We start from the raw sequence: 140,238 nt of genomic DNA, 5'->3' as shown, positions 1-140,238 counted from the left end.
TAGGACTATGATCCTGTTTTAAAAGCTGTCCTGTTTTCATATTCAGCTTATCATTTTTTTTTTTTTTTTCACATAGTGTGGCGTTTGCTTCTACATTTTTCTGGCATTAGTTGAATCAATTTTTATCCCATGCTGCTGGCTCCAAAACATGACCAACTTTCCTTGTGCTTAGCAGCTGACGCTGTGCTCTTTTCATTAAAATCTACATCCTACTCACAGCCAAAATTCAGTTTTATCTTCATCAGTTAACAGGATTTTTTCTTCTTCTTAAAATGCATAAGACTTTTTTTTAGCCTGGATAACTCCTCCATAAAGGTCTTATTGTGCAGACGTGGCTGCACAGTTGCCTTACTTGCCACCCTGATTCCTTGGTGTTCATACCTCAACATAACCTCAAAGGTTCATGCTATTTCTTGAGCTGAGGAAACATCTACCTGAAATCGTTTGTGTTTTGTGAGCATTTTGAGCGTCTAACAAACTGCTCAGGCTGCTAGGCAACATGTTGGAAGTTTATCAAGCTTTGGAAAGTGTTTGCTTTCCAAAACTTTGCTTTTCCAAGTTATGAAAATGTGCAAAGCAAAACAAAACGAGGCCTTATAATTGCCTTTTGGAGAATCCTAAATAAGGATACCCAAACTTTTGGACGGTCGATCCATCGCAGAACATATAACCCACGCAGACCGCTTGCATGTGCAAACACTGCACCCCGTCCTGAATGAAAATCGCATTTTTTATCAGCTTATCCGCAGGGGAGCGCATCGTCGCCGCGCTGAGTGGTCACCTGTGTGGCCCGGAAAGCTTGAGCGTCGGGAGGAGTGCGGGGACTGCTGCGCCTCTGTGTGCTCTGCTGTGTCTCTTTAAGTACAGCAGGCAGTGCTGTTGGTCCGCGTGGGAGTGCAGGGCACACGGTGCGGCGGCACTGCCTCTTCGCCGCGTCAAACAGCCCTCTTCTAATCGGACGGGCGACAGAAATGACAAGTCGACGCACCGCATGCGTTCGCTGTTTGACCCAAACAGATGACTGGAGCCACCGGGGCGAAGACCGGACTGTTTCAGAGGGGCTCGTCCATTGGTGAGGCCATTAACATTACTCCCTCTTTCTCCTCGGACTGAGAGCTGGAAGCGCGTAGCGGTTCATCTGCACTACAGCAGATTATTGAGCAGCACAGAGAGACTGTACGGGCTAATGGGATTGACAAACTAACATTAGCGCTACAGGGCTTTTCTGAGAGTATGGTGCTCTTCATTTTTGGCCGAGTTATCGTGGATATGAATCATGTCTGAGCCCGAGGGGTGACCATCCTGAGCTGAGTTGCGTCCTGTGAACTGCAACAACACCAAAGCTTGTGTTGAGAGCCTTATTCTGACTCATGTTCAAGGTAAGGACTACTCACACACACACACACACACACACACACACACACACACACACACACACACAGAGGACACATATATATGTTTTTTCCCCTTTTCACTGCAGCAGCTCGAAATATGTCCTGCAAAAGCAGCGCTTGCTTGCTTGCTTAGTGTTGGTGTTGCAGGAGTCCTGATGTTCTCGCAGTGCAGCTGCTCTGGAATAGTGATTCAGACCAAAAACCACAGCTCAGAAATGGTTTTTGCAGAATTTGACTGTCACTTGTTGAAAAGACTGGCCATATGTTTTGCTTATACTGAACCGCCGGTACTAAAAATATCCATTTGAACTAGATTTTCGAAGCTATTCTGCTCTTAACATAGTTGCAGACTAACCCAGTGCGGAAGTGAATGTTTTATATTTTTAATGCAACGTATTCTGCTGTCTCCTCAGAGCAGTGGTCGCTAAAAATGCGTCAGTCTAACCAGGTGCCCGTCTGGTGGCCACAGTCAGAACCCCTTCAGCATTTGTGTGAAGATCCTGGCGTTTCATTAAAGCCCACCTGCTATTTTTTTTTTTGAAGAGCTGCAAACTGAGACTCTGAAAAGAGGCCTGTATTCATAGCCTTTTTTAAATTTGGTTTGGGAAACCATTTTAGTATTTTCAAGGATGTTTGTCTCTGTACCTGAGGTTATGTGGTTCTCTTAAAGTGCTTCTCTCAAGTGTTTTGCAGTGTACTGAATATTTTTTAGGTTTACCTCGGCTTGAAAAGATTTCCACTGTCTTTTATAAAGTGTACAAGTGAGATTTTGCATCAAGAAACAATAAAATAATACAGTGTAAATGTGTAATTTATATTTAATCATTCATCCTCAGCATTACCAGAATATTATGCACATTGAGCGACCTCCAGTAACCCTTCTTGTTTCTGATGACCTTGGTGTTCACTGTATTGAGAAACTGCTCATTGTGGAGCGTGGAGGTGGGAGAAGAAGAGCGTAGTGGCTGTTAAGATGGATCACAATGCTCAAAAATCAATTGATGAATGGGACTAATTGGTCATGCTGGTGTTTCAGCACTTGTCATGGCAATAAATAAAAAGCATAGAGCCTGATAGACCGCTTGTTATGGCACTCAGTTCATAGCTCCTGAATCTAGTCCAAGCTGAATTGATCAATAGTGTGAACATCACTGTAAAATATTACCTAACCGTTTTCGATTTCACTTTATTTGAGCGGAAACCACTGGAAATCTGCGTTTCTGCTTCATTTGAATATTGTTGTGGTTTCATTTGTGCCAGGCAGGAACCTGCTGATGCTCGTTTAAAAATAAAATCGCATAGATTTTATTGTTGCTAACATTAGCTGTGCTCTCCCACAAGCTCAGTCCTCCCTCAGGCAGAAGTGAACAGACGTCAGGGAAACATGCTGATGGCTGAAATTCATATTTGTGCAGAAGTCAATAGATTCTGCTGCCGATGCAGTGAATCATCAGGGTCAAAGTCACCGCATTTTGTATCTCCAGGATCCTCTTGGTGACCATGAAGATGAAATCCTGAAAGAAAAAATGTTTTCTTTTTAACTTGATGCTGAATGTGAATGATTTTCACACACAGGATTAACTGTGAGAAACCTGAATGTGCTTACATATGAAGTCCTTTGGGTGACTGGCGGCAGAGGGAGAAGGCTTTGAATTCCTCCAGCGCTTATTCCATGGATCGCATCCAGTGGACGCAAGCTTTGAAGATCGCCAGAGGAATCACAGTTTGCGTGGTTGTGAAAGCCATTACAGTGACGTGAGGGTGGTGCAGCACCACTAGACTGGATGGTGCGCTCCTTCCTGATATATTACCGTCAAGAAAGGATGTCAAGATCCTCATTACAGCGTCTACAAAAATAGCTTAGCATTAAATACTTGGCTGGTTTTCGACTGTTTATAGTGTCTGACGTTCAAACACACAGTAGTAGTTTCACAGTGAGTGGCATGGATGTGAATACCAAACACAACTAGCGCTGTCCCTTCATGTTTGTCAGTAACTGATTTTTTTCAGTTTCCTTGAAGAAAGAGTTGATTTTAGAAAGAGGATAATCTTTAAAACTGTGTTACGGCTGCACAGGCCGAAGGAGTGGGTCACCCTCGCCGTGTGCACATTTCAGCCAGATTTTCAGCTTATACCAGGATTATTCACAACGGCAGACTTCCTCTGTGAGACGTAGCCAGATAATGACAGCCTAGACAGGTGGTGAGGAAATACTGCGAGGCAGACATCAGACAAAGCTGGGAAACCCCGAAAGACTAATCTGTAAGTCAAGTGTGGGGGATTTTGTCCAAAGATATTAAATTTGCAGATGCACTTATCAGGCTCAAATAAACTGAGGAAGAAGAAGACAAGCAACCTCGATGTTAAAAAGGAAACATCTAGACGATATAGTCTACCACCTTCAAGTCGATCTGTTTTGTCTCTGTTCTGATGATCAGGTGAAAAAACCTTTCACAGTGCTCGCAGTCAGTTTGCAGTGAGTGAATATAATGTAAAAGCCAATTATATTTTTGAACTCAGAGACCTGCTGTTCAGGCTTTTCTCTCAGACAGACACAGGCACCCTACTGAGGACATGTTTAATCCAACCGAGGCTAATATGAGGCCTCTGTTTGTATCTGTCTGAGTCACAGTGCAAGGTTATGTGCTTGCATGTCGTCGATCTCCTTACATCCTGGCAGACCGAGTGTGTTTTTAAACAGAGGCAAAGACATTCAGTAGGTAATTATTGCATACTTTTTATATCTTAATCAAGTGCACGGTGCATAATTATTCGAGCGCAGCTAAATATCAGTTGCTCTTTCAGTGTCATACAAACCTTTCTTTGGTTTCTGGAACACGAACCATATTTCATTTTTTTGCATGTTACTCTTAAGTTATTGTGGAAATTTAAAGTTCAAAGTTGAAATGCGACCGCCAACCTCTCGTGCAATCCAAAAGCAACACCTGCCGTCAAATTGCATTCACCCCGCGCTTAACCGTGCAATCAGGTCCTTTAGTTTTCTGAACACAGGGTGTATTTTCTCAGCAGATAATTGTAATTAAACAGATTTTTCTGTTGGCTACATAGATTGGTACTCACCCAATGTGGAAAACATGCTCTTCTCTTCTAAAGCTTTGTCCTTGAACTGGAACTATCAAAACATTTACTGTTGTGTCAGGGTCTCGAGCTCCTTGTTTGTTCTCTGTGCCATCAGGCTGCCTCGCAGTTCTCTGATTGCTAACGTCTAGTCAGACGGCGTGATGTTGTAGGTGTTTGAGAGGGAGGGTAAATAGAGTGTAAATTGGGTAAAATGGAAAAAGATAAGGAGCAGACGATAAGGAGAAAAAGGTGACTTTAAAAGACACATTTTCTGTGGTCTACAGCTGACCTTGAGACTCTGCCTGTCGGCGGGATTAGTACATCACTACTGTAATTGTTCACCTTGAGTAGCAGACCTCCTTGTTCTTTCTTCAACTCGATCCCTGCTTCACAAGAAGCCTTTTGTTGGTGTTAAACTGCTGGGCTCTGTGTTTTATACCTGCTGCCCCAACAGAAGTCCAATCTGGCAACAGGAGAGGCTTTAAATGGGGGAAAAAATGTAGTTTACTAACTCCGCTTTTAGGAACCGGAGACCAAGACTGTCTGACTGCATGCCTGCGTGCAAGTCTCTGGGTAATGTTCTTGACCTTAACCAAAAAGCTGCCTTTTATAGTCCTAAATGAGTTTTTCCACATAAAAGTTATTTATAGTCCGATTAAGGAAGCTGAGTAATGTGGGAGTTGCGATAACAAGACGTAATTTGTTTACAGTGTCGTTAAAGATATTGGCTACAAAGTATAATTTAATGACAGCAAAACACTGGGATTCTTTGATTAGTTTTATTAGGTCAATAAAGAAGATGTTCCTTCCATGTTCCAGCCCTGTGGTGCTCTCTCAGCATTGGGAACATAACTCCAAGCAGTGTTAGTCAGTCTGTAAAAACACATCCATCAACTTCCAGACTGCACCGTAAAGAATTAGACATGCTTTTGCTTTAAAGAGGATGTCAGAAGATTTTGATAAACCCTGTCCCAACAATACTGCAGCACAGCAGCAGGAGCCCCGGTGTGATAAAGAATCTGAAGGAGTGGAGCCCCCTCCAGGTCTGTCAACTTGTGCAGTCAGTGTCAGCGCTGGCTTCAGATCTCCTTTCAGCATGCTGCTCCCTAATTCGGCCGTCACACTTGCTAGAGAAATTTGTCAGGTTGCTGTAAAATGAACTACTTGGGCAAATCAAAATGTGCATCATTTTGTTCCTCCCCAAACCACTCATCTGCCCGTGAAATAACAGGATACTCGGGTTTTTAAATGGATAAACTACTTTCACTCATTTCCTGTTGGGAGTGTGTCATTAAAGGGTAAATACTTGCACTTTTTTTTTACCAAAGTTGTTTGCTCAGTAATTGCATTTCCTGGGATTTCATCTGAAAGATGTGCATCGGTAACCAAGCTGCGCCTATTTATACACGGCACGCCTAAAGTAGGGGCTTATTATTCTTACACTCAGCCTTACATGTTGTTCCATTAATTTCCAGCAGCAAGCAGGATAAGCGGCTAAGTCTATCCCCTTATCGGCTACTTTTCTGAATCTGGCAGTGAGCAGAGCGCGCACACATGAACTCCTCCTCTGTGCTAATGTTCTCCATCTGTCAGTAATGCTGCTCAGGTTGGATGAGATGTTGGGAGCTATCACACGCAGTGACTGCACCACGCCTGGTCAAGCACGAGCCCATCGCCACGCCATGTCAACCCTCATCACCTCCCCTCTCTCGGTGATGGTGCAGATGTTTCCCAGGTTGCTCGGGGGTGGTAGGATGACTCAGCTCGAGTTTTCACTCGGTGCCTCACCGACTCCCAGTTCAGCCCCTCTCCTCAGTCAACTGGCAACTTAAACGCGATCTGGCTGCACTCAGACTCGGCTCAAAACACATTATTTTCAGTGTCAGGCTCTCGACTCTAGTGGTTCCCGGCCTCTTGAAGAAATTACTTTATGCAGTTATTCTGTGTTATTTCGTTAAGAAAACACTTGCCCTCGTGAATCCACACAAAACATCCTGGAATTGTTCAAGAAGCTCTCCTTTCATACTGTGACACTTCAGCTATTTATCCACAACTTTCAGCTGTTTATTTAGACTTCTCTGCTTGCATGCTAAGTAGTTTGCAGCATATGGGAATTCTGTTGTGTCATCTGAACAATTACTACTTAAATATGCTACAGATCAGGCTCTAATCAGTTCCTGCAGTCTCTTGTTTATTTGTTTTTGACCTAACACAGTATGAATGCATTATCACGTCTATTCTTTTAGAGATATCATCTCCACAACATTTCCCACATGCAGAGCAGTAAATGCAGAAACCATGAGAAGTAACCCAGCCTGGAAATGACTGCTCGAATGTTCAGCACTCTCCTGGATTAACTACAGGGCCTTTTAGAGGGGCTAATCGCTCTCTGTTTATTCCAGACCTTAAATAATTCATAATCCAAAGTACTCCATGATAAATCTTCGCCTCTGTGTTTTTTGTGTTTGTTTTGTTTTTGCTGTGTTCACAGCTTAGTCCGCAGACTTCAGTGGGTTTATTTCTTCTAATGCACAGTCCCTTAGGGAGGTGGAGATAAAAACCAAAGCTCTTTGCACCACAAGAAGAAGAAGGAAGTGAGTAAATGTGTATTTGGGGCCCAGGTGAACGGAGAATTTAAATAAATGCAACTGCATGTTTGAAATGTGAGAATTTCCTTGGGAAAATTACTGAGCACCTCACTGTCGTCACGCAGTTGCTTCATAGACTTCCGTTTCTGTATCTCACATACTCAGTTGTAAACACAGGCAGCTCTCTTCTCTCTTCCTTTGCTTTAGAGATGTTGTTCCATGTTGCATCAGAGCAACAGTGAAGCACTACTCTATGTGCACATCATATTTTATTCATACAGGCTGCAGCACTGAGGCACGCTCCTTTCTGCGAGCCCAAAGCAAGCAGCTGTCAGAAATCCCCAGATACTGTAGCCATTTCTACGTCTACTGTAGCATAAGCCATTGGGAAAAACAAGAATCTCTAAGATATACTGGTCAGAGTGAAATTCATGAGACAGCGGGAGAAGATGGGTCTGACGAGCCCCTACCAACCTCATTTTAAATGAACCTGCTTCTGTTTCAACCCTCGAAGCAGAAGGGCTGTGTGCATGGGAGATACCAGCTTCTATCTTTTTTATTAGTCTCAAACAACACTTACATAACAATGCAATAGGAAACCACTGCCCTGAAATGCTCTGTCACTTTCAATAATACACAGTGCATCTTGTTATCAGAACAATACAACCCTGCACCACTGCGTCAGCATTAGGGCTGAACGATTATGGAAAATAATCTAATTGCGATTTTTTGCCCCAATATTGCGATTGCGATGCGATTATTTTTTAAGGTATTTGTCTTCTGTATTATTAAACAAAGACAAGCAATACATCATATAGTATGGCCAATACTATATTACATTAATTTTAAACTGTTCTTTCCTGGAAGACAGACCTCTGTTATGATGACATGAGGTGATGCATGAATTGATGACTGACATTTTTATTTAACCTCTTCAATCACAACAGTATATTTGAACATACACAATAGTTTATTTTTAGCTTACAAACATCTGAGCATAAAGTGCTGACAAGGAACCCTGGTGTAAACATTAAAATGAAAGTCAGTACAATGTGCAGATTGCAGAAATATACATAAACAAAATCAGTGGCTTTACCACACTCAGTTTTTCGACATCTGTGAACTACTAGACAGTCATTCAATTAAAAAATAATATTAAATAAATAAAACTAATAAATAAAAAATACACACATCTTACTGATCTCTGCAGTCAGTAACATTACACATAAAGTGCAAACATAATAGCAATTGTATAAACACACACACAAACACGCCTTTAAAATTTAAAGGCGTGAAATTGGACGGTCTAGTTCTGATTAGCGTCACCGCTGTCTCGGTGGAGTTTAATAAACTCGGCCGTCTGCTTCTTGCTATCTAAAATATAACCAGACACTGGTGTAAATTCTCGACTGTCTCATACTTCTGTTTAATAAGTTTTCTGTTTGACGTTTAGTCAGCTGTGTGAAAACCAAGGAGGAACCCACCCGGGGGATTAATAAAGTTTTATTTTATCTAATCTAATAACTTTAATCTCAGCCAAACCGATTTACTCACGAACAAACAAAACACTGAAAAAAGCCCAACAATAACATTTTTAGGTTGTCTAAGTGACTTATATATTACGTTTAACCCGAGCAGCGAAACTCCGCGGTGATCTGAAAATGATGTGCCGGGAGTTGTGCCGTTCTCGGCCGCATCAGTAACCCTCGAGCTCCCGGCTAGCTGTCGAGCTGGTGGGTAGCAGACGCCTCTGAAAACGTCGAAGCACTTTTGCAAATATGGGATATCTTGATAAACCGAGCAGATATTTGATGTTTACACAACTACTTTCTCGCCTGAAAATATGTTAAAAGTTTATTTTGTGACCCAGAAAGATTAGTATGAGTAATTTTAAAACTTAGTAGCGGCCGCCATTGCTGGAAACTGGAGTTTGGCTGGGCCGCGCTATGAATTCTGGGATATGGTAGTAATTTGGACAGCCTTCGGCGCGTCGCTGTGACGTAATCGGTCTACAAATGCGGCCTCAGGAGGATGCAGCCCATGAATTGTATAATATAATCGCAGTATAATCGCAGCCTTTGCGGTTAGAAAATTGCACCTGATCATGTCGCGATATTATCGCAAATGCGATATATCGTTCAGCCCTAGTCAGCATTTCTCAAACTTCCAAAGGTGCCATACAAGCGTCCTTTTATTTTTTCCTCTGTTTGTCCAGTATTATCATGCATAACTTGCTTACTTTGAATCTATTTATTTGAAACACATACATCTTTTATCATTATATTTTGGTTTTTTATAAACATTTTTTTCCATATTTTTGTTTGAGGGATATGTGAAGATTCATAATTACAGTATCCACAGGAAGTGGTCTTCTTTTTATTTCCCAGGCCACTCCTTTCCGGCCAAACAGTGTTTGGCATTTTGTCAGTATGCAGCAAAACCAAGATATCTGCAGATTTAAGTCAGATGGATTCTTTTTCAGCTTTACTTAGTTTGGTTTCCATTGTGTTAGTTTCTGTTTCTGTTATTTAGAAACCAGGAGACCTGATTTTGACTTGGTTTGTTTTCAATTTTGCACTTTGTACTTATTTATTTTCTTCTGGTTTTCTAAAGACAAATCCCGTTATTGCATTACATATATTCTTTGGGTTAATGCTGAAGTAAGATGTGAAAACTCAAAGTGGGACAAAGCATCAACAACGCTTTTTCTTGCCAAAAATCAGTTTTGCAAGCATGCAAAACAAATTCCTGCATAATTTATTTTTGGTTCCTTGGAGTTATTTCTCGTGGCTTATACCAGATATGCACCGTAGAAGAATCACCGTATTTTGATTATCGTGAGCAGATTATTGTGAAAGCATTGTTTTGTGACTTACATTAACATTCTTAGCTGAAGCAAAGATTTATAATTGGAAATATAAAAATATGCGTGTTGGGGAGACAGCAGACTCTTAAATCCCTGCTGCCAATTTAGCAAAACGAATAAACCTCAACTCCTGTGAACCTGACCTCAACCTAAATCTTCACATAATTACCAAGTTGTCACCTTAAAATTTAAATAATTTATGTTATGGTAATTTTGTTGCACATCACAATAGTGTGGCACAACACTGCATTACCACACACAGACACAGACATGCACACACAAAGTTTAAGCTTTCTCTTTCTCTTCCTTTTCTTCAAAGGATTTGATTTTCAAAACAAAGCAGAATTTAGAGAAGGCAGATAGTCCTTGTCCTAAATTCTGTTCGATATTCTGCCAAATTACATTAAAGAAAAAGAAACTAATGAAAAGTTCTTAAGTAAAGGAAGTGCATATCTTAACATACTCCTACACAAAACCCACTTAGTTCCCCCCAGTCTTAAAATACGTGTGAATTTGACATGCACATTATCGCTGTGGTTATTATCAGTGTTCAGTCATGGGAATATTGAACTGACGGGACCAACAGCGAGGACATCAGAACATCAGCAACTTATCAACAACACCATCATTTGAATAAAAATAGAACGTAAAAGCAGCGAGGCCTCTAACAATCTTCATATCTAATTGGAAAAGATATGTTGACAGTAGGCCTCTGGTGCTGCTCGACCTTTTGCACGGAGATTTGCGCGATGCTGATGAGGCGCGCGGTTCACTACACATTTTGCGAGGCGTGCTTACAGAGCATCCTATTATATGTACGCTCTTCATGTTCCTCCAATGAATGCATCCAGACCACTGCCCTGCGTAATTGTTCACACCGAACAGCTCATCAAAAACTGCTAAACAGCTTGTGTACAACAGCGCTCCACGACAGATGAGCAGACTGTTGTCATGCTATCCTTTCATTATCTTTTTTGTAAAGTAAAATAAAGTCAGTCGGTACGAGGCTGCTGTTATGTTCAGTGCAGATAAGTTGCTGTTTTGACACTCCACCAGTATGGGTGTCAGTTACTTGAGATTCTGCTGTGGGTTGTTTGTGTAGGTGGTAAATGCAATATAGACTTCTGCAATACTAGCGGCAGGAGAACATTTCTCCAGTGAAGTGAGAAAATAATTTTCAGTCATGATTCAAAACATATGCTTTGGCTGCATAAGCTTCTGCTCTGCTGGGGCGGCGGTCTGTGCAAACACTGTAAATTGAAAACATTGATGTTTTTTTCGTGGTTTATTTCAACATATATAACTACTCAACTGTCACTGCAATCTCATAAGGAACTTAGCTCAAGATGTTTGCTGTTTAACTTTTTAGAATTGCAAAACGGATCATTTCATCTGCTTTCTGGGAAAACGTATGCTTTTATGTAGTGGACTCCAGCTGAGTGCTTACAAAAGATTTTGAGGTACGTTTTGCATTTATTTGCTTCTCCTCCGCCATATATTTCCCAGAAAATGTCACACTTTTTACTTTACTAACTGGCACCTATTTAGGTTCAGATTTCATAGATAAAGTATATTATTAACAAATGCAATATAATGTATTTCTGCAGACACTGCAGATTAGCTTCTACATTAATCAGATGGAAGGGTGAAATGTAGCAAATAACAATGCAATAATATCACATTCATCATATATAATTTGTGTAATGATACTTGGAGAAATAGGAATGAGGGATGTTTTACATGCATTGAAATGTTAGGCAACAGACATGCTGGTGTAGTTTTTGCTCGCGCCGAAGAGAATGAGAATTTTCTTTAAATCTAAAAAGCACATAAAGTGACAGAATGAAGTGGAAAAATACCACATACCCGAGTCTTTTACAGAATCCTGTTGTTTGTTGAGCTTCATGCTGAGACAGCAGCTTGTAGTTTCAAGATTTTATATCTGCTGAAGTCATCCCAGCATGTGGTGCCATGGACAGGATCACCTTTTATAGTCCACACAGCTTGCTGAGTAACCTCTTTAATCATGTTGGGAGTGTTCCAGACATATGTAGTACTCAAACGTCAAAGTCTTAATTTATTTAAAAAAAAAAATCTAATCAATAAATTTGAAATGATTTCTTTAGGTGACAACAGTTTCAGCTGCGTAGGGTTTAGACCACTGTGATTCCTCACAGGAACCAGAAAAGACTTCAGAATACAGGAAGTGAGATTTTGTTAATACCTATGGCGTAAAAACAAAAGTGTCTTCAGAGCGTTTGAAACCCACGTTAATGATTGTTTCGTTTAACGAGTATTTCCTGTCTGCTCTATTGTTCATTGTATTTGCGTAACAATAACAACAGTGTTCCTTTCATTTTCCCCTTGCTGTGGGAGGTGAGAGTGAAGAGCTGCAGAACAACAGTGCTGGAGGATCCAGCTCTTTGCTTAAAGACACTTCAGCAGAGTGGCTGCTCGTTGACATGGGAGCTTGAATGCGTGTCATACAGTGGAGGGTCTGTCTCCCCTCCTGCTGCACCACCAAGCACTCGACTGTTTTTCTGTTCTTACTCTGCCTAGCGGTCCAGAAGGAGCTGTGTGATACACAAGGACAGTTGTGTCAACATCTTCCTCAGGGAATAAGTTAAGCCGTACTCCATGAGTACGAGAGGATGCAGTTCGGATCATTACAAACGAAAGATGCTTCCTTTTGGTGTTTTTAGCACGAAAAGCGGTCAAACCTCTGATCTGCAGTAGTGATTCTGCTAAAAAAAAAAATAGAATTATGCATATTTGCACTTGTAAAGGGATAATTCAGCTTTTTTTCCTCATCTGTCAAATCTCTTTCATTTTTTTGTGGTCACTCGTGGGCAATAACATGTAAAAACATCTCCTGGCCAACCCAAGCCGGCACGGAAAACACGATGGCGAGCATATGCTTAGATGCACACGAGCTTAGATAACCACAAGCTTGCGTTGGCAGTTGTTTTATTCTGTCCGCTTGGTGAATGCAAATCCAATAGTCACTGTTCTTCCAGCTCTGTTTTTGGTAGTCCATTTATATGCTATAACTAATTGCTGCCAAAAACATGTGGGACTGAGGATCCAGAGCTCTCATCTCTTCTGAAACCCCGCATTTTATACACCCTCCACTCTTTCTGACCTCCTCCCAATGACTTATGTAGAGGTCTTTTTTTGCGAGATACAACTAAACTGCTAAGCCGATTCTAAGTAAGTCCCCTTTGTTGTTTCTACATTAAGTGGTCTTTAAATCAGAGATGAGCTCTAGCACTGCCGTTTCACTCAGCAAGAGGGAATAGCAGAAAACCGAATTGTGTTTGATCAACTGTCTTGGCAAAGACGGTGGATTATGTGCATCATGGACGAGTGCAGTGCTAACACTAACACAACATTTTATTTTGATAAATAAGTAACGAAGGCCTCTAAACCTTTTATGTTAGAACTCAGTGGACCACATAAACCCCACTTTGACCTTAAGTGGGCCGAACCAGTAAAACCCACATTTCTGTCAGTGTGTCACATGTTTAATTACATATTTAATCCCATTTAATATAAGACAAAGAAGAATAAAAAATAAAATAAAAAATGGTTATGTAGTAAATGCAGCACAAATAAATAAATTTGTAAAATTACAGAAAAAGTTCTGGCAGCTCATTGCCCAGAAAATCTCCTTTTTTCCCCTTTGTGGGCCCACTTTATTTCTATAATTTCTATGGTAGATAGTGAAAATAACAGGAACTTTCATGCTTTTTAATTGTAATTGTTTAGCAGGAAATGATGCCCTTCATCACATTTTCCAAAGGTTACCAGTGGGCCGGATTGGGTCTTTGCCAGGCTTATTCTGGTCCCCTGGCCTTGTTTTTCCACACTCCTGAGTGATGCTAGTGTTGTTGTCTGGCACTAAGCAGAGAATACAATTTAGCAGATTATTTATGCTCATTTCCCCTCAAAGTATAATTTTCCCAAACAAAAAAGAATTAAAGCTTTGAGCAGAGATGACGTGGTCCTCACTCTTTTATCCATATCGATGGCGCATTTCATGCTTTCAAGTGGAAGTCGGAATCTTGATTAAGGACATCAACAGTATAGCCATGTGTCCTGGAATCTAACTGGCTGTTGCGTAAACTTGTTACTTATCACTTCCTGTGCCCACTAGGCGGCATTACTGAGCATTCAGTAGTTACACTGTATGTCTTGCTGTATGTCATGTGTTGATCCCACAGTGGAAATCTAATGTGCAACAAATTTCATTCATGTAGGCCAGAGTATGTGCCGAGGGTGCTGAGATCCTTAAAATATTGAATCCTTATTTGTGATGCGCGTGCAAAACCCGTGAGTTTTCAAACATGTTTAGGCCCTCAAAAAAGTGATTTATTGTCATAAATAATAACAATAAATGGAGCAGATCCAATAAGTGGAGCAGAGCTTCAGCCATGCTAATATGTTTCCCACAAACAATGATGGTAACAGTGGGCACTAAATGAAGAGTACTCAAAAATCCAGCTCACAAATAGTAAACAGCTTCCCATAAATATTAATATGTTTGATAATGAGTGATACCAAATACAGATCAGGCAAATGCACGTTCATGAGTGCTGCAGCACTGCACTTTTCTAAAGTCTAAGCTCTTGCCTTGTTCTCTCTTAATAAATGACTACATTTTCTCTAGTGAATGAGTCTTGTGCTTTTAGATTAATTGTTGACTGTTGAAACTTTCCATTTTTCCACACGACTTTTCCCCTCCTTACCTCCAACACTCCTCCTCCTCCTCCTCTTCTTCCTCCTCACCAACTAAACATTTACTGAAAACCCTCCGCAATCCCCTCCTTAAGCGTATTGAAGCAGAGAGCGCTGAGATTCACAGCAGAGCTGAGCTTTGAGAATTCACTTTTAATTAAAGCAGAGATCCTGTGTGCTTAGAGAAGGTGCGAGAAGAGAAGTGGGGCAAAAAAAACAAAAAACCAAGCTCTTTTCCTTTTTTGAGAAAAAGCTGCAGATACCCTGTAAGGTCCTGAATGAGGAGCTTTGTTAAGGTTGGATAGTGGAAGACATCATTTGATCTCCCATTGACAGCGCCTTCCCGCTGCAGAATAATTACTTCTTTTATGAAGCCATTAAAGAGAACCAATTCAAGTGATTGTTTCTCAAATGCCCGTCTATGTGGCCAACTGGGATCTGGGTGCTGCAGCTAGCGAGGGTGAGTCAGAAAGTCACACAGCAGGCATCTGGGATGTTTATCTCTGTTAGGAGCTTGCTGACACATTAATACCAGAACTGTCATTCGGTTGGCATCAAAAACATTTCCAGCTGTTCTCTCCCGAAATAGAGTCAAACAACTTACTTTTTCTTATTTCATTATTTTCTCCATTCTTTTAAATATACAGAAAATTTTGTGCTAATCCGGATTTTGGCTTTTTGCTCGTTCCTAATTGAACTCTGCTGCTTCGTGTCCGCAGTCACAATAGAGCTATTATTCTATCACTTCCACTTTGCTTTCACTGTATAAGTTGCTTATCACTCTGCTCTGGTGGAAATGTTCATGATCATCAGTGACTCTATTAAAGCTCTGCAGCTTAATGCTACTGTGGGCTAGTCAAAGGAGAGGATTACATTATTTTTAGACCCTTTAATTTACCTCTTCTTTTTCTGAGTAAAAGTCACCACTGAGCTTAATGGACCTGGAGTTTTATCAGGATTACAATGATGCCTTTTCCCTGCCATCCTGGGCTTAATTTTTAAGCTTTTGGGGGGATTGTTCTTAAAATGTTTTCCTCTCATTGGTGCATTCAGCTCTCTCCAATAACAAATGTAATGCTGTTCATAATTACCACTGGCTTTTGGGGGAGGTTAACTAACCGGGCCAGGTAACAACACGAAGGAATACAGCGACTGCTTGTTTCAACATTGGCAAAGAAAAAGAAATGTCACGTACATGTTGAAATATCAAGCAGACGCTCTTTTCCTGAATTGAATAATTAACTTCTCAGTGTTGTTTTGGGGAAGATGAATGATTGTTGTCGTAGTGTCTCTCCGTAAACTTATGCTGATAAACTAATAATTAAGCAGTTAGATGATTCATAGTGATGCAGTGGTCGGGACTGAGTTTTCTCCAGGGCAGGATGTGATTTGACAAAGGTCGTATTTTACAATTATTATCTCTGATGAGAAAAAAAAGATGTGAGTGTGTGTGTGTCGTGTTTGTTAGCAGGCTTACCGTTTCCTTTCTTTTCTTCAGTGCTAAGATTAGTGCCCCAAATGTTTACGTGCTTGCAGTTGTGGGTTTAAGATGTAGTGATATATATTCTGTACATTCAGGTGGCTAACTCTGATCCAAATCCACAATTTGGTTGGATTATGAATGGAAAAATGGTCAGGAGTTTCACTTTAAAAACTGCTGAAAATGGCACATTTTCACCAATTCTTTTAATACTAGTTAATACTAATGCATCGATTTTTTGCTGGGAATGTGCAGGACAATGTGCAGAAAATGCCTTCATACTTTTATATGTGTCAGAACACCAACAATACCTGTTGAATCAATAAAATTAATTTCACTATAGGACGTAAGCTTTAATGTTTCAGCGTTAGAATAAATATATTAACTCAAAATAAACTTATTTTACGCTTTCTGCAGCATTCCTGTCCTGCCTTCCTTCAACATGGTTGCTGTTATATTTTTTGTAGTCTTCGTAGATTCTTTTTACCATTTAGTAGGCGGCACTCATTTTGTGTGGAAGATGAGTCATATGAGGTGTGAAATACCCCTTTTTAAGCGAGCACACAGAAACAGTTGATAACCACAGATGTGACACTGGTTATTGCCAACTGGATTTTTTTTTTAAGCCAGCTAACCCTGAGAAAGCATGGCAGTGTTGAACTTCCGTCGTAATGTACCTCTCTGAATAAACAACATGCAGAAGCACAAGAGAAAGCACAAACCTCCCCCAAGGCAGCTCTCTGTCTGGGCAATATTTACATTTAAAGGACTTGCATTGTATTTTACATGTGTTCATTTTTTTATTTGTTCTCATTGAACTTACTTTAAGAGGTTTGTGGTGCAGTAAAAACAAGTGCACAGTGCAGGATTTTGTTAATTTGTCCTGTTCAAACCCATTTTCATGTACTTGAGATACTGAGTATAATTATTTTTTGTTTATGTGGCTATAGATATACATGTGTAGCCTTCATGTTTGGTAAAGGTTTTGGTCACGTTTATCTTGTTTTCCAAAGATATTATACTTATTCAGGAACTTTGTACATGTATTCATATATATTATAACAAAATCACAAGAAAGTAACATGATATTTAACATCCTCATGTATGATTCCCTACATGCCTGTGTATTGTCAATACAAACAGTGGCAGTAAGAAACAAAGGCTATCTAAAAAGCTCTGCAGAGCATTATCATCAGTTTGATGTTTTAAATCCATCCATCCATCCTCTTCCGCTTTATCCGGGGCCGAGTCGTGGGCCCTGAAGTTGGAACACACCCTCCGGTCCCCCTTCTTAAAAATGGGGACCACCACCCTGGTCTGCCAGTCCACGTGTACTGCTCCTGATCTCCACGCAACATTGTAGAGGCGTGTCAGCCAGGACAGCCCTACAACGTCCAGAGCCTTCAGGAACTTGGGGCGGACCTCATCCACACCAGGGGCTCCCCGGTGCCTCTGTTTAACTGCCTCAGTGACCTCGCCCCCGGAAATTTGCTGGTCATCCCTCTCATTCCCAGCCTCTGCTTCCTCCTCGGAAGACGTGTCAGTGGGATTAAGGAAGTCCTCGAAGTATTCCTTCCACTGCTCGACAGTTTTCTCAGTCGAAGTGAGCAGCGCTCCGCCAGCACTATACACAGTGCAGGTAGAGCACCGCTTTCCTCTCCTGAGACGCCTGACGGTTTGCCAGAATCTCTTCGAGGCAGTCCAAAAGTCTTTTTCCATGGCCTCTCCGAACTCCTACCACACCCGAGTTTTTGCTTCTGCCCGAGCCGCATTCCACTTGGCCTGTCAGTACCTGTCAGCTCTTTCCGAAGTCCCACAGGCTAACCAAGCCCGATAAGCCCCCCTCACCTCTGGTGTCCACCATTTGGTTCGGGGTTACCACCACAACAGGCACCAACCATCTTGCAGCCGCAGCTCAATACAGCAGCGTCACACACCATTACTACGCGTTTAGGTGCACCGGGTCTGTCCAGCATCCTCCCCCGCCACCTGATCCAACTCACAACCAGGTGGTGATCAGTTGACAGCTCAGCCCCTCTCTTTACCCGAGTGTCCAGAACATATGGTCGCACGTCTGGTGATATGATTACAAAATCGATCATCGACCTGCGGCCTAGAGCGTCCTGGTGCCACGTGCACTTATGGACACTCTTATGTTCGAACAAGGTGTTTGTTATGGCCAAACTGTGATTTGCACAGAAGTCCAATAACAAAACACCGCTCAGGTTCAGATCAGGGAGGCCGTTCCTCCTAATTATGCCCCTCCAGGTCTTGCTGTCGTTACCCACGTGAGCATTGAAGTCTCCCAGCAGGACAACAGAGTCTCCAGGTGGAGCACCTTCCAGCACCCCACCCAGGGACTCTAAGAAGGCTGGGTACTCTGAACCAGCACTCGGCGCATAAGCGCAGGTGACAGTCAGGACCCGTTCCCCGAACCTAAGGCCCAGGGAACAAACCCTCTTGTCCACCGGGAAGAACCCCAACGTACAGGCAGCAAGCCGAGGGGATATTAGAATACCCACCCCAGCCCGCCGCCTCTCACCAGGGGCAACTCCTGACTGAGACAGAGTCCAGCCCCTCTCCAGGAGACTGGTTCCAGAGCCCAAGCCATGCGTAGAGGTGAGCCCGACTATATCTAGCCGGTACCTCTCAACGTCACGCACTAACTCAGGCTCCTTCCCCACCAGAGAGGTGACATTCCATGTCACAATTGCCAGTCTTGGTAGCCGGGAATCAGTCCGCCAGGGCCTCCACTCCTGGCCGCCGCCCGGCACACAATGCACCCGAACCCCTACGGCACCTCCTGCGGGTGGTGGGCCTGCGGGAGGATGGGCCCATGTCCCCTTTTCTGGCTGTGCCCGGCCGGGCCCCATGGACCAAGGCCCAAGACGCTCGCCCTCGGGCCTTGGGCCCAAGACGCTCGCCCTCGGGCCTTGGGCCCAAGACGCTCGCCCTCGGGCCTTGGGCCTGGCTCCAGGGCGGGGCATAAGGGTCTTCTGAATCACTGTTTGTCTGGTCCCTCACCCAGGACCTATTTGCCATGGGAGACCCTACCAAGGGGCAAAAGCCCCCAGACAACATAGCCCCTGGGATCCCTGGGAAACACAAACCCCTCCACCACGATAAGGTAGCGCTTCACGGAGTTTTAAATCCTATATGGTGCTATTCCATATGTTGACAATATTTGTAAATATTTGACAAATAAATCATTGAGTTGACCTTGAACTTTGGTGGATGAAAGCCAAATATTTGTGGATTATTAATCTGCTATCATCATTTATTTACACACATGCTGATTATGTCAGCCTGAAATATGCTCTCAATAATAAAAATGGTAGTGCTGGTCCTCTTGTAAACTTTGTATCCTCTTAAAACTTGGCTAACATATGCGTCGTGTCATCATTATTTCTGTCACGTAAACCTCTGCTGAACCTTACGGTCTGTGTTTACATTCATACACTGATCGGCTGCACATCATGGAACTTCTATAACTCAGAGCTTCAGAGCTTTTATCACAATGTTTAAGTTACATGTTACAGCGTGTCCGAAGGTTTGTTGCTCAAACCTAAAATGAAGTTAAACAGATAATTCTGAAAAAGTCTAAACACACGAAATCTAACAGCTTACATTATTCGCTTTTAAGCACGCCATCATCCCAAGTCAGTTTTAACACACTTTTAATCACACGTACTCAAATTCTGTCATACTTTTATCAGATAGTTCACATTTTTAAAAATATCCAGACATACAGAGGTTCTAGACAGACGAGCCAATAATAAACAGCATGCATTACAAGGCAGCGCTGATAGTGGAGCATTATATTTAGAAACTTTATCACAGGATATGTTAAGTGATACTTTGAGGTGTCAGGAGCCTGCTGGATGTGATGGTTCCTAGTTATGTTGTTGGATTTGGGAGAAAGTTTAAAATTGAACCATTCGTAATAAAATGTTTGTGAGCAGAGTGCTTTACTTCATGGGATTTGTCGCCGTGCGGTGATTCTTGCATCTTTGCTGATGAGTTTCCTTGTGAGTGGCCACCACTAATGAAGTGTATTGGGCATTAAGCCAATCACTAATGTGAACACACAGTGAGATAAACACAGTTTTAATTAAAATGGCTTACAACAAGATGGGAAGCCAAAACTGTAGCACATACCACAGCAGCTTTTGCCAAACGCTAAAGGAAGAAAACTGCTTTGGCAGTATAATCCTGTTGTTACTCGACACAGTCATGTTCACACTCCAGTTTTCAGGGGTCATGCGCTCCTAAGAGTTGCCATCTGTGCTGAGCGAGCCACTTGAATCTCTTCTGCAGATCAGCAAAACTTTGGCAGTGGTTTATTTGAGCTTTCTCAGTTTTTACATGAGATGGATCTTTTTCTAGACTGCAGATGTCTTCCATAAAGTTTTCATTGAAAAACACCTAAAACCAATGTTGAAATAAACACATTTACACACTTTATGCTAAAGAGGAGCTCTCAATAACTCCTCTGCTTTGACATTTCATTCAGACCTGCAATAAGGCAACTTTGCAGCCGGATGAATGAGGAATCTGCGTGTAAAAACAAACATGCTTAGTAATGTCACCGGGGGAGGAATGCGATCTTTAGTTTGATGTGATTTGACAGTCATAGCTAATGTGCACTGGCAGGCCAAACACACCAGGAGAGCGGAAGGACGGGCCCCAGGGTGAGGGGAGGGTCAGGGCTGCTGCCGCTATCATTGTTAACCCCCTCTGCTGCTAAAGGAAAGAAGACGTCCCACAGAACGGCTCTTTTACAGGATGGGACTCGAAGTTGTACAAACAGGGACAAAGAGGGCATTAGAAGAAACCTCAAATGATTTCCCCTCCCAGTAATGCTGGCACCAGAGTCCTGATAACCTTTTCTTCCTGCCACTGTTGATATTGCTAGTTTCCATCACAGCAGTGTGTGTTTCCCTCGTGTGCAAACGCATTGTTAATGACTGTCCTTGCTTTTTATTTCCCCCCACTGCGGACTAAACACAACCTCGCTTTACCAAACACTTGTTTTCCGGTATTTTTCCCATTTAAAAACTGTGGGAGGATATCATAGCTGATTCCGTACAGCTGATTTGCACTTCACGAACTGGTGAAAAGAACGAAAGCAAAGAAAATTGGCGACCTGGAAAGGATCTGCAGAGTCATGTAACATAACTGGATGTTTTTTCTGCCTCTGTCATGACTAAATATAACACGTCTAAAAACCAAATCTACTAAAGATCACATCTTGTTGGGTGTGAAATAACTTTTCTCTTCCTGTCCTGAATCAGAACCGTTATGCAAAATCAAGTATTGCATAACCACTCTAATAGAGCCTTTTTCCTGCTGGTGTCATCTCTGTCGCAGCATGGTTGTTTTTACGAGTCTTTAACTGCATAAAGTATTCTAACAATGTGGAGAGGCGGTTGCTCAGCTTATGGTCAGTTTAGCATGTGGGCGGTGTTTTGTTTATAGCTGTGAATGTGCATTTATTCAGTACATTTTACAGCAATAAAGTGTTTATGGACAATATTTGAATCTTTCATTGGGAACATGAAAATTGATGCTGAGCTGAGAGGATGAAAAGACTCTCAAACCCGATCTGTGCACTTCAGGTGATCAGCATCAACATTTAACAACCTGCAAACAAAGGCAGAGTAGAGCACAGATATTTTATTGCTGATTTCTTCCCATCGCTCCTTGTTTGAAGCCACCACTTGTCCGTGCTAGTTGACAGTTGTCTGTTTCTTGACTGTAGAGGTGAAACACTCATTCCTCTCCTTGCCCAACGAGTCCCATAGGAAGAATATTTATGGATTGACTTGTGGCGGCGTTTGCCTGCACCAAAAGCAAAGCTGGCCGTCCGCCTGCTTGCCAAAGATTAACTTTGACGTTTCCGTCCTGAAATCCTCTCTGATTAAATATTTGCTGGCTCATTTAATATGAATGTGAATTAATGGTCAGTCAGTGAGTTTGTGCCCACTCCACTGGAGTAATATCGGTGATCTGGCAAAAAAAAAAGACCTCCACAGCTCCTCCTGTCTCTTTTCTGTCTGCATTTCCTTTTTCTTCGTGTGTCTGTTTTATTCAATTCTGTTCTCCTATTTTCTCCCAGAAGAAAGGATGCGATTAACCAGAGGTGTGGACTCGAGTCACATGACTTGGACTCGAGTCAGACTCGAGTCATTAATTTTATGACTTTAGACTTGACTTGAAAAAATGTTCTAAGACTTGTGACTTGACTTGGACTTTTACACCAATGACTTGGGACTTGAATTGGACTTGAACCGGTTTACTTGAAAAGACTTGATATTTTACCCCAAATATAAAATTTAGCATGCATATTATATAGAGATTGAAAATGTGACGTCATTCAGAACCGCAAAGGATTCTGGGAACTCGTGGCAAGCGGTACTAGCGCACGCAGGCTTTCAATTAAAATCAGTTATACAGCGATAAAAAGAAACACAAAAATGTCAAGAAGCTGTTGTATTATTAACTGCAATAGCCGGTCGCATGACAGCCACGGGAAGCCGACGGGTAAAGAGATCGGTTGTTATCGGATTACGTCGTTGAAGAGAAATTGTTCATGTTTCCGAAGTAACAAAGACGCGACGGATGGCCTGGATTGCAGCCATTCAAAGATCAAATATAACGTCCCAGAACACTCCAGCTCACATGTTAGTCTGCTCCAAGCATTTACACGAAGGTCAGTGTTTTGTAGTAGTTAATACGTCATTTTCATAACATAATTGGTGATATAGGTTACAAGCAAGTCTGGCGCTGAACAGAAATTGTCGCACTATGCTCCTTTATTTATTGTGCATAAATAGTGAATTGTCCTGACACAATATTGCGTTTCGCTTCTGTTATTATGGTACATTGACAAAAACATATACTTTTATTCACAGGATAAAACAGGTTTTTTGTATCACTAATTGCCCAGTACGATTACAGCATACAGTATTATTGTCACTGCTACATTTCTGTGATGGGTACCAGAAATTATTTCCACTACTAATTAATTACCGTTGAGCTCAAAGGTCCTATTAATAAACGGTTAAGGAATGTGTATTTATGACGACGATTTGTGAGACTGGTAAACTTATGATACGTACGATGGTCTTTCGTTCTACACGGTGCATTTCAAGGTCCTGTACCCATCCGTCGGTAAACTGTACCTGGGCTTGTTGCAGTGACCTGAAGTTACTAAACTTCATGAGTGTATGCACTCACTCCAAGAACCGTATGATTATAAATATGCATATAAATATGCTACGATGAGATAGCTGACTTCATCTAACTAGCAAATGTTGTCCAGGCTACGTTGGTGATACAGTTTTTTTTAATGTGTATGATATTTTTGTCATGCGATTTTAAAGCTGGTCCTACAACCACATCCAAGAATAACATGCAGCTTATCTCAGAACTGTCGGTGAAAATTATTCTTGGAGCTAAGTTTAATTGAGCTGCATTTTAAAGAGGTGCAATTTCACAATTTGTGTATATTTTCTAAGTTCACTATTTTGTCATGTGTTGAGAAAAACACAGATTTAAAAATTACATGGTCTAATATTTACATTTAGCATAACTGCAACATTATTTTTTCGTTTGTTTTTTTTAAAGACTCGAAAGGACTTGAAATTCAAAGTTTCAGACTTGTGACTTGACTCGGACTTTTACACCAGTGACTTGAGACTCGACTCTGACTTGCCTGACATTACTTGAGACTTGACTTGAGACTTGAGGATAAAGACTTGAGACTTACTTGAGACTTGCAAAACAATGACTTGGTCCCACCTCTGCGATTAACTAAGCTGCAAAGTACGGTGGGATCATACTTGGGGTCAGGGAGGTTAGCCAGTGTTATTTGGTCAGTCAGACCTTCACTTTTGTCTGAAATATCTCAGCAAATATTTATAATCTGACTCATTTTGTAAAGATTTTGCATCTAAATAGTGATCCTCTGACTTTTCCTGTGAAAAATTGAATATTTTACCATAAAAAAATCCACACAGACATATATTATATTAACATTAACTTGTGCTGGAACTGGCAGAGTTAGAGGCACAGTAAAGTGTGTACTTGCCTGTTTTTTAAACATGGGACTCATGTACCTGCAGCATGCATCCACACTTTTGTTACTGCAAATTAACCACAAGTAGAGCTCAGTTTCACTTTGGTAACTGGGGAGGGGGGACCATGAATTATTAACAGCAGTAATTATCCTTTGTGTGTGGTCCTGTCGTGTTCATGAGAGGGAGAGTGATTAGATGTCACACGTGTCCGTTTGATCTCATAAATCCATTTATTATACGATTCAGTAGAGAACGCTGATTTTAAGCTGTGGCAAACGTAACAGCCCCACTCAAAACCCCCGTGGCCTTCAAGCAGCCTGATCTCAGGAAGGACCGGTGCAAATTATTAGACTTGTGTTTTTGTCTTCGGTGAGGTAGGGGTCGTAAGCATGATGTAATACGCAGTTTGATTTTCAACCGCATAACCCTGGCTTCGACATGATTCAGCGTCTCCTGGGCAAACAGTTTTCGGTTTGAAACAAACACCAGCTTGTTTAGCAGTCGCCGAGTCGTCCAGGAATATCTTTTCTCCATCGACCGGGAGCGAAACACTGACGCAGGAATGATAAATTATTGTGGCTACAATGTGGAGTTGGAGTGCAGGAGTCACTTTTCAACAGTCTTTATACAGCTGTTGAGGAATTATCTTACTGTGTAACTGCGTTATTGTGGAAAAGAGGTTGTTTCATGGGAATGAAAGGATGACATTTCAGGCACGTTTAAAGGAAGAGTTTATTATCGTACTTGTTTTCTTAGGGGATGGAAAAATTAACAGGCAGAAGCAGGCGTTTTTGTTTGTGTACAGATCAAACAATAAAGATGTTAATTAGGTTACAGACAAAGGAAATTAATGCATTTCCCCCAAATGTCAAACAGTTACTTAAATCTCTTGTGAATTTGTTTGTTCATACTCAGCGACTTGGCGCCATCAGAGATTTACTTCTAAGATGTTATTTTTCGGACATTTTTTGAAGCTCCATTGTTTGTTTTTGTGTCCTCGTAAAGCTGACGTGAACATGGCTGCAACATCTCAGAACGTCTCGTGTTTTTATCTGTGGAAGAGAGATCTGATCCTAAAAATGAACAAAATACACAATAATCAAGATGCGGAGAGACATCGGTAATGGAAGCCATCCTTACATCCAGGCAAAGTTTTGAGAGACGTCAAACAGGATGAGGGCCGTCTTTGTGTCAGGCTGAAGCACATGAATGTAATCTTTTTCTCCTTGAGGGTCCCAGAGTCTTCATAGACTACCGAGGGGAAAAGAAGAAGGGGAAGTGGGGGGGACTGCGGTGCCATTTAGGTTTCAGGTGACAAGTCTTCTGCAGATTTGTCCTGAGGCAGACAGACAGAAAAGTCACATGGGTGAGTGTCCCCTCAAATGTTCTGGAAAATTCCCTGACCTTGAGGAGTGTTGCGTTACACCATCCGACTGTAGCCTCTGGGGCTCGTCCCAGAACAGAGACTCCTTTGAGAGAAGCTGCAGAGAGTTTGGAAAGTCGGGATACAGCCATCCCGAAACACACACAACCAAAATGGAGCAATCAGTAAATCTTGAACAGAATCATGAAAGCATGTGTTTTATGGATGACCACCCTTAATCTTCCAGATTTTTAACCTCTGCATTCTTTAAAAGATGCTTTTTGCTCTTTTTCTGTCATCTACACAAATGTCTTTAATTCCCACAAACTCCCACAGACAATAGATCTTAAAGAAAATGCTGCGGGGTAGAGCTTTGTTTTATTTTTTCCTGTCCTTTCTGCTTAGCTTAATTTATTAAAGATAATAAAGCACTCTGAGGCTTGTAGAGTTAATTTTTTATGACTGTTTGGCGCAACGGTTAAAAACAGAGTCGTTTCCAAGATACGTAATTGCTTTGAATCCTGTTATTTAATTTTCTGTGCTTGTCTTTGTTCCATCTGGTATTTCTGTTTGCTGTGAGTTTGACAGAAGAATGAAGATCGCTTGCATTGCATAACAAAGTTGAACTGCATGGACCAACAGTATTGTAAAGGAAATGCTTTAGTGTTCGGCTTCTGTGTCTTTTCTCGGATTGATTTGTAGCTTTCCAAGACGTTTTAGATCTGCCTTCTTTATCCTTTTGTAACCTGCACATGTTTTTTCTTCCACTCCACATGTGATGAAACTGACTCAGGTGTATGTTTATTCTCCCTGTGTGTGTGTGTGTGTGTGTGTGTGTGTGTGTGTGTGTGTGTGTGTGTGTGTGTGTGTCTTCACTGCAGATGGTGAGGCACGCCCTTTCTCTCCCGGATCATCTCAGTGAATAGCCGGCCGCACAGAGCTGAAAGGATCTCAGCTCAGCTGATAAATAAAACCCTCTTCCCTCCGCACAGTGTGGGAGAAAGTGCCACTGCGGTGCTGGTGTGGCATCTTTGTAGGCTGATAACTGAAGTGAAAGCAGCGTTTGAGCGATCATCTTTCACCTGGACCCACTCACCTTTCAGGACGTGGCCCCAGAGCCGGCTGTCAGGGCAGGTCTGTCAGTGGGAGCAGAAAGAGATTCTCACAACCGGCAGAGCAGCACAGATGCAAGCAGCCTTCCTTACGAGACTGGAGATTTATCCACAAGGGAAAAGACATGTTATTTTTTGGGTGACCTTCATGCAGGTCTAAGACTTTTTCATTGACTTTTATCTTTGCTTTAGCTGGTGCCCAGTGGGGCTGTGTGTGGTGTTGACTCTTCATCTTTATGATTTTTCATCACTGGGCGAGTGTGTCTGAGTGGCTGGGAGAGCCAGCATGGCCAAGCCTCTGCTGAAGATACAGCGCTACTTCCGCAGGAAACCTGTGCGATTCTTCTCCCTCATCCTCCTCTACCTGACCGCCGGGAGCCTCGTTTTTTTGCACGCTGGCTTCGTCGGGGACAACGGTCCCGGAGCCCGAGGAGGCCGAGACTCTCTTATAGCTTCGGAGATGGGCAGCTGGGCTTCATCGGACACTCGGGGACTTGGCCTCATGAGTAGGGTGTTTAAGGAAAAACGGAGAAGTGGACGGAGGTTCGGTCCCCCTTGGATGAAGAAAACTAGACAGGAGGGCCTTGGGATGGTGGGCAGGGGGCGAGACTACACCAGCAACTGGAACCGCGCGCTGAAAGGACGCAATGCCAAAGACCTGGATGATGGAAGAGGTGGGTGAAAACCGCTGTTGCAGTTGTGCACTTTTTTTTAGCTGGGGAGTTTTCCAAATAAACCATCTGAGCCACAACCTTTAGTTTCTTTTACATCTCAAAGCAAGTTAGCAAATGTCTCTTTTAAGCAGTTTTAAACAATATGGTTCAGTGGTTAGTCCTGTCCAGGGTGAACGCCGAGTCATGCATTATGTCAGCTGGGAGAGGCTCCATTTGTCATATATGGTACGCTGTTATCGCACTTTTCATTTAACTGCTTCATTTTTAACTCTTTTCAATATGTTGCATGAGAAAAATGCTAAATTGGCAACATAGCAGCAGCAGTGGTGCAAATGCTGAACTTTTTATTGCAGGCCCATTCATAATGGAAGCTCACTGGCATACTCACAAGCTGCTTTTGTCCCACTTTGTGCTAAAATGAAAGAGATCCCAAAAATTACAAACTGCTGCATCTTAATGACTCGACGCTACTAGCTGTAATTGGTCATGTGGGAAATCTCCTCAGAGTGGAGTGAGATGATAATTATAATTATGTCTTTTCTCCGGAATAAATCCTTTAAGGATCTCCCCGTCTCTGTGCTTCAGCTGTAGCTCCTTCACATGTTCTGCACATGCTCACATTTTGACTGATATGACAACAACCAGACGATTAGACGATTGTGGGATTAACCCCTTTATCTGGCTCATGTGCACAATCCCGTCTTAAAAGGTTTACATGTAAACTCAGTGCCAGCTTATTAAATCATAATGTGTTATGGAAACACTGGTGTAAGGCTGGGATGTGTCTACCTGCAGCTGACATCTCTGAGCTTGAACAGGACAAAGATCTTTTAAAATGAAACATGGACAAATTTGCTCCTGGCTCTGTTCTCTCTTCCTCCTCTCTGATTTTCGTATCGTGTCTATCACTTTCTTTGCTCTTGGATGAAGCACAAACATTTGAAAACGAAGTCAACAGTTCACATTTCTGCCATATGCATTTATTAAGTAAAAAACGACCCTTGTGTTGCTCCTATCTTCATGGCGAAACACAAGAGAAAACTATAAACTAGTTAAGTCCTTAAGAAAAAAGTAGTAACACCATTTTTTCCCCTCTTATGTTAACATGTAACATTTTACCCACAGTCGTTAGATAAGTGCAAGAAACTCAAAGAGCAACAGCGCCACGGAGGAAGAATACAAAACAGCATGAGTTCGAAACACTCGGGTGCCACTACTGAAAGCTAGAAACATTTTGCTCATCAATGGGAGTCCAGACACAGAAATATCACAATTTCACTGGTGAAATGTGAAGAGGCTTTACTCTCTCTGTGGCATGTTTTCAGCATCCGTGCCTCAATTACACTTCACAGCTCATCTCGTGTTACTACACTTTTGAACTCTTATTTAAATAAAAGGAATCTATATGGCAGTGAGAAGGTTTGTTAATGGGGAAAAAAGCACCTTTATGATGGAAATGCACGGTAGACTTGGAAATTAGAAGGTTAAGTCTCCTCAGAGTCGAGTGGAATTAAAGTTCAACTACCTGCTGTACAGGTGGGAACTTTTTTTACCTTTTATTTTGTATTTCAAAATATTATTCCGTTCGTGTTAAACCTGTAAAGCAGATTAATTGTCAGGTGACTTTTTGAGTGGTGCTTAAAAAAGAAATAATATTCCCGTATCGTTCAGCCAGCGAGAAATCCTCAGTCCAGCTGTGATAATCATCTGCTTCACGCACTGGCAGGGAGATAACTTCACTGGGAATGAGCACATGCTATCTGGCTGTTTCTATTTAATCATCTATAAAATCCTAAAATAGACATTTGAAAAAAAGCGTAAATAAACAGACAGATTTTGTTTAAACTACCTTTTAGTGATGTTGGTTCCTGTTTTTTTTTTTCTCCAGAGAAGCTGTACAGCCAGGTGGGAGAGCTAAACTGCCATAAAGATGAAACATAAGTGTGAGGGACTGCTGCTCCATCTGTGCTATGTGTGCTATGACAACAGCAGAGTTCCCTCCTGATTTTTAACTCTGAGAAAGACTCCCAACATCTGTAAGCGTGAAGCGGGTCATAATCCCTGAGTCACAGCACAGTAACCTGCTGTGAATTCAAATTTAGACTATAAAACAATGCACAAGCGGTAATAACCTTTTTTTTTTAGCTCCCTCTGCATTCAGAGGGAGCAAAGCAAACATGTTTACAATGTACACTCAGCCACCCCACGCCTCCACCCCCACGCCGCCCTTTTCTGAAACTCTAACCTCACGGGATTGCAGCCGAACGTGATGATAGAGTAATTAATAACCTCAAAGCTATCTTTTGCGCTCGTGCATCCAGCGCCACTCATTAATATGTAGTGTTTAAGAGCCTTTTGTCTTCCAAAGGTGGCTGTGTTTGGGTTAAGAGTTTTTCTCCCCTTCTCTTTTTACTCCAAATGTACTAATTCACCTTGGCTCTAAATTTAATTTGAAGGGAATATTGCGATAAGATGCAGACCACGGCGCATAAGCACATTTTTGCTGTGTGGGCCAATTGCACAGATGTATGCTGCACAAATAGACAACAGGAGTAGGCTGGAGAAAGGATATACTCGGAGCACTATGGAAAATGTGATTCACCAGCTGCAATGAGGTCATTTCGGAAGATGCTAAAATGATTGAAAACAATAATTGTATCAGTTGCATCTGCCATTTCATCCTTTACCTTCGTGTAATGCGAAGCAGAAGTGTGCTATTCAAAACAAGAGATGCTGTTTCATCAAATCTGCATTTGCCTCCATCAAAAAGCAGATTATTTTCCAGCTCAACAATAGGTAGATTACCATCCGCTGCAGTGCACAACATGCTGCTCAAATGCAGGCCTGTAGACCAGCACAATTAAGATAATGCAGGGGACTCTATGCTTTTCCCCCATTTAGTTATTAACAGAGGTTTAAAGGGGTGATAGCAGAGCACAGATGGTGAGAGGTTTGCTGGTAGGGTCTGTGTAGCCCGGTTAAACACGAGAACGTTGTTCTAATGAGAGGCAAGAAGCTGTTAGAGGGTCATTGTATGCCTCTGCAGAGGTTCACTAGAGCCCAGCCCCCACACACTTCTGAAAAATGCAGAGAGATGACTGCCACTACAGTTACAGGCCACTAGAAGGGGATATCTGTCTTTATAAATAAATAAAGCTTCTGCCCCAGTTTGGACTCCCATGTGCGATGTCACCACAGCGTGACGCTGTGTGTGAGGACTCTAATGTGGATAAAATTCACCTCTGACACTTCTGACAAAGGGTTTTGATTGCTCTGTATGAGCTGTTACGTTAGAAATGTAATCTTATGTACATATAAGTTATGTTTTCTCTGCACACACGACCAACTGTGTTTTCTTTCCTTTTTCAGCAAAGTACATCGGCTGCTACATTGATGACACTCAGAAAAGAGCTCTGAGAGGAGTTTCCTTTTTTGACTACAAAAAAATGACTGTATTTCGTTGCCAGGACAACTGTGCAGAAAGGTATGACAGTAGCAAACAACAAAAAAACTCATCCATTAGGCAAGTTAACCTTCTTTTTTTTGCTGTCTTTTGATTCCTACTGAGAAATTTTAAAAAAAACCCTCCACTACAAAAGAGCTGAAGGGGAGATAAAAAAAACCTGCAGGAGATCAAAAGGTACTTTCCCATCGTAACTGAGCTAAAAAAGCAAAAAATAAATAAATGAAAGAGAGAGAAAAGCTCACGAGGAAAGATGCACAGCAGACCAAGCAAAATGACCTCCAGGCCCATTTGTGGCTGCACACAGGCTCCCAATCGTATCACATTTTTATATCACATATAACAAATCCTTCACAGTTTTTGAGTTCCAGAGTTCATTCTTGACTCAACGTGACAGAATACATTTGTTTATGGTGTGAAAATGTTTGAAAATGCTCTTGGAATAGGCTAAAGTATGAGCCAGTGCTCCACCACAGACCACATGATATTTTAGGCATCCAAGTCCTCCCAACTTTGGATCTGCAGTTTCAAAAATACCCTTTTTCTATTTAATTGTGGTCATGCCACACAAACAACTTGCTGGAAGAACTTAACTGGGCTGCCCCTTCCTCGGCCTCCGTTCAGCTATGGCCACATTAATCTGTTACTGCGGCCCAGGGCAAAATGAGCTAACCGGACCATTAACCTCCCTGTTTGTGTACGTGAATAGTTTTCCTGTGCTTGAGTAGAACATTGAACACAACGTACAAAACGAAATGACACAAGCGACGTGATAAAGACTTTAAAACTAGATTTTGACCCGGCCTCTTCAGGCCTCTAAGATTATGCAGTGCTCAGCTTTTACTGTGTTTTAGTTCTGCATATTATAAAGAAATGTGATTGTTTTGTTGAAACACTGAACTGCGGTTTTGAGTCATGCTGGCGTTGGTTTATAATTAAAGCCCATTCATTAAAAAACAAACAAAACAAAAAGCCTCAGGCCGTTTATTAAATTACATTTGCATTTATATCATGTTTTATAAGGTAAAAAAACATCAGTCGGTTTGTTATAATGCAAGTATTCTTTCACTGATTGCCAAAAAAATTCTGTTTTGTTTTAGGGTTTTTTTGCACTGCCACAGTTTTCATGTAGTAAAAATACGCGCTCCAGTTTTCAAGCCATTCATCTCCCCCACTTCTCCTCCATTTGTTTCCCATTATCCTCTCATCCCGTCTCACTCTCCGCGATACCTCACCATCCTTCTCTCACCTCTTTTTTTTCCCTCCTCCCTCCCTGTGGAGTACCAGGGACGGCTCTATCGAATGCACTGAATTACACCCATGACTGATTCACAGAGCAGAGAATAGGAGCAGAGAGAGATGCCTGTTTTCAGCTCCTTCTCCTATTAGTTCTTGCCTCTTGCAGCCACGTTTGCTAGAGTAGCGGGTTAATAAAAGCAGACAAACAAATGTGGGGCAACACATCGTAGGGGGGGAAAGGGGTTTGGGTTTGATTGACAGCCTGAGGATTTCTCCTGTGTGAGGTATGCATATTCGATGTCTAATTGCACCTGAAAAGCCTTCTGGGAGTCAGATCCTTCATCAGGCAACAGTACGGAGAGGAGAAGCCCTGTGTGATAAATTCTAGTATACTGCACACATTTATAATTGGCTTTGCTTAAGACGCCTGCAAAGCACATAAGTTTTCTCGTTTTCACAGCGATGCATTATTCTTGAATAATATTTTCATGCACAAACCACATCAGTGGTTTGTTTCCATTGATTACAGCTCTCCCAGCTGCTCCAGAGGATGAACTGTTTTTGCCTGTGGAGGATTAAGGAACATAATGAAGGCTCAAAACGATCACTTAAACCCCTCTGTCTCCCTACGCTAACAATGCTAATCCTTTTTTTCCTCTTCCCTCCAGGGGATATATGTTTGCAGGCCTGGAGTTTGGCGCAGAGTGCTATTGTGGTCATAAGATCCAGGCGCCCAATGCTTCAGACAGCGAATGCAACATGGAGTGCAAAGGAGAGAAGAGCAACGTGTGCGGAGGGCCCAACAGACTGTCCATCTATAGGCTGGAGCTGAGTCAGGAGTCTGCGCGCCGCTGTAAGTCTGGCATCAGCATATCCAATAACACAACACGTCAAGTGTTTACTACTGCTGATATAAATACTCTATATCAACACTGACAGGTTCACAGTCTAAAATAAATGTGAAATGAATCCTTTAAATGGAACCTTCAAAAAGTTTAATTTCATTATAGATTTGCCATAAAAATTGAATTTGATATTTGAAAATAAAATATTAAACTTGGGTCCCTTTTCTAAGATGGATCTGATTAGATATGAGTGTCCTGAGAGTCTGTACTTAGGCACAAAGATGTAATTTTGATTCAGGAGTGTAACACCCGCGGCTACTTTGAGGGAAAAGATTTGTTTTATTGCCACAGTCGGGAGCAGGCTGCTCTGTTGTGTTTACCTCTTTCCCCGGGGAGCTGCTCTACCTACACAGCCCAGCCGCCTGTGGTCTTCATCCTAAACACCGACTGCCTGCCAGTGGAAAACTTCAGTCTTGGGAGAAAGAGCTGATTATCAGGAGTTGTAATGATCTTATAGTACAGAATATGCTTAATTTTTTTGATTCCCTGCTGGATCACTTACAAACTAATGAACAGTCTTTATTTCGTATGCTAGCTGAATTTTAATTGAGAGAGACAGAATATGAACCAAACATCCAGAAAATCTTTCCTTTGTAACAAATTCAGCAGGGTGTCTAAAAATTATTTCTCCTGCTATACCTGTTATAAAACTGTGGCTTGCTTTGTTGCTTTGTTGTGGGAACTTTTTTCTTTATAATCTAAAAAAGTCCCGAACACATGGTGGGGTGACTCTACCCACCCTTTCCTTTTTGCATTCACTCTTCCTTTTTCTCTTTCTTGGCTCCTGCTTCTTGGAAATACTGTGAGATCAGAGAGAGTTACCATGCAGATATGTGGTGAATATTTTCATAGCTCAACTGCTCTCTCCAGAGGTGTGCACTACAAAGCAAGATTATTGGGTTAGGGTGGTATTTCAAGCTTAAAGTCAAGGTTCTCATTGTGACGAAGGTGGCTGTACCTTGGTACATTCAGCTTTATGCTGAACAGATAACCTGGTGCACAGCAGGTTATAATCACAACATGCTCCAAGTCCTGAAGGAAAACATTTTATAGATGCAACCTAATAAAAATGTTGGCACAGCTGAAGGAACCTGCTAAAAGACTGCAGTACAAAAATCACCATATATGGTCACAGTTCAGTAGATCATGCATAAAATGAATACTTTTATACTCGATCCTAGACCTGATTTTACTCTGCTGAAACCATGGCTGCTAAACAAAGATTAGGACTTTGACCAGTCTGTGATAAATCAGTTGAAATAATTGGACACACTCTAATGTAATTTCCACATTCCTGTTTTGGGGTATGGGCCACTGTAAAACCTGAATGCCCCCAGGCCTTCCTTTTGCTGTTTCATTGTTACAGCCCGTTCTTTTTCAATCTCTATCACCTGCTCTCCTCATAATGTCTCTGACTGAAGCAGGCGGCACTCAAATGATCAATTCTGAGCGGACGAAAAGTCTAATAATGCGTCCGAATCCTTCTTTTATGTGAGAAGCGGGAAGCCTGGATTAACAGAGACTGTTGATAGCAACCGTAGCGATATCCGTTATCTCTGACTGGGGGTTTGAGAAATTGTTGAGCCAGCTGACACAAAGAAAGTTTGGCTATGCTGAACCTGCTTCACAGTGCACCCCTCTGTTCCTCTGCTGTTTGTTTGTTATTATTCTCATTTCTGCTTTTAATCCTTCTATCTAACTGCTGCGCAAGCATTTCAGGTCGGCATTTTCACCTCTAACCCCGATCTCATGTCATGTGAGGGCTGCTCAGAACATCAAAGAGGAAATGGAGGAAATGTGATGTGTTAGCTGTTTTGCAAGCTTTGCCGAGTAAATCCCAGCTCTTAAAAGCTATAATAACTGAGCACAGATGCATCGTTGATGCACTCTTTGTTATTGAGACCTCATTTTCTGTGATAGCTGGATGGATTTATAGCTGCAGCATGTTAAAACACAGAAAGGTAACACAAACAGGATCCGTGAAGAGAACGTGGCATTAAAAATGCAACTTTAAGTCAGAGAACAAGGTCGAAAATAAATAAAACATTTAACACACACACACACACACAGCACTAGAACTAATTTATAAAGGGGATATTCTCTTTTTTTTTTAAAGTCTGACACCACTGATCACTAATACTTCCTGTAAAGGAAAGGAGAGAGTGCTCAATAGTCTTGTTTACTGGTAGTGACACTATAAACTTTGAGAGGAAGGAATACCAAAGAGACGAAGCTCCATTTGCATATTTTACTTGGCTATGTCTGAGCAAGCAAGGTGTCTTCATCACACTGTCTGTCACAGTGAAAAGCAGCGCTTGTTTGGTTTCTCTCCTCTGTCATTAATTCTTAACAGTTTGTTGACAACAGAGACATTTTCGTAAGTACTCTATACTGGCGCTGCTGACAGGTTGACAGCCTGCAATAAATGTGAAATGGATGTTTAGATTTCCTTTAGCAGTGACTTAAATCTGGGTGTCACCCTTTAAAGTTGTGGTGCAGTGCGAGAAACATTTCCATCGTGAATAAAAACTAATTTATCTTTTCAGTTAGGTTCAGCAGGCTGGCAAAAAAAGGTCAATAACAAATTAAAATAAGGTTAAAAAAAAGACCTGCACATGAAGGAGAAGAGCAGCTTTTGTGATGTGTTGTCTTCACCAACATCAGACCACAGAGAGGATTGGAGGTTGCAAGTCATCCCAGGGACACGAGTGCTGCTGTTAGTTTAGGGTCTCTGTGTTCTTTCGTGTTGGTAAGTGACAGTCTGGCTTGTTTTGTCTGTTTCAGATGGCAGTGCCATTTTCAAAGGGTGTTTCCACCGGCCAGACAATGTCACACTGGCTCTCCCCTTCAGCGCGGTCATCCAGAACATGTCTGTGGATAAGTGCGTGGACATGTGCACAGAGAGGGTGAGTGGATGTTGGGGATTTGTACGCTGCACGAGTGTGTCTTCAGTGTATAATGGCTGTTGTGTTCCAGGAGAAATCGCTGGCTGTGCTCGCTGGAGATCGATGCTACTGCGGATTCCCAACGCCCCTCTTCTCCCTGCATGAGCTGGAGGACGAGGGCATGTGTCTCAATCGGTGCCAAGGGGAAGAGTTTGAAAGCTGTGGAAACGACAAGTACTTTGTCGTCTACCAGACACAGGTTCAAGGTAAATTTAAGTGTTTCCTGGCAGCGGCTGAAAAGCCACACATGTGTTGAAGTTGGTCACATTCTGTTGGTGGGAAGTCCAAGTCAGACTGAGGTTTAGCACATTCAATTTAAAGTATGATAACACATGTGGTATTCAAGTGCAAAGTGTCAGCATGAGCCGGAACTTTGTCTAACTTACATGTCGTGCAAAGTTTGCAAAATGATTTTGGCACTGACTGTTCAACCCTGAGCTGTAGATGATTCCACGTATGAGATGCATGAATCTGTGGTGGATTAAAGATGTGATCATGCAGTGAAGAAGATCATTTCAAAAATCACAGAATTTAAAAATCAACAGTTCTTCTCCTGCAGCTTTGCCACATCTGTTCTTAGCCCCTTCAACCAGACATGCATCTTACACTCTAATATTAAGTTAGTGCTGTTTTGGGCCTAGCATGGAATTCAACTCAACTCATATTTATGTATTTACTGGCTCCACAGTTGCTTACTTTCTATGTTGACTGCATTGCTGATTATAGCAGTCTGTGATGTGAAATAAAAAAAAGTTGTGGTTGTCTTCCTTATTAACTCACACATCTGGACTACTCACTGGCCTTCTAGCTTCTACTACTTGCATGTGCCTCTCATTTAGATAAGATGCCAACTTCTGTGTTGAGCTGCCCAGAATTCACAATGGTGATCATCACTTGTGATGAGAATGGGATCTATAGATCAGATCCAGATCTGTCAATTGGACGCAGCAGAATCCCAGCAGTGATAGGGATTAGGGAAAAACCCCTCGGAATCTAGATGCTGGTGATGGAGATGAAGATGGAGGCTTGGATGGAGCCTGACATGGGAGAGGGAAGGAAGCTGGTTGCATGAAGGCATCTGGAAAGGAAAATGAAAAATCCGCAGTGATATTTAAAGTACATGGAGTAGCGGCTGATTGACCTGAAGAAGGCAGGCAGAAGGACAATTGGACTTGTGATCTTGCAATGAGCTTGACAGTGTGGGAAAGGGGAACTGATGCAAAGCTTAGATAAGTTACCAAACATCCGAGAAGCAGACAGATGTTTGAATACAGATCTTTCTTATTAAACGTGTGTGTAAGCTTCATTTAGACAAGTTCATGTTTTTAAATTTTGTAGGCAAAGTCCTGAAACTTCACTCTTGAAGCTGCTACTCGTCTAAAACGACGTCTGATTGGTCGAAGTGCATCTTGAAAACAGAGCCCAGAGGAGGTGCAGGAGTGTAGTTCCCTCTTAGACCACTTGAATTACAACGTGCCAAAAGGTTATCGTGGATTTTTGTCAACTGACATGAAAAATATATCACCTGCGCTAGTATCAATTATTTAATTCCTCTGCTAAGCTAATTCTGGGCTGCAGGTACATTTTGAGTACCTCCACACTATCCAAAAGCTATCAGCCCGGTTTTTAGGAAACTTCATGGAGTAGTTGGGCTAAAGGAAGAGATAATTGACTTCAGAACCACATAAAGAGAAATGGGTAAAGAGGTGGGATTCATTTGTATAGATGTCAGCTTTGCACTCTCACATTCAGGTACAGACGAGACCACCAAGACTAATTTGGAGGAGGTGGCTTTAGTTGTACTTCCAAAGGAACTCCATAGTGGTTTGTTTATGGTGGGAGCATGATCCATCTCAGAGGCTAAGAGTTGTGTGCTGACAATAAACACGCCCATTGCCAAGCACACTTTGCATTCAGGGAGAATGCAGTGTGCACAGTTTTTAGCAAACTGAAGTGAGGGAAACAGATATATAAATACAAATGTTAGGAGTAAATGTGTTGTCTGTGCTTCTTCTCCAGACACATGTGCTCAGTAAGCAGACTGATTGTTCTGGTGTGGTTTGCAGTGACGCACTTTGGTCCGCTTGGAGAGTTCCCTGTTTGACCAGAAACCAAAAATTGGGGAAAAGCTGCAATTTATGCAAACTCATTGACTAAAGAGCAGTGAACTAATGTTACGAGTCCTAGGACTAGTTGTACCAAAGTAACAAGTGGTTGGTTGGTTATAAACATGACTTATAAACCCTGTTATAAATTTCCACATGTTCCTTTGTTCTAGTGTCCAGCGTTGGCTATACTTACTTTATGTCAACAACAGACGTAACTCGTGCTCAGTTTCAAACTGTATAAACCAAATCAACACTGAGATTCATTCAGGAGGCTTCACTTTCAACCAGTTAATATTTCAGGTATCTCACAGCATAAATCACAGCCTCAGAGTTACTTTTAAATAACTATGATTGTTCTCATTTGAGCTCACAACATCAAATGAATTACAAACTAAAAAAACCTCCAGCGTCACACTTTAAACCTTAACCCAGTCACAGCGTTAACACTATCGGCACTGTGCCATATGCCAAGGGTTCAGCGCCGCAGTATTGAAAATAAATACACGCAATCACACACACAGATTATCGGTACATTATGAAGCTTAAAAAAGCGTTGTTTGTAACATAGCTCCTGCCTTTTTTTTTCTTAAGATGCCATGGCAACAGACTAAACTAAGATAAACAGCCGTGTCCCTAAAAAGACTCATTACACTAGTGCTTAAAGGTTGTGTGTGTGTGTGTGTGTGTGTGTGTGTGTGTGTGTGTGTGTGTGTGTGTGTGTGTGTGTGTGTGTGTGTGTGTGTGGGGTTTCCTGGTATACCAACCTGGAAAACACACAGGACTGAAGACATGAACCACTTATTCATATGGAGTGGGCAGGGTCCCTACCTTAGGAAACCCAGATGCAATACACCAAAGCACTTTGGCTCCAATTTAATTAGTTTCTTTCTGAATTTCTGTCATGAAGGAAAAATAATAGCCTTCTGTTTGCACAACAGGTATAATTATCCCACTGTGGCTCCTTTTTTCCTAATACTGAGATATTTTGCTTGTTATGAGCTGGAAAAACTAAAAATAAATACAAAGCTTAAAACCACAACATGTGAACAATTTCGGGAATAAACAGAAATAAAAACAAGTCTCAGCATTTTGTGTGCGCACAAACAGGATGCAAGTGTGAAAACACCCGAGTGTGTCCACGCAGTTTAAGCAGGAGCAGAGGGCACTAAGAAAAAAAATGGCTGTGATATTATTGTCTGGAGTTTGCAGACATGCACACGAACAGCAAAGGGATGGGTCACATATGAGGAAGTCACACTTCTGAGTGCTTCTGCCTGACACCCCCCCCCCCCCCACACACACACACACACACATGCACTAAATTCTTATTTTCGTGCCATTATGCACACTCGATGTTGCAAATCATCCGAACACTATTTATTCATTTTTATTTGTTTTTTTCCTTTTTTGTAAATTTGCAAATTTTTAAATAGTATATGCTCTAAAACGTTTACTTAAAACAATATCATCATGAATGTTCTTGGATTTGACTGTAAAATCTTGGGTTCCAGACACATGCATGCTTATCGCTGTATTTCTTGTTATTCCAAATATTGTTATGAAACTCAAAAATCCAGAATAGGTCTGTCTTCAGTCCAGGCGTTGTTGTGGGCTGTGTTTCCTTAACGCAGTGGACAGATGTGGCTTGGATCAGCAGAGTCACATTGCAGTAAACAGAAATGGAGGTTGCTGTGAACAAACAAAACAAAAATCAGCTGCTGTGGGAAATGAACTTCATGTGATCATTCTTGGCAAGCTGAACCCAGAAAAGGGAACCTGTCAGAGGTCTGAATGTGTTAGCTTTAAATCTGGTTTCAGTTGGAAAAAACGATTGTTTACCACACCACATGGTTTTGGCCCAATGCTACACCCTACTAGGGAAGACAGTAGTGCTGTGAAGCTGAGATGTTGTTGTCTGGTTTGTGACCCCTTGCAGTCAGTTGCTTTGTTCACAGAGTGTCTGAGAGAGATTGCAGTTGGTCTGGATCATGAATATTTGGAGACAGGTTGCATCCTGTTGCAAGTTTTAAGGAGATTGTTTTTACACTTGCATGACTGAGACATAACTCAATAATTCAAACCCTAATTATTACAAATTGAACACAAATGTTGTATATCTAAAAGGTGTAATAGTTTGGATGGAAACAGACAGGTCAACTTGAGTTGTTGGGAGACTGTTTGAAGTTATTAGGTGATATTTTGTGGAGAAAAATATAATAAAACAAGCCCGCCTTGACATTTCTTCTTTCTATAATAATCATCCAAAGTTGAAACGTAATAATTCTGTGTCTGTTATTACAAAACTGTGTAAATACGCAGGAAGTGACTGATTTTCAGTATTAATTTTAAACTTTGAGGTTCATTTAATCGGCTGATCTTTGTCCACTGTCAGATAATCGGTGCATGGACCGGCACTTCCTTCCCACTCGTGCTAAGCAGCTGGTGGCCCTCGCCAGTTTCCCTGGAGCTGGTAACACCTGGGCTCGCCACCTTATAGAGCTCGCCACTGGCTTCTACACCGGCAGCTATTACTTTGATGGCTCCCTGTACAATAAAGGTATGCCTCGGCATGTTTTTGACACGATTCACAGGCGCTCAGCCATGAATGCACCACCGTGGATGCTATAAAGTCACTCTGGGCTGTTTCACAGGATTTAAAGGGGAGCGCGACCACTGGCGGAGTGGGAGGACAATGTGCATTAAGACACATGAGAGCGGCAGGAAAGAAATCGAAGCCTTCGACTCCAGCATCCTCATGATACGAAACCCCTACAAAGCCTTGATGGCAGAATTTAACCGGAAATATGGTGGACATATTGGATTTGCTTCCCAGGCCCACTGGAGAGGGAAAGGTAAGCTGCTGAAATCTCTGGATCAGTGAATATTATGTTGCACGGAAGTCTCTCCGTCATCGTACTATGAAGAAAATGAAAATAAAAGACTTCATTAAACTGAGGCACTGAGGGCATATTTCATTTTTTGTGCTGATAACATTGTGGTGAACAAAGTTTGAGTAAAGCTTCACAATAAGTAGAAACTGAAACACTGCAAAATGAGAGAAAAACAAAAGAACTGAGAAACTGTGATATAGAAGGGCAAAGGATTGAGGAAATGCAATCAAACTCTGGCCTTTTTTAGCAGTTTGACCTGCACCAGTGTGGCTGAGCGCAACATTTTGTCTTTTGAAAATCATTTACACCATATAGCCACAGCATCAGCAGTCAGATAAATTAGAAGTGTTTAGGACAAGTCTGATTCAGATCTTCATTCTAGGTTTAAAGTGGGAAATATATGTACCGGTATACATGATCTGAACACTTAGCAGCTTACTTTGTTTCCTTCTTTATGCTGTTAGCTGCAGATGTTATCAGTCAGAAAACGAATGCACAGTTTAAAAAGCTGGTGAAATGTCTTCCATCCAGGAAGTCACAGTTTAGTCATGTTTAATTCCTCTTTTGTCCACTTGATGCTTAAAATTATGGATTAAGTTCATTTTTCATTAATAACTATGTGTAAAATATAGAGATGTCTTTATATTTCAGGCAAATTTTGCTCTTCCTATTGCATTCTTCATGTCTTAGTAACCGTGGCAACCGCTTTTGTCTCGTCCCCGTATCGTCTGTCTGACTTTATGCGAGGTTTCATCGATTTTTTTCCCCAGAGGCTGGAGAGTTGCCGACCCAGCAGTTGTCTCTCTTTGTGGAAACTTCAGCACATTTGGCCTGCCATTTCCAATGAGTGTTTATTCCCTCTGTTGTTTGGAAAATGATGCGGTGACATCACTAAAGAGAAAGGCTTTCTGACAGCTGCCACTTCGAATAGACGGAGAGCGGGTCAGCGTGACATTGTGCGCAGGGCCCCACATGTACGATTTGATGCATTCACCTCCACAGAGGGAGACTGTGGGGCACAGATGATGTCACAGACACTGATGCCTTCCAGCGTGGCCCCATAATGTCAGCTCAGGGGCAAGTGCAACTTATTTTGGAGGTCATGCCATTTTAGAAAGCACAGTGAGTTATTTTCCACTGTTATCTCATAGATTTAGAAGCTATACAGATGCCTTTTTTGGGGTAATCTGTCAAAAAGATACTGTCTGTGTCTTCACTCTGAAATGAGCAGAACAGGATTTTGGAGAAAAAGTTAAAATACTTTGATGTTTTTTATTGTAACTTCTGTATTTGCAGCTTCTTGGCATTTCTGCACTGCTGGTTGTGTTTTTGGGGGAAATTTCTGATATTCTGTCCACTCTGGCACTAAAGTTGCCCCTATGATTGGTTTCTGAGACATTGCAAACTCAGCAGACTTTAAACTTTATCGATACCCTCTCCCAGCAGTAAAGATTTGTCCTTATGCAGCACAGCTCCTGCCAGCTCCCACTTTTTATGGGCCACTAGATGAAGCTGAAAGAAAAGGTTTTCTCACAGCAGCTCTGCAGTTTGAATGACAACCAAAAATGTCCGGACATTTCAGAAATTACTTAATGTGTCCTCCCTGCCTCTGTAGTTGAATGACATCAGTGCTAACACAGCTAACACAGCTCTCACTTCCTCTTAACTCTATGCCCACGCTGACACTTTGACTTTTTTGTACCGAAGTTCATTTTACCGAGAACTTAAATTTTATTCGAACAGACAAAACGTACATGCACTTAGCAATATGAGCTCTTTGACAATTATGACTTAATAACCTTTGGTAACCGCTTCTTCGTCTAAGCTGAAATCTCAAAGTGCAAATTTTCTGGTGTTAATGGAGACGGCTCAGTTCTGTTATTTCTTTTTTATTATCTTTCTTTCACTTACACTTTTGGTTTACAGTTGTTTCATCATTGTCAAGCAAAAGTCTTGAGCCACCCTTTCTGGTGTTTTTTGAAGTGCTCTTGAGCACTTTGAAGTGGCTTTCTGAAGGTCTTTCAAGGTTTTGCTTTGGAAATCGGCTGCCCCGTCACTTCTTTTTAATTGCAGTCTGCTATAGCAGTGCTTTTTTGTAAGTTGACCTATGAGTCATTCAAGCATAAAGGCAACAACTCAAAGGATGAACCAGTGTGTGTCAACACATAACAGACAAACTTAGCAAAGAACCAATTTTAAATTGTATCTTTAGGCACTTTGTACTAGCATGCTGACACAAAAATTCATACGTTATTCCCATTTCTTTATTTGAATCTATGAAAAATGCCAAACATAACACAGTTAATTAGGATAAAATAGTATTTTTGCAAGAGCAAAGAGCTATTAGCCAAAACTGGGCATATCGCAGCATGGTGTGCCGTGTGTCTTTTAAAAACAGAAAAATTAGGAAATTGAAGAAGTGGAGGTCAAAAGAAGAAGTGTCAGGCCTGAAAAAACTACAGCAGATAAACAATATCTAAAAGTCATTTTCTTAAAATACAGGAAAAAATCCAACAAAGACCTGACACAAGACGCCAGAGGTGATCCATCTGCTGTTCACAGGGTGGCTGTAGATGTTCTTCCTGCTATATTTCAGTCTGTACTGTAGAATGCCCTTTAACTTGTGCATTGGTACCCAAAACCCTCATTTATTTATGTTCTGTGGCCTCTTTGTCCTGCAGAGTGGCCCGAGTTTGTCAAGAACTATGCCCCTTGGTGGGCGTCCCACACGCTGGACTGGCTGCATTATGGGAGGAACGTCCACGTGGTCCACTTTGAGGATCTGAAGAGGGACCTGTTCACCAAGCTCAAAGGAATGGTCGAGTTTCTGGGTTTGAAGGTTTCTGAGGATCGCCTGCTCTGCGTCGAGGGCCAGAAGGACGGGAACTTCAAGCGGTCGGGGCTACGTAAGCTCGAGTACGACCCGTATACTCCTGAAATGCGTTCAAACATCAATGAACTGATCAGAACAGTAGATGCTGCTTTGAAGAAAAGAAACATGTCTGGGGTTCCAGAGGAATACATGCCAAGATGATAAATGTGAAGACCTCTGTTTTCCTTTTTATTTTGTTAGTTTTCCTTTTTATTCCTGCACATCTTGTAGAATTTCATGAGATAAATAGATTTTTTATCGTGTTAGATGTCTGTTAAGTCATGTAGATGGACACCTATTTCATTTTTTCAGTCATCTGTTTCTTTTTTAAACGAAACTAAATCAGCTTCATGCATTCATGGAGTAGACGGGACAGTTTTAGCAGGCAAGGTTTGTGTTTCTCTCATTTGCTGAATGAAAAGCACTCCTTATCCTGCTCTATGCACATGTGCTGTGTAGGCATGTGCACATGCCTTAACACAAAGAAGCTACAGTAGCTGTGACTACAGAGGGGCTCATCTGACTGTGCTGACAAAAGATACGATACAACACTGCAAAGTGTGTTCAGTGAGCTTATTTTGTGCAAAAGAAAAGTCAAAACATTAATTTTCCTGCTGCTATTACAGTTACAGAACTATTTTATATAAGAAGCTCACTGAAAGCTGTATCTCTTTGTTAGGGGGGAAAATGCAATATGCAGGGTATAACTACCTGATGGTGATGATACTGTGTGTTTCCAAGATTTTGTAAGGTGTTTAATTCACTGTATGTACGAGAAATCAGAAGGTTATTCAAGAAGCTGAGTTATCCCTTTCGAAGAGACTGACTCGAGGAGAGAAGAGGATTAATGTCTGCGGCATTTATTTATCTCCCGTGAGCAGCGCACACGTTGATTCATTTGGCTGTGAATATGTTTTCTTAACACTGGACTCGATGCAGAAATCCAAAAAGCACTTCGGTGTGCAACACCTTCCCCAAAGATCACTGCGGAATTAGGCATTACACTCATGTAATAGACTGGAGTTTACCTTATAAGTAGCGACTGTTGTAGAGGTTTATTTATGAGAGCTAATCATACTGAATGTGAAAACTGTCTTTTTTCTTTTTTTTCACTGCTTTGTTGTAAGAAAAGCTTTGAAACCGTTAAAGCTCGTAATCATTTTCCTATTCCTTGTTGAAAAAACAAAAAAACTCCAGCAAACTTTTGTGCAGCACGTCTTAAAACGGCGCTCGATCTCCTCTGCCGCTTAAACACAAACAAATACACAGATTGATAAATCACCAGTGATTGAGAGCCAGACAGCATTAACTGACTTCCATTTTCAGTATAATAAAACTATATTTTTATAGTGTATGCTGACACGTTCAAAATATTTGTATTGCAACAGGCAAACGGGAGAGGTTGTTTCTATTTTTAACACATGCTTTAAACTTTATTGGCTCTTTGCATTTATTGACAAGCCGGCACTTATTGAACAGGTGTCACATTTGAATGTATTTTCTATGGAATGAATGTAATGTAATATGGCCCAATAAATGAGTGAATCCAAGGAGTGACTCATGTCTGAATTTTTAGAAATCTGCTACGATCTGCAGTAGTCTTAAACATTTTTATTAATATATCGCATACCATATCACAATAGCGATCTGCCTGTGACTACAGGTAAGAGAAAAAGTGTTTTCCTGCTGTGACCCTTAGGCGCTCTGTCGTTTTATGGTTCAGTGTGCACAACAAGGCTTTCCTGTAAACCTCTGAGAGCGCAGCCAAGAGAAAAACAAGACTAAGCACTGACAAGCGTTCTGCTTCGTTACCTAAAGCTATAAATACTAATGTCGTGTGCTGCTAACATGCACGTGCTAATTTCTTTTAGCAGGTTAAATATCAAAACAGGTATATGAAAGACAAACACTGGAGACAGATTTGCCTTCAGAAGAGCTCAACAAGGGGCTGGAAACATTCTTTAAAGATTTCGGTCCATATTAGCATCACACTGCACATCCATGATGTGAATCTCCGGCTCCACCTTATCTCTATTGGTTTGAGAGCTGGTGACTGTGGAGGCCAGCACAGTAAACTCACTGTGATGCTAAAGAAACCTGTTCGAGATGGCTTGGGTTTTGCGGTGTGGTGTGTTATCCTGCTGGAAGTAGGATAGAAGATAAGTACACTGTGGTCATAAAGGGGACATGCTCAGTGACAACATTCAGGAAGGCTGTGGTGATCAAACAATGCTCAGTTCGTCCAAAGTGTGCCAGGAAAGTATCCCCCACACCATTACACCACCAGCAGCCTCAACTATTGATAAAGGATGGGATGCCAGTTTCTAAGGAAGAGCAGCTGGTTTGCACAATGTCGACATGCATAAATGCGCATTAATGAGCAGTTGAACAGACCTACCTAATGATGTGGCCAGTGAGGACGCAATAACATTCAAACTGTTTATAAATTAAAATAGTACAAAATGAATATAAAACAAGTGAAAACTCATTTAGCCCATTTAGAATGTGAAACCAGAAACACAGCTGAAGAAAGTTTGAACAGAGACATCTTTTTCTCTCTTTTTAGCAACACGCTGTACATGTTAGAGAACTGAGAAAACAACCTGCTGCAACATAGAAAGCAAACAGTTTCCCAATTCTTGCTTGATCCAGGAATGCACCTTACAAACCAACCTTCTCTCTTTCTTTTTTTCTAGCAGGAAAGAGGGTTATGTAAAAATGTAGGTTATTCTTAGGAGGCTAAACACTGTCTTATTTTAAACTTTGCTGTAGTAAAAGTGTGTTGTTATGTATGTTTCTCCTGCAGAGTTGTGTCTTTTCACTCTGTGAGGATTCATTCTCCACCATGAATGTAGTTTGTAGCACTTCCAGGGCTTCATTTTTCATCCCTTTAGAGGTTGCCGTCTGTGTTTACCGTGTTCACCACCTTATAATAACATGACAGCACGTCTATTTCGGCCTCCTGTGATTCTGACCCTGTAATTTGGTGATTTAGTCCTTCTTCTGTTTAATGATCAGCTCCTGGGTCTTGTTGTGTTTCCTTTCTTTTAAAGATGATAGCAACCTAACCATCTCTTTCAGTTTAATTAGTAATAAAAACCTTTGATTTAACTATTTTTCATTTCTTTTTTTTCTCGAATGCTTTTTGTTACTTTTCCAGATCCCTTGGACCTTTTAGTGAAACTTAATTAGCAGTAATTATTGAGTCTGACTAGCAAAGTTTTGGACAAAATAAAAATCAAATAAAATGAAGAGTTTGAGTATTTTTAATTGAGTTTGAGAACTAACTCAATTATCTTTAAATATTTGTACAAAAAAAAATTAATGGCAGCTTCTAGAGGTCCAAGATGAAAATTCTTTATCTTTTGGCTGTGCCCTTTCTCCATCTCATCCAATCCCTACACTGCTCTACACCACTACATCCATGAATTTTCTCCATGGTCTTGCCCTTTTACTCCGGCCTCACAGCTCCATATTCAACATCCTTTGTCCTACGTATATATCCACTATCCCCCCTCATTTACCCAGGCTTGGGACCAGCACTAGGAGTACCCTGGCCTGTTGCCCTCGGTGGTTGGGTTGTCCAAGAGGAAAAGTGAGCGTAATGAAAAAGTCATGAGAATTTACCTGAGGCTTGTGGATATCTGTGCTGAAATTATTGGCAGTTTATTAGAAAAAGCCAAAATGTTGACCTCCTACTGGCTGGAGGAAAATTGAAGGGATTACCAAAGATATCAGGATTCATCCTCTGTGACCTCTGCCAGACGGATGTAAGCGAGATATTTCTTGTCTTGTCTTTCTCTTCCCAACCAAAAACCAAACAGCATTTATACTACAGCTGTCTAGTTTTGGGTGAAAGGCATCACGAAACGCATTATATATTTCTGAAATGCTGTAATATAATAGATTACTGTACAGTTACAACTATCAGATAGTCAACTACAGCTAGTTATCTGGATGATCTGTGATTAGAGAGAAAGAAAATCATCCATTGTGCCTTTTTCCTGCAAGCAAGTTCCAATGAGCTAATGTCAGTTGTGCTGGGAAGAAATAGACCACTCTGCATCTTTCCATGAGTGGAGATGTGAACTATACTTTTATTTGTACTGCACCAAAGAGAAATAACATGATGGTAAAGATCAAACCGTATCCAGGACAGAAACATCTATCCAGTGCTGCTGAAATGACCCTTTGAAGCATCTGCACAGACAGCATGCTAACACAAAGCTCGAAGGCAAGAACCCAGAGTGATGTTAAAGCTGAGTGTAAGCCAACCGCAGCCCGGCAGCTTGAGCCTGATCTTCATCATGTAACCAAAGCAGGGATTGTGATGTTGTAGCCTCTGTTGCTATTCTTGCATGTTTCACTGTGTGTTTTAGGTAGTGGCTGCTGTGGGAACTGGTGCAGTGAAGCTGCGTCCTCAGCACTGAAGCTAAATAAGAGCTGTATAAAGTGTACATTGGTTGTCCCAGGGAGATAGCTGAGGTTCCTGGACATTACTGTAGCCACCACACTCAGACCAGACACTGTCCAGTTATCCAGAAAGTTGAAAGAAGTTAGTGTGTTATGCTGGAGCTGACAGTCCCGTGGGAAGACCAGTTAGAGTACAGTAAGCTCAGGAAAGAAAGACGTGGACCTAGTTGCCAGCTGTCAGAGGCAGAGGTGGAAGGTGTGAGGTGAGAGGGGTGAAAGTCTTTGCAGGCCAGTCTCTACACTGAGTCATACTGCTGTTGGGGATATGGAGACTCCAAATGAGTAAAACTGTCAAATAATCTTGGAAGCAGCATAGAAGCTGGCTTTGGCTGAAGAAGGGTGATACATATCAGAGGATCCCTGGATACAAGCCGGGGCCTGGCATACCCCGGCTGGGTCATCTGGGAAAGGCTGTCTGTAACAGCCGATAGGCCAGGGTAGATCACTGAAGATATGTCTAGCATGCAGCAAAAAGTGTATGCTTGAACAACAAAAATCAAATAAATAAATAAATGATGCAGAACTCCAAAAGCATAATCATAATCAAAAAAGCGTACAAGCTAGACGCCAGAGAAGAAAGACGCATTAAACATCAATGATAAAACTGTATAGTGGCATATATTTTCTGTAAAAGTTGACACTAAAGACAACACTGCATCTGTGCCTCATTTTTTTTTCACATCACCCACAAACATTTCCTGGAGAAACCAATGATGTTCCTACACCAAGCCACAGCTGGGTGTCAAGGTACATTTACACATACACTGTCTGACAGCACCTTAGTCACTTTTATGAAAACCACATTTGCAAAATATCTTGATGATCAAAGCTTCATGAGATTTACAGGCAAGGCAAAGGCATCATAAAGTCATTTAATAGTTAATAACAGGTTAATGACAGGCTGAGTGTGTGGTGGCTATCAATGATATACCGGTATCAAAAAAGTGTGTCCCTATTATGATTGGTTTGTAGCCTGAGGTTTGTATTAACTTGTAAATATGTTACCATGCATTTCAGGCCACAGTGTAACCAAAAAGTCACGTAATCAGCAGTAATTGCACATGACAAATTGCTTAGTTTTTGAGTAATGACCCTAATACTTATGGTTTTTGTCAGGTTTGCCAGCATTTCCTCCAGCATGATCTAGATCACATTTAAAGTCATAGTAGAATACTTACCAGTAACTATGTGTGTTGGTTTTAAAACAGGACTGATTGTGGTGACTGTAAACAGAAACCATCCAGTGGCTTCTGACACAGTTTGTAGAACTCCTGACTTTAAGCAAACTCTTTCACATTTATACGTGGGCAGGTTACAAACACAGTTCAGCTTTAAAGGTTAAATCTCTGACCAACATTTCATTGTTACTCATTGACAGGGTTTCAGGTAATCTGTGCTTTAAGGGTTTCCCCACAGCCCTACACTGTTTCAACATTTTAAAAAATTACTAAAACTCAATTCCTCTCATGCTTCCTGTTAAGTTGTGAATCTTCTTGCAGCGTGGGAAATAATTATTTGATCCCCTTCTGAATCTTCAGTCTCAGATATTTCATCTGAAGTAGTTTCATTTTTGCAGTGAGTCATACATAAAAGTCATAAACTGATTTGTGTGTCACTGAGTGAATGATGTATTTGGACCCCACACTGACTCATTACTTGGTGGAGAAACCCTTGTCAACAACCACAGCAGTAAAACGCTTCTTGTAGTTGTTCACTAGATTCTCACACACTCGAAGCTTCAGCTCCCACCACAGATTTTCAAAAACATTAAGGTCTGAAGACTGGCTAGACCACTCCATCACCTTAATGTGCTTCTTCTTTAGCCATTCCTTTGTGGACTTGTTGGTATGCTTTGGGTTATTGTCCTGCTGAAGGACCCATCCATGACCCCTCTTCAGTGTGTCCTGTAGCTTGACTGTGGGAACATGCCTACAGGGGGATTGCGGATGCTGGAAGATTGGGGTGTAGTGTGTTACCAAAAGTGTTCTTGGTGACTGTGGTCCCAGCTGCTTTCAGGTCATTTTAAGCTCCTCCTGTGTAGTTTTGGGCTCCATCCTGAGGGTCACTGATTGTCATTTTATGTTTCTTCCATTTCAGAATAATGGTAACTTCTTGCCGAGCTTCTTCCTGGTGGTCTCGTAGAGCATTCCAGTCTGTGTGCAGGTCAACAATCTGGTCCCCGATCTGCTTTGACAGCTCTTTGGTCTTGTCCACGGTGGTGGACAGATTCGAAAGAAAGACTGAATCTGTATACAGGTGTGCTTTACACACATAACAAGTTGAGTCAGGAGTATCTGAAATTGATCGACTGTAATGTGGCACACAGCCCATCTATAGGAGCCAGAATTCTGATTGTATTGTAGGGGATAAAATACCGATTTCACTCAGTGACATGCAAATCAGTTTATAACTTCATGTTTCGTATTGTGTTGAAATTCTGTCTCTCTTGATTAAAATACAACTACCATAGAAATTAGAGACTGTTCCTTTCTGTTAAAGTGTGTATGCAAGTGTTTTGAGCGTATATCTTTTTAAGCATAACTTTCACCCCACCGTACTCAAACATAGCCTCAAACATGCTGTGAAAAAGAGGCTTCTCTGTTCTTGTGCAGTGACCGGTATGATACCATTGCACCATATACAATATATGCAAGTAAAATATTGATGAAATAACTGGCATTTCACAGTAAACCACATATATTTCACATTTAACTCACAGTATAAAAGTTTTCCTGAAGCCTCAGTGGGCAGAACTCCAGAAAAACAATTGAATTTCAGATCAGAAATAGTTGAGAGTCTCTAACTCTCTAACCAACATTTCATTGTGACTCAATGCCAGTGTTTTGAGAAATCTACTTGTGTCTTGTCACAGCCCTACACTGCTTCAGCAGAATGTCACTGAGGTATAGGAACTCATCCGGCCCACGATTTACCAAAAATTCACTGGTTATTGTAATGTGTGAAGTACAAAAGGAAGGTGATAAGGTTTTCTCACTGCTTGGCTGTACAAACTAAGACAATTAAACTCCACTGAGAAGTCAGTGAGACTCACAAACAGCCATATCAAGGACGATTTAATCTACTTCACCACCAAATAAAAATGTTTTAGTTCCAGAGTATTTTTATTATTATTAATATTGTTTCATGGCCAATAATAATTAAGGTATACAAAAGTGCACAGACATTTATCGGAGAAGCCTATGATAATCTGACACGACAAAAGTCACCTTGACCTTCAGCCCAGTTTGGGTGAGACCTGTTAGGTGATCATTGTATGAGTTTGACTAAATTCTCGCTAATGGTGTAGGAGGAGTGATTCTTGTGAAGTTTGAACAAGTGGACGATGGATTCCTTGGCATGCATGAGCTCATCGGTCCTTCAGCCAGATGGTGAATAAAAATCCCCAGACTCTTAAATTCCTGTTGTGATATCTCTTAGGTTAAAAATGTTAAGAGTGTTTAGACTCAAAATTAGGCTCAAACACAGTGTGCAAATATGTCATGTGGTTCTACTGGTGTGCAGAGGCGGAGGTGATACCGTTGGATCAGATACAGGTGCAAATAAAATGTTAGTGACATAACTGGAATTGTCAGTGAAATGCGGATGCACAACAGACATTAAGATTCTTTTAGTTTATTAAAGCTGTGAAAAGAAAGGATTTTGGCCTCACATGTTACTCAAACCTCGCTCCCCCACGACAACATTTTCTGACAAAATTAACACATTTTACTAACGATGGCTTCGTTCCTTTCTTGCCCTTTTTTTATTCTTGATATTTCTTGCTTCACATTTTCCCAAAAAATGAAAACTGGCCTTGAGAGAGAAGTCTATCTTTTCCTTGGCAAACAGCTTGATGTACAATAAACTGGAAGGCTGCTACAGATTTTTCATCACCAGAAACGCATTGCTTAGCACAGTTTTAACTGATGTTAGTGTTGTCTGTGCATTTTTTTTTTACAGTTTCCCAAATGCATATCTCATTGCAGATAAGAAATGAGCACATTTTCAGTAAGTGATTGTTTGTTTGAAAAGCACAGCCTCCAAATACAAATTAAGCCTCAACTTTTGAGAAATTTGAGATTGAATCAGAGAACTAACTTTAATGGATCTTGTTTAATCTCAGAAACAAAGAAAAGCAGCAACAAAAGTCAAACTTTTACAACTACAACTACATTCATAGCACTCATACATGACATAACATAAATTGTTGCACAGTATCTGTGAATACAGAGTGTGTGATTGGCTGAGCTTCACCCTGTCTTACTCTGTATTGTGGTCAGTTACACTTATTGAAGTGTTGCAGCATGAAACTATAATGCGTTGTTATATTATAATTAGAGTGAGTGCTCTTGACCATCCTTTATTTAACTTTTAATTAAGATATCAAGAAAGCAAGTCAAAACTTGTGTCTGTTCCAACAACAGACACAAGTTGTTTCCTTCTTGTTTTAGTGTTTTACCAGTCAAATCAGGCTTTCTATAACCATCCAACCATGCAGGAGTGCCGCAAGAATCAGAAAGTGATCTGCAAATGCATGCACCACTTTGTGTTCCTTGATGCATGAAAGTATATCATACGATTGTTTTTAATTTATTTTATTTTAGTAAACACTTAATATACAGGTAATGCTTTGAGTCTAATGTATAATACATGGTCATTTTTACAGCTGGAATATACATATTTCATTCACAGTAAAGACATATTTTACATTGATTGCACATTTTTAAACATTATTTTTGTTGTCCAGTGAACCAACTGACTGAAACAGTTTGGGGTGATTTTTGCACATCTAGATGTGTGTAGAGGCTCGTCCATCCATGGAGCTGGACCTGGACAGGTAACGGCTGGTGGTACGACCTTCATCTCCCATTGCATTCTCCATCTTTGAAAGCAGAGAGCTCTTAAACTTACGCCTGAAGTCGTTGCCCATGAAAACGTACAACACAGGATTGAGGAAGCTGTTTGCTGCTGCCAAAGCAGTGCCTGCTTTGAGTCCGATCTTCAAAATGGTGAGGTTGTGGTGGTGGGGGTTCAGCTCAAGCAGGATGAACACGTGGTACGGAAGCCAGCAGATGAAGAACCCAACAATCAGAGCAGTCATCACCTTGAATGGTTTGGTGTTTTTGGCCATCCTGTTGGTTCGAAGCTTGAGGATGATGATAGAGTAGCAGATGGTAATGATGATGAAAGGGATAACAAAGCCAGCGATGAAACGGCTCACTGCGACAAACTTGTGACCGTGTTGGTGTGTGTAACTGTTCAAGCAAATCATCCGACCTAGGTGTTCCTTAACATCCCGAAAAATCATAGAGGGAATGCTAACTGCGATGGCGAGCAACCACGCCATGACAACAGCAACTAATGCCTTTCTAACAGTGCGCTGGTTCTGAGCCCAAACTGGAAACATGACTGAAACACAGCGGTCGACACTGATGAGGACAAGGACGAAGATGCTGCTGAACATGTTGAGGAACATAACTGACGGGATAAACTTGCACAAAAAACTGCCAAAAATCCAATCCTCAGTCACCATGTAGGCAATGGTGAATGGGATGAGGGAGCAGAACATAAAGTCAGAGAACGCAAGGCTCAGGTACCATATGGTGTTGACTGTTTTCTTCATCTTGAAGCCAGAAATCCAGATGACCAAAACATTCCCACAGGTGCCCAGCAGGAAAATGATCACATTAATTATGACTAAAGTCACACAGGAGCCTTCACATTTTGGCTTGTGCTGAAAAACTGGCTCTTCATGTGTAGTGATATTGGAGGAATCATTATAAGTGTAGGACGTATTTTCAGAATAGTCATAGTCCCAATTTTCTATATAATCCATTTCTTCTAAGGGTGAAAATATGTTTGGAATTTCTGTGAAAACAAACAAACAAACATTTAATTTAAACAAATGTTTCCCATTTTAATTTTAATCTGAATAAACATCTTTGTGTATAACTGCATATAATTAAACAACAACAACAACATACCTGCAGCAACAACTGTTCTCTGCTGGTGATGATCGTGTCCAGTGCACAGTACCAACTGAGCTGAGATAATGCTTGCAGAGGTATAAGAAACACCATGCAACCAAAGTCAGCTGACAGGGTGGTTTCTTAACACTTCCATCTCCTAATTTCACTACTGCATTTTGTGGTCTTGCACTTTAATAGCTCTGAGTCATTTGATTGTTTTTTGTGGATGTTTTTCTTCTTCTTTCCTTTTCTTTTCTTTTCTTTTCTTTTTTCAACCTAAACAATTTTTTACTTTTTTATATATCAAATTACTGATGACTGATCGTAGTCCTAGAAACCGCAGCATTAGGCTGTTATTAGCTATTACTTATTATTATTACCCATATGATCAGTGGGCAAGGTTAAATATTAATATCCTACTTCAGTAAAGGTTATTATTCTCTTCTTCTGGCACGTAAATAACAAAAGTATTGAATTTGCCACACATGTGCTGCCCAGTGTGAGTTTTGTGACTTGGCTTTGATGGTTCTGTCTCTGACAGCTGCACGCTTTTGGCCAGATGTGGAAGGGAAGCAAGCCAGAGCACATTGTTTATTTAAGCTTTGGTCACCATGATTTTAATTTGATATTGCAACGCCAACCTCTGATGCAGATGATTCAACTAATGCGCACAAAGTGCAGCAGCTGTTGTAAACACACGTCTGTTATCATTTTAATGACTGAATTAGCTCTCAATGGTTGTCCTGCTGCATGGAGCCATAATCACGGAGGCAGACGCAGCCGTTCCTTAACGTTCTGGGTTTCTCCTGACCGCGAGGAAACAGCTGCAAGAAGAAGAAACACAGATGGCAAAGTTGCTCAGTGTAGAAATGCTGTGATGAGTGAGGAGGACGGCAGTGCGCTCAGGCGTGACTCCTTTTTGCATCTCAAACTTCCACTTTTCTACAAGATAATTCACTGATTGGGTCCATCAGGCAGAGAGGTGATCCAACGAGAAATGTGAAGGTGTTTTAAACTTTCTAACAAATTGAGGAAACCAATTTGTTTGTAGCTCACATTTTTTTTAACATGAGTTCTTATTTTGCATGACCAAAGCCAGACACTGAAACAAGCTTTTAGAGGTTACATATTTGGCTCATAGTGTTATGTAAGCTGTTATATTTATTGATTACTTGTTGTGAATTTAGCACTCACATTATGAAACACACTCATGGTTTATTTACAGTACTTTTATCTAAAAACAACACACAAACACAGGCCGCCCCTCTTACTTTGCCGTCATGAGATAATATGGTAGATAGCAACAAGTAACAAACTTAGTTTCGGAAATATTATGTGCGGATTGCTTAGCTGACCTCATGATGCATTTCAGCAAAACTACTTTAACTCAGAACGACTCTGCTGGATGGATGTGTTAGTGAAGGTAAGGTTAAAAATAACCACGCACGTATAAACAGTAAAACACACAGTAACCACATTTTTCTTTGCTGCACCGTGCATGTGAGAAAACACAACTTCCTGCCTCATGAAGAAGATGTGTTACGCTTTCATAAAGGACAGGAGATCATTGTTCATACTTTCACTAAGCATGCAGATATTTAACTGTTTGGATTTTAAAGGGTCACTTTGATAAGGGTGATAGCACTTAAAGCATTAAAGGAATATCATAAAAACATATGTTAAAAATTGTCAATAAAGATAATACTGCAGGTTCTGTAGAGTTTGGTACCATTAGTTCTGCTTTACACAGAAAGGGGAGAGAGAGAGGTTGTTGTTGTTTTTCTCGAGGGTGTCAAAGCTAAAAATGATGCAGTGCACTGGGTTCAGAACTATGGCACAGTAAAAATGAGGAGGTTGTCCTTCACCAACCTATGCTCATAAAGCATCCTTAGCTGTAGCAAGGCACTGCGATATACATGGCCTTGGTTTGCAAGGTCTCCAGTGGAAGAGTTCACAGATTAGAAATAAGCCATACACAGCAATAATCTACAAACCGGATTCCAAAAAAGTTGGGACACCAAACAAATTGTGAATAAAAACTGAATGCAATGATGTGGAGATGCCAAATGTCAATATTTTATTCAGAATAGACCATAGATGACAGATCAAAAGTTCAATCTGAGAAAATGTATCATTTGAAAGGAAAAATATCTTGATTCAAAATTTCAGTGTCAACAAATTTGAGTAAAAACTAAATTTGAGCATAACGAAGAGCTGGAAGACCAATTAACACTAATTAGGTTAATTGGCAACATGATTGGGAATAAAAAGAGCTTCTCAGAGTGGCAGTGTCTCTCAGAAGCCAAGATGGGTAGAGGATCACCAATTCCCACAATGTTGCTCAGAAAGATAGTGGAGCAATATCAGAAAGGTGTTACCCAGCGAAAAATTGCAAAGACTTCGCAGTTATCATCATCAACTGCATAACATCATCCGAAGATTCGGGAGAATGGAAGACTGTTCTGTGGTCAGACGAGTCATGATTCGAAGTTCTTGTGTGGGACGCCATGTCATCTGGACCAAAGAGGACAAGGACAACCCAAGTTGTTATCAACGCTCAGTTCAGAAGCCTGCATCTCTGATGGTATGGGGTTGCATGAGTGCGTGTGGCATGGGCAGCTTGCATGTCTGGAAAGGCACCATCAATGCAGAAAAATATATTCAGGTTCTAGAACAACATATGCTCCCATCCAGACGTCATCTCTTCCAGGGAAGACCCTGCATTTTTCAACAAGATTATGCCAGACCACATTCTGCATCAATCACAACATCATGGCTGCGTAGGAGAAGGATCCGGGTACTGAAATGGCCAGTCTGCAGTCCAGATCTTTCACCTATAGAGAACATTTGGCGCATCATAAAGAGGAAGGTGTGACAAAGAAGGCCCAAGACGATTGAACAGTTAGAGGCCTGTATTAGACAAGAATGGGAGAGCATTCCTATTTCTAAACTTGAGAAACTGGTCTCCTCGGTCCCCAGACGTCTGTTGAGTGTTGTAAGAAGAAGGGGGGATGCCACACAGTGGTGAAAATGGCCTTGTCCCAACTTTTTGGGGATTTGTTGACACCATGACATTTTGAATCCCCATATTTTTCCCTTAAAATGATAACTTTTCTCAGTTTAAACTTTTGTTCTGTGATTTATGTTCTATTCTGAATAAAATATTGACATTTGCCATCTCCACATCATTGCATTTAGTTTTTATTCACAATTTGTTTAGTGTCCCAACTTTTTTGGAATGCGGTTTGTATATTACTTTCATTATTAACGTCTCAGCTGCCTAAACGTAGTCTGGTGCAGGTTATGCCTTGGTATTTGGAATCAATTTTACAGCTGTAAAACTATAAAATATGGATTTTTTTGTTCAATTTCAGTGTTTTTAATTTTTTTTTTTTAATATTAAATATTACTGAACTGTGTTTTAACACTGTTTCTCTCTTGTTTTTACTTTTCGAGCATTCTTTGTGAATCAAATATTCTAAAAAACATCTACAAAATAACATCTTTAATATTAATTCATATACTGTACAACATAACATTTTACTATCTCCCCACTGAGATGCTGTTGTTTTAAACTGATGAGTTAAAATGGTAAAAAAAAAAGTGCCCTCATGCAATCATACATGTGTTGTTTTTTTTGTTACATTTTCTGCGAAAGGCACAGAGATTGTACCTTAGAGCTGATATTTTAAGAATAGGTTTCTATTGAGCAATCGTTGAGTTAACCCTGTGTCATTCTGAGAGGAAATGTACATGAGCAAACTGGTCATGTTTAACTCTGGCATTGAGCCACAAGTGGAATTTTTTATCCACAAAATGCGACTACAGCAGCACCGAAAATGGAGCAGCTCTTTGCCCAGACTTCTTTTGTGTTTGGCAGACTCCCTCGTTTTGTTGTGCAGCCTGATCGTTCTACTTCAGCTCCCCCTGAAAGCTTGCTGGAGAGTTAATTCAACAATAAAATGAGAACCAGCGAGGTTCAACATGTGGGTATGTGCTCCTCTAAAAATAAAAATAAATAACATCACTGCAATTTCCTAATTCGAGTGAGTCAAGTGATGAACTTGATCACAAATTTGAGGAAATGAAAGTTACTATTTCATATCTTCTGACATCAATACTTAAAAAAACTTCCTTCCTTATATCCTGATTGCCATGGTAATACTGATACCAATGAAAATGATTAACTGTGTAGATTTCCACAGTGTGTACTCGGGCTGATTTTAAGCTTCAAACACACTTTTTCTTCTTCCAAGCCCTTCTCCCCTCATAGCCGGAGGGTCCTCTGCTGTACAGTGTCAGCTTTCACTCGTGCTTGTGGGCCATCTGAATTGTATTTTGAAGTAACTTGAGTGTTATTACTGCTTTCCTCTCTACTGCTTGAAATCCATTTTACACATTAGAGTCTAGCAGAGATTCACCCGTCACTGGCATAAATCTGCTTACCTTAGATTAAAGTGGGATGCATTGTTGAGTCACAGTACTGCAAATAGATGCTGTGGTAAACTGATCTGTAGAACAAAGCGTGCCATTAACCTCAGGATGTGATTTTATCAGTTTATCACACAGCACATCCTCAGATACCTGTTAAGTCTTTTATTAGAACAGTCTATCAGGCAGGAACTCACCATCATAATGGACACATTTAGAGACTCAGCTTCGCCAAATAGTATAGCTGCTGAGAACAGCAAGGCACTGATACAACCTACAACCTGTATGCTGAATAAACATGCGATTGGACTTAGACGGGCCATTTCGTTCATGCAAACCGCCGATTTGTGTTCAGGTTTACTGAGGTTATTTGTCCTTGTTTATCTCAGATAGACTCAGACAATTGCCTCTCAAAGTGAAAAAAGGTATCTTGATATCACTGTGACAGAGACTTGGAAAAAGACACTTGGTTGTTTTGGAGTCCTTAAACATGCCAAATGAGTCAACAGAGATAATCAGAATCACAGGAAGCTTTCTGACATGATAAACCCCTTACCCACATTCCCGGTACACCGAGCAGAGATGAGCATATGTCAAAGATTTATTTGCATACGTATGTTGGCGCTCTCAGGTCTGACTGGCTGCCCCTGTGGCTCATTAGAGGCCATCATCAACGCAGCTGCAAGTTAAGTAGTCCAGTCAATCACCTGATTAGAGCTCACTCCTGACTGCAGAAGCACTGATTGACTCTTCCTGTAAAGAGGGAGCTTTTGTCTTCCCACTGTTGGGTTTTGGTCTGCGATATTGCACAGCATCTTTTCTTTCAGTGTAAACTACCACAAGTTTCAGTTGTTGGGAAATGGAACTATATAAACAAAAGCAACCAGAATCTATATCCAGTTACAATGCACTGACTGGGGTTTTTTTGCTTTTTGTTTTATAGGAGCTCAGCGGACAAACCCGTCTGTGGTTATCATTAAAATATCTGCCTGGACTGTTGTGAAATTCAGGTTGCTAAGGTCCCAGTAGGCCTCATGTGTTTTGTTATGTGGGCGTGCGATATTGCTCTCGCCCTCTGACTCTGTGGCCTGCATGAGTCTTGTCTTCACTAACTATTGTATCCCTCCCTCCAACACTCCATGTTAAATTGCACTCTGTTACATTAAAACAGTGCAGAAATATGCAGGGCTCGCTCTAAATGTTTTAGGCTAAGATATCAGTCATGACTTCGGGACAGAGCCAAAGCTTTGGCAGCTACTCGGAACAACAATGTGTTGCTTATGCCAACTTCACCCGCTGCACTGCAATTCAAATGAATTATGCTCCTGGCAGCAACTTTTCTCAACTTATCAAAATAAGACACGCTTTTTTCGGTTTGAAATAATGATGCAATTTGCAGTAAAATGCCTGCTGGAAACTTTAGTAAATCACAGCTGTATGAGTCATTTAAATAATTTGTGCTCTGAAAAGGAATCTTTGACAAATATACATCCAAAAAGGAAATTCCAAAAATACAGTCTTCAACCACCTCATGTATTTCTTTTTTATTTTATATATTTTACTCAGAATACAGGAAATAGGTACAGCAATGTATTAATACTCATGCAAACATAAATGGAAATACAGCATATAAGGAAAAAAAGAGTATTTGGTGTGAAATGTATTCTTTTTTTTAATTCTTTAAGTAGTTACTTCTTCAGGCCTCTTGAAGGACATTTCAATGAAGATAAACATCTTCATACATGGAGATCGCCCTCAGGAGGATTACAGCTGGCAGCTTACCAACTGTAGTGTGCACAGACAGACCAACAAGACCCAGAGGTAAATCTTTCCATTAAAAGCCTCTTGTTCATTCAGACCAAAAGAAGAACTCACACAGCTGTCTGTCCTTAAGACAAGCGACCATAGAACCTTCAGCACAAACAGAGAAAAAAGCTCAAAATGCATGAAAAGAAAAGCCTGCTTCCACTTTACTGACCTGTTGCTTTGACCTCTTTGTTTTAAGAGAAAAATACACCTTTCAAGCCAAGCTGATGCCACTTGGCAGGTCAGTCTCTGTGTGACCAGAAGTGGACCATCAGACCCATAAACAGCTTCAGGAAAGTGTCATTTTGTATTTCATCCCCATATATTCGGTGACAACAGAACATGCTTATGGCGATATAGATGCTGTTTTTTGTTTGTTTTAATCTCTAAATAAAGGACTTTGGGTTATTTTCACTATGGGTCACACTGGAAAACGATCATAACATCAGTATACAGTTTACTTACATCCATAATTATGTCTAATGCACAATTTAGTCCAAAAAAAATCCTCAACACTGCACTGCTGGGTGCCAGTTTAGTTCAGTGGAAGAGCAGGTGGCTATATGACGTACGGCCCGAGTTTAAGTCTGATCCGTGGCCCTGTCATGCATGTCTTCCCTTCTCTCTCCCCACTTTGCTGTCCAGCTACACTGTCTCTATCCAAAAACAAGGCTAAAAGCCTCCCTTCACACAAAAAAGTGGTGCCTCCTTCATCAACTTTCCTGTTATTTTGGGGGGATTTTTGTCACCAGTTGGCATTGGTCTGATAACCTCTGGTCTGAACAAATGCATATTTGCTGGGTGTCTGCTGGCAGTCAAATTAATCACAAACAGGTAAAATAGTAGCAGGTAACTGTGGTCACCAGTAAGTTCTAGGTCTATGTGACTGAAGCCTTAACCAGCTTGTTAGCTTACAGGGGCAAAGGTGCATCTTTTTGGGCATCACAGCTACAACTAAATTAACCAAAACTGATACGCGGAACAAACTAAAATTACTAGATTTGCCCCTCACCACCCCACTCTGTCAGAAATCTTTTGTTTAGCAGATTACAAAGAAATCTGTATGCTGCTCAGTTAGAAACTGTTTTCTTCCCAGTAATGATGTTTGTAATCTCTGTGTCACAACATTGTTCTACTCAAATTGCAAGAGTATATAAGTCACACTATTCTAATCGATATGTGACACAATATAAATTGTTTTCACTAAAGGTCGGCTAAGTAATCACTTGCAAGTTCTAATGCTAAACTTTCTTCAGTTTGCAGCTGGGTTCAAGTCTGTTTGTGCTACGAAGTGTGCAGAAAATGAAGCTCTGGCGCTCTGATTCCAAACTGCAGGACTTTAAAATGCGAAGCTGGCGGGAAATGGATGGAAAGGAAGATGCCGCTGGCTGTTTGTTTTTGTTTAATATGATGAAATCAGCCTCCAGATGGGATCCTAGAATGATTACCATATGGGCCCACAGTGATTTATGAGACTCGTTGGCGCTGAATGCCTCGGTTGCTCAGATTCCACCTGCCGTCAACACAGACTGATCACTCTGTCATATGAAGGAGGCAGTGATGTGTACATTTCTTTGAAATGTCAAAGAGTGTGTTAAAGTGAAATAAACCTATTTTATCTACATGGCAAATGACACATTTTCACAGATTCTGATGAGTCTAATAACCATGCAAGCAGACACAAGTTAAAGAATTTTTGACAAAAGAAACGATGGATAAACTTAATAACGCTTAACAATAAAAGTCATCTGGTTTTATTTTCTGGGGTTCAGAAAAGAAAACAAATTACAGCCTTCTCTGCAGTGAGCCAACTATCCATATGTTGATTTATTTACTTTATTTCGTTTTCTGCAGAGCAAACAATACACAGACAAAATATTGGGCCGCACCTCTTAACCTTTGTGGTGCAGCCAGTCATACGGTTTGCTTTTACCAACATTTATGAAAGAATGGGTGATTTTAAAGAACTTACTAAACTTGAGAGAGATGCTGTAATAGGATGCTGCTGATGCAACAGGTCAGTTTGCGAAACGTCTTGCCTTCTAGATGTTCCACAATCATCTGTAACTGGTATTAATGCAACGTGGAAGTATTTTGAAACCAGAAATAAGTGTCAGAGTGGGAGTCAAGGACTGCTGAGGTGCATAGTGTGTAAAAGTTTGTTTGCTGGTTCTGTATAACTGTATACTGGGAGCTTCATGGGATAGTTTTCTATGGCTGAGCAGCTCCTCTTTTCTCCCTACACTGTATATTACACAAATCACCTCAGGGCATTATTTACAGTTGGATCAAACTCTGACTATACATGAAACACGGTGACAGATCTGATTACTGACTTGTTGGTGATACCAGGGGGCTTTCCTTGGGTGTTACTATTAATGGATTTCAAATGATACACCCACCCTTAAAAACAAAGCCATCCCTACTTGAGCTGTGTAAAGACCTCCACCAAGTGTGTGATTTAGTTTCCCTTGTCACAAAATCATCACCCTGCATTGGAAAATCCTTATAATATCTAGAAAAGCAGCTAAAGGCAGGCGCCTTCAGGCGAGCGCACAAAATCAAAGGTTGTCATCCAGTAGGATTGTCTTATATTTAATCAGGTTATAAGGTGCTCTAATTTTATTTTGTACCCATCTGTGTATTACCAAAGTAACCAAAACAAGTCACCTGCCAGTCATTTCTTGGTGGGTGAAGGAAATAATGAGCAGCTCACGGTTCCTGAGTCATCACTGTGTGCATTTGACAGAACTAGTGGCTCGCTCACCCACGCCTCTGAACAACACGGGCCAATGTGGAAGTGCAATAATAAGTGAAATAGCAAGAACTGCCTCAGGGAGGGCCATCGTAATAGCTGTCCCTCAACGGAGACCCAATTATTTTGGTCCCCTGTCTTTCTCGCCAGATCATTCACTCACCTATTGACTCTGCTCATTTCTTCAAGCTGGTGCAGGACCTGACATGCTGGTACATGAAGCTGGTACATAATGCATGACTGTTATCCAAGGGGATATGTTACTGACGAGCAAACAAATATGACAGTGTTTAACACAATCAAAGATACCAGCAAGACCATCAGTCAGATGCAAAGACAGAAGACAAATGGTACAGCATTTACACGGCAACATAGCACATTATCTATTTTGTCCAGACATTCATGGAGGGAGCATCTTTTTGAAATTCTTTGTGATTGGAAGAAACAGGACAGGCAGACGAGAATGCAAACTGAATAAATCATGAGCGCCGCTTTAGGCAAAATGTCACGAGGAAGATGCACACACACTCTTATATACCAATATTGTATTTACACCTCAGTTATAAAATTAATCATCTACAATTCCCTGTACGGGTACCATGCAAGTTCACTCAGTTAACTCACAGTTTGTGGGGCAGCTTATTCAGAAAGATCATATCAGCAGCAGTATGATAGCAGGAAGTGTTTATAGTATTTGCAGCACAGTCAACAACCACACAGAAGAAAAGGGCTGGGTGGAGCAATAACACCTTAAAGAGGCAACCTTACTGTAAATTGTGCAAAATGGTTTTAATGCATGGGTATTGTCATGTATGAGTGTGGCTGAACTACGAAACCCGCTTCGCTGTATTAAGAAAAAAGCATCAGGGACAGAAAAAGAAATGCAAAGCCAGAAAACACTACCAATGCATGTAAAATTTTCTCATATATTGTATTTGGAATTGTTGAACGCTGAATATAATGATGACAGTGCAGCTGATTTCTGTACATTATGCAGTTTGCATGTAAATAAGTGAACAATATAAACAGGGAGTCGTTGTTGTTATAGTTTTAAAACTGTCATTATTTGTTTCTTGTCTCCTGTGTGAAACCTCTCCACTAAAACCTCAACAGAGACAAAGGCAAAATATTCGTATGAAGTCGAGGGGTCTGTAAAGCTCATTTTCTGCATATGTTTTAGTCTGATTTTCTTCATTTCGTGGAGGTGTTCGTGGACATGTTAAGGGCAGCCAAACACAGCTCTCTGTCCTCTATCTTGTCACCTGAGGGGAAAAACACACATCCTGACCTCCCAAATCGTCTTGCAGAAGCACTTGTCATTCTGCCACCGAGAGTCGATCCTGCAGTGACATGGGTATTTCGGATGCTGACATCTAAGGGCAGTTGTTGCTCTCAGTGTGGCTCTCCTGCACACTCTCATACATATTGAGACCCCCTCATCCCTGCCTGCTGAACCATCCCTACTCCAGAGATTGCAAAGAGTGCCACCATCGCTCTCCCCCTCTGACTCCCTAACGAGATCCTCTATCTCTGACACCCAGCTCTGTCACCCAGAACAAAGCCTCGCCTCAGACAGAAAAGCAAGCAGACTGACTGCTCCACAGAGGCTGGATGGAGAAGAGCGAACCGTTAGGGGAAGAGGCACAATGCTTGTGCCAGAGGGATTTATTTCCTGCCCTGACAGGTTGCTTTTTTTCCAGGTGGGCAGATGGATTTTCTACCTCTAGAAGCACAGTTCTAGCCAGCAGCAGAAAGACACCGTGTTATTTTAATAGTGTATGACAGGTCATCTCTGGAGTGTACTTTAAGTTAACATGTCAGCTGGTGTGAAGATCATGATAACGCACGTAGCAACCTGTGAATAAACAACATTTGTTTTATTCTGCACAGAGAATAATATGAAAGCTTGTAAAAAAAAAAAATGCCGCATAGACATTAAACATTAATTAAAACATTGCTATAAGAGATAAAAGCATATGACAGGAATGCATTAAAGATTAGAGATGCCTAACTAATCCCAAAGTAGCACAAGGCTTTTAAGGCAGTTAATAACAGAATTAGCACTCATCAATGATTTTAACTGCAGACTCGTGTGGTTTTTATCTGCTCTCACAGCTGAGAGGGTTAGCTCATGTCAGCATGTGCCAGATGGGCATAAAGCAAGTCCACAATATGACCTGGAGTGCATTCATCTCATGCCATCATTTATCCTTCATCAGTTACTCATTCTGCCATATTTGGCCTGACTTTTGAGCTAAAGGGGAGTCAAGAAAACCATTTTTGTGAACATTTCAGATGGAGAAAGGGCCAATATGTCCCCATTTTGATGCCTGTCTGTGTTGTCGCCAGCTGAACTGAATTCAAGAATGGAGGGAGGTACGCTGAAGTCGCTTTAGCCTCTACACATTCTCTTAAGTCTTGATTTGAGAAAAAAAAAGATATAGTTGATTCTACTAGTTGCCCCAGCTTTGTGGGGGATCTTTGACTTTGAAGACTGTAAATAGCATCTTACATACTTCGATTTCCAGGAAGCATCAGCATTTCCTATCACTTAAAGTGTAAAAATAATGAGTGCTACACTCCTTTAATGCAACAGCGAGCACCTTTTCGTGATCATCCTGACTGCTCATGTCTGTCAAATGCTGTCAGTTTCTAACTGAGATTTTATGTTATTCATTTTTGGTCTCCATGACAAAGTTATTGATGACATCAGCTTTGCATCACTACAGATGTTTAGTTATCATCCAGAGTCAAAGATTACACATTGTTTTCTGAGCTTTTGCAGGAATCTGTGTATAGGTAAACTGTAACAAGTTAAATCGCTGGCCTGCTTCATGTTAACTTTGATTATTCGAGCCAATTTTGTACATCAGTGTACTGTCACACGAGGTGACAATTTATTGTCACACCTTGTGTCTTACTTGTGCTGCTGTCATACCAGAGATTCACTTCCACTGGTTGAGTCAATAACTGAAGGGAACTCAGAGAAGATTAGTCGCTGCATTCATCAGTAAGGTAAAGAAGTCAATCACCCATGCACTAAAACTGAAATAAATAAATATGGTAAATGGCCTGTATTTGTATAGCGCTTTATTAGTCCCTAAGGACCCCAAAGCGCTTTACACATCCAGTCACCCACCCATTCACACACACATTCACACACACATTCACACACTGGTGATGGCAAGCTATTGTAGCCACAGCCACCCTAATAATTGAGGATCTCTGAATAACAACAAAAGGCAGACACAGACAGACCAACTTGTAGATGTGACAGTAAAGCAAGTGCCAAGAGTGGCTCCAGAGATAAATGAGAACAACCAGATACAGCTCATTTCACAAACCATTCGGAAACGAAGTGTGTTATCCAGTGGAATTATTCCAGAGCTAATGTCTTATTAATTTTAATCCACCGAGAGAAGCAGAGCTCTACTGTCATCACAGAATATATATATATATGAAAGCTGCAGGAAGTCTTCAGGTCTGGAAAGGGAAGGTAATTTCTTTGAATGGCCAATAGGAGGCGACTTATTTGATAATAGAAGAAATCTCTGGGAAAATGACCCATTTGTTTTTATTTATATCCTAAATGAATGCATTAGTTATGATCTTGTGACCTCACATGCTCGTTTATTGGTTTATTTAATAAACCAGTAATTTGTTCAATTTGTAAATTATTGTCAGATTTAGAATGATAACTGAAGACAAAGCAAGGCCAGATAAGGACGTAGCTACGATGACAGTGACAAGCTGCTATTACGATGTTTACATACGCCCGTCGTGGGCATGAATGTCATGATCATTTTGGAACTGTGTTTTTTCCTGTTTATATAAGACTGTACAGCAGACATCTTTAATAAGAACTGGGAGAACAAGTTTGAATTTATTTTGGACTTTTTCTAAAGCACACAGGGTCAAAACAGAAAGGCTCAAATATATGCAAACAGTCACTCATCTTAATAAGTGGTGCTGAAGGTTTGACAATATATCTTACTCTTTAGTGATTGTGATTGACTGAAATTCGTAGTTTCTGTTTGCATAAAAAGGATTTGCTTGACAGTGCTCGTTGGATTAACCAATATACAGTGGCTTGCAAAAGTATTCGGCCCCCTTGAACTTTCCCACATTTTGTCACATTACAGCCACAAACATGAAAAAGTCCTGTTGTGCTCTCAAGAGGACATCTTGTGCCTTCTTTTTCTATTGCTGCCACATTTATGTGAGTTGGGCTAACAGAGCACAGGGACTTTCTTTTCGAAATGATGAGGATTATTTTTTGCAGATATTATGGTTCTGTAGCTAAACAAAACTTTTATTCGGTTTCCTTTGTAGTGGACAGCAGGATTTACTACCTTACAGTTTCAATCCGTGTACATACTTGAGCAAGCACAGGGCACAATGAGATAGCAGGGATTTTACTCAAAATTGTGGAAGGAGGGTCAGTGGCTGTCAGATGTGGTGGAGGAAGAACAGACATTAGAGCAGGAAGATGAAAGCACAAAGGAGGATATACCAGCTTTTTAGGTGGCATGTTATAAGATTTTTCTTTTTTTAATGCAGGGCTCTGAAGATTTTAGGCAATACAATTTCTAGAAAGGGAAGAAGGAGCCTTTTCACTTGAATTCACACACACACACACACACAAAAACACACTTCTTTAAAATGTAATTTCTTCTTTTATTCTGTTGATTTCTATAATTAATAATGTTAAAAGTGCATTATCTGCTGTCTTTATCAATTACATTTAAATGAGGTTGGGGTTTTCTTTTTTGCATGAAACATGGCAACAAACCACAGAGACAGCTGCTCCTCTGATTACATCAAACAGGAAATAAGCAACCAGGTTTAAGAAAACATCCTTGAGCACATCAGTGTTCGCGGCATGACTCAGATAACCTATGATCCAAATTTAGTAGTTCCAGGTTATAAGTCAGGACAGATTCTTTAAGATTAGGCAGTCCATCAAAGTAACAAATGCACTTGATGTCTTTGATAAGGTTGGAACAAGCCCTTCCGGATGGTGAGTCCTCTCATAAGCACAGTGCAACATGCCACATCATTCTGCTGACACCATGGACGGATGATTTCCTTCACAGGCTGCTGAGTAATCAAAATCCCAACACTTCATTACCCTGGTTTACACTATGCTGCTTACCCATAATGTACTTAGGTGACATCATTTTCTCCCAGCTTAGGCTTCTTAAAAGCTGGAAATGTCCTCCTCCAAGCTTTCACCTTCCTGCTCCACTGTCTGGCCCTCTAAGTATTACTCCACTTGCACCGTGCTGAGAAAAATCCTGTCTTCCACCCTCTGTCATACATCCATTACCTAGCAACCCAGGTTTAGTTGAGTGTTAGATGTGGAGAATGGAGAGTGTTCTCTTCATCTAAATGTTTTAATGTTCATAAAAATAAAATTAAAAAATGTCCAGAAATTCACAGAAAAAAGAAAAATATCCATAACATCACTTTATTCTGTAATAAAACAGGACCTGATGTCCATTACCAGGGACAGAAGATAAAAAAATAGATAACTATTCTATTTGTTTTTCAATTGACGCTGTAGCATGTTTCTTTAAAAGGCAATATTTAAATAATCTAACAATGAAATATAAAAACATTTTTTTCTTCTGTGTTTCAGGAAGATATGAGGGTGCGGTGCCTTTTTCTCAGTGAGGCCCGCCCTTCGCTTGTAAGGTCTCATTCTTCAAAACCAAAAAGGCGATGGCCAAAACACCATCTGGGTCTCAAAAAAGGGAGTTGACAAACCACAAGGTGTCACCAGTTACGTCGCTGTGCCGATGTCTGTTAAACCAATATGCAGTTCTGAAGTAAGTGAATAGGAAATAAGCAGCTGGTAACTGCAGCCACAGACAAAGTAGCTGAGCCCTCAGCAGCGTGGTGCTTCTGAGAAGCTCACTTTGAAGTCAGATAACTACAGAAGCTGCTTCACTTAACCCTCGCTGATTGCTGCCAAGGCTGATTGAGGCAGGCTGTGATTTTGGCTCTGGTGATGATTGTGCTTTAGTACCTTAGATTTTGGCCATGATGCACTATTTGACCATGAGTGAAAAGTGTTCGGAGGGACCTTGTGTGCTTCTCCACAGCCATACTTCACATATTATCGATGGCAGGTTCTTTTGAGCCAAATACCAAAAATACATTTGGTGCAATTAAAGTTAAGTTTAAAAACAAAAAGGTGCCCCAGCAGGTGTATTTGCACCAATCACAGCTCATCACTGGGAGAATACTGATTAAATATTTTCCCAAGTTTTCTATCTTCCTTCCTCTCTTTTCTCCAGTCAGACTCTCAGAGAAGACATGGCGACATAAATACACCCTTTACCACTATACCCTCCTATTTGCATTGAGAAGTCTGCATGAATAACACAGGTAAAGAAATAATGCAAGTCAAGCAAGCGCCATTATCCTCCAAGGCGAAATTGCTGTGGGTCAGAACAACAAAGGCTCTGTGGTGGGAAATGATGTTAGTGTGCAGCTGCAGAAAAGGGTGCAGTGAATTCAAAACCTCAGATTTCAGACGGACCTTAGAATGGCTGCTAATTCATAACCTCCCCTGAGATACCTGTGGTGAGAGTGTGTTGCTGCAGAGTTACAGGCTGTGCGTGAATACCAGCTATTTAGAGCTGATAGCCCGCCATGGCCATCTGCTGAAGATATGCCTAATAGTGTTGGCGTTGGCGCGCAGCCAGAAATATATCCTCAGCACCTCAAGCTGTCTACAGCAGGTGGTAATCTCTATAAAAGCCATTTTACTATAAACAGAGGATGCACATTAAGCTTTAAAAGACATATATAAAGCCTAATAGAATGGCAGTGATGTGAAGGACAAAGAGATAAACAGATGAGAAGGATTACTAAAATGTCACTAGAGAAAGAAGCTGAGGATGAGGATGTTACTCTTGGTTTATACGAGCATGGGTTCCTTTTTTGTTATATTCAAAGACTTGATAGCAATGGCTTTGAATCCTGATCATAGTGATTTTGAGGCCAAGAGCGCTGCTGCAGTCTTTAGAGGATATGCTGGACAGAGACCGAGTTGTTTGCGTAAAAAGCAATGCTGCCCTCATCTGTTTGTTAGGGAGTTTACATTCTGCTGGCAGAAGAAGGGCAAATGGAGGTGAAGTGTGTCTTTTAAATATTGGTCTATTTATTTCCTAGAACCAGTTACTCCCAGTTTATGGTCACAGGTGGAGGAATTGAAAGTAGCTTCCTGTTATGACCAGAAGCAGTGCAAGAGCTGGCAGTCGGGTTTGGGATTGAAACGGGCAAATCCAGGTGCTAGACTAAAAAGAAACAGTGTAATTACCAGAGAACACTAGATTTACATCTCCTCATGGTGATTGCATTTTGCTTGATATGCCTGCTTATTACCTTAAGACCTGATGAAGTGGGTGCATTACAAATTTGGAGAGGAGAATTGTTTTATTTTGGGTTTAGAAGAGCTGCAGCTGTACAAACAGCTGTATCTAAGACGACTACTGCTGTGGGGACAAGTACACCCTTACTGGTTCCAAAGCAAAAGGGATAGGTAACAACCAGGTTCTGCTCATCAAATGCATTTGATTCATTTATCTTCAGCGAGTGTAAGCATAAATGCAGAATTTCTGGCAGTTTTATTGCTCTGGAGCATTTAGATGTGTGTTAACATGATGCTACGATCTTCCCAGGAACATCCAAGCAAATTCATCCCAAATGTCCTTTAGACAGACGAGACCAAAGAGGAGATGTTTCGCTATGTAGAGAGGTGATGATTTGGGTTTGTTTTGCAGCCACAGCACCTGGATACCTTGAAGCCAAAGTAAAATGTGAGGCCATCAGTCAAACAGCTAAAGCTTGGCTGATACTAAATCACGCAACAGGACAATGATCCCAGGCACAGCAGCAAATATACAAGAGAATGGCTGAAAAAAATAATAATCAAGATGTTGCAATGGCCCAGACTAGGTGGTTAAGAGAGCTGTGTATAAACGAATACCACAAACCTCAATGAACTGAAGCAGCACTGTGGAGAAGAATGAGACAAATTTCACCCACAACAAAGTGAGAGACTGATGAAGTCATACAGAAAGTGATTACATTGGTTGTTGCTGCTAACAGTGGTTCTACAACCCCATAGGGAGTATTTAGTGTTTCACAGGAATGCACCACGATGATGATGATGATGATGATGGTTACAGAGTGCTTTGACAACTTCCTTTTTCACAGGACTGTATGTTGTTTACCCTGACTTGTCAAATCAAAATGATCTTTTGTTGTGTTTATGTCTCAAACACTGCAAAATTGCATGAATGAATATAACCTGAAATTAAAAAAAGGTTTCATATTTGAACAGAATGAGCTATATTCAGAGTTTGACAGTGAAATACTTAAACTTACTTACTTTAAAAAAAAAATTTATTTTTCTAAATGTGGAAAAATGCTGTGCCCGCCCAGATCCTGCAAACATGATCTGTGAAATTACTCTGTTCGCACCTGTAGGTAGATTTGGTCTGCATTAGGTGAGTCTTTCACTCTCATTGGCTTTTAAAATGTAAAAAATATTTACATATTAATAGATTCTGGATCTCCTGAAGAGAGGACGAGGCACCGATAAGGATGGAAGTGAGTTGTTGCTTTTTCTTTCTTCGATAACAGGTCAAAGCAAAGGAGATTGTATAAGATGAGCAAGAGGGCACTAAAATATTAAGGGAGAGATCCACAATGATGGTCGAAGTATATACCGCAGGGGGGCGTTTTAAACCCCTATTTTGCAGCAAATAAATAAACTTTTGTGAATTTTTAAAAATCTAATTTGTGTGGAGATTCTAAGCATGTAGCTTGAGATCTCACTGAACACAGAAATGAAAGCTAATTTATATAATGCTTTCAAATAACTACAAAATAAGTACCCAGTTGTGTTTCAAGATTTCTCTACAGCCTTGATCTTTGGCAATAGAGGGGCTTTAAATAGGATTTGTTTCTTCTTTTACATGTTTAAAATACCCCATAACTAAAAAATAAATTAGATTACATTAGATACCTACTGATTACATAATGTCGCTCTTGTCCCTGAAAGGTAAAACTCGGGGAAAAGGTTTACATGACTCAGCCAATCAGGGACGGCTACGAAACGAGAGTTGTATTGCTGTATTTTCACCCAATCGGCTCTGCCCTTCAATACACTTCGGACCAATGATATTCGAGGATGTTCAAACGTTGAGCCTAAGGAAGTTGGAGATGTGTGTATTATGTGTACAGCTGTTCCGACTCTGACAAAAAGCCAGCCGCCGTTTGGTCGTTAAGTTAGCTTAAGGTTTAGAGCCTCCGTTTGTAGCTAAAGGTAGCTTGCTTCCTAACTTACGGGCGTTAAAAGTTGTCTCGTTTAGTTGATCTCTCGCGGCAGCTGCCATGCTGCTCGTTTTCCTCCTGTTCGCCACCTTTCGGGTCTCCATGCTGGAGTGAAATTAGATGGGGGGCATTACACCAGAAGATGGAGGATTTAACCAGGGGTCCTCATGGCTGCTGTGAAGGTGTGGAGTTACTACAGCGCCCGTGTCCTAGGAGGATGGGGCCCGCTGCTTTGCATCGCCCTCGGCTCACTCGTGGCGCTCCTGATGCCCATGGTTGGGGTGGAGGATCAGTGCTGTGCCTCCCTGAGAGGCATCGCTCTGCTCCGCTGCCAGCTGTGGGGAAGTCCACAGCAGCGTCCAGCTGTGCAGTCCACCAGCCTCACCGTCCCCTTCACTGCTCTTGATCTGCTGCCTCAGAGGCCCAAGCCGACCAAAGGTACACTCACGTTATTTACTGTGGAGGTCAGCTTAGTGCCATATGCAGAACAATATTAACCATATGTCGAGAAAGAAGGCCGGTGTGAACTCATGTAGGGCTTAATTTAACAAATTTATAGAGAAAACTGCGTTCCCTTTATCGCTTTCAAGCTCTGATCGTATTGGTTTTTCCTGTATGTTGGGATTTCTGAATGATGACATTGTGAAGACGTCAGCTTGTAATTCTCCAAATCCTCTGCAAATTGTAGGTATTTTCACACTGTTTTCTAACTGTGAAGACCAGCGAACTGTTAAGGAAAAAGAGGAAGCACAACAACTAAATGTAAAAATAACAAATTTGCGGCTTCAGTGTTTTAAATTGAATATTAGTTCCCTGAATGATTTCTGAAGTTGTTGAAAATTCTAGTTCATCCAAGTGTAATAACGTTTTTTTTTAATTAATTAATGAATTTATTCATATTTTGTCATGACATGACCTGCTGTTTTACTGCATCTTCACTGCTCACCCTGTCAATCATGTCGTGATTGCAGAGATGGAGCTGGAGGCCAAAGCTGCACTGCAGTTGGCTCAGGAGATGAAGAAACTTGGGAAGAGGGAGAAGGCTCACAAGCTGCTGGTGCATGCACTTAGCATGAACCCAGACTTCGTGGATGCCCTGACGGAGCTGGGGACCATTTTAGAGGAGGAGAAGGATGTCGTCCAGGCAGATCACCTGTACACCAAGGCCCTGGCCATCTCACCGTGCAACGAGAGAGCTCTGGTTAGCCGAGACCGGACCCTTCCCCTGGTGGAAGAGATCGATCAGCGTTACTTCAGCATCATCGACAGTAAAGTGCGCCAGCTTATGTCCATTCCTAAAGGGAACTCTGCATTCCGCCGAGTGATGGAGGAGACCTACTACCACCACATCTACCACACCGTGGCCATCGAAGGCAGCACGCTCACGCTGTCAGAGATCCGTCATATCATTGAGACGCGTTACGCCGTCCCCGGAAAGAGCCTGCAGGAGCAGAACGAGGCGATCGGGGTGGATGCGGCCATGAAGTACATCAACACGACGCTGTTGTCCAGATCAGGAGCCATCACCGTCAACGACATCCTGGAGATCCACCGGCGGGTGCTCGGCTACGTAGACCCCGTGGAAGGAGGGAGGCTGCGCACCAATCAGGTGTTTGTGGGCCACCACATCCCTCCTCACCCTCGGGACCTGCAGAGACACATGCAGGAGCTCGTTCAGTGGCTCAACTCCGACGAGGCGCTGCAGCTTCACCCCGTGGAATATGCTGCACTCGCCCACTATAAACTGGTGTACATACACCCATTTGTTGACGGCAACGGACGTACGTCGCGGCTGCTCATGAACCTCGTGCTCATGCAAGCGAGATACCCACCAATTACTATCCGCAAGGAACAACGGGCTGAATACTACGCCGCTCTGGACACAGCCAACGAGGGTGATGTGCGGCCCTTCATCCGCTTCATAGCCAAATGTACAGAAATAACTTTGGACACGTTGTTGATTTCTACTACGGAGCACGCCGTGGGGCTGCCGGGAGCAGGCCAGGACCAGACCTGTTTCGACTGCAAGCAGACCATCCCATTCCACAACTGACCATAGGGTAGGGATACAGGAGCATGGCAACACTGGCATGCAAACATAGATGTCATTTCATTTTAGAGCTCATCATAAAATGCGAATTCCTTTGTCCACATCATACCCATCATTCCCTCGTCACAGTTTGGATTCTGTGCCTGCTGAATTCATCAGCCTGCTTCAGGAAGGTGAACTGAAATTTGCTTTTTGTCGTGTCAGGTTTGCTTTACCACGCCCTAATTTTCCCACGCAAGGAAAAGTTGTGTTGTGGGAGAGTTTAGGCGTTTTAATTCTCTATCATAGGAAACAGGAAACAAAACAAGATTTCTGTCGGACTTGAATCTTCCGTTTCAACTGCGGATGTGCACGGTGAACATTTAGTTCTTTGACGTAAAGATGATGTCTCCAGACACTGTAATGCACTTTCCTGTATTTTCTTATTTATTTTAAAATAAAAGTGGTCTACAATGAGCAAAGTAGGGCATCATTTGTATGACTTTATTAAAACAAGTTTCAGACCAGAAAAGAAGGGAGGGAAAAGAAACATGACATGATTTCAAAGAATGAAAGTGAAAAAGCACAAAAATAAATACTGAGATTAAACGAACAAAAAATAGCCTTTTATTATTTACCTCTACTCCAAATGTAAAACACTGACTATAGAAATTATACAAACGGCAATGCACATAATACAACCTTTTTAGTATAGACAAAACAGAAGGTGACTTCTACAACTTCAACTTTTTTTTCTCCTTTTTTTAAATTAGGCCACTGCGGTGAGAGCAATACATACAGCTTGTATTACATGTTTTGAAAACTTAAGATTCATCACAAACTATGCTGACCTTTTTTTTTTTTTTTTTTTAAACGTGTTTACCGAGTATCATGTACACAAACAGAATTTTATTAATGTGTAAAACAAGACAAGTGGACAGCTGATCGACCCCCTGAAACATGGGATTACTGAAATGGGAACTGCATAGATTCTGACCATTCTCTTGTTTTTCCAGAGAGTGCCGTCGACTAAAGAAAACCAAACCGCACTTATAAAAACAGCTTGAGTTTATATTCACTTTTTTTTTTTTTTTTTTACTTCTTTCAATATTAAATGTTAGAGTGCTGCAAGTGACTCTTTTTTTACTAAATAATCTGCTGTGGTAATTTTCGCTAAGAGTTAAGATCAAATAATCTGAAAGCCAATTAAAAATTTGCCAATGTAGACAAAACTAATGACTGAAAACTGCCTTGAAGGACAAAGCCTTTCTTCTTTCTGAGTGACTACAGGCTCACGAAGCCCACGTGAAGCCAGGTGTTTCCTGCCATCAAAGCACTTCAGAATCACCAGCTTCCTGCTTATGTGCACCCTCTTAAATTTCAGGCAGGTACCCTTCGTTCCTCTTTAAAGGTGACTGACGTTCTCCACCTGAACAGACGGGCCACGCATGGAAACATAAAAAATATAAGCAGGGTTACTTAAAACAGATTTGTGAACACTAACTCAAGCATCAGCTGTGTGCTGCAGGACAGCAGCTTTCACACCGTCTTAAAAGGTCTTGTTTTTTTGTTGACGGTAGCTTTAGAGGTCTCTATAGCATAATAATACTGGACATTAGTACGGTAGTTGACGGAGACTCAGTGATGATGTTACATAAAAAATAATGAATCAGCTGTACTAGAAGGTCAGGAAATAAAACTATTTCGGCTCCTTAAAAACATCTGGAGAGTGTCTTTTCACCACTAGCACATCCAACATTATGTACACACACCGACTATATTACACCACGTCCAAACTTTTGCATATACCTATTTAAAACAACATTCACAAGTTTGGCTGTTTTGAATATTTAAAAAAATACTCTCCCATATGCTTCTGTTAAAATCCCTTACAGAGTGCACAACAACAACAACAACAAAAGAGAAAAACAAAAAAAGGAAACCTTGCAACAATTTTAGATACAGTATATTTACACACAAATATGATACACTTTTAATAAAACATCCTGGCTGCCATCTTCAAAACACACCCATCAAAAACAATCCGAAACGCTCTTTGAAAAGGGCTCGTGATGGGGATTTAAGGCAACCTCGCAGAACGGATGGTGAGAGCATGACCGGGATTAAAGGGACATCAGGTAACCGGTTACGAAAAAGAAAAAAAAATTAATCAAGGACATCCATTTGTAAGGACACAAGATGGCTTTCAGTGTGAAGGCGGTCGTCACGCTCTTGCCTGTCTTCTCACATGTTGAGGAGCATCTTGGCAAAGTCTGAATTTGACAACTGCTTCGGCTCTCCGGCTGCATTTCCTGCTGCGCTGGCTGGCTCTCCATCCGCAGCGCTCCCGTTCTCCACTTTCCCGGCGGGCACGGATTGTCGGTGGAGGGAACGAGGGAGCATGGAGAGCTGGGTGCGTCCTTTCCCTCTCCTGGGAAAAAAAGGAAAACAGTCAAATTTGTTTCCTGTCTTTATTACCAATATAGATCTGGGAATCAGGGAAGAGCAATTGCAAACATTTTGTGGGAGAAACATTTTGGGAAACTTACGCTCCGTACACCTGGCGAGGCATGGCGTCTCCCGTGGGCCTGCTCGACCCAGGCTTATCTATCGTGTTTCTGCGAGGAGGGTTGCTTATAGCAACAGAGATTTTGTTGCCCTCCACTTCTATGCCGTCCATTTTCAGCACTGCCTGAGAGGCCTGGGTTTCATCTGCGAACTCAACATATGCCAGACCCTGCAGAGCCACACAGCATAAGAGGGTTAACACACCAACAACTTCGCCCTGCGTGTGGGTCGAAGGCAGCGATCACTAGCTCCATCATCTCACCGCTGTGCTCTTTATTCCTCACCTTGGGTTTTCCTGAGCGATACGTGACCAAACGAACTTCTTTGACGGTGCCGTGATTTTTGCTGATTTCCGCCAGCTGCTCCTTAGTGCACGAGAACGGCAGTCCAGAGATGAAAATTTTGTGTTTCTCCATCATCGTGTTGTATTTAAACACCTACAAGGACATAAGCGTGAAGATATCACTTTGCACTGCATGCTCCAATCATGTTAGCCAAGCTGGATGAAAAACTAATTGAATTATGTGCTTCACAATATTTTAGCCCCTACAATAATAATCTTGGACTGGGTGAAGTGGCATTGATAGCTGTATTAAATGAATAAAAATGATGAGGCGTCTAAGTTCAACACAAATGCAGGAACTGAGCCACGCTTACCTTAAAGTCAGGATTTTTGTTTTTGTCGACACAGGGTGACACAAACACAGGCCTGCCCTCCACGTCCCGTCGGTCCAGCTTCAGGGCTTCAGGGACTGACACTGGGGATTCAAACTGTATATAACCGTAGCCTCTGAAGCTTCCTTTACCAGTAAAGATGGGGCGAATCTGCTTGATTGGACCACAGGTCTCAAACAGCGTCCTGAGTTTCGCCTCTGGCTCCTCCAGGGTGTACGCCAGATTGCTGACGAACACGCTGCTGTTGTCATTTCGAAGCTCCGGGTTGTCTTCGTTCTGCCTGTGGGCAGACGGAGCTGCTGCTGCTGCTCCTTGTGGGGCTTTTTTAGTAGCAGGCGGAGCAGGCTTATATCCAGGGGGCGTGGCCTTTCCAAAGAGTCCAGTCTCTGTCTCCATGTACTCATCTGTGGGTTGGTCAGCGTTTCCTCGGTGCCTTTTAGGACCTTGTTATGTCACAGAGAAACAAAAAGTTAGAATCACACTTAGTTTTGGTTAAAAAAAAAGAATTAGTCCATCAGCTAAGGAGTCTATTTCACCTGCGTCCTCATTCCATTCATCTTGATAATCGTCCTGTTCTGCTTTCCTCTTCTCCCCAGCTCGCGTTCCCTTCTGGACCTTCTTCTGAGCCTTCTTTTCTACCTTGGCTTTCCGCCGCTGCTCAGCTCTCTCGTCCTCTTGCCGAGCCAGGTTGGCTTCTTTCTCAGCTGCCTAACAGATGGTCAGAACATGGTAACATTAGCCAAAGGCAGCCAAACGATACACCTGGCCGGTGCAGTACTGCTCCTACCTTCGCTCGCTGTTCATTAATCCTGTTCAGCCGGGTCTCTGTCTTCTGCACGGCGAAGTCCCAGTCCTCCAGAGAACCTGTAGGTGGGAACGTGTAGTATAAAGCCATACTGTGTCAAATTCTCCCTTTTCTTAAAAATAATGATTTATAATGAATTTATAATCATTTTTAGTTTGAGGCTCACCTTCCACTCTCTCAAAGCTGAGCAGGACTTCACATACATGCTCCGGGTAGTCTGAGGTGCACTGAACTGCTCTGTGGAGAGCTTTTCGACAGTGAATCGAGTCCCCGTATGACCTGAAGATTAAAAAAAAAAAGCAAAAACCATCAAGCACACCCATTTTTTTAGTTAGAAAGTTTTTCCCAGTCAGGCATGTCCCGTCTAACTCGCACACTGAAAATTCCAATTACACTGACATGTACTGCATGTGTGTACTGTGAGTGTGCAGTCAACATGTTGACTGTGAAACGATGTGCAGTCAAATACATTTGGACAAACTGCCGGTAAATAACAGATACTGTTCATCTGCTCTGCATAGTTTTTTTAAGCCCGACACTTTTTCTGTTGTCATCCACTTGACAAGTTTCATTGTTTTTTTAAGGGCACACATGTTGAGATATGCCAAGTTCTAGCTGGTTGGAAATCACCTTGTTTGTCTGTGCAAAATTCTTACCTTGTAACTTTCTAATTGTGTTATATTTGGTTCTTTTCATAGATTGAAATAACGCCTCAACAACAAAAAGACATTCTTCTGAATGTGGTCAGCTAAATAGTCTGGACTGAAAATGAGCGAGAAAGCAGCCAATGTCCAACAGTGATGGGATTTCTGGCTCTTTTTAGAGAACCGGCTCTTTCAGCTCCCAACCGGCTCTTCAGGTCGTTTTGTTGCTTTAATTAATTTATTATTAACAACAATATAAAATTACGCACAAAAGGAATTACTAGTGTAAAAAAAAACCTGTGGTTTTATTTAGATATATTTATATATAATTATATACGGTGGCCCCTAGAGACAAAGCACGTCCAAGCTCCAAAGCACATTTCTAGCATTACCTGAACTTCCAAAACAGAGCTACTAGATCACTTAAATTACACAATTGAAAGCATGTGTGTATTGTTTGTGTATTTATACACAGGCACTCATATATATTCAAATAATTAAAAAAATGTTCATTTACCTGTTACTACCACACACCAAATACGGTCGTTGGTACTTGCTGGCTTGTGTAGCCACAAGATAACAAAAGCTCAACACTGCGCCTAGCATCCTGGAGCACTTCTGTTGTGTTTTGTACGTGTTTTGGAGTTTGTACGTGCTTTGTCTCTAGGGGCCACCGTAAATATACTTTTATTTATTCACTCCACATAAAATGTAATAAAGTGAGATAAGGAAAAAAACCCACGACTCCCAATAACGGCTTGCGTCGTTCACTTCAAAGACTCGGCTCTAAGAGCCGTTTCGTTCGCGACCGACACATCACTAATGTCCAAAGAGAGTCTTTGAAAGACCTTCAGGAACCCGGAGACTGCTTTACAAATGACTACAAGAAAGTCTGTCTCCTTGGTAGCAATATATAAAGAAATGAGTGGTGGGCTTGAGACCTTTGCACAACAATGTAGGGTGTATATATTGTATAATGCACTACTTAGAAGTAAATGAAGAAGAGACAAAGACAAAGTCACAGACCTTTCCAGGTTGTAGTACTCGAGCCACATGTTGGCATACTTGGCGTTTCCTTTTGTCATGATGCTGTCCCACAGTTCTCTGGCCTTCTGCATGTTCTTGCAGTGAAGTGCCTGACAAGGAAAAGGAAACATCTATATGACAAACACAATAACTCCTGTATCCAAGTTGTCAGTGAGAACGCCTTTACCCTCCATCTCATTACAAAGAGGCTAAAGGTGATTTTTACAAGTGATTCTACTGTGACTCAAACATGTCTGTAGGAAGCTGTGGAGCTATATTAACTCTTTATTTAAGGCCTCATTTAAATAAAGAAGCTTACTTCTTTTGTTACGTGATTTGACCTGGCTCATTCTACTGTGCTAACTGATTTACTCGCCACAATCCAACAACACTACTACACACTGCATGCTCCTGAAAACGGTTGTCATAGTAACACCGCTTACCTCTATCCGTGCCCAGATCTGCATGATGATACAAGAAGGATCGCCACTTTCACCAAACCCTATAGTGACAAAGGAAGGTGAATAATGTGAAAACTAAACCAGGACAAGAAGACAGCAAAAATAGATGTCGGTGCCGTCTGCTTACGCTCTTCGACATCGTGTTTCATGTAGTCCAGAGATCGAGAGAAGGCTGCTCGTAACTCCTCTAACTCTTTGCTGGACTCTGCAAAAAAAAAAAAAAAACACAAGGTAACACATCATCAAATAAATTATTTGAGTTGTGTTTTGGGTTTTTTTTGACATACAAAATGTTCATGACACGAAACCGCTCTCACCTTTACTGAAATCCACGCGTCTCCTCAAGTAGTCGAGGTACGCCTGCCAAATTTCCACGTAATCGGTAGCCTGAATGAAGCCTGCATTTAGTGCCTTCTCAAAGACGTCTGCGTGGAAGACAAAAGAGAATAATACACATCAGACGACAACATTTCTCCATAAGGTCGTTAGTATTTTCAATAAATTCAAGGTGGTTTTAAAATGAATGAAAGACAAGCACACGTCTTTCATTATCCTTTATAATGCTAATGATTTAATATCAAGGTAAAATTCGGGTTGTGTTTGGTTTCATCTATTGCCTGTTTTATGACTCTTTATGGGCTACAGCGGTAGACATTAACCATAAAAGTCATAATAAACCAGATTAGGATAGTCAGGTTTTTTTTCAGAAAACAAAGAAATAACTATACTGCAAGTTAAAATAAAATATTTCCACATCTCACATCGTAAATATGCTGTATTTTTCAGGGAGCAGGCCATATTATGGACTAATTTTGCCTTTTTGTCATCACATTTAATATAAATGTGATAAGGACTGGTCTCCCTTAGCAACTTCCAAGAAAAAATAAACACAAAAATGTGCAGGCCTACGTGATCTTATAATGATGGAGCCAAGTCCATCCAATCATTTTTTTTAAACTCTTACATACTTGGAAGTCAGGCAAGGTTAAGAAAGGTTACATTTTTCCACATTTCATTAGTCACACAGCTCAATCTTTTTAAACTCAAACATAGTTTGTTTATTCTGCTTTGTGGTTTCATTATTACTAAGTTAATATTCATCCTGTGTTAGTAATTGCTTCCACAAATACTTGTAAATTCTGTTTATAATAAATGAAATAAACAAAATCATCACTTATAATGAGAACAATTATCAGTTTGTCTCTAAAACCAATGCACATCCATTCAGAATGAACGCAAATTAAATTCCACTGAAAAATCATATCAATCTTTTTCAGTCGTATTTGTTATGAAGGAAAAAAAAAAAAAGGAGTTCAAATAGTTTCAATATTGAAAGCAGCGGGCGCTCTTGTGTGAACAGCTTCGAGCTGTGCTCGTGTTCTTACCTGACACGGTCTGATGGTCGGCTCCGTGCCTCTCCAGAGCAAGCAGGTAGCTCTTCCACAGTCCCATGGTCCAGGGGCAGTTCCTGACTGCACGTTCATGAGTGGAGAGAACCAAGTCTTTGAACTTCAGCTGACGATCCTGACGATCACAGAAAGAAAAATAGTTAAAAATGGTTAAAACAGTCTGAAAAAAGAACGAGATGAACAGCAAGGTTTTATACATTAGACGGGGTGTGTGTGTGTGTGTGTGTGACCAACAACTCACGAGGTATGTGGTGTATTTGGCCCACATGTCTGGCACCAGGCAGTTCTCTGACAGAGCACGCTCAAAGGTTATCTGGATCCGTGCTGGGTCGCCCTCCTTTAGTTCAAAGTCGATGTAGGCCTGATATTCTGCTAACTTGGGAGTTTCTGCTACCATCTGCAGCAAAACAACAGCAGCGTTCACAAAAACAATCAACATCATTTAAAAACATTACAGAGAACGAATGGACATCATATTTAGCAAAGTGCATTACCAGTGCCTCCTCAAACGGTTTGCACTTCTCCATCTGCTGCACAGCTTTCTTGTACTGATGCACAACCGTCTCAGGGACGCCATGTTCGGACCACTCCTCATATTCTGCGTAGGTGCCTTCCATGTCTACAAAGCAGCAGAGCACAGTTATCACAGATTTTACATTTACATCACACCGTCGATAGTCATTTTTCAGTTTATGTTCTACTTTATCTGTTGCTTCATTTAAATTTAGAGATTCAAATGTTTCAGAAACGGCACGGCTCTCCACTCAGAGAAAAACAACACGATACCAAAACAACCGGTTACCTCTCCAGTAAACTAATGAGGAGTGCACTCGTCACTCTGACACGTTAATTTTATCCTAAAAGCCAGCGTCATCATTTTCTTTAAACTGGGTAATTTCTGACATATGGCTCTCGCAACAGGAATCTGTCTCATTTTACAGCAACCAGTCTGGCCAGAAGACACGTCATGCTTACCCATTAAGGGGATGGCCAACTGTCGGCGAAACAGTGTATGGATTCGCTCGAGCTGGGTCTTCAGCATCTCTTGTTCCTCACGGCTGGGAATCCTGCCAGGGGGAGGCTGAGAGGAAAGCCAGCAGAGAACATGGGTGTTAAAGCACAAGCCATTCGGTTAAACATGGAAAGAATTCAAGTCAGCAATCTGAACTGAAGAAGTGTTATATTTGACATCATTAACATGGAAACAAAATTATTTCCACTAGCTTTTAATTTCTAAGACAATGGTTGAAACAATATGGCATATGTACACAATCAATACAAAAACACAAATATAGCTTATGTGTGAATGATGAACTCTGTCCTAGTGACGGGCGCACAAACCTGTACTGTGGACAGGATGGCGTTCTCAAACTCTCTGTACGCCTCCCACACCATCTGTCCCTTGGTCATGTGAAGCCCCACTGCTGTCACCGCCCTCTCAAAGATGGATCTCACCCTGTCGATTCCGCCTGGTGAGCCCATACCGCCGATCGAGTACTGTGCGTATTCAAGCCAGATATCGGGGCCTGTGTGTGTAAAGTTAAATGTTAGGATCGTGTAATTACTAATCATCAGGCCGGAAGGTGGTGGCGATGGTGTTGCGCACTCACAGATATAGTCTTTAACAGCTCTCTCAAACAGCTCATATACTTTCTCTCGGTTTGGCTCCTCCTCAGTCAGACGGATTTCATCCTTGAGCCAATCCAGCCAGATCTCTGGGGGATTAAAAAAAACAAGGTTTCAGTTGTAAATAATGCAGAGCCGCTTATTCCTCCAACCCCAGAAGCATGTTAGCCGTGCACCGACCTTCAGTGAGAGGGAAAAGCTCACTCATCTTCTGCCTCGCCTTTCGCAGGCGGAAAAGTTCCCCTTCTTGCTTTAGCAGCTTGATAAGATCCACATGGCAGTTGTAGTCGAAAGCGTTGATGGACAGCTGAGGAGTTACACAAAGATGAAGAAGAAATGAGATACGTGACAATGCACTTCAGGGGTTTTGTAGGCACAAAATCATAATCGGTTGGCATGTAAAATCTACTTTAAGCTGTTCTTGCATTCACAAGAGGTCGCCACAGCAGGTAGCTCCGCATATTTGATTTGGCCGAATTTTTACCCTTCATGACGCAACCTCTCCCAGGATCGCACCAGGGATCTTTTGATTCTTAGGTGAACACATAAAACAGCTACAATTGGTTTGCATGTAGGAAAAGTGTGTTACCTTATTTAATCTCTCTCTATGAATGTAAAAATATTTTATGAAGCTTTTTGGCAGGCCAAGATCTCTTTGGTGAAAATACAAATCTGTTATATGCAAAAAAATCCCTGCACCCTGCACACAGTGTATCCTAAATAAACTAAACCCAATCCTTCATGAGAGCAAATGTTTATATTTTGTTGAGTTGTTGGTTGAAAATTCAGGTAGTTTCGTGGGTTGTAGTTTGATCTGTTAGACTTTTGGGCTACAGCAGTGAGACTGAATATTTAAAAATATCTCTGTATATAGCACACTACAGTCAGCAGTACCACACACTGATGCTCGCAGAGGGACTCGTGTACAGTCATGCAGTTGGATCTATATTTGAGTGTATTTGTAGGTTGCAGGAGAGCTACACCTACCACACAGTCAACTCAGCGCAACACCAGCGACGCTGCAGAAGCACTCTCCGTACTTAAGACTACAGCAGATTCAATGCTATGTGAAGGGGTCACTGATCACGTGACGCCCATTAAAGTTAGCACAGCGTGTACTGTTTTTGTTTGTACTGTACTTTCTTTCTAACCCACACTAAACGCTGGGATCCCGCCGTAGACTGAGACTGCAACAAAAAAGGCGCGTGTGAATACGAGGCACGCGAACTATTAGCCTCGCACATTAGCAAGGCAGCTAATCACGACAGCTATATAAATGACGTGGTTGTATATTTAGATGTTTTGGTTAACGAGAGCTACCAACGCCACGTATATTTTCTGCCTTTACTCTACCATGTCATGACGGAGGAGTTCACAGCTTTAATGCTGCCAACCCGATTGTGGCTGTCCGTGTTTACCACCCATTCATTCTCATTAGCCCCTCGGCTAACGCTGGCTAATTACCTGCTCCTCAAGTCGCTGGATCTCGGCTTCATTTTCTTTCTCGTCCTCCGACGAATCGTCCTCCTCGTCTTCGTCTGAATTTTCCACTCCCATGCCTTCCTCCTCTTCTTCGTCCGATTCCATCTCCCTCTCCTCCATCCCTGCATCTTCCTCCTCCATATCTTGCAACTGCGTTTGCTCTGCGTTGCTTGACGCTGCCATGTTGGAAAGCCTATCTGCCTGGTAACAGCCTGCTAGCAGCCAGCGGGACGACGAGAGGCGGAGCCCGTCAACACGGGTCACCGTCTAACCCCGCCCGTGGCCGCTAGTGGGCGCTCTCTGGTTGTGTAAAACCTTCTTCTCTCATTTGTTTGTCAACACAAGCCGTTCGTGCTTCCTCGTGTTCACTCGTTGATTTCCGTTCGCAGTTGGTGCTGGAAACATGGCGAACGTCTGCCTACGAAGCTCCTCGTCCTTGCTGCTGTTTTTCAGCAGGAGGATTTTCAAACCGGAGCTGAGCGCTGTCTGCTTGTACCACAAAAAGGTAAACGAGTGAAAATGCGTCACCTTACTTAGAGTTAGCTGACATTTTTTGTTGTTGTCACTGGTAACACTGCCCTGTCTGTCAGCTGCCCCACCAACAGATCAGAGATATATATATTTTCTGATAAGTGTGACCTCTCCCTAAGGTTGTGGACCACTATGAAAACCCGAGAAACGTGGGCTCCCTGGACAAAAACTCCAAAAATGTGGGGACTGGATTGGTGGGTGCACCGGCATGCGGTGATGTTATGAAACTTCAGGTAAGCTGGAAGCCAGCAGCAGAAACCAATGTATTGTCATGTCTTTGAAATTCCGATGTTTGACTCTGTGCTGTTTGCAGATCCAAGTGGATGAAAATGGAAAGATCGTCGATGCAAAGTTCAAAACATTTGGCTGCGGATCGGCCATTGCTTCCAGTTCTCTAGCAACAGAGTGGGTGAAGGGGAAGTCGGTATGTTAAATTACCAAAGTACAGGCAACCAACAAATGGACCCTAAAAGTGCTGTTTTCTCCGCTTTATTGTAAAGGATCTCATGAATCTGCTTTTACCCTGCAGGTTGACGATGCTCTGAAGATCAAGAACACAGACATTGCCAAAGAACTCTGCCTTCCTCCAGTCAAGCTTCACTGCTCAAGTAAGTTCACAGTCGTTATTAACACCTCTTAAGACATGGGTGTCAGAATATATATCATATATCAAATATAAAGTCTGGGGGGCAGAATCGACCCAGCAAAAACTTCAGTCCGGCCCACTGGAAGACTTTGGAAAATGTGAATTGTATTTTCATTTCAAGTTTTGTAGCTTTTCCTAATAGAAGGATCTCCACTGTGGCCATTCATACTAAACCAAAGTATTTTAGGTCAGTTAATAAAAAAAGACAGTAATTTCTTACCATTTAAGCATAAAGGGTCATGCTGACTGATTTCTTTAATTCAGTATGGCAGCATTTCCTAATTGTGTAGAAAACCTGAGAAATATGATTCAAACTGTTTTGGTTTTTTTTTCTTACATTAAGCTATCTCAGGGATTAAATATGTAGTTAAACAGCTTTACAACAACAAAGGGGAGTTTCCCTGGTCCAGCCCACTTAAGATCAAAATGTGCTGTTAAGTTTCCAAAATAGCTTCAGGACCATGCACACCATTTTCCCCCCCGAAACAAATTCTTTCTCTTGCTCTGTTTGAAAGCACATACATTTATGCTTTCAGATCAGGTGTTTCCTGTGCAATAAATATATCTCTCAACAGTGTGGGCTCTCTCTGGGTACTCTGGTTTCCTTCCACAGTCCAAACACACGTTACAGTTGTGGTCAGATGTTTACATTCACTCATCATTGGCATGAATCTCATGGTAATTTGGGTCTTTTAATGGTTTCTTTGAACTGTTGTATTTCCATCTTTACATACATCTTTAATGGCTTGATGAGTTCATAGCAGGCTTGAGCCTCAGCAGTTCCTGAGTTGTTTCTGAACATCTAAACCAATTTACTCTCATCTAACGGTGACAGTTTGGGTCTTCTTCCAGACTTTGACAAAAACACAGTTACCAGACCCCGTGTGTATACTTTTAACCCTGTGTGAGAATCAGAGAAAGTCCATAATAAATTCAGAAGAACAGTTCAAAGAAATCATTAAAAGTCCCCTAATACTATGTCAGTCCTCCCCACGATAAGTGTAAACTTCTGACCACATCTATAGGTTAACTGATGATGGTGTGAATAGCTCTGTTTCTATGTCTTAGCCATGCAACAGATTGGCGAGCTCTTCATGGTGTAACCCGTCTCTATGGAAGAATGAATGACTGTATTAATCACACCTACATAATGATGATATGAAATCAAATCACCCAGTTATCATGAACTGAATGCTTTTTGTTTTCCAAATTATGCTCATAGTGGCTCTAAAATCTGCTTTTTTTGTCAGTGCTTGCAGAAGATGCCATAAAAGCAGCACTGTCAGACTACCGGCTAAAGCAACAGGACAAGGAGGAACATGTTAAAGCCAGCAATTAATGTTTTTATTCACTGACTATAATAATAGATGTATCCTATTGTTGGATATTGTGCCTCTCCTAGTGCCAGAGCAGTGCAGACGGGTCGCTGTAATCACATCGCATCAGATCTTGCATCCATTGGGGAATTCTCCACAGGTGTGGGTCCCATATTGTTCAAGTGTTAATAGCGTTTATGGATTCTTTGCTTTTATCACACAATCAGAATTGTTTAATTAACAATGGGTTCATGGTGAAGCTTAACACTTTAATACACATAGCATTAAAGACATCTTTAATGAAGCAGGGATGTGGGTTTGTAGTTTTATTTTTTTGGCTTTGAGGCTCTTTCTGGCTCACTTGTGAGACAATGTAGGTCCCAGATGAAAGACTTGGTATGAGAATGTCAACAGTTAAAGTTTACATACAAAAAAAAGTTCAGAAAATTTGTATGAGGTGCTTTGCTTACTGTGAATAAACAGATTAAAAGACTTCAGTGTCTGTGTGTGTGTAAATGTCATCCTGCTGATCCTGAATCAGCAGGAGCCACCCTCTGCTGACGCACAAGCACCTTTTTCAGCACGAGCAGCACTGCCAGCATTACGAGAGCCACTAACACACACAGCACAACGAGCAGAGAGACTATCGCTGCAGAGGCCTGCTGAGTGAACAGCTGTGGGACGAGAGTGGGCACGAGTGCATCTCTATGTGTGGAAAGCAAGAACTGTGTCCCCTCAGCAAGGGTTACGTTACTCTGAGGGTATCGAGCTGTAATGTTGTCTCTGCACCTCTGTTCCTCCTCAGGGAGAGAAGTAGTAGTCTTTAAATGGAAGGGGCTGACTGACTGACTGTTATTTAGGGATAAACACTCCTCATAGGTAAGAGTCTCTAAAGAGTAGTGCAAGACACGCGTCTTGGAAGAGTCTTGATTACTGTTTAGAGCTTCAGAAAGCAGTCCATTAGTGGTTAGTTTTGATATTTTCTCTGCTGGCTGCGCTGTTAGCATCCTCGCCTGTGCAGAGCTGAGGTCACGTTCGTGTGTCCTGTCATTTGGCTTCAGGACACGAGGACAGATGGCCACGACAGAGAGATTCAGAAGCAGACGGTGGGCGAGATGATCAGGCTCTGTGCACACAATGTCTGTGGCCATCTTAAGCCTACCGCTCAGCAGCCAGCGGTACAGATACAGAATGTCACACTCGCACACCCACAGGTTGTTGGTGAGGTCCACAGATCTGAGACGTGGCAGGCTGTCAAAGGCGCTCTCTGGGACTGACCGCAGGCAGTTGCTGTTGATCTTCAGGACCTGCAGGTTGACCAGGGCAGACAGTGAGGGCAGGTCCAAGGCAGAGATGCAGTTTTCTGAAAGATCTAAGTGGGTCAGTGATGGTGGAAGACTCATGGGGAGACTGGTAAGCCTGTTCCCCTTCAGCATCAGGACCTGCAGCTTATGGAGACCCTGAAGTGCCCCGGGCTGGATGGCACGAATACGGTTGTCCTCTAAGTCCAGGTGAGTGAGGTTTCCCAGCTGCCTCAGGACACCTGAGGTGATGTAAGTAATGCGGTTTTCTTGCAGCTGCAGGGACTCCAGGCTGGGAGGCAGGCCACGAGGGAAGCGGGCTAGCAGATTGTGACTGAGGCTGAGCTCCTGGAGGCCAGAGAAGGGCCAGAGCTGGTGGTCCACATTACAGAGCTGGTTTCTGGCCACAGATAGAGCCGAGGTACTGAGAGGAACCAAGCGAGGGAGTGACCTCAGGCCTAGTGACTCACACAGAACCAGAAATCCTGGACAGCAGCACCCAGTAGGACAGGGAGACACTGCAAGGCAGGCTAGAGGACAGATGCAGAGAGCCAGCAGGACACCACATCTGCACCAAAGCATGACTCACTGCAAGAATAATGCAGGAAAGATGAGAAGTTAGATGAATTTAGAGGATATGGTTCTTCTAAAAGTTCTATAAAGGAAGGGGTATAATGTTATAATATGGCTTAATTAACGGTTAATAAGCAGCTGAAAGATCCCTGGTTTGATCCAGGAAGGACAGACAAATTCCACTGGGGCTGCATCAGGAAGTGCATCTGACATAGAAACTCTGCCAAAACAAACACGTGGAGCCACCTGCTGTGGTAATCCCGTGTGGATAAGGAAACAGCCAAAAGCAGCTTTATTAAAGGTTAATGAACCATTTATTAATACCAGTACTCCACCAGCACACTCTGGTACATATAATGACCTTATGGAAAAGAGCTGCAGAGTGTAAAACCCATTCATGGAATTGCCAAAACTATTTATAAAGCCACTTCTTACGTCTTAAAACCCCATGATAAGGTGTGACTTGTTATAAAGTGATGCCAAAGAGTGAAAGCTGCCTCACTTACCATTCTTCTTTCTGTGTATTATCTGCTCCTCCAAAGAGACAGGCAGGGGTGCTTTCCCATGCTCCCTACGTGATCGACTGTCCCTCTAAAGATAACCGACGTTGCTGATAATTCCAGGCAGATGCTCATCAAAGTTTAATGACAGCCTTAAGGAGCTCTATTACCTGTTCTTGATCATCTTCTCCATCCGAACTGACCAAGAAGTCCTTTTGTTTGTCAGCTGTTTTATGATGAACAAGCTGAAAATACAAAAGACATTCAGAAAAAAAAATGGTATGAAAAAAAGGATGTCCTAAATATTCTCCTGTTGGAGCCCAGCTAAGGTGGAGGTTATTAGTGACTTTAGTGAAGATGTGCTACAAGGTTTGCATCTTTCTGGAAGGAAGAGTGAAAGTAAGGGGCTAGCATTTTCTCGAATTATTTAGCACCTCATTGATAAAAGAGCAGGGAATCTGAGCCCGGTGTAAGGCTCTGTCTGGGCTCACGTTTCAGCCACCACATGGTTACACTTGCTTTTCAGCTGGTGCGCTATCATGTCCTGTTTGATCTTTGGCAGTTTGACCTACTTAAGACCTGAAAGAAGTTTTATGTTTGAGGATTAAAAAAACATTCTTATGAATTTTCTACATTTTTAAAACAGATTTCAGATGGCATCATGATTTATCCATGTCACACTGGAAATAAGATATATTAAAATACACAACTGAAAGAGTTGCACTGTTCATACAGCATCAATATTTCATTACTTGCTCAAAATATGGAACAAAAGGGATTCGACTTTTTATCATAATTCTAATGGGAACAAATCAGGGTCCCCAGGATTTGTATAAACAATACATGAGCTCCTGTTTTGTGCCAAAGGGTCCGTATGTATCTGGATTACTGCTATTGAAATATTAAACAATTCTGTACAGTTGCCAGCAAAGGACAAAGGGGGCTCTCGTCATCTCCAGGCTCGAGTACCTTCTTCTGCAGTCCCGCGAGGTGATGGTGCCAGCGGCTTCATCCCGGCCAATCAGAAAGCTCTGGCAGTGTTTTTTTTTTCTTTTGCAGATCAGGGGTTTGAACTGTTAAAAGAGAAGACAGCCTATATCATCACAGAGCAGATATCACAGATCTGGCATTTCGGTAATTACCTTAAAATAGTTACCAGTGATTTCTGTGTGGACGCAGGTCAAAATTACAGATTCCCAAGTGGAACATAATGTGCACGTTGAGATTGTCCTCTTGTTTTTCCGAGACCTTCCTCGCCTTTTCTAATTGTAGGTTTCCACAGGGTTGTATCTGTGCTTCATTTGGCGTAGCTTCAGCCATGTACGCTGCTACATTTACGGCACTCAGAGACATCTTTTTTGATAGCTTTATTAAATATAAGCAAAACAAAACGGTCTTTTTGTAAACAATTCAAGTGTCAAAAAAGAAAGCAACTGTGGCTGAGGTTAGGCGGAAAACAGTATGTCAGCATGACAAAAGCATCGGCACATAATTCAGGCTTAGATTAGATGCTCAAGGTCATTAACTTAACAACAGAACAGAGTAATTTAATCAAAGAAAATCAGATAAGAGAGACAAATATGCATCTGTCAAGCCTATACACGTAAGCTAAACATGCCAACTGTCTGTCCTTCTACTCACATTTCAAACGTTTACACTTAAAATAAAAAAGCATAATTTATCGTATACATAAATGCACTAACTATTTAAAAGGAAAACTTAAACATTTGTTTTCTACTGCCTACTTTTTTATACATTTGCCCATTGAGAGCAGGTCAAAGGTATTAGCCGAATAAATATGTACAGTCATCGTACAAAGAAAGTGACCCTCTTTCAGTTCAAGACAGTTCAGAACAGCATCCTGTGACATATTACAACATGTCACTGATTTAACAAAGACTAAGCTGAAACGCAGAAGCAGTGTGTGGAAACTAAGTCCACCCTTCCATTATGAAGTAAGGGGGTAACTAACAGCCAGGTACTGCTGATCAAATGCATTTGATTAACTAATCATTTGATTAACTAATCATTGATTAACTAATCATTGGCAGGTGTGAGCACCTTTATAAAATCAGAGGTTTGTAGGTCTGTGGTATTCAGGTGTGTTGACACAATGCTGAGGATGAAAGACATCAGCAACAGTCATCAGTGTGGGAAAGGTCATAAGGTCATTTCCAAACAAACTGAACTCCATCACTCTACAGTGAGAAATATAATTCACAAGTGGAAAATGTCCCAGCAAATTCACCACAAGGTCCACGCCCCTAAGATCTACAGCTCAGACTGTGCAGGCCTCAGTTAGCATGTTAAATGTTAAAGTTCATGACAAAACAATTATCAAAGAAAAGACTTAACAAATGTGGCTTATTTGGAAGGGTTGCCAGTAGAGATGCTTAGGTTTAAGTTACATCTGATTAAACCACAAGACCAAAGCAGACATGTGTGGTCACTGTGCGCGGCGCCATGTTTAGGGAAAACTGAACACAGCATATCAGCACAAACACTTCATAACAGCTGTCAAGCACGTTGGTTGCAGCCACTGTGTCCACCATGAACTCCTCTGCATACCAAAGTATTGTTGAGTCTAATGTGAGACCATCTGTCTGACAGCTTACGCTTGGCCTAAATTTGGTTATACATCAGGACAATGATCCCAAACACAACATCGAATCTACAACAGAATGATTGTTGCAATGGTTCAGCCAAATTTCAGATCTCAGCTCGATTGTAATGCTGCAGGCCAAATACCCGCAAACCTCAATGAACTGAACCACTGCAGCAAAGAAGAATGGACCAAACTTCCTCCACAACGACGCGTGAGACTCGTAAAGTCATTCAGAAAACAATTTCTTCAGATTATCGCCGCAAAAGGAGCGTACTTAATGTTTCACACTCTGCTTCTGCATTTTGGTCTGCAGTTTTTCAATTTAAGACCTGATCATTCTTTAATATGTCCTGATACGTGAAACCTTAGAACTGAAACACACTGTGATCTCTTTTTACCATGACATGCAGTACACATAGTAGATTTGTGGTAATTTATACAGCCTTTGTTCAGATACCTAAAAATAACACAGTTAAAAGGTTTTTAAAATAAAATATGATATCATGTGAAACTTAACAACCCGATGCAAACAAAATGAAGTAAATATAACTGTAAATATAAAGAGAAAGTTTTGCTACTTATCACGTCAAGTTTACTGACATTTCACTTTGACTTATTTACAGCACGAACGTGTTGCTCTAAATGACAGATCCAGATGTTTTCACTCCAGCAGGACATAATGAGGAGATTCCTTTGGACAGGTATGTGGAATAATACTTTATTTTAGTTCCCTTTGAAAGTGTTATTCACAGGAAAATAATACTTATTATATAAAGTTTTACTGCCTCAGTAGCACAGTGGTGTTATGTTTTTTTCAGTAATTACAGGAAAAAGAAAAATCCTGTGCTTGCCGTGCCAAGTTAAAGTTGTTTTCGGCACATGAAAACAAAGTGGCCGTTAAAAGGGTCTCGGTATGCTGCTATCTTTCCTCGTGCCTGCTTATCAATCAAACAATTTGAGCTGTACCATTTGTAATCTTTTCAGTAACCAGTGATTTGGGTAATAATCCTCTTCACTGTATATTTAAATCTAGATCTTAGACTTTAATGATGGGTAATTTTTCTTCATGAGGCATGACTTCACTTAAATATAGACCTATTTCCCTCTGTAAGGCTATTCTAATGAAAACACATTTTGAGGACCCATTTTGCCTTTGCCCGTTTCTGATCTTGTTTAAAAAGCGAGAAAAAGCCCACCACTGTGACCTAGTGGTGGCCTTTTTTCAGATGGCAGGTGCAGACTGGCTGACTGGAGCTAGAGCTGGAGCTGGTGCTGGGACTGGAGCTCTGCTGAACCTCCTCCCTGTGCTTCACCTTCTCTTTGTGTTTTGGTTCCTCTCTCCGCTTTTCCACTGCCTCTGTATCTCTGACCTTTCTGACCTCCTGTCGAGGTGATGACCGGACGTCTCTCCCTCTCTCTCCCACCAGCGCCTTGGAGGGCATCCGCAGGTTCTTCGGGGAGGACATGCTCTGAGTCTGGACCCTCTTGACGTGATCGACGGCGTACGGTTTCTCCTGCAGGTCACTTGAATCCTTGCGTCCTCCGGCTTTATCGGCCGTATACTTCCTGGGTGGATGAGGTAGGGGCTTATATGCCTCCAGCTTGCGCTTGTGACTCATTGCAGAGGCACAGCAGATGATGAAGACCATGACGATGAGAAGAGAGGTCACCACGATGATGATGAGCATGTTCTCCTGCAGGAAGTCCACTACTCGGGTCAGGACGTAGTCCTTCAGACGGATCATGGTGGTGGTTATGGTGTTGGTGAGAGTGGGACCCCCGGTAGCGGCGGTAACGTGAACAGGCGCGCGGGTGGAGAAAGACACCGGGAAAAGGAGCTCCAGCTCGGCTTCATCTCCGCTGCCGTCCATGGATATGTTGTAGAACAGAGGTGTGGCGTGACACACAGAGCAGCACAGCGAGAGCAGGGTCACACAGGAGACCTGAAACACCAAGTGAGACTTCATCTTCTCTTTGAGTCCTGCAGAAACAACAAGAGGATGCTTTTAATTTCAGGCAGCACATAGACTCGAAGTCACTGAAAGAATAACGTTGATTGTTAGGTGAAAAGATTTGGGACTGCCTTTCTCAACTTTAATATCTGATCAGAAGGCATGTGGTCCTGTCTTGGGTAAGATTTATGACGTGCACGTTTCTGGTTGTACTGTCTCTGTTGGCAAGTGTTGTGCACACGTGTAGTGCTCTGTTGGCTATTTTATTTTTAAAGCTTGGCTTCATTCTGATGGATGACAATGTGCCCAACAGCTCCTCTAAAACAGCTCTAAATCTTGTTGGTTTCATCCTCACACATTAGGAAGACATAAAATGTAATAGCTTTAGTTTTAATGTGGTCTGACTGTTTCCCTTAAGACCAGCAGCCTGTTGCAGTGACTCCTGGTTTTCAGGTGCTGGTAGGACAAAAGCCTCACTAACTGTTGCTACTCTTTATCTTAAGCTCCTCACTCACCCTAAATATTTACCGTATCACATCTCAAGTGTGACTGGTATCCATCTTGACCCGGGTTTTTCATTTGCTGCCTCTCTCTCTCCTGCACCAGATCTATTTTAGCAGACAGCAGAGTAGCCATTACTTACTCGGGGTGGAGACAGTGAGTTTGGAGCTGGAGGCCTTATAATTTGTAAAGCAGAGGGAGGCCACCCATCCACCACACCAAAGCCAGGAGGAAACTGTATTCTAAAGCGAGCACAGAGGCGTGGGAGACCTGCGGCTCTCGCCTCTATATTTACGCTGGGCAGCAGCTGCTGTTCACCAGCCCACAGCAGCACAGTCTCACTGAGGATATTTCTGCTTCCAGGAAAAGCTGCATTTACACCACGACTGAGTGAAACCTCCTAGCTTGCTCAGTGTTACATTTCTCCATCCTTTTCTTTTTGGCTTCCTCTCACTGAGAAGATTTAACCGAAACCAGTGAGTCTGTTAGCTCTGCAAACCTGTTTAACTCTTTAACCCAGTCTGTAATTACACAGTGCTAAGCTGTAAAGACAAGCTCCCCTTCCCAGTGTGGTCAAACATACAGCATGTACTGTGCTGCACCAGATGGCGGGCTGGGTCTCCATCCTTGAATGTACAGCTCTAGGATGGCCCTGCCCCTTAAGTCCCCATAATTACAGCTAAAATTACATTTCCTGTATTTCACTAGAGGGTCGCCCTTATCTTCAGCTCAAAGCCTTCTAATTTGTGACACTTTAAAGCTTTTATAAACTTAATTACATGAAAAACTTTGAACGTGCAGAGCCATATTTTACACATTCAGCCTGATGACCCAGTGTGCAGCAACTTACTAAACAAATGTTAGACCATCTCAAATATTTCTTGACATACAATTGTGGCTACCTGGTACACGGTGCAGATTCAAGGTTGGACATTTAGATCTTTTTTTAAGGAAGTATTCAGAAGAAAATAATCCATAAATAAGTCGTGCATTCAAAACTACAGAAGTATTTAAGAACTGTACCAACGATCCCTTTAACTTTTGCTGCAATATTACGACTATTACAGTTGCATGTTGAGCGGTTTTCCCTTGCAGTGAGTAAATTATAGCACAAGATTATCAGCATAGTTGAATCTGTAGTGATGCATCACATGATTTACAGTTGGATTATGGGAAAAGTTTGCAACATTTGAATCTCTGACATAAAATAGTTGAACCGAATGTACTTTTGCACAAACATTCAGACTTCATTTATTTCTTCATCACTATTTGCCACTCGTGAAACGAATGTATAAAAGTACAACGTATGAAAGGTCAAACATCCTGAAAATATTTGGCTTCTCTTTAACCTTGAACTTAATTTCACTACAAATGTAAAATGTATACTTACAGGATGTGCTAGCCTCGGCTTCTCTTCTGTGCAGCACAAAGCAGTGAGTAAGACTGCAGAAAGAGGGAGGAAAAGGGGGAGACAAGACAAGACGGACAGACGAGAAAGTAAGAGTGGAAGACCGTTTCCGAGGATTCGCCCTCCCTGCTGACTTGTGCCGACTTGTTGTTTTACTGAGCTCTTAAAAGTATCCTCACCTCAAACTCATGTCCAGCCCTCCATCTTCAGGTTCTCCTCCCTCTTTTTCTTTCTGAACTTTCTATCCTCCAACAGCCTAACTCTTGGTAAGTTCATGTAGCCGGCCATGTGGGACCAGATTTTTTTATCATACATATGTTTTTTTGAGAAACATTTGATCTGAGCATGGTGATACTTCACACTAACAGGACAAAAGATACGCGGGATGCTCTACAAATAGAAACAGTCTTTATTTGCAACGAAAGGCTAATTTGCCACAGTATGTGCTCGTCCATTCACAGTCTGACTGACAGATACAACCTTAGCCTCAGTGTTTATCTTTAAAACAAATATGTTGCAGTTGGTGCATGTTAGTCCCAAGTTCTTCGGAAAAGGGTTTTCTATTCTTGGTGGGGCGAGTTCCACAACTTTTTTTTGGCCTGCACTGAATACTCTCTAATTACGTTCCTGCTGATTACAGCCTGTCTCTGCAGGGCATACAAGACCAGTACAGGGAGAAAGCACTCTTTTCATCCTGAAACACATGTACAGAGCAAATATATGAACTAAATGGACTTTTAGGAGCACTGGATAACTGTTTAACTTGCAGGGCATTTATTTAAGGGTGCTCGTGTTTCTCGTCTTGTTACACAGTACTGCGTAAAAGTGTCAATTATAGGTTTTTTTTTCTTTCCAGGGAGCCAAACCTTTCTTATAGTGGTCTGAAAAAATACTTTCTGAAGGCCATTTTCTGGAAATCTTTCAGTTTTCTTTGGACATTGGCTGCTTTTTCATTCATTTTCAGTCCAGTTCTTGTACCCGTCCATTTTCACAGGAATGTTTTTCTTTTTTTAAGCCACTTAACCCTGACCCATGAATCATCCATGCATTAAAAAAAGGCACCAGTGTTGTGTCTGCACATAACAAACAAAGAACCAAGTTCTATATTTAGCCACTTTGGAATAAAGTAGGTGTTATAAGAGGCTGGTAGTAACTATTTGTTAAGTTGAATCTGTAGAAAATGGTAAAGATTAAAGTGTGACAGGCACAAACTAGCATGTTTGCACCAACAAGGGGATTCCCAGAGAACTGTTGGCCAAAACCTGCACACATCTATGTGATTAAGAAACAGAAGAAAAAAAAAAAATCTAGCAAAGACCTGACAAGACGTGAGAGAAGATTTTTCCCTTCAGTTGGTCCATCTTAAGGATGGCTCATACCAAGTATTGAGTTTCAAGCTTGTTAGAACTGTATGAACTCAGAATTGACTTTTACTTTATTCAAATGATAAAAAAAAAAACCCAAAAAAACCCCCACTGCTACTATTTTCAAGCCACACAAAGAAATGAGAAATAACTCAAGACTTTTGGGAATGCATGTTGACTCTGTGTGTGTGTCATACAGTAGTACCTAATAAAGTGTCCAGTGAGTGTCATATTGATCATTAATTGGTGTATTTGTTAATTAACAACTGAACAGTGAACTCATTTTAAAAATTCTTTATTAATTTTTCTTATAATCAATGGTTTGATATTTGAAGCAAGAATAATGAACAAAAATGCTGAGCAGACCTCCACACGAGGCTTTCATCCTGGTTCATTTTTCATCAGATTTTCTTTCTTGATAACCTCCGACGTAACGGAGGTTCTGCTTTTCTCATGATGGCAAGGTGCAAGGAACAAACAGGGGGAATGTTTAAAAATCCACCTCCCACACAAATACCCTCTTCAGCACATCCACAAAACAAAAGAAATGGGGAGGAAAAAAATAGATATGGTCACGTTATTTACACAGTTCTCACTCATTTTCTAGACCTCAATTACAAACATACATCTATCTTTCAACACATTTTTTATTTTTCCACCTACAGTGTCCCTTTGGATCTCTATAAGCTACTACTCCTCAAAACTCCGCTCTTGTGCCAACAGTGCTAACCCAGAGAGTGGCAGTCTCATATAAAAGATATGGCAGTATGACCAGTGTCAGCCAAACATGCATCACACTCTACATTTCCTGTCACTAATATTCTCAGATTATTGACGACTCAGCTAACAGATTCCTGGTTTTACATCATTTTACATTTTAAGCTTGTACCCCAGAGGAAAGTGTCACAGCGTCAGGGGCACAATGTGTTTGACAAACCCTGACAAAGTAATGCTGCCTGGTGAACTTTATTATGGACTGGCAGGACTTCATGATGTCACACAATACGTAAGAAACTGAGTCCTTTGAATTTTGTACTGAGTATAGCACCTCAAAGTGGGTTTAAACTCCAGGCACCTCGCCTCCATTTATTCCACAAAACTACTCACAGAACAGTCGACCTACAAAGAAACCAAAAATAATAAAACACTTCCAGGGTCACCTCTATGGCACTTTCAGGTCTTTACAGTGGTAACATTTATTAAAGGCAAACAACAGATTGAACCATTACCCGTCTCAGCTTCCCACAGGGAAACAATCTTTAAAAAAAACAACAACAAAAAAAACAACAACAACTCAGGTTGAAAAATATGATCCATTTTCAAATTTGACTGCACTAAATTGGAGCATCTGAGAAATAGCCAAGATGTGGAAGTGCTAAGAGGGATGTAGAAACAGCTGGAACAAGAAACAGGATTTAATTGAACATTGAAGCAATAACCCAACTACTTACTTCTTCTAAATTAAAAGGAAAACTCTGTAGTGGAAAGTCTACAGTGGCTGGTACCTAAAAGGCCAGAGACATGAGGACCCAGATTAGGCCTTTGAGGTCTAGCCAGCTTTAACATCACATGTTTAAAAGCAGTCAAGTAGCTGCGGGATTATTTGATGTCATTTTAGAAAACTTTCTTTTGTGCTTGTACAGAAAACGCAGACATCAGATGGCAAAGCAAACAAAAGAGCAGTGACAAAAAAAATGAGCCCACTGCACTTGACTACAGTGATGTGCTGAGCAAGCACATGGATAACCAAACAATCGGGTTGGAGTTTTTCCTCGCAGAAAGAATGAAAATGCAAAAGCTCGTCTTTCCATGAGCACCACATAAAGAATCCCAACAACTAAGCAGTGCGACCGAGTCACCGCAGTGAGTGTGTTTCCCCCCCCCTCATACCAAGAACAGCCAATAGGAATTGTGGAATGTGTCACTTTCTTGAATAAGTGCAGAGTGCATGTTGGTAAAGCAAGGTAGAAAGGAATGCATGTTTACTTGGACTATTACGTCCACAGTCGGAATGATGGAAAAGCGACAGGAATGAAAGGAAACAGCAGAGGCGAAGTGTGGATTTCTGCAGCTTCAACAGAGACAGCAAGAATTAGTCACTTAAGGTTGTGTCTGAGTGTTTGGTGTCCGCTGTGGCAACCTGCAATTTATTTTAACTACAAATTTAATCTGTCAGTCTCTCTTTCAGAACCATCCAATTAAATTATTTTAATTTCATAGTGCATCACTGATTTTGTTTCTGTACTTTAAAAAAATACTGCTAAGGAAGTGTAAACAAAAGTCCAGATTTGGCAATGTCTTAATTTTGGAGAAGGGCAAACACCAAACACTGAGGCCTACTTATAAAACATGATGCTATACAATGATAAATTGGGGGTGGGGGGCTGTTGACATGGTTTTCTTGATCATTATTCTAAAATGCAAAGAATTATGTAAGATCTTTTTATACAAGTAGACACAATTTAAAAAAAAAAAAAAAAAAGACTGCCACAGAATAAAAGGAAAAGTCCTTTGCCACCAAAAAGAAAGTATTTTCTACTAAATCTGCCACATGTTCTTCTTATTCCACCTGTTTTAAACTGAGGGTTGGGAGCTGGCTAAGAAAAAGTTCATCTGGAATGTTGCTAGGGATCTTTGCTAGGCAGACGAAACACTGTCATTGAGATAGGCAGTGAGTGTTCCCGCCCACCCCCACCCCCAGCCAGTGGAGCGTCCTGAATTGTAGCGGGTTGGGCAAAAGGGTCCTTAAATGGCAAGTTTGGACATCTGCTCTTCAAGTTGGACGAGTCGCTTTTCTTGACTGCTGATCATGTCCTTGAGGGACTTGATTTCTTTCAAGATCTCCTCCAGCTTGGCTTCAGATTTCTGTGAGAGATACGAGAAACAAAAGTGAGACTTAATGGGCTTTTAACCATCTTTATGAAAATACAGCTACAGTCACTTTTAAAATGAGGTAAACCTAAGGTGGGTCCCTTAGTAGTACGCCTTGAAATCCGTGGGTCAAAGAAACTTCTAGGAATTTTAAGCTGGTTTTGCACACACTGAACTTAATGACTGCACCGATGAATAGGGCAGATCATAGAAAGATGGATTCACAAGGAGTGAGAGTCTAGTTAAATCCACTCCCTAACAGATTGTGGCAGGTTTAGTTTATTTAAATTCAACTTTTACCTTAAGATCAATCAATTTACTTAAAGAGACAAGTTTCTTCATTATTAAAGTTTGATGAATCCATTATTTACTGCTCAAGTTAAAATGTTCATCTTGATCTACACTGACCAAAATTGCTGGTTATTAATTTTCTTTCTCTTTTTTTTGTCATAATCTGACAGCTTTAAGTCAAGTGTCCTTAAGACAAAAGCTTCATTTCCCCTAGCAAGAATGACCTTAAAGCAGACTACTCTCTAATCTGTGCTACATGTAAGGCCCTTTGGGACAACATCCCAAGTTTTGTTTTAAATCAAGTGTGGTAGGATCTGGCAGTCTGAGGGTTAACATCTTTCAACACCACTGGAGCCCAGTGGGCTATGATTACAGAGCAGACCTTCACAGAGACACATGGGCTGGGACCAAGGCTGTGTTGTGGGTGAGGTGCTGCTGGACGCCCAGGAGCAGGGGCCCAGAGCAGCAGAAGACCTCTCCCTCTATGCGCCAGAGTGGGACGAGTAACATTTACAAACCACCTCATCTAAGTTTGGCAGCAATCTGCCATGACTAATAAAAAAAAAAAAAAAATGTAACGCTAGGAGCCCCAGACAGCCACCTGCAAGGAGATGAGACAGTGGCATAGCATGACCTACATGCAGGGACCTCAACATATACAGTGTAAGACTGTGAAATAAGGCATCTCAATCTACTGTTTAATCTAATCATGCAAAATAAATAACTGTTAAAAAAAACGACCTTACTCCTCAACACTACACGTCTGAGACTGAGTGACAACGTACTGTTAAACCGGTTTTAACTGGACACACTGATGAAAGCAAACACTCACAATTGATGGAGCTGGGTGGGAGGACTTGTTGGAAGAGCTCGACTTCTCTGAGTTCTTGGTGACCTTGTTGTCCAACATGTTCTTTTTGACCACTTTGAATTCACGGTTCTTGCCCGGGACGTAGCCATTCTTCAGAGAGATGAGAATGGGGTCTCCATTCTTACCATCAAACCACTCCTCAGCCTCCAAAGCAGGATCTGGACCAGCTGTGTCTGGGTACAAGTCGTCCTGGAACAGGTCCGACTGACGGGAGAGAATAGAGCAATAAGTTGTGAGGAAAAGAGAACTTGTGAATGTGGTGCTTGTGATTTAAAGAGTAGATTAGAGGTCTAAAAGCTGCTGCAAAGTAGCATGTTAGGGCGAGTACTCACCTTTCTAGGCACAGTCATCACAATAGGCTCACACTTTCTTTCATGCAGTTTATAGAACCTGCAACATAAAAAGCCTGGTGTTACTCACAGTTCAATACATCATTACACAATAAAAACAGCAGTTTCCTGTGGATTGTTGCATAACGGTTACAGTTTGCCTCCTAGTGGTCAATCAATGAACTCCACATTAGAGATGATGGAATAAAATCAAAACGATTTCTGGTTTCAGAGATGATGATTTAGGACCAGTCTTGGGTTACCTTGCAATTTCACACTTATTGACATCGAGGCCCCTCTTTGGCATGTAGCCCATACCCCTCTGGGGCTCCTTGCTGGCAAAGGTGTTCAGAAAGTGAACATAGGGAGCCTCGTCTGTGATTTCAAAGTAACGGATGCTGCTGTCTCCCTATCAGGATATAAACAAGTGTTTTATTTCTAATGTGTGCACATTTAAATTGAGACATTAAGCTTTGTGTTAGAACAATGCTTGATTTGATTATTGGGTGCTTAGAAGGAAACGCACCTTTCCACAGAGGTAAACGACATTGGTGTCTGGGTCATAGAAGGGCAGAAGCACTCCATTACTGGTGTCCATCTCATTGACAGTCATTGGCTCCTCCAAGTTTTGCTTAAAACAAAAACAGAAGAAAGATTAATTTGAGGCAATACTGTTCAAAAACGTTAAAACACAGCTTTACATACCAAGTCCATAATGAGGCAAACTGAAGTGCTACAGGTGTGGAAATAGATCTTTAATCAACTCTGAAGCCCTTATAACTCACACAAGTTTATCATTACAACAGCAATGATCAGTAACAAACCTTATAGCGATCCGGCGACCCTGAACCCTCCTTTAATCACGCGAATGGGGGATTCCCATGATGCACTGAGCATTTCTTCTTCACCCACTCACATTGTGTTCATACACCACTCTGCATTTCATCATTAGTTATTGTGAAGCAGCTTACCGTATTCCAGAGAGCCAGCTGCCTCTCACTCATGCGACTGAAGCCAGTAGTGAGGATGTTTCCATCACTAAGGAAAATGGCCCTCATGGGGCGAGCGCCCTCGTGGGCTTTCTCTTTCTCCTGTGAAATAGAGGTTAATGGTTAGCCCTGCGAGTCCGTGTTACTGCCTTATCTGCAGTTCATCATGTTTGTTTCTGCTGAGGTCAGAGGTAGGAACACTCATAAACCTGCTTACTGGTGTGATCATTTAATCAGACAACCATCAGGCAGAAGTGAAATAATACGCAGAACACAAGTCTGAATGAAGATTTTTGATGTTTTATGAAAGGAAAATTCTGGTATGGGTGATTTTAAATGTGGCATGAATGCATCAGAAATATTCAGCATTTCTGATACTGATGGGATTTTCACCACAACAGCCTCCAAAGTTTCATCAGAACAGCTTAAACAAAACTCCACTAAGCACAGTTCTGCACTGATTCGATGTGAGCAGCTGAAGATTGGGAAAAACATGGTTTGGTGTGATGTTTCTCAGCTTTAGTTCTGCCAAGGAAGGCTCAGGCTTTGGTTATAAACTCCATGAATCTACAAATCCCAGGATGAATCCTTGGCATTTAGGGACAAGGAAAGATTTCGTATGATTCCAACAGAGCATGTTTGGAATGTACGGAACAGAAGAATCAAAGCATTAAATCAGAAGCTGTCAGAATAACGTAATGCAATCATGTCAACACTGGAGCACAATCTCAAAGGGAGGATTTCAGCATCTTGCCCAATCCACACCACAAAGAACTGAAACTGCTGTGAGATCAAAGGGAAGCCTGACCCAGCATCAACAGGGATGTCACAATACCAGAAATCTAAGAGGCTGACGATGATACAAGCAAATACCACTTCAATTCTACAACACTATCAATCAAGTTAACGCATTTAAACATAACCTCTTATTTAACAAAAACAAACCAAAACAAAAAACAAACCACTTTCCGACACTTCTTGCATTCTGGTTTTTGGAGGTCTATGTTATATCATTAACCTGATAAACTAACTCAAATGCAATTCTGGCTGCACTCTGTCTTTTTTCCGCTCCGACATTCACAGCAAAATTTGAATGCATCTGTACTTGTTATTAAACTTTAGGTGCTGTTACTGCCCTATTTTCTCAGGTGCTTACAGCAGCCAAGGCACATTGTGTAAATTTTTACAACACCTTGGTAGCAAATTACTGTTTCCCATGACAGTCCTTGGTCTGAATCCAAACTAAAACTGGTAATTCATAATTCAGACTCACAGCTAACAACAATTTTAAGGGAACAATGTTACCATACCGGGGCTTACTAGTCTCTCTACTTCCAAATCAAAAATCCCTGCACCTGAATTCATATTTACCTTTTAAATACTTCAGATACAGTTCAATATAAAAACAGAAAATATGACAATTTATTTGCAAACTACTTACTCCAACAATCTCCTGCTTGCGGGGGTCAATAACCCGGATGGACTTGTCCTTGCAGGAAGTGCAGATAAGGCTTCCATTGCGGTTCCAGCACACATTGTAAATGACATCAGGATGCATGTCCTCCAGGTTGATCATGGCCTCGCCGGTGCCCACATTCCAGATGATTATCTGGTTATCACAACCTGGTGACAGATAAAGGTAATGGTGAGGTTTGTGTTCAATCTGATCATCAAGTTTTGAAGGCAGCATTGTTTTATAGATTTGGAAACACTGCCAGAGCTCATACCTGCACTAAGGAGGATGTTTCGTGCTGTTGGATGCCATGTGATGATGCCCACACGCTTGGAGTGGCCCTCCAATATCACCACTGGCTCAGACATGGAAGTGACTAGGCCATTCTCCGGAATCTGCCACACCTGTAAAGAGACCAGGAAGTCAGAAACTGAGAGCAGACAGTAAAAATTCTCTGAAGTATGAAAAAAATATATATATTCTAAAGGATTTCATGATGATTATGCTGAACACAGTCTAGCAATTAAAATGATTACTGGATCTAAACTGTAATTACAAAAAGGAACCAGAGGGGGGCAGCAATCACTAAGAATTCACAGCATGTTCCTTACTGACTGATACACACAGTTAGACTTAGCAAAATATACTTTTCTTCAGTATCAAGTAATCCAACTAATTACTATTTCTATTGTTACAACGCCGTTACCGTTACTAACAAGAAAATGCGGTGCAGTCGCATTACTATTGTTCAACAAACAGACGGTTGAAGCTGTCTTCAGCTTACCGCACCTTATATCAGTTGCATGGAAGTAGCTGTCTATGTAAGTAATCTGGGCGCTACAGCTTTAAGTAGCTGCGCACACTCCTGCAGGTGGCAATCACTTTCTGGCAGACGATCACTTTTTGGCACAACACCTGGAGTTATCAGGAGCAGTGGCTAGCCACTGTAGAGCATAGGGAACTAACTCCAGATGTAACCCATTGCCATGGTTTAGGGAACAATGACGAGAGAATTAAGCCAACATGTTTTTGGTGTCAGGAGAAATAACACCGACCAAAGGAAACCCACACAAACCCAGGAAGAACATGGAAACTTCACATGTTCAAAACCAGATGGGTTGAAAGCCGGGACCTTCAGCAGTGCCAAACCCAACTCAAATTTTAAGAGATGTGCAGAAAAATGCAACATTACTACCCCACCTCAAAACCAGCTATTTAAGACTTCAGGATGTCAAGTACTGATTGGTTACTATTCACTAACACTATTTATAACATGATTACGTTGATTCATCTGATCTACTTTGTCATAACACTGCTGCATGAAAAGAATTTGAGGTTAAATTTTTTCCTTACATTCTTTAGTGCTCGGTGCCTGGCACAGGCATCCTGTAAAGGTTGTCCTTTCAGAGGAATAGAATGGGTACGCCTAATGCAGCATTTTAAAAAGAAAATAAAGGCCACTCCAGCACATTTTAACATTAAATTAGCTTCGTTGATGTCCAGTGTGTACTCTGTGATAACAAAATCTATTCCTTAATCTACAATAAACGTTTTATGCCCTGCCTACGTTATAGTCCTACTTTACAGGCCTGCTGTGTACACCAGCCAACCCACTCTTACCAAATCTAAACTAAACATCACTGAGAGTCTATTTAGGTTGTGAAATTTACCGTCACATGTTCTATGATATGAAGAGAGGAACCAGCAATAGTTCCTCTCTTCATGGCTCACACTTCTGCAAAACAAACCAAATAAATACTGCCTTGATTTAGCATGGGATTAACAGGAAGTCAGGCCTTTCAGGTGAGGAAGTGGCTGCCATCTAAACAGGCTGAAAGCCTATCCCAGCCTATTATATACCAAATAAGGACATATGGAGAAAAGTAAAACAGCAGCCTGAAAAAAGTCAGTGACCTCAGCTCAATAAATAGCTAAATCATTCCCCAGCTCTGATTCCTACAACACATATTTGAGCTTAATCTAATCCAGAGGGTGAGGCCTGCAACCATTCATGAGTAACCGCAGCCTTGCCTTTCGCAATAAGAGCATGTAGACTCTTGCCTCTTATGATCTAAAGAATGTATGCTCCTGTTGACCCGAGGAGGTTTGAGTTTGGGTGTGATGGGTGAGGCGAGCCTTACCATCACGGTGCAGTCCTCTGAGCCGCTGGCAATGACCTGGTCATTGTGGGGGCACCAGTCAATGTCCAACACAGGGCCTGTGTGACCACACACTGTGGGGTAGGATTTATCAATGCGGCCCGTCTGTAAAAACACAGATAAACAACAGAGTAATAAGATTAGTCTCAGTCTAGAGAACATTATCCATGCTGGAGGAGCGAGTGTGTTTTGAAACAGGACAATTACAGGATGATCCTAAATCCTACCTGCAAAAAGCAGCTTATAGATCTAAAAAGTACTTTGGATTTATCTTGTGCGTGCGTGCGTGCGTGCGTGCGTGCGTGCGTATGTATGTATGTATTAGGGGTGCAACGATATTCGTATCGATATTGAACCGTTCGATACAGTGCTTTCGGTTCGGTACGCATATGTATCGAACAATACAACATTTGTAATTTATTTTATCAACTTTCCTTCTGACGATGCTGTCTGTGTGGAGCGCTCAGTGAATCTGCGTTCGACTACTCCGCCTAGGGTCGACAGTGCAGCCTAGGCGGAGTAGTCGAACGCAGATTCACTGAGCGCTCAACACAGACAGCATAGTCAGAAGGAAGAGCGCAGGGCACCTCCCCCACTCTCATTCAGATCTGGCGTTTGGAATTATTTTGGTTTTCATGTGACGTATGACCCTGAAGGTAAGAGAGTCATGGACTAAAGTAAAACAGTATGTTGGATGTGCCATGCAATGCTCAATTACATGGGTGGGAACTAGTGTGTTAGCGCAGTTAGCTCGTTAACGTGTTGGCCGTCTAGCCCCATGCACGGGGCGATCGGCGGTAGCTCGTTAACGGAGATTTGCCGTGTTGTGGCGTTAAGGTCATTTCAACGAGATTAACCTGAAAGCACTAGTGGGAACACAACGAATATGACTGCACATTTACGCCGACATCATCCTAGTGCAAAGACAAAAACAACAAGCATGCTACTAACTTTAGCCGAGTCATTTAGACAGCTGTTAGCACATGATTCTCCTTATGCTGCTGAGAATATAGCCCAGAAGAAGCGGATAGTATAGCTTTTATTTTGGAAAGAGACATTTCTCTGTAATAAACTCTCTTTTCCAAAGATGAGTGATTCCTCAATCAGATACAGGGCTCGCAAAATCGGGCTAGCGATTTTTTTCAGACGGGCTACCCTGCCCGTCGGGCTATTGTAGGAAGGAAAAATATATGTCAATGCTTTTGCATTCTTTCAGAAATGTAGCTGGGTAATTATGTCATTGGCATCGGTGAGCCACTGTCAATATGTGACATATTGAAATTGCGTTTGAATTTGCGCTTGTTTTTTTGCTTTCACTTTGCAATCATGCGAACTGTGTATAGAGAGCGACAGCACTGATCTGTGAGTGATGAGGGGTCTCATTTGTCATAACTTCTCCGTTTTGTGGTAAGCTTTTCTTTGGCTGTCACTTCTTCACCCTGACCTGTCTTATTTGGCTCAGCAGAACTAAAATATATATCCTGCTACTTTTACACACGGACTCACATAAGCTCAGCGATTCTCTGCGCGATCAACCTCTCACATGTTTAAGCTGCGGGAGATTTCACTTGTCATGTTTGCATAGTAAGCTAACGATTAATAAGAGATGTCAGAGGAATTGGTGCACAAATTATCATCGTCAGAAGGAAAGTTGATAAAATAAAATAAATTACAAATGTTGTATTGTTCGATACATATGCGTACCGAACCGAAAGCACTGTATCGAACGGATCAATATCGATACGAATATCGTTGCACCCCTAGTATGTATGTATGTATGTATGTATATAAATTAATTAGTTAATGACTAATGCTGGCTGAAATGAGTTATATGTACATTTGCAGTGAAGGCAGCCTACCAGAGCAATTATGAATTTAAACAAACAAACAAAAACTTCAGACCCAATAAAACAATTTCAATTTTTTAAATTTGCAGAGTGGGGAAACCCCCCAAAACAAATGCATTTAAAGGTAACACTTAACCATCCTTGTGTACGGTTAATTACAGTTTGGTGAGAAAATACAAAGAACAAGATTAACTGTGCGGAGTCAGAGATTTCTTTTAATGGAAGAATCAAAAAACAAACTAGTTCAGCATCACTGAAATCAAATTTAAGATATCAAGTCACATTACATGGCTCAATAAAACAATTTAAGCATGAAAAATAAAATTAAACTGCTTAAAGCCAGCCTTGATTTATAACATCTCCATAGCCAAAAAAACAAAACAAAACAAAAACAAAAACACTTGGGTTTTACCGCAATCTGAGTTTGTGTCTAAAACAAACTGATTAGATTTAGCTCCTGCTGGACCACCCATAGTAATTAAGGAAAGTTTCTAGTAGTGACGTCAGTAGACAGTAGAAACATGCCAGAGATTCAGTGCAGCGATTTACTTTTAAATAGTAGCCCCAGATCAAACATTACTAAGCTCTTTATATAATCTGCTCACGCAATTCTGACTATAAGGTTACAAATGAATTTCTAATGTATGCACTTGCACATCCTTAAAGTCATACTGCAGATGGATTTCACCTCTAAACCCTATGAGTCCAGAGAGCCAGGTGATCTCTCTGCATGGTGAGGTGACCTATGCTCTAAAGCTTGGGTGACACACCCTAGTCTGTGCTGACTCCCTTGTGCCACTGCAGAGCCATAGAAATGATGTCACCCACTGTGGAAATAGTCCCTCTGCTGCAGGCCTATTTAAAGCATCATGGCTCGTATAATACAAGGAGTCCCTCACTGCCCACAGCTATTCTGAATGGCTTGACACGAGCTACTAAATCCAAGAACCGTATATTCTGTAATGAGTCAGTGAGTGCTGGCTGCAAGAGTCAGGACCACTGACGCATTAAAGTAGACTGCAAATTGTACATGACAGACTTTATAGCCAAACAATTAATGTATTTAAAGCTTTTAAATATAAACATTTTACTTCTGATTCATAGCAAACAGATTGTTTTTATAAACTAATTATAACCACTATGGACCCTTAAACTCACACAGGCAATGAGATGGCACTTCAACCTTGCTGTTATTGCATACTTTTAATAACATGACTCATTTAAGAGGTCCACATTGATGCAAGTGTCTTCTGGGCCAGTCCAGACCTGCAGTGTCCCTGTGCTACGTGAAATATACCACGCTTGTACCAATGCTGTCACCTGACACAAAGCTGGGCTGTGACACACACTCCAAGTTTAGTGATCAAAGTCTGGTTTATGTGACAATGATCTCTGTGTGTGTGTACATGTAATAAGAAAAAAAATCACAAGATCGTGCCAGAACCTTGCCCTACTGAACACACCCTCAAATCCACCCTGAAGCCTAGTGTACAATAAGCTGACTTTGACACTACTGTCAATAGGTTTCTGTGAGCTACCAGCTTATATCACGTAACACTACCATTACATTATGAAAATATACACCTTTCTTTGTTTAGTAACTTACATTCAATTGAGCCAGGATGTTTCTGGGCACATAATTTCATCACATGCGAATGTATATTAGCTCGCAGTTAAATGTATTCATGGACAAGACTTCCCAAAGGCAATAGGAACAGGATGTAAAGCAGGAAGGACATGGACTGATGACCAGGTGTTTCAACAGAAACTGCATAAACAAGTTTGGAAAAGAACAAACCGATCACACAGATAAGATAACCCAACAGTTCAGAGCCATTTGCATTTCCACTTATTCTAGTACTATAGCATTCCAAAGAGGGCATGAAGACATTGTCCATATGTCTGTAGTGTCAAGTTGGAAAACAATACACAGTAAATTAGTAATTGTAGCACACATTTCCCATCATGCTTCTCTTTAAAATGGTAATCTCATATTAAACATAGCCAAAATTAAACAACAGGATACTTGCAAGTAATCCCTGTGAGCCAACTCTAGAGCCAACGCTCTAAACTCTTTTTTAGCATAGCTCTGGTAGCAGTTTGAACAGCAACATCAAGCTACTTTATGTTCTGTTAGTGAGGGGTAGACAATGGGAAGAAAGCAGACTTAAAGGCAGGTGGCCTTACAGGAAGAACAGCCATAAGGGCTTGTTTCAGTGAAAGAATGAGCTGAGCGGCTGCATCAAGGCCCAATAAGAGATAAACAAAGATTATCTGCACAGGGAATCATGCAAGGCTACTAGAGTAGAGTCCAAAAACAAATATGTAGAGCTAAAAAATTAACAAACTGTGTCAGACCTTCTGGTTTCCTTGTCCTACGCTTCTGAAGTTAATAATAAATGTTGGTCTGATTATTCAAGACCTTGTATGTGATGAGAACGATTTTAAATTTCATTCTGGATTTAACAGGAAGCCAATGAAGAGAAGCCAGTATAGGAGACCTATGTTCTCTCCTTCTAGTCCCTGTCAGTATTCTTGCTGCAGCATTTTGAATCAATTGAGCAATTTTAAAGGATTTTTCTTACAACATCCTGATAATAACTTTACTACAATGTTCGTTGCATATTATGACTCCTGTGTTCTGCTAAGCAAAAAGGATCAATCCATAAACATGTCAGCCCCTTTAGTCTCCGTTGCCCTTTCGCCTCCCGCCTGTGCTAACCGTTTTACAGCCTACGAGTCTCGTCTGATCCTCGTCTTAGTGTGTTTTATGAAGAAACAGATACACACAGACCGAGCACCCCTCTGTGTTTGGGCCATACTGATTTGTTAAGTAGGGCTTAATTTGTACAACACACACTTGAGCATAATATGACCCCCTATGCTCTATGAGAGAATTTTGCCTATTTTTATTTATTTATTTTAATAAATAGCACCTACTCTGCTCAACTCCACCCTACTCAGTTTTTAGTGTTTTCCATTATATGGTAGTACCTGGTAACAGGTGCGTGTTAGTATCTACAGAACTGGGCTTTCAAGCAAGCTGAGTCGAGCTGAAAATATAATGTCAGACTGCAGGCCACTGATTGGCCAAGGAGTGATGTCACTGGATGAATCACGAGAGCGACTCCTTCACAAGAATCAAACATAAACACAAAAAGCCATAGGTGCAGATACACATCGCGTCAATGTCATCCATTGTTGTGGTGTGGAGGTTTTAACTACAGATGACATGTTACAGTAAGAAATAGTTCTCAGATGGAACCAGAAGCACGAATACCAAACTCCAAAAGAGAAACTGATGTTTATATCTCATCATTTTTCTACTAACAGGATAAGTTAAATCCATACTTTATGCTCAAATCTACTGTGATATTTGTAGTCCCAATAACACTTCAACTAAACTCCCGAAAACCCAGGCATGGCAGAAGAGGCCGACAGTTCGACCAGAGAGCCAGGCGTTCTTCACATTCCACACCTCAGCCTCAAGCAGCTCTGTTATGAGTACGACTAATGAGAGCAAGTGGGCTGCTAGGGTGTCAAATGTAACACCCTTTGAGGTGTTAATTGTGTTAGTGTCTGATATACACAATTAGGAATTTCAGGGTCTGCAGAGCGAGCACAAGCGGCTTGCCTCAAGTCTGCAGAAAGTTATGATGACATGATACACAAGTTCAGGAACGCAGCTGGCATGAAGCAGGGCATCAGTAATTGTGAGCATGGGAAATTAACAAGCACCAGTGGGATTGCCTGTGTATAGCAGTACACCTATTGTGTGCATCTTAAAAGTCTCATATTGTGAAAATGTATTGTTTTGTGGTTTTTCCCCCACCTGGAGGCATAAAACAAAAGCTGTGAACATTTTTAATACGTTACTACTTTCATTCCTCCACTACATCTATCTACATACATCCACCTTTAAAAGCCATTTTCAACTTTCCACATTAAACTGCAGCTACTTGCAAATCTTCTGTTATTGGTTGCAAGAGTGAATAGAGATTCCTTAAGACTCAATACAACTATCCATCCACCAATCCTTTCTACTGTGTATACAATTCAGAGTCAGAATACTCTGGGGGTCACTTTGCAAGAGGCAAGGCACACTGTGGACAGGACACCAGTCTAATCACAGGGCTAACACACATTCATGCTCACATTAACACCTACAGCCAACATAGAATCAAAAACATACTATTCAACTCTTTGGATGGTGGGAGGAAGCAGAAGTAACCTCAGTCACACGGAGAACATACCGACTCAACAAAGAAACCCCCCAGATGGTCAGCAGGTTTTTACCGGGAGCACTTCTGCCATGAAGCAAGAGCATTAACCACTTTATCATCCCATGGCCTGCTTATTGGTTATTGCAACTGATTCAAATGCTAAATCAAGTGTGAACTTTGAAAGCTTGAAGAAGAAGAAAGGAAAAAAAAAAATCAATAGACTGGACATTTTCTCCACCTACACCCTCTACTTCTAAAAATTATTTTTTACAGCCGATTTCCTCATTCCACTCTGCTTAGAGTCCCTGAAACTGCCTGCTTTCTATAGTTTGTGGCTAGCCTTCTGGCTCAGTACTGCATATATGAATGACAACTTTTATACTGGTTAAGCAGATCATTTATTTTACACCATTTGCCTCATGAGAGACAGCAGTGAATTAGAAATTGTGCATTTGAGGTGTTAGAGAACTCTGCACTTTATTGCCGTTTTTACAGTAGACAAGGCATGCTTTAAAAAAAATAAAAATAAAAAATTATATCTGCTAACTAGCAGTGCTCTGGCCCTTTCCTGCTGTCATACTGCAGGAACCCAACTCATTTCACGTGGCAGTTTTAAATACTACCCAATACCATATCTCAGCAACAACATAAAGCCTCTGGTTCAGTTTGGGTTTGGGTGTAGGTCAACAGATTATTCAAATTGTACATTGCCAGTAAACCCCAGCACCTTTGATCAGTAAATAACCCAACCTTTAGGCCCTGTGTATTCAGGCAGGTATAAGACCTTAACACCTCAGCAGAGGAGTGTACAGTGATAAGGCAACTTGTCCACACCTCAGCAAAAAAAAAAAAAAAAAAAAAAAAAGTCAGCATTTGAGGAACAAGAAACTGCACCAGTATAAACCACGCCTACACGAGCAGCAAGCGACTGTGCTCACTGCTGAATACCTAACATGTCCATAACTACACTACAGACATTTGAATCCTTTGAGAGGAATGTCTGAGGCCTAGAAAACAACTGGTTGCATAGCAACAAGTAAGGCTGCAGAAAATAAGGGTGAATCACACCCGATGGATACAAAGCACAACACTGAAACATACACAAAAAAAAAAAAGAAGAAAAATGCATGAACGAGATTCCCTGAAGGCAAAAGAGGACATTCTTCTCATTCACACAAGGCCTGCACACCACACTTCCTCTCCTTGCAACTCAACATGTGATTCACACATGCACACCACTAACAGGGTCTTGCATGCATGCCGTCCAGTGCTAAGAGCTTCATGGAAATTTCCACTTTTGCAAGTCTCAGCCTATAAAGCTGAGGCGAGGAGCTATGGTAGAGATAAACAGCTGAGGAGTAAGTAGCAACGGCGGCTACATTATCCCAAGATTTACAACCTCCGAATGATAGGCCAGGAACAATGCAAAGCTGGCTGTAAACCAGAGCCGTATTTCACTGAACAGATTAAGCAAGCATACCTGTAGATAGTGTAGAGTTTATTATTAGATATTTTGCAGCCAACATCTTTGCAGCATCTTTGGTGACAGAGATTACTCAAATGAAAAATCAAAGCTTCCATTATCTTCTAGTACGTCTAAACAGATATTTTACACCCCCTGAGGGATGGACTCTCCTCACGTCTATTATGAGCAGAGGACATGCTGTGACAGAGTTCTGCACTTTTGGCTGAAAGCTGCTAAAACATACTTGGAACATATATATGTTAAGTTGGTAATGCATTCAGATGTAGATAGATGAGAAATGGCTGCAAACTAAATAAATAGCTAAAAAAAGATTTATTTCTAAAAATTTTCTTTAAAGATTTGCTACTTCAAGAAAAAAGCCAGGAGTAATACTGATTATCACATTAAAATATTTAAATACGGCACTTGGATACAGTGAGTGACTCATTGACAGAAACAACATCTGACTCCAACCCAATTCTCTCATCTTGGCCGCTTTTCATATTTCGGCCTATCCCAGAATTCACATGTGTACTTACACTGCACGAAGCAGCCAATGGCAGGGCAGGGAGGAAATGGTCTTGGAAGCCTGTCAGGCAGGGAGCAGTGAATGACCATATATGGTAAAATCTGCAGTCAGCAGGACTGAGAGGCAGAAGCGGCAAAGGCAGAAGCAAAATGACCAAAGTGTGGGGAAAGACCCTGGATATCATGCACACCCAGTGCATTTTTGCATAAAGACACAGGAAGCAGCTACAAAGGCAGTAAAACCTAGTGAATATTAGACAGAGGAGAAATAACGTGTCACTGTAGAAATGCCCAAGGATTACTAACAGGCACAGGCTCAGCAGAGTGAATGAATGGTACCATTGATTTAAAACCCACACTCCAAATTTGATTTCTGTAAAGTGCTTAGAACATAAAGGTGTTGCTGGGTAAAAGTGTTTATTGAGCAGGATTTTTTTTAATAACACTCCCATCATAGGATGAACAAATCAGATTTCGATTTAAAGGACTATAAATTAAAATCCACAGTAACAATTCACTCATCCTTCGCTCTTCGTTCGTGTTGACCAGAGAGGAGCCACCAGGATTTTTTCTCCCAATTACGAGCTAGCTGCTGTATTCACTTCTACAACTTCCTTCATATGGAAATCAGGGAATAAATTAGCAGGCATCCAGCTAAGAATGAGAAAGGGACAGATTGAAAGCATGAGGGAAGGGAATGACATGTGCAAAGCTAGACATCTGATCCCCTCTCTATAAATCTCATTTTTCTCTCAGGAAGAGGCAACAATACTCGTGGCTGTGCTGAGTCAGGGCGGCCTGCCGCACTAACCCACAACCTAGTGAGTCACAAAAAAGAGCCACCCCCACGAGGTCAGGTCACAGATCTGAATTTTAGGTGATGCTTTTTATTTACCCAAAAAAGCAATTTGAGGACAAAAGAAATATTGCTCCCCCCGTCTGGGCTTGCATGACAGTAACAAAGACAGTGCATAGTTACTTATAGCTTAATTACCGGGGGGGGGGGGGGGGGGGGGGGATTGCATCATCACACTTCTGCTGCACCCCCCCGATGCACCCCTGCTGCGGAACCCCCCCCCCCCATAAGTGGAGTAATGACAAAGGGCTGTACTGGGAGTAAGCATTGGGACAAAGGCCCAGAGCAGCTGGCTTCCCGTAGAGACTAGGAGCCACACAGCACAGGCAGATGGGTTGGCCGCACAGATGCACCCTCAAATTAGAAATCCAAAGGGGAGGGAGGTTGAAGACACTGAGGGGATGTGCACCCTTGCAAAAAAGTGGAATGAGACCCAAAAAACTGTAACTCAAGAGTTTTATCCACAAAGCAGAGCTGCATAAATGAGAACACAGAAAAACAGGCTCATTTACACAAAACTTAAACTTGTAATCCATTCATAACTGAGAAATAGCTTTTCCCATGTAGTCTTTTAGCAATGGCGTTAAGTGCAGAGATCAAATCTTTAATACCAATCCACTGCTCTGCAGTCTAGTCATACAATTTGCAAGAACAGACTTGTCCCACTTTTGAGACCTGCATTGCCAGCTGAGGCTATACTGAGATTTCCAGATGGACCTGCTTTGTCAGAAAAAAAAAATCATTTGAGAATAGTAAGGTCATAAAGACTTGAAATAGAAGTTAAAAGGAAAAAAAATTAAATAATTGAAGCTTAAATCTTTATGTTAGTTGTAGGTTCTAATAACTGTCTTTTCCCATTATGGTTATCTGTAAAACAGGTTTGGTGGCACAAATACATGTCAAAGTATCTTTAACATGCATACACACAAATCTTAACTAACAGAATTCCCCTTTCAGCGCCAGGCCCTCAAAGCATGGGCTGCTCTATGAAGAAAAGACTCACATTTGAAGGACTAGTTTGTCAGGGTTACAAGAAAATACGTGGGAAGATCTGAAAGTCTCAATTGAGGAAACTGCCTAGAGGTTTTCGCTGTACAGAAAGACCTCACTGAAAACTTTTTTTTTAATTCAGCAGTGAAAGTAGACTTTGTTCAGGAGACACACCATTACTGTACTGCAGCATGGCATGCAAAGGGAAGCTCAGTAGTACACAGACACAGAAAGAGGAGGACCCAGGAGGAGTGTGAACCGGTTCGAGCTCGCAGCCCACCTCCAGTACAAGCTTTGTATTGAATGAGGTGCTGAGAGGTGTTAAGCTGTGTGATGACAGGCCTAAGGATCCAGTCTCCAGTGCCAGGGCTAGCTCATATGACATGGCAGTGTAGTGGTGTACACTAATTACAGGTCCAGGGTAGATCTGTCAACAGCATTGCAGTGCTTATGTCACTCTATGTCAGGGCCTGCTACTTGGCCACTGCCTGACGCTGACAAACAAACACAAGCAAGCAGCAATTCACCACTATCAAACATAACAGCAGCCAAGAGGTTTGTGGGACATGCCAGGACATTGGACCTCTATTGCGCCTTAACTGACCTAATTATGACACAAGGTAAAAACAAACGGGAGGCATGTACCCTGCTAATTTGTTTACATCCAAAAACTCATCAACATGGAGGCAAGGATCAGGAGACCGTGTAGCTTGCATTGTGCTTGCGTGGCTTGTGTGAAACAACCCACTGTTAAACATTAATCCAAAGGTTTATAGTTCAACTTTATATTCATATTACTCAAAATATAATCAGGGAGCACTGAAATCATGTAGTATGATAAAGAATACGATTTTTTAAAAGTGGATGCAACCATGCTTACACATTCAGTTCACTCCATTTGCACACCTCAGCCCAGTCCAAAGGGCGCACAACACATAATAAACTCACCTTGTGCAGAGGGAGGACGAGGAATGCTCCGCCACCGCTGGCCTCAATAATTAGGGCGACAAACTTGGGGTTCACTGCACAAAAGGCGCTGTCCCACGTGACCCTCGAGACCCGGATATCATCGTAGCACTGGTCATTCTTCACCGCCTGGCCGAAGACGTGACGGAATTTGCTCTGCCGTACAACTCGTCTCATATCTGCAGAAAACAAAAAAAAAAAAGGCAGAGAGCACATTTATTTAAAGACACACTGTTGCCGTTGTGATGTTGAACCTATTCATTTCAGCAGAAGTTTGCACAAGCCGCAACTGCAATATGCACCAACACAAATGTAGAGTATGTGAACTAGTGAAAGCCTCGAGAGGGTGAGACACCCAACGAAAACGTTCAGCACATTTGTGATTACAGACTGAGAACATTAGAGATTTGATAAAAGTCTGAAGTTGTCGCTATGCACAGTCTCCTTGTATCTATTTGGTCCTCAGAAAGAGGAGTTTGTCACATGCATGTTTCAGATTGACAGATTTATCACCTTTTTTTAAATAATGTGAGGACGCTACAGTGAAATACAATGGTGTGATTTCATGGTTTCGCTAATGTCAGGTAAGCACTTCCAAAAAGGTACTGTGAAACAGAATGTGTTTCATGAGATTTTAAAGACTTCAAACTATTTCCAGTGGGTAGCTGTAACCCCTGTCGCGCCTCCTAAATCTTCCATTGTGCCAAACATTAAACATCTGACATACTAACAGCATGTATCTGTGGCACACTTTTAGAAAGAGCCACTTCTAAGAGGGAAAAATAGGACATACCCAATCCAAACAAAAACAGACTCTGTGGCTGGTTCAGCTAAAATCTTTACCAAGACAACAATCTGTTGGCAGACAAAGGCACTCTGGAAAACATGCTCATTCAAAAGCTTCAAGTTCCACAGCTCTGCCTACAATAACAAACCACTTCCAAAGATAATGGAAAGCCATCCAACTTCAGACAAACAACTGAATGAGGTCCAATCTTACCAAAACCTATAGATAGGCAAACACTCTTGGGTGGGTTTCGGACTCCTTTATTCTATTTTTTTAATATTCGACATGGGAACAGTTTCAAAGCCTGAATCACCACGACTAAAGCATGGCACAGGATGTGAGACATGTTTTGAAGGAGGTTTTCCACTGTGTGCAGAGAGAGAAAGAGAGACGGGGAGAGAGCAGGAGAGTGAACGAGCAAGGAGGAAAGAGTGACTATGAGCGAGAAACACTTGTGTGGCATGTTTCCGACAGGACAAGGATCACAACACAAGCAGGAAGTTCGTCCTGTTGAGCAGTGGGAGTGTCCGAACAGCCCTTATCTATTGTAAAACAAGTATAGAATGTCATTAACTAGTAGAATGAATAAGTTATTATAAACCTAAAGAGGCTAATTTGTTCAAAAATGGAATTACATTTTTAATCTCAAATTGTAATCTTGCTCAAAACAGGGAGGAGTCCTCCCTACATTTATCTGGTTCAGGAGTGCATTGGTGTAGGAAACTCAAACTTGATTAGTTCTGGAAAGAGCTGATCAACTACATTGAAGTCCTTCAAAGATAACCAAAGGTAATTATTCTGCAACTTCACAAAACCTTATATAATGAGCTATAATTACTTTTCATGTGTGTCAAAAATGGAGAAGGAAAAAATAAAAATAAAAAAATGGGGTGGGGTGGGGGGGTGTTTTTCCAGGAAGGCGATCGCAATCTGGGTCAACACTTTACAGGAAAAACTTGTGATAGGCAAGCCTTGTTTGCATACCTGTACAGCTTTGTTTGTCACATAGCTGCATGTCAGTAGAAACTGAAATCAGATGCCTCCCTGGAGGAAAATGTGCTGACGACACCAAAATATGAGGCAGATTTGCACGCTTTTATTTGCCCGTAGCTCTTTTAATTACAGGTGAATAATTTGATTATTATTTTAACGTTGTCCTTTTTTATGCATCTCTTCTAACAAATACAAGGAAACCCTTGACACATGAAAACACATATCACATGAAAGCCTACATGTGCCCTTGAACTCTCAACCAAGCGGTTTCTGTCATATTTCAGCCTGCTTAAAGATCAAAATGACTGGGTGTTCATCAGAAGTTAGTGAGGGTGGTTTGTGCCTATCCGACTACCCTGGAAAAACCCGGAAATCATTCATATGGTCGTCAAACCCCATCTGTATTGATATATACTGAGATGTCAAAACTTATCGTCAAGGGTACAGGGGAGGTCATCAAATGTTCTCTTTGTGGAGTTAAAGGAAATATTCTAAAGTCAAACTGACTGTACTTTATTCTGTGCAGAGAGATCAAAAACACATGAGTGGAAATAAACTGTGTGCACCATATGAATTAGACAAATCAGACGTGATGGCGTGACTGCTTGAGGTCAGGATATGGTATGAATATTGGAATGAACAAAGAGTGCACAGCAGGTGTTTAGAGAGGGCTTAAACTCACTTTTTTTTTTTTGCTTTTTTGTGGTGGCGGTGATGATTGAGCATGTACATGATCACAAAAATGAATTCATACTTGGGTTCCCTGCATAGAGGTTTTTTTTTTTTTTTGGGGGGGGGGGGGGGGGGTGTCAAAAGCATCGTTTTGGTGTGGTGAGTGACATGTTGCTTGTACTGTACAATTATGCTTACATGCATAACAAAAACTTAATATCCACTGTGAGCCTGAAAAAAAAAATCTTGTAATGTCATTTCATTTTAAATAAATTGCCCTCCATACAACATACTGGTGGGCAGCCTGCTTCTGCACAAATCAACGCAACGAAGAAAACCTCCACTGATGGGTACACAGCATGACTGAGCTCCATTTAGTGACACAGCCAAAACTAAAGCCTCATCCACATAAACAGCAATTTATCCATCAAATCTGCTTTATTTGCACCACCTCAGATGTGAGATTAGTTTCACTTGCTATTTGGCCAACAGTTATTTCCCTGTGATCACTACAGAATTACACATGCCATGGCCCGTGTTACACTGCAGCTAGTCTGTTCTTGTAAGTACAATCCTCACGACACACGCCAACAGTCCCTGCAATGTAGTCTAAAGGCCATTTTGGTATTCGCAGCTGTCAAGACGTGCAAGATTGTGATGGTTTTAACAGCCATTTCAATGACAGATCAGTACAGGGGCCCAAAGAGTCCCAGACTGTGCAGAGGGAGATGTTGCAACACAACCACACCAATCGGAAACTCCAAAACATGAGATGCAGCGGTGTCTTTGGAGTTTTACCTATGCTAACACTGTCAAGGTAAACCACTAAAGTTCAGGAATTACTTAAGCATTGCTGATACAAAGTGAAGCATTAGCTTAGGGCTGATTCTTCACCTTAAATGTAAACTGGTGGACGATTTAAGTGGAGTTTCTTTTGTTTGAAAACGCAAGCCTACCAATCAGGATAATCAGGTGCAGCTAAGTTTTGAAATACCAGAAGCCAGAGTCCTTGCCACACTGTCATCAGCAAATCAAGCAGCAGAAAAGCCCAGTATTACATTACTGATGTAATGCCCAGCTACTCAAAAGTGATGTAACTATTTTGAGAAAGAAGTGTTTACACTACAAATGCTTAATGAAACCAGACTGATCCACTGTTTTCTAGATTGGATATGCAACCTTAATCACGAGGGATGGACAGTGTACACGCTGCAGGTCCGAGCAGACTGGGTGGGGTGGCAGTTGATAATACAACACTGGGTCATGGTGAATAGGCCACGTTGTGTGGTAGTGACGTGTCCCAACAACATTTAATCAGGAAGACGGCACAGTTTCGAAAGAACTTTGAGCCTCCTATACTCACTGCAGACTAGAATTACATTTATTCCAGAAGTATTGCACTTGTATATAAAAAGCAAGACTCTCAGTAGTTTTTTACTACATTCTGACTCAAATTGAAATGCTCCAAACTCCAGACTTTCTCTAGTGATCAATTAATTAACAGTCAGTGGAAACAACTCTTCAGCTGGGAGCCATTAAACAACAGGAAAATAGGAGCAAAAGTGTAAGTCCATAATTAGAAGTGTGGCAGCCATTTGTGCTAGTTTGTTACAAGACAATGTGTGTGACAAATAAGTCGCATACTTCATGTACACGATTTATACATCAAGTCTGTTAATCACCAGTTATTTGTTATGTTTTCACTGCTATTATTCCTCTTCAGTTGTTTTTTTTTTGGGGGGGGGGGTTGGCATTTCTACTCAGTTGTTTTGTGTAATGTGTAAAGAGGTACGTATTCCAGTGTCTCGGATCTCACTGAAGGGAAATGTCACCAGGGCCAAGCTCAAGAGGAAGGACAGAAAAGCAGCAGTAGTGTCACAGCTGAACTGAAAAGAAAAAGTTATCCAGCCATGCCATTTATTAAAGCAGAAAATCTGTTATGTCAGGTCCGTTTAGAACGCCGTCATCTGCTTGGTTCTAAATACACATATAAAGCAACCATGACCACACCAGTTTTCCTCATTTGGTAGCGCACATGGTGCTGAATGTGTTCAAACTCAAAGATTGATCATCTTATTTGCTCAAACTGCAAAAGTTAACACAAAAACAGAGAAGAACTCTCAAATAACAGCTTCTAAATAGTTAAATTGATTACAGCTTCAAACTGCAGATATTTAGTGTTAAGTGGCTCTGGCATGTAAAATCAGCGGGGCCTGTGTGTTCAGGCAGTAAAGGCTTGGCACTGGACTGACAGCTTCAGTCATACGTTAGTGATACGGAGACACTCCCAGGAGAAATGCTGTGTGTATTCAATGATAGCCTCCTGAGAGTTACAGTTCACTGATTCAGCCCCAAGTCAAGAAAAAATAAATAAATAAAAATATTTTGGGCAAATAAGATGAAAGCAGACCCATGTACCTTATTGCCTCCTGAGCCAGCAGCACTGAGCCTGATGTGCAGAGACAGGAGGAGGGCCCACACCCCGAGGAAATTACCAACAGGAGTAGCACCAGTGTGACACAGATTTTAACATCCTTGTTTGTATTCCTCAACTGCACTCACATCTGACACTGTTAAGCAATTGAACAGTATTCCAGTCATGTGTAACCAGTATCAAACAACAGACAATACTACCTTTAGGAACAGCAGAGTTTCTAAAACCAAGGTTTTCCTTTGGGCCGGTGCTAGATTGGGCCCTCAGACTGAGGGTCACTCCACACTGCCGTGCTGGGCTATTTTGCTGTGCGGAAACCGATTTATCTTCTACATATATTCTGTCACTCATCAATGACGAGAGTGGGTGACCACTGGCCAAGGAAATATAAATGGCCCCCTTTAATTTGTGTTATAAAACAGTCATCCACTGTGGCAGCACCTCAGTGACAGGAGACATCTCATGCTGCCACAGTCAGTTATGTTCACACATTTCAGTTAAAACATAGGCCACCTCAATCTGTCAACACCCATTTGTATTCCAACCGGTTTCCCATTGACACAACTAACGTACAATGATATTACCAAACATAACTGCACCGTTGTAAAGACAGAGCTGCAGTAAAGAGTCTCTGTTATGGTGCTGAAACCCAAATATAACCTCTTGTGAATCAAATCAAAGCAACTCAAATCAAGAGTAAACAATATATATCAGTTAAAAATCCACTTCCAGGCTCTATATGTTTTTAATCACCGTTTTCAGGGTGCAAAACTGCACTTGCTGCTTTGTGTTTTAGAGTGTGCTCGCTGCTTGGTGAGTAAGATGTGACATAACATGAAAATCCCAGCCACAAATCAGGATGAGCTGATGTTGGAGAGGGAGGGGCAGCGGAATTAGAGCGGAATTACAGACAGAGCCTAAACGGTCACCAACCGTCATTATGGAAAACTGCTGTATACTATATACTCTTATTAGCTGCATATGAATTACATCAACCTACTTTCTTTTCCATCAGCATGTCAACAGTAGGGCTGGGCCATATCATACCATTCACGGTAATACCTTGATGGGGTTTTTTGCACTAATAAAGTTGGTGAGTTGTAAAGTATTTTGTCTAGTGTCAATTATATCGTCAGTTATATCGTTATCGCAAATTTTCAAATGTATATCATGATAAATATTTTTGGTCATATCGCCCTGCTCTAGTCAACAGATATAAAGAAGTTAAACTTTAACTACTTTTATTAGTTCTAAGATCATTTTAAATGAAGTTTAACACCAAACCAAGGACAGCAATATACATCAAAAATGAAAATATACTAATTTCATGTAAAGTTCTTAAATTACCAAATAGTGCCACCTTGTTAAACTCAGCCCAGGTCACTGCTAGCCATCCATGCAGGTTCACACTAATGACACACTAATATGGTGGTAATATAGAGAGGAAGGTGCATGGGATTGTATTTGTGGTTAAAGAGTATCATATTGTACCTTTAGTAACAGTCAGTATAGGACAGACATTTCTTTCTCACACTCAAATTCCCTCACACCACACACACACACACCCGCCAATGTCGCCTCATTGCTCTTCACACACTGGCTGCCTTTTGCCTTTTGTCACCAAGACCGCATGAGACGCCACCTAAATCCCCTTCCTGTAACCAAGGCCACGGACCACTATTGTAATCAGAGTCCAGCTACATTCCAGCAATTTTTGAAACAATGAGATAACGTGCCTAGTTCTTTTTCTCCCCCCACCTCTCTCCGACCCCAATCTGTGCTTTCATTCGTAAGCATAGAAAACACTACACAGATAGTGTTTTAAGGAAAGCAGCTGTATTCTTTTACAGTTTGTAGACAAAATGAGAAGGACTGAGTGATAAAACTCTAAAAATAAATAAATAATTATAAAATGGCTTTCCTTGATTCTGCATATTGACTGTAACTGTTGTACATTGACTTCAATGGAAAATCTATAGAACTCATTCCACCCACATTTTGACAGACTACAATCCGCACTAAAGCAGCCACACATTTGCTAATATTCGAGTGCAGCTGTGGACGCCAGCACATTAAGAGTGTGAGTGAGATAAAAGACCAAATGACTACAGATGATGACATTGATGAAAAGAAGGGTCAGAGGAATTATGTAGTGTTCAGATGTTTTAACCATTGTTAACCAATATTTGATCTGGCAAAACTTTACACTGGATGCTCTTCCTGACACAACCATTCCCATTTATCTAGGTTTGGGATTGGCACTAGGAATACAATGGCTTAATGCCCCTCCCAGCTGGAAGAAAGCCTGGAGAGGTGGAAGTATGCTTTGGAGAGAAGAGGAATTAAAGACCGCAAAAGCAAGACAGAACATGTGTGAATGAGAAGGAGTAGAAGTAGTGAAGACAGATGAGTTTAATCATCAAAAGCAATGGGGAATACACAAGAGGGATGAAGAAGAGAGTGCAGGTAGGGTGTAGACAAGTGTCAGGGGTGATTTGTGACAAAAGAATAGCAACAGGAGTGAAAGGAAAGGTTCACCAGATAATAGCAAGTTCAAAAATCAAAGCTGAGATGGTTTTGACATGTGCAGAGGACGGATGGTGGATAAATTGGAAAAAATATATTGAAGAGTTGCCAGGCAGGAGAAAGGAAGACCACAAAGAAGTCATGGTTTTAATGAAGGAGGACATGCAGAGGATTGGTGTAACAGAGGAAGATGATAGGCATGGTATGAGATCAATATGATGCTTGGTGGTGACTCCCTGAAGAAAGGAGCTAAAACCAGGAGGAGGAGACCGTTTAAGTGTGACAAAGGCTACTTTCACACTGCAGGCGAAAGTGCATCAAATCCGATTTTTTTGGACCCTATGCGACCCATATCCGATCATGGTATGACAGTGTGAACGGCACAAATACGATATTTTCAAACCCGATCTGGGTCACTTTCGTATGTGGTACTGAATCCGATACATATCCGATGTTTTAGAAAGGGACTGCTGTTTGAACGGTCATGTCGCATTAAATCCATCTTTTACATCACTGACGCAAGACAGATGCCAATTATCAGCGCCGGAGAAGACATCGCGAAAGCTTCCTGGCCATCCAGTGTAGATGTCAGTGATACTATTGGGAAGACAACGTTGGAGAAACGTGAACATTTTATTTGTACTTTATAATCTGCAGATTCTGACAGAAATCTGCAACTATCCTTTGAAGCACTGCTCCTCTAAAACAGCAATAAGGATAATTATTAGGTTAACTACATTATTATGTAAATAACTTAAAGCAAAAATTGGGAAACGTAAAGTCAGAAGTCTTTATATTAAGGGCCATCAGTCAAACAATACTGTTTGCTCTGGGTCTAAACCAGAGTGTTGTGTGTGACGTCTTCTTTTGCGCATGCGGGCCTCTTTGAGTGTTCACGCTAGAGCGCATTTGCTGTCGCATTTTATTTGTAGTGTGAACAAGCAGACCAAAAAAAAAAATTCGGATTTGATCAAAAAAATCGGAATTGAGCATTAACACCTGCAGTGTGAACGTAGCCAAAGAAGCAGAGCAGCTTGCACTGCATACTCTACCTTTTTTCCCCACAAAGGCATGTAAATACATGTAGACGCCAGTACAGGGAGTCAAAAATGTTGGATTTAAGTAACCAACCCTCGATGCCTACTATCTACTGGTCATAAACAATTCTCTCAGACAGCACATTCCCAGCTATCTGAACAGCTGTGCCATACTTCACTACCAAACCAGACTTGTGCTCTGAGCCATATATGAGCCTCACTGCCCACTTCACTGGAGCAGTACTGTTCTTGAATCTATTAAAAACAATTGAAAAAAATGAAATGATACAGAACCTTTTTGCTTTTTAAGATATTATTTTGTGTTATTTTGCTTGTGTTATTTTGCAAAACGTTTTTGAATTACCGCGACAAGATTTTTTCCCATATTGTTCAGCCATAGAAATATATTTAGATTTACGACCCAAGAGCAGCACAGAACTAATTACTAGCTGCGATCACATACCTCAGATCCTATGTTTAATATGTTTAAGAAAAAACTGACACTGGCTGTTTTCCAACTTCCTCGTTTCATAAGAGAAAAAAAAAAAAAAAAAAAAAAACAGACTCCTTAAAGCCAGACATAAGAAACAAATGTGTCAGAAAACGTCTGCGTGTTCAACATGAGACTGGCCATGCCTCAGAGTGCTCAAGCTTAGCCCTTCATCCAAACTCTTTATCACTTTCTGCTCTATAAGACTTTAAGGACTAAATCCCAAACTTCTTATCCTACTTAGAAGTCAAGGTTTAACAGGAAGCACTTTAAAGTCTTAGAAAATTACTCACAACAGGAAAAACCCTAGTTTGTGTTGGTGTTCGTGTGTAGGATTACATTTATCTGTGTGGACATTTTCCTTTTCCCATGAGACAATCTGCATGATAAGCCAAATGAAAAGCAGACAAAAAGTCAAAACCTGCTTATTCCTCAACTCAGAAAAGAAAATCTGCTCAATATTACCGCCTCAGTGTACAAAGCATATTCCTTGCCTCTTCCTGATTAGATACTTCCCCTCCCCCACTGACTAATGCACAAACCACCACTTCATTTCAACAGATGTTGTAAGTGGTGGTGGGAAAGACCAATGGATAAAACAGTATTATTAGTGTGACTGCACCTGCTTGAACTGCTCATCTACAGTTCATTACAAACGTAAAGAAGATGACTAACAAAAAGTGGACTGCGGATTTAACTTCATTCTTCAGCACAAGAAAAAAAATAAACTTTATGCCAAACATATCAGGACACAACAGAAAGGGTATTTAGATGCCAAACTGACTACTGGCTTGTTTTCATAACATGGTCTTTGTTATGGACGCAACTTGTCTGAGCAATGGGGACTAACGCAATTAGCAGCATAGATTTAGCCAGCTGTCCCTTTTCTTATCTACTAGTCCAGTCTAAACAAGCACGACTGCACTAAGCAGGTAGTTAATTACATGTATCTGTGCTCAGATTTAAAAAAAAAGAAATTTATTGATTATGTAGGAATTGAGATAACATCTTGCATAGACAGGACAGAGGCATGTAAGCGAATGGAGTCTTTGATGCAGAGGCCAAATCGATGACTCAATGTTTAGCTTCTTTCCACATGACACTGATGATGTCCAAGCATCTAACATACACATAAGGCCAAAGACTTGGACTAGTCCACCAACTAGAGGATTTGTTTTGCAAAGGGGGGGGGTACTCCAATAGGACCACACGGAGGACGCTGTGTTTGGTGCAGTGTTTTCATGATAAGATAAACTGCAAAAGAGGCCTGCAGTCCATAATCTAATCTAAAAACCAATCTGAAAATTTACTACATAACACTTTGTGGCATGTGCTGGTCCTTTGCTGGTCCTTGGCCAGGGACAGCTACCAGTAAGTCATACCACGGAAAATATATGCTTCCCATTTCAGTTTCATGATTTTCTTTCTACACCTTTGTGCAGTGCATGGATGCCACAGAAGATTAGATGAAATGGAAGCAATGGCTTTTTCTGTTTTTTGTATGACTTGTTGCATTTTAGCTTGTTTATTTTGGTCTTCCTGTGCTGAAAGTAGGTTTACCTACCCTAATGCAGGCACTAAAAAGACTCCACAAGTGGGATTTTAATAACTTTAACACTTCCTACTTTCTGCCCTCTGGACAAACAAAAAAAGAAGAACCGTGTAAAGGTTTCTTCAGTCCGAAAGTGCTTATTCTGTATTTCCCTGAAAAGCCACAACTACTTGTGAAAAAAGATGGAAAAAAATCCACCAGATGGGAAGTGCTTGATTTAAAGAAGTCAACACTAATTAAATAAATGTAACGGACATGCTGGATACCATATTACTTTCATGTAATTCGCAATATTTGAAATTCACTTGAAAGTTCACCACAGCCCACACGAGAGCGCCTTGCAGCAGCTGATAGGAACAAACACTCCCTCACATCTTATGCTCAGTTTCCCTCTGCTTCCTGACCCACTTCCTCTCTCAGCCCAGCCATAGGAAGGCAGGCTATCCACTTCTCAAGACCGTGTGCTGCAGCACAACAGGCAGAGGTTGATGTGTCTGGAATGGCAAACAAGTCTTAACACAGCTGTAGAGCTGTAGTAATGCTGACCTCAGGGTCGCTCTGTCAGCCTTCACCTGCTTTTGTGACCACAGCATGATTCGCACATGGGAAGAAGGGGGGACCCTCCTTCAACTGAGAGCTAATTACACATAGAAGCTGAGTAACCTAGTTAAAGACAGGGGCCAAGTATGTAAGTCATGCTGCCCTTTTGGCACACTAACCACAGTCATTACAATTCAAACTACCCTATTGTCATAAACAAGCAAATGAGCCAGTGGTGGCGCACAGACACAGCGATACACAAAAGAGTGTTTGGGAATTCATGCAGCCACTAGTGACTCTTTACAGAGACTACTTATGACTGCCAAATGGGAATAAAGGAGACAGCACTGAGTATTTAATTATCTCCATAAAACCTTCAGATTTGGAGTCAACAATTGTAATAAATCATTTCCAATGGTAGTATTGTTTTGATTGCTTTCAATCACTTTAAAAAAAAAACAAACAAAAAAAAAACAAAAACAAATCATCTCTAGTTCAGGCGTTTGCTTTTCTCTGTTCAGTGCACCTGTTTATTGAATATGTACTGGCCATATAATGAAGTCAAAAAGAAAGATCTTGGCTTGAGAAGCTGCATTTGTGAAACGCAGTTATGTTCCTGTCCACCCCCCACCCCACCCCCCAAAAAACACCCTCATTCATTAATGGCAACACCCATTTAATTACATCTGTGGTCCAGTTGTGGGCAGTTTAATTAAGATATTGAGGCAATAAACCGTTTTTGACTGCAAGCCAAACAACACTTGCATTTAATATACAGCTCTCCACGTATGATGAAGCAGAGGCGGTTTGGTGATGGTGGAAGAAGGGGGGACGCAGTAATCTATGCAACTGGGAGGTGCATCCACTTTCATGCTTTGACTCCTTCCCATTTCCCTTCCATAACACTGTGTTAGTGGGTCAGTTCTGAACCTAGCAGCATTTGTGTGAATACAATGGACTCGAAGAGGGTAATTTACTGTATGTGCGAATTAAAGACTTAACATTTGGATATTTTTTCGAGCCCATTGTTCAGTTTGAAAGAGACTACAATGACGCCAGCAGTGAATGCCAGGGGGCAGGGCGCGGTTGCACCTCGGCGTATGTGGGTCTACCGTTTGGGAGATAAGTTTTCCTGCCGCACTATGGCTAGCTACCCCACCCCGATCCATAACGTACAAACGGCACATTCCCTCCCTCTAAACCCAAGAGCCAAAGGAACAAAAATCATCTTTGTCTAGGGGCTAGAAAGTTTTTCAGCAATGTCAGTTAACTGCCGCTAACGGTTAGTGCTAGCTTTACCGAGAAAAAAAAATGTTCCCATTACACAGACTGTCCCGATTCATTTTAGCTAGCGCATGCACTTTCGTGTCTGGACTGCTGTAGTTGGGTGTAGGGGAAAAAACGAAGATCGCCGCAACCAATTTAAGAGAGCGAAGCAGAAAAACGAAATATTCTTAAATAATCTACATCATCTTTAACCTACCTTCTGAGAGGAAAATGCAAGTATCTCCGAAAGCTGAATGAAAAAGCACAAAACCCAACTCGTATCCCAACTGATTTCTCCTCCCTCTGCCGGAGCCGCTGCTGCGCTGACACGAGCCGCTCTCTCTGTGTGCTCTTTCCCCTCTCCGACACAGGCCCCGCCCCTCCGCTGCTTTGGCGAGCGCTGCGTGGATTACTTTCTTTGAAGGACACAGCTCACAGCCAATCACAAGCATAGACCTCACACCTCCTTTCTTCAGGTTCCCACTTACTGAAAATGACTCCTAAACTGTGTGTTTATGGCAGAGGTGTGGACTCGAGTCACATGACTTGGACTCGAGTCAGACTCGAGTCATTAATTTTATGACTTTAGACTTGACTTGAAAAAATGTTGTAAGACTTGTGACTTGACTTGGACTTTTACACCAATGACTTGGGACTTGAATTGGACTTGAACCGGTTTACTTGAAAAGACTTGATATTTTACCCCAAATATAAAATTTAACATGCATATTATATGGAGATTGAAAATGTGACGTCATTCACGGGTAGAACCGCAAAGGATTCTGGGAACTCGTGGCAAGCGGTACTAGCGCACGCAGGCTTTCAATTAAAATCAGTTATACAGCGATAAAAAGAAACACAAAAATGTCAAGAAGCTGTTGTATTATTAACTGCAATAGCCGGTCACATGACAGCCACGGGAAGCCGACGGGTAAAGAGATCGGTTGTTATCGGATTATGTCGTTGAAGAGAAATTGTTCAAACCATGTTTCCGAAGTAACAAAGAGGCGACTGGATTGCAGCCATTCAAAGATCAAATATAACGTCCTAGAACACTCCAGCTCACAGGTTAGTCTGCTCCAAGCATTTACACGAAGGTCAGTCTGCTGTTGTAGTTAATGCGTCATTTTTCTTAACATAATTGGTGATATAGGTTACAAGCAAGTCTGGCGCTGAACAGAAATTGTTGCGCTATGCTCCTTTATTTATTGTGCATAAATAGTAAATTGTCCTGACACAATATTGCGTTTCGCTTCTGTTATTATGGTACACTGACAAAAACACATACTTTTATTCACAGGATAAAACAGTTGTTTTGTATCACTAATTGTCCAGTACGATTACAGCATACAGTATTATTGTCACTGCTACATTTCTGTGATGCTACCAGAAATTATTTCCACTACTAATTAATTACCATTGAGCTCAAAGGTTATATTAATAAACGGTTAACGAATGTGTATTTATGACGACGATTTGTGAGACTGGTAAACTTATGATACCTACGATGGTCTTTCGTTCTACACGGTGCATTTCAAGGTCCTGCACCCATCCGTCGGTAAACTGTACCTGGGCTTGTTGCAGTGACCGGAAGTTACTAAACTTCATGAGTGTATGCACTCACTCCAAGAACCGTATAATTATAAATATGCATATAAATATGCTAAGATGAGATAGCTGACTTCATCTAACTAGCAAATGTTTTCCAGGCTACGTTGGTGATACAGTTTTTTTTAATGTGTATGATATTTTTGTCATGCGATTTTAAAGCTGGTCCTACAACCGCATCCAAGAATAACATGCAGCGTATCTCAGAACTGTGAAAATTATTCTAGGAGCTAGGTTTAATTGAGCTGCATTTTAAAGAGGTGCAATTTCACAATTTGTGTATATTTTCTAAGTTCACTATTTTGTATGTGTTGAGAAAAACACAGATTTTAAAATTACATGGTCTAATATTTACATTTAGCATATAACTGCAACATTCTTTTTTCGTTTGTTTTTTTTAAAGACTCGAAAGGACTTGAAATTCAAAGTTTCAGACTTGTGACTTGACTCGGACTTTTACACCAGTGACTTGAGACTCGACTCTGACTTGCCTGACATTACTTGAGACTTGACTTGAGACTTGAGGATAAAGACTTGAGACTTACTTGAGACTTGCAAAACAATGACTTGGTCCCACCTCTGGTTTATGGCAGCTTCATACCATTTTAATCTCTATTGCACGCCGTTATGTCCTCCTGTTATCCATTTACTACATACCGGTTATTATATACATATTTTTCTACAACCATATGTTAAGAAAAAGCACAATTTCACAACCCATTTAGATGAACTGCCAAATGCAACTCCTTCATGATCCAGGAGGATTTCATAATATGGCATGAGGCTGAGGCAAAAATAGCTGGATAGTCTGGCTTTATGCATGCACATCCAGTTGTAAGTGAGTGGGGGCAAGCTGGCTGATACTATTAGAAGGATACACACACACACACACACACACACACACACACACACACACACACACAAGGCATGTGGCTAAGTTGGCTAACAAAGTTGGATTAAATTTCTTAGGCTTTTTCCAACATCAATAAGCAAAAAGTGTGATTCAGGATGAAGCAACACCAATACCTGCTTAGTAGATACTGAAATTACATTTCACATCTCCATAAGAACACATGTAAAAGTACTGCAGAGGGTCATCAACACAGCCCAGAAGATCACTGGCTGCTCTCTGCCCAGCCTGGAGGTCACTGCAAACTCTCGGTACCTCAGCAGAGCTGGCAATATCATCAAGGACCACTCTCACCCCAGCAACCAACTGTTTGAACTATTACCGTCAGGCCGACGGTACAGGTCACATAAAACCAGGACAAACAGATTCAGGGATAGCTTCTTTCCCAGAGCTATCACCGTAGTAAATAAGCACAAAAACAATTGAACCTATTCCATACCGTCACTGTCATTATATTATGCTGCTATTCATACTGTCATTATATTAATGCTGCTATCCTGTATATATTGTACATACTATTGTTTGAGTACTTACGATTGGTTTTTTTTTGTACTTTTTATATTTTACATTTATATTTATTATTGAAACTTGCACCAAGGGAGTGGCACTCCAATTTCGTTGTACTCTGTACAATGACAATAAAGGCTATTCTATTCTATTCTATGTACCCCAAGTGTAAAACAGCACCACGAGATGGCGGTATTTTACAAATCCAGAGACACTAGAAAACAGCCGTGGTCTATCAGGCATCCTTTCCCAACATTTTAGGGCTCATATGCCAGAAAAACTTCAATAAACACGGACATTGATTCATTTTCCTGCTATCCTGGTACTCCCAGTTAATTTGACGCTGCAGTAAATGGAGTACTGCACAAAAGTCTTAGTCTTATTTTAGTTCTGTTTTTTTGCACAATACTCAGCTGAATCAGTTCCCAGTTCATTCTGCAACAAGAATGATGACCTCTAAAAAATTACCAGGGTAATAAGCAGTCCTGCAACAAATGATGGCTTTAAAAAAAAAAAGTGCACCCGTACACTAAAAAGAAGTGGTGCTGCTTCAAATGTAAGTACCAAATATTTCATTTCTGATTTATCCCGGATTTATCCCATATGCATGAAAAGCAATTTGCATTAATATTTAAAGATCTTTGATTTTAGGCTTAGATTTAGCCTCCTTACACTCTGCAAAGTACTATGTATGTTACAGTGTAGATTTCAAATTACTTACCTTTTCTCATTGATGGCTTCCTCTCGATGGGCTTCTCGGGGGTTTTCTGAGCAGAATCAAAAGCCGCCTTCATCTGTGCCACCTTCACGGACTGGTTCTGCTCATCCGACTTGAGTTCAGCTAGCTTTGGCCGCTCCTGGTGCTGCAGCTTTTCATGCAGCTGAACTGTCTCCTTTATGAGTTCAGAGACGGGCCTTGATCGGGGAGTGCCCAGGGACTTGTTTCTCTCTGAGATAGAGTCATCATCATAGTCTTTGCCAGGTTTTTTAGCAGTATCTTCTGGAATCTTGTTTTCTGTGTTAAGCATCATATGAGCATCCTTCCTCATGCTGACTGAGACTTGGTGGATTTCCTCTGAGGTAACCTTAACACCTGAACTCGAGACTGAGCCAGCATCTGCAGCTAGTGCAACAGTTTTCTTCAGGGACTCTTTTCTCCTGACCGACCGACTATCTGCCTTTTCAGAGTCAGATAACTGTGGGTTGCTTTTGCTCTCAGCATCACTTCTTATCTTCAAAGGAGGTCTGAGAGTACTGGTGTCTGTCTTTTGCCCATCATTCTTTGTAGGTGGAGACAGAGAGGAAGGTGCAGATTCCTCGCCACTCACTTCACTTTTTTCATGTGAAACAGCTGATTGTAAATCATCCGAGCCTACACCCTCAGAGAGGCCTATATCTGCCTTTATCTTCACATCCTGCTTGTTTGAAGCATCAGTTGAGTCTATGTCTTCAGCTCTGAAATCACATGATTTTGGGCATGAGCTCTCAAAACAAAGCAAATCTGAAGCTGCACTGTGAGTAGAGATTGCTTGTTTCACATCCAGGTCTTTACTGGTGTAATCTTTTGTTGCATACTCTGCTTTATGCTTATTGTGTATCCCATCTGCAGAGGAGGACAAAATCCCCTTTATATCACTTTCTGAAAGATCAATCCAATCACCAGGCGATGCTAATGCTGAACTGTCAAGGACCTCCTTTGCACTTACATCTACAGGAACATCTGAGGTGTCCTTGCAGTCAGTATGAACTTCTTTTATTTTAGAAAGGGATGGTGTTGCCTCCTTTTTATTCCTCTTAAGCAGCTTCTCCAAAATAGAGCTGGGTTCAGTGGAAACTGGATTCATGTCAGCTGTATCCACGTGTGAATAAGCCCTTGCCAACTCTCTTTGGTCATCGGTGGCAGCTTCATGTTTAGTTTTACTTTCTGCGCTCTCCTTTGAAGGTCTACAGTGAATGGTATCACTCACGTCTGATAAAGGCGCTCTCTGAAGGCTGTTTTTCAAAGGATGCTGGGGTTGAGGTGGGGGTTCTTTCCCCTCACTCAAGCGGCCCACTGTTCCCGCGCAAATCTTAATATCCTCATTCTCAACTTTATGCATCATAGTTTCATTCAGATCCTGAAAGTGCAGAGACTCACTTCCTGCATGAGCTCCACATCTGCTGCTCGTCTGCATCATAGATCCCCGTTCAGAGATGTGAAAAGAGCTTGCGTCCTCTGGGTTTTCACCTTGGTTCTCCTCATGTGGTAATGTTTCCTCTGCCGGATACTCCATCTTGATCTTTTTCTCACTCTTGATCTGACTGAACCGCTTACAAGCTCTTGCACTTTCCACAGTTTTCAAACTGCTCTTGCAGTCCTCGTCCGTCTCATGTGGGACCAGTGGAGCAGTCCTCCCTCCTCCTCCTCCTTCCTCCTCCTTTCCTGCAACCCCTCCCTGTCTCACCTCTCTTGCAGCAGCAGAACTCTCCCACACATTCATGTGCTCCTTACTAGAAGGTGTTGTTGGCTCCTGATCCTGAAACTCTGGCTTTACCCCGGAGTTACTGCCCTCGTCTTCACATAATGTTTCTCCCTTTATGACATCACCCGCATGACTGCCCACACATTCAGAGTCATGGCTGGGCTTCGCCTCCTCCGATCCTTCACTGAAACCTTGCTCTCCTCCTTCCACTTTGTCTAGATTCTGTCCCATGATGGTCTGTGGAGAAAGACACGATGTTAATCTCACAACAGTCGACCAAATCCTCCTTCAATCACACACTGAAAACTGAAATAAACAAAAACAGTGAAAACAGAGGAGGAAGTGAGCAGACACTGTGCAGCACATTGCAAACACTCATAGTCACACGGGCCATTTTCATGGAGGTGGTTAATTGCCCACCTTATTACTTTAACTGCAATAGTATAGTCCCTGTTGACTATTTAATGCACTTCCAATGTCTGGGCCAGCTTGACTTTAAGTCAAATTACATTTGCAACATTAAGCAGTGAGCTCTCCTGTGAATTTCCATACTTTGTTTTTCAATCGATCAGTAATCCAGTAAATGTATGAATCAGGGTTTTTTTTGTTTGTTTGTTGTTGTTTTTTTGAGCATCACAGATGATGAACTGTTACTTGCAGTCTGTCTCAAAAGAATTTAATTAGTTCACATTTCTTTAGCTGAATTTAGCAAAAGTGTTAAAGATTACATAGTTTTTCAGGCACTAAATAATATTTCTCAAAGACCTACTAGCTGAAAACTTGGCATATCTCAGCATGGTGTGCAATGTGTGCTTAAAAACATCTGAGGAAACAGCAGATGTGCAGTATCTAAGAGTCATGTCCTCAAAAAATAGAAAAAGAGTCCAGCCCTTTAGTTGATGCATCTACAAGTCATGGTACAACAGTGAGTGTCTACAGCTATCTGTAAGACACGGGCGGAGCTCTGCCATGGATTGCAGCTGCATTTCAGTCAGTGGTGCTGGACATCTTGTCAAAATTGATGAAATTAAGAACGCAAAAGTATCTTCGGATTTTGATTTTATTGCCAACAGCTTAATTTTTCCATCTTGACAGTTTTACTCGATAGAAGAAAGAAAAAAACAAAACAAAAAACACACATTGTGGAAAACTATCAGTCATGGATTGGTCTCCCCAGAGCCCTGACATCACCATTATTAAAGCATGTGAGATTATGTTGACAGAGAACGGAAGAAAAAGCAACAGACATCGAAAGAGGAGCTTCAGAGTTCAGGCCGTACTGAAGAATAAAGGTGGTCATAGCAGATATTGACTTTCAAGCTCAATACAACTGTACAAACACCGTTTTTTGCTTTTTATACTGTGCAGCTCTGCAGATGTTTCAATAAACTGCTCCACCTATTTCCAGTTTTCCCAGAAGAATACAAAGATGTGGTGGGTGGCTAGAGACTTCAGCACAGTGCTGCATGTTAAATTACAATTACGCTGAAGAGAAACCTTTCCATGAGTGTGTCTAATTGTTTAATGGGTTACTACCCACCAAACTGCAGCAGTAAGCAGAGAAAATGGTTAAATACAATGAACAATGATCTGGACACGGAGTCTGTTTCCTGTCTACGGCCTCATCACCCATCTGTGTGACAACATATGACTGCTCTTGTCTTATCATCTGACAGGCCTGCATGCTGGCCAGAGACATGTTGAAAGGGGCTAATGTTATCACAAAGCAATGGTGGCATAACTCTGTGGAGAAGCTGTGATAATGAAAGAGAGTGCAGATGTGCATGATAGCACACATAAAAGGCAGAAGGAGATGTGAGGACATCAAGTGAAAACAAGTGACACGTCTGCTTTCCTTCACGTCATGCGGCCTAGTCAGGTTGAAGCCAGTGTCGTAGCTCAGTAGAATTCACATTCACAGATTATCCTCCACCTACTCTCTCACTCATTGTAGGGAACCCCTTCCCTTAAGGCATTTCATCCATGCTAACAACAATTCGTGAATTATCCGGTCTCATCCCTCCTGAATGCCCAAAGCCCATCACTTGATCCCCATGTGCTCTGTTGCTCCAGCATACTCAGACATCCAGGAATTCAAAACCAGTGAGGCACAAACCAAAGTTTCAGCATGTGGAAAATACACAACTTACTGTTTCCCTAAGCTTTGATAAGCACAAGAGAGCAACAAGCCTAGCTTGCTGCTCCCAAAATACACTGGGCGTAATATTAAATATTACGCCCAGGAATATGTTGCAGCTGACACTTACCAGTTAGACGCTGTAGCCAAGTCGATCGCTCCTCGCTCAGGACTGACAGAGTGCTCTTTGTTGGTTGTTTGGTGATGATCGGTCCTCCCTCAAATAAACCAGCAACAGGAGCCTTATATTACATCCATGTGATGTCACAGCACATTTGACTAATAAGATCAGGGGGTGCTTGGACTTGTAGATTTATTTTTTGCTGTCTTGGAGATGTAAAATTAAATATCTCTAACACTGTTTGGACACACGGTTTATGAAGAACAGAAATAGTCGATCAGAAACAGAAATCATCAATCATCACTGGGGGAGGGCAGTCAGCAGCACAGTGTAATTGCAACAATGGATATGTATATTCAATGGCCACTTCATTAGGTATGCCTGTTCAGCGAAAACATCTAACCAGCAAATCACATGACTTGCAGACATGACATGCTGAAGTTTGAACTGAGCATCAGAATCAGGAAGAAAGGTGATTTAAGCGACTTTAGAGGTGATATTGTTGTTGGTGCCAGAGTTTCAAAAACTCAGTTGTCTGGTTCAAAATGCCTTGTTGATGTCAGAGGACACGGTAAATCAATTAACCACTGGTTGCAACCAAAGTATAACTTCAACCAGTGGAAGTCCACACCAGGTGTAACTCCTGCCAACTAAGAAGAGGAGACTGAGCCCTCGATTATTTTATGAGCACAGTGGATAACGTGTCATGTCACAAAGCTCAAACTGACTTCTTAAACATGACAGTGAGTTCACTGTACTCACATGGCCTTCACAGTCACCAGATCTTAATCCAATAGAGCACTTTGGGATGTGATGCAACAGGAGAGTCAATATGCACCAAAATCTCGGAGAAATGTTTCGAGCATTTTGTAGAATTAAGACAACCTGTGGGGGGAGGGGCCACCCTGGTGCTAGCATGGTGTCACTAATAAAGTGGCCAGTTTGTGTATATTTGAAAACAACAGCTTCAGTGGAAATGACAAATACAAGTAGATGAGAACAAAGACATAAGACACAAGGCAGACAAGCCCCACTAGCAAATATAGAAAATGACTTAGTTTGTTTTTGCTTCAATATGAATCTGTGTGATCAGGGTGAAACACAGGCCTACTGTAGGACACAGGTAGGACTGTTGCTATTTTACTCACTTCAACCCACTTGGAGGGTGATTACGTTTGCTAACTGTGTTAAAGTCCAACCAATTGAGGCTGTAGATTAAACGTGTAATGCTGTTGGGTTTTTAAACAATTTCCTTTTAGATTTAATTCCAAATCCTTGCATGTATTTTTCTTTAATTGTTTACCTTTTGTCCGTGTCTTCTGTGTTTCCTCGCGTCTTCCTCTGTTTGTCGTGTCTTAATTATGGCCGCTTCCCCTTTTAATTTGGTGATTGCTTTTCCTTGTGCGCTTATTTCCTCCTGCTTTCGAATACATTTCTTGAGTTTGGTTTAGTTTAGTTTTATTCCCCTCCTTCTGCTAGATAAAAAAAAAAAGTTGATTCGTGTTTTTATTTGTGTTAACATTTTTTATAATTTAAATAAATTAAAAAAAATATGTGTGTGTGTGTGTGTGTGTGTGTGTGTGGGGGGGGGGGGGGGGGGGGGGGGAGATCTGAACTTCCTCGGACTCTTACCCAAGTGTTACGAGCTTAGCATTTTTTTTACACCTCTGTCCAGCAGTTAAGAAAAGCAGGGTTGTTGTTTTTTTATGTTGTGTCTGGGATAAACCGTGAGCATTTGTATGCCCAGGGGAGTGGGATATTATCTGAAAACAGCTCTGGCCATTTCTTTTGTTTGCGCTTGGTTACTGGAGTAACGTCCCAAACAGGATGTGTCCTCAGATAATAAAACAAAAGTGGAGGTGCTGCAGCCAAGAATTCACCGGCAGACGAAGGGGAAGAGGGGCCCGTCCACACCCACCGGCCGCTTACTGAAAGCTACTGTGCCGACAGACAGGCAGCCAGTGTTCTTATAAGCCGGTGTGTTTGAGTTTATAAAGGTCACTTTGAATCTAATCTCTAAAAAAAACAACAACAATCTGTTACTAGTTTAGCGCGATGTTTAACTCGAAGCAGGCTTTTTTTTTTTTTAGCAGATTAATGCGCCTGTTTACAACTGTTTAACAGGTTACATCAGGGGACTAGTCATTCATTTCACATCCGTTGACAAACTAGTCCAAGTAGAAATGGGTTTTATTCACACACATACATACACACACACACGATATAAAACTGCAGCTTAGCCACCTCACTTCCTCATCACACGCTATTCTGTGCACAAGAGCAGCATTCATACACACGGTCACGCAGGCCTGCAGAAACAGGAGTCTGTAAGTTAACTCATGCACTGATGTC

General features: G+C 41.4%; 8 protein-coding genes across 9 annotated transcripts; 3 read left to right on the top strand and 5 right to left on the bottom strand.

The window, feature by feature from the left end:
- The first annotated feature begins 814 nt into the window (after positions 1–814).
- On the top strand, positions 815–45,349 carry wscd2 (WSC domain sialate O sulfotransferase 2). The gene is made up of 9 exons (XM_085294363.1): positions 815–1,379; positions 26,472–27,376; positions 30,746–30,860; positions 32,747–32,931; positions 35,768–35,889; positions 35,960–36,134; positions 40,429–40,593; positions 40,688–40,888; positions 43,609–45,349. Exons 2-9 carry the CDS (start codon positions 26,989–26,991, stop codon positions 43,959–43,961), a joined length of 1,704 nt encoding a protein of 567 aa, XP_085150489.1. The 5' UTR covers positions 815–1,379; positions 26,472–26,988; the 3' UTR covers positions 43,962–45,349.
- Positions 45,350–52,368: 7,019 nt separating this feature from the next.
- On the bottom strand, positions 52,369–54,327 carry cmklr1 (chemokine-like receptor 1). The gene is made up of 2 exons (XM_085294364.1): positions 54,257–54,327; positions 52,369–54,140 (listed from the first exon to the last, which is right to left on the bottom strand). Exon 2 carries the CDS (start codon positions 54,106–54,108, stop codon positions 53,062–53,064), a length of 1,047 nt encoding a protein of 348 aa, XP_085150490.1. The 5' UTR covers positions 54,109–54,140; positions 54,257–54,327; the 3' UTR covers positions 52,369–53,061.
- Positions 54,328–72,433: 18,106 nt separating this feature from the next.
- On the top strand, positions 72,434–75,815 carry ficd (FIC domain protein adenylyltransferase). The gene is made up of 2 exons (XM_085294360.1): positions 72,434–73,022; positions 73,556–75,815. The coding sequence occupies exons 1-2, from the start codon at positions 72,752–72,754 to the stop codon at positions 74,635–74,637; spliced, it is 1,353 nt and encodes a 450-aa protein (XP_085150486.1). The 5' UTR covers positions 72,434–72,751; the 3' UTR covers positions 74,638–75,815.
- On the bottom strand, positions 75,218–85,581 carry sart3 (spliceosome associated factor 3, U4/U6 recycling protein). Its single transcript, XM_085294357.1, has 19 exons — positions 85,292–85,581; positions 84,008–84,134; positions 83,812–83,916; positions 83,543–83,727; positions 83,177–83,282; positions 82,696–82,820; positions 82,443–82,598; positions 82,178–82,316; positions 81,110–81,217; positions 80,920–80,997; positions 80,775–80,833; positions 80,332–80,441; positions 78,828–78,940; positions 78,644–78,720; positions 78,393–78,564; positions 77,839–78,299; positions 77,466–77,618; positions 77,163–77,350; positions 75,218–77,044 (listed from the first exon to the last, which is right to left on the bottom strand). Exons 1-19 carry the CDS (start codon positions 85,490–85,492, stop codon positions 76,858–76,860), a joined length of 2,850 nt encoding a protein of 949 aa, XP_085150483.1. The 5' UTR covers positions 85,493–85,581; the 3' UTR covers positions 75,218–76,857.
- iscua (iron-sulfur cluster assembly enzyme a) lies at positions 85,574–88,295 on the top strand. Its single transcript, XM_085294362.1, has 5 exons — positions 85,574–85,814; positions 85,960–86,073; positions 86,154–86,264; positions 86,370–86,448; positions 87,737–88,295. Exons 1-5 carry the CDS (start codon positions 85,713–85,715, stop codon positions 87,823–87,825), a joined length of 495 nt encoding a protein of 164 aa, XP_085150488.1. The 5' UTR covers positions 85,574–85,712; the 3' UTR covers positions 87,826–88,295.
- On the bottom strand, positions 88,120–91,352 carry tmem119a (transmembrane protein 119a). Its single transcript, XM_085294359.1, has 3 exons — positions 91,146–91,352; positions 90,183–90,421; positions 88,120–89,691 (listed from the first exon to the last, which is right to left on the bottom strand). Exon 3 carries the CDS (start codon positions 89,683–89,685, stop codon positions 88,321–88,323), a length of 1,365 nt encoding a protein of 454 aa, XP_085150485.1. The 5' UTR covers positions 89,686–89,691; positions 90,183–90,421; positions 91,146–91,352; the 3' UTR covers positions 88,120–88,320.
- On the bottom strand, positions 91,350–96,773 carry LOC146562537 (uncharacterized). Its single transcript, XM_085294361.1, has 2 exons — positions 96,625–96,773; positions 91,350–94,762 (listed from the first exon to the last, which is right to left on the bottom strand). Exon 2 carries the CDS (start codon positions 94,746–94,748, stop codon positions 93,987–93,989), a length of 762 nt encoding a protein of 253 aa, XP_085150487.1. The 5' UTR covers positions 94,749–94,762; positions 96,625–96,773; the 3' UTR covers positions 91,350–93,986.
- A 1,512-nt stretch (positions 96,774–98,285) lies between these two features.
- Positions 98,286–139,246, bottom strand: LOC146562536 (coronin-1C-A). 2 transcript variants are annotated; one of them, XM_085294355.1, is made up of 13 exons: positions 139,190–139,246; positions 137,896–137,983; positions 133,888–135,865; positions 117,827–118,023; positions 106,952–107,074; positions 105,085–105,214; positions 104,799–104,980; positions 103,340–103,459; positions 102,895–102,999; positions 102,632–102,777; positions 102,372–102,429; positions 102,001–102,243; positions 98,286–100,871 (listed from the first exon to the last, which is right to left on the bottom strand). In XM_085294355.1, the coding sequence occupies exons 3-13, from the start codon at positions 135,857–135,859 to the stop codon at positions 100,752–100,754; spliced, it is 3,396 nt and encodes a 1,131-aa protein (XP_085150481.1). In that variant the 5' UTR covers positions 135,860–135,865; positions 137,896–137,983; positions 139,190–139,246; the 3' UTR covers positions 98,286–100,751. The 2 variants fall into 2 exon arrangements, with proteins under 2 accessions (XP_085150481.1, XP_085150482.1); XM_085294356.1 differs by lacking the exons at positions 133,888–135,865; positions 137,896–137,983; positions 139,190–139,246 and adding an exon at positions 130,359–130,493.
- Between the last annotated feature and the right edge of the window lie 992 nt (positions 139,247–140,238).

This window comes from Mchenga conophoros, linkage group LG12 (assembly GCF_057382185.1).
Source record: "Mchenga conophoros isolate Kocher_MC1m ecotype Shallow Benthic linkage group LG12, M_conophoros_male_GT1.1, whole genome shotgun sequence".
Taxonomy (NCBI): Eukaryota; Metazoa; Chordata; class Actinopteri; order Cichliformes; family Cichlidae; genus Mchenga; species Mchenga conophoros.
This window is presented reverse-complemented; position numbering and strand designations above follow the sequence as displayed.

What these genes read in the sequence shown, in the direction of transcription:
- wscd2 (XM_085294363.1), top strand. Translation starts at nt 26,989, where the DNA reads ATGGCCAAGCCTCTGCTGAAGATACAGCGCTACTTCCGCAGGAAACCT. An exon ending in TCAGGAGTCTGCGCGCCGCT is followed by an intron (nt 32,932 to 35,767) that starts GTAAGTCTGGCA and finishes TGTCTGTTTCAG; the next exon opens with ATGGCAGTGCCATTTTCAAA. An exon ending in GGCCCACTGGAGAGGGAAAG is followed by an intron (nt 40,889 to 43,608) that starts GTAAGCTGCTGA and finishes TTTGTCCTGCAG; the next exon opens with AGTGGCCCGAGTTTGTCAAG.
- cmklr1 (XM_085294364.1), bottom strand. Translation starts at nt 54,108, where the DNA reads ATGGATTATATAGAAAATTGGGACTATGACTATTCTGAAAATACGTCC.
- ficd (XM_085294360.1), top strand. Translation starts at nt 72,752, where the DNA reads ATGGCTGCTGTGAAGGTGTGGAGTTACTACAGCGCCCGTGTCCTAGGA. An exon ending in GAGGCCCAAGCCGACCAAAG is followed by an intron (nt 73,023 to 73,555) that starts GTACACTCACGT and finishes TCGTGATTGCAG; the next exon opens with AGATGGAGCTGGAGGCCAAA.
- sart3 (XM_085294357.1), bottom strand. Translation starts at nt 85,492, where the DNA reads ATGGCAGCGTCAAGCAACGCAGAGCAAACGCAGTTGCAAGATATGGAG. An exon ending in GAAACACGATGTCGAAGAGC is followed by an intron (nt 80,834 to 80,919) that starts GTAAGCAGACGG and finishes TTGTCACTATAG; the next exon opens with GGTTTGGTGAAAGTGGCGAT. An exon ending in GAGTACTACAACCTGGAAAG is followed by an intron (nt 78,941 to 80,331) that starts GTCTGTGACTTT and finishes TTTAATCTTCAG; the next exon opens with GTCATACGGGGACTCGATTC.
- iscua (XM_085294362.1), top strand. Translation starts at nt 85,713, where the DNA reads ATGGCGAACGTCTGCCTACGAAGCTCCTCGTCCTTGCTGCTGTTTTTC. An exon ending in TCTGCTTGTACCACAAAAAG is followed by an intron (nt 85,815 to 85,959) that starts GTAAACGAGTGA and finishes CCTCTCCCTAAG; the next exon opens with GTTGTGGACCACTATGAAAA. An exon ending in AGTCAAGCTTCACTGCTCAA is followed by an intron (nt 86,449 to 87,736) that starts GTAAGTTCACAG and finishes TTTTTTTGTCAG; the next exon opens with TGCTTGCAGAAGATGCCATA.
- tmem119a (XM_085294359.1), bottom strand. Translation starts at nt 89,685, where the DNA reads ATGCTTTGGTGCAGATGTGGTGTCCTGCTGGCTCTCTGCATCTGTCCT.
- LOC146562537 (XM_085294361.1), bottom strand. Translation starts at nt 94,748, where the DNA reads ATGAAGTCTCACTTGGTGTTTCAGGTCTCCTGTGTGACCCTGCTCTCG.
- LOC146562536 (XM_085294355.1), bottom strand. Translation starts at nt 135,859, where the DNA reads ATGGGACAGAATCTAGACAAAGTGGAAGGAGGAGAGCAAGGTTTCAGT. An exon ending in GCAAGCAGGAGATTGTTGGA is followed by an intron (nt 103,460 to 104,798) that starts GTAAGTAGTTTG and finishes TCTATTTCACAG; the next exon opens with GAGAAAGAGAAAGCCCACGA. An exon ending in AGCTGGCTCTCTGGAATACG is followed by an intron (nt 103,000 to 103,339) that starts GTAAGCTGCTTC and finishes TTTTGTTTTAAG; the next exon opens with CAAAACTTGGAGGAGCCAAT.